General features: G+C 37.5%; 1 long non-coding RNA gene across 1 annotated transcript; it reads right to left on the reverse strand.

Moving 5' to 3' along the window:
• Positions 1–11,009: 11,009 nt before the first annotated feature.
• LOC143386857 (uncharacterized) lies at positions 11,010–14,746 on the reverse strand. The gene is made up of 3 exons (XR_013089566.1): positions 14,709–14,746; positions 13,031–13,140; positions 11,010–11,120 (listed from the first exon to the last, which is right to left on the reverse strand). It is a non-coding gene; the product is annotated as an uncharacterized LOC143386857 (long non-coding RNA).
• Positions 14,747–144,179: the final 129,433 nt, after the last annotated feature.

Consider the following 144,179-nt stretch of genomic DNA (forward strand, 5'->3'; position numbering starts at 1 on the left):
GCTCTACCACAGGTCTTTACCATATTTTCAGGTTTATCAAAATTCTCTGTAATTGTTTGAATATGAGGCATCCTCAAGAAAACTCGTGTGAATGCAGGAGTGATGGGTGAAATGTTTGGAATGTGAGAACTGTAACGCAGTCAGCCCATCTGTGTTTGAATGGACTAACTGGATGGTAACTGTAGGCAGGTAACTGCATGACTGGTGGATGTGGATTACTGGAAGCGTGCCATGGAAGGTTTCATCTCCCCCAACCCCACTTCCTAGTCACTAGGAGGTGGGCAGCACTCCTCTATCATGCCCTTCCGCCATGATGTTCTGTCTGATCTTGGGCCCAGAGCAATGGAGTCAGCTGACTATGGACTGAACCTCTGAGACCATGAGCCAAAATAAACTTTTCTTTCTCAATATTGTTCTTGTCTTTCTCAATATTTTGTTCACTGTGAGCAGAAGTTGACTATCACACTCTCATTCTTTCTAATTAATCAAATCCCTTCATACCCCTAAGACCTGCATGAGGAAACTTCTGACTTGCTTCAATCTGGACTGTTTCTCCTTTGGTTTCAGTAAAATATTATTTGAGAATTGTTTACCACTGTTCTGATTTGGTACTTCCATCTTTGAAAGCCTATCTGGTCTTCTTTCTTGGTTTCTTTGGAACACTTACTTAAGCAACTCTTAAAGTAACTATAAGTATCATAAAGACAGACATGTAGATCAATGCAACAAAATAGAAATCCCAGAAATAAACCCTCACCAATATAGTCAAATGACTTTTGACAAGGTTTTCAAGACCATTCCTTGAGGAGAAGATACTCTTTTTATCAAATGTTGCTAAAAAACTGGACATCCATATGCAAAAGAAAGAAGTTGAATCTTTAACATATACAAAAAGTAAATCAAAATGGATGAAAGACTTCAATATAAGAGCTAAAAATCATAAAAATTTTAGAAGAAAATATTGGGGAAAATCTTTCTGGCATTGAATTGGCAATGATTTATTGGCTAAGACACCAAAACAAAGGTAACAGAAGAAAAAATAGATAAATCAGACTTCATTAAAAATCAGAAATTTTAGTATATTAAAGGACACTATTAAAGGATTGTAAAGGTAACGCAGAGAATGGAAGAAAGTATTTGGAATTTTCATATCTGATAAAGGGTAATATACTACAACTCAACAACAGAAAATACTCCTACAACTCAACAACAGAAAAAAACCACCATAGTTAAAAAAAAAAAAAAAGCAAGGGTGGCGGGGGGTGTAAAGGACTTTACTAGACATTTCTCACAAAGAAGTTATATAAATAGTCAATAAAAAAGATTATCAATATCATTAACTATTGGAGAAATGCAGACCAAAACTATAATGTGATTCTGTTTCACATCCATTAGGATGGCTACTACAGGCAGAACCAAAACAAAGAGAAAATAACATGTGTTGGAGGAGATACAGGAATTGGAACCTTTGTGCTTTGCTGGTGGAAATATAAAATAATGCAGCTGCTATGGAAAACGGTATGAAAATTTCTAAAAAAAAAAAATCAAATATTAATTATCATATGGCTTAGCATCTCCACTTCTTGTGATTCTGCAACCTGTACACTCAGAAAAATGAGAAATTATACCACATTTGATTCAAAAGAATGATATGTCAAGATCATTGTACTGTCATGTGTAACTAATAAAAAAAAGAATTTAAAGCAAGGAGTAGAATAGATATTTATACACCAATATTCACTGTTATTTATGAGAACCAAAAGGTAGAAATAACCCAAAAGTTTATTGATGGATAAACGGATAAACAAAATGTAGTATATTCAAACAAGGTAATATTATGCAGTCATAAAAAGGAATGAACATTTTATATATGTTAATGCAAGTGGGCCTTGAAAACATACTCTGTGAAATAAGCCAAACACAATTGGTTCAATATTTCTGATTATACTTATATAAAATACCTAAAATAGCCAAATTCACAGAGACAGAAAGTAGAATAGTGGGTTGTCAGGACTAAGAGGAGGGGATAATGGGTAAGCTATTATCTTAATGGATTTGGTGTTTCTGGAAATTTCTGGAAAGGACAGTGGAGACAGTTGTGCAACAACAAAAGTTTACTTAATGCTACTCAGCCATGCAATTAGAGCTTGCTAAAAGGGCTAATTTTATGTTATATATGTTTTACCACAATAAAAATTATTAGAATGTACAGAAATAAGGTAAGTTATATTGAGTATAATTTTAAGATGATAAATCAGAAGAAATACTTTGAATTCTTGAAAATCTAGAAATTTCTTTATTGCCTACTCAGACTTTATTGATAGTTTAGCCAAGTATAGAATTCTAGATTGAAAATAGATTTTACTTAGAAATCTGAAGATTTTTCTTGAGAAATCTGATGATAGCCTGATTCTCTTTTCATTTCTCGGGAAAGCTCCCAAGAGTTGGACATGTTTCCTTAAAGTAAGGCTGGGAAGGAGGCATTCCTGAAGACCTGAAAAATTAAAGATGGCCTTTTATTTTTTTTCAAGAAAACATAAAGCTTAAAACTTAACTGACAGATATTTTTGATCTATTAAGAAATCTAAAGATTGGTTCCAGTATCTAAAAATATTTCATTCCCATAACCCTCAGATCTCTGCAACTAATTGGCCTTGCATATTGCATTAAGCCAGGATCTTCCATACCTTTTCCAATAAGGAGTCTAATTCTTCTGCAGGCAGTTCTTTTTATGCCATGTTATAACTTAGAAATAGTAAAGTCCTACCTCCTCATCAAGCACTATAGATCCGAGTATAAAAAATAGCATGGAAAATCATTAAATTAATCATTAACTGTAAAGACAAAAGCACTGTTGGGACCGATTTTATCAGGGGAGACTGCTCAATATCTTTTGATATTAGAATTTTAATTAAAAGTGATATGTGTTTCGATTTTTTCATTTCCTTCACTTAAATGAGAAGACTACCAAGCCTGAAGGCTCAAACACAAACCAGAAATAATTAAAATATATAACAAGGGGCTAGAATTTGGACCAGACTTTTTTTTCATGTACATCCTTATGCTAAGTTCATTTTCAGTAACTAGTAATAGTGGAACATTACAACCCAGGTATCCGTAGCTTACTTCTGTATACAACACTCTTCTGTATTATTTCCAGAGAAATATAATCTTCCCTGCCACGAGAAAATAAACTGATGAATACTCCTCAAATGGTATCAAGAAATATAAACAATATTAATGATTATTACTTGCTTCTTAATTCAGTTTGCAATTTGTGGGCTGATTTCTGAATTTGTATTGAATTATCTTTGTTCCTTAAAACCAGGCAAGATCTGGGGGGGCCTAATTACCTCCATATCCAACATCACAGCAGCCCAGACAACTCGGGTGCTACTCTCATCTGTTCTCATACCTGAACACAGAAACCCAACTTTCCACATGGAGGCTCCTTCATTGCCATTCCCTTGTTGGTCTTTAGGGCTCAGAGCAGAATGGGTGCTTTTGTTTTGCAACATTCTATTGAATTTTCTGCCTACTGGATTTAGTTTAACTTGATGTAATGTTATTACTTTTTTCCAGTATTCGATGTTGTCTTATGCATTTAGTAAACAGTTACATCACATTATTTTTGCTTTATGGAATTTCAGCCTGCTTTTGAAATCTGGCAGCACCGAGACCAGAAAAGGGAAAAAAGGACAAACAGCAGCTAAACAAGCCCGTCTTACAGGGACCACTGCCTTTGGTACTGTTATTTTCTTTGTAGCTGCAGCTCTCTGTGAAATGTGATTCAATTCCATTATTATAATTAATTAAACTCCCAGGGGCACTTAACCACTGAGCCACATCCCCATCTCTTTTTTGTTTTTTATTTAGAGACAACGTCTTACTGAGTTGCCTTAGGGCCTCACTAAGTTGCTAAGACTGGCTTTGAACTTGCAATCCTCTGCTTCTGAGCCACTGGAACTATAAGCATTATAAGCATGCACTACAGCCATTGATGAGAGTTACAAACCATGTGGTATATCTCATCAAGTCTAACTTTAGTAAACTATAATTTATGAAAAAGACTTGTTATATTTTACATTGAGGTGATACTTCATGTCTCATTAATTATATTTTACATATTTCATCTCACTTAATACTGAAAGAAATTCTATGAGCAGGGAATTATTAGTTCTTTTTTATAGATAAAAAAAAAAAAAGGACAGAATTCAGGAAGGCAAAGGGATTTGCCTGTGATTATATAGCCGTTCACTGTCAAGGCCAGGACATTAGGTCAGACTTCTGAAACCAAGTCAGTTCCTTTGTAAATACCTAGTAACCACTCTGGTTGTTTCCATCATGGTACAATGGGAGCAAATGAAAAACAGAGCAACGGTTCACACAACCCTTTGTTCAAGTGTTTCAGCCTGTCATATTGCAGACCGAGAAAAACAGTCTAGAGCTTAACAATCAAGGTTATCCACAGACAGGCACTAATTCACATTGTCAATCCCTTTACTCTCTGTTTCTCTTTTACTGTACTGGAGAGTGAACCCCAGGGCCCATTACCACTGAACTGCATTCCTAGTCCTTTGTATTTTCTGAAGACAGAGTTTCAATAAATTGCCAAAGCTGGCCTTGAACTTGTGATCCTCTGGCCTCGGCCTCCTGAGTCCCTAGGATTACAGGCATGCCTCCACACCTAGCTCCTAAACGATAACTTATGTGTGTTTTCACTGTGATGAGACTGAGCAACTTCTTTTCTAAGAAGTGTTAAAAGTTTAAATTGTTGGAACAGAGCGTGTTATCATTCTGATTTGCACCAAATTCCCACTGTGAGTGAGCTACTTGGAGGACACAGAGGGAAATAACTCACATTTATTGATTGCCTCTGTGATTGATATCTTTGCATATGCTATTTTAATTAACCTTTAAAATAATCTTTCATAATGGGTTTATCATCTTCTTTTTACAAAAGAGGAGCCTGTGAAATTGCCCATTCTCACAGCAATGTTTGAATCATATGCTGAGCTCTGTAGATGGTGTGATTGCAAACTGAGTGGTTTTAAATATTTTCTCTACCAAAGTTCTTTCAGGATGTCAATCACACAGAGGAAACAGAGGACCTTTGAAACTTTCCATGGAAAGTAATTATGAGATAGTATTTAATGCATATGTTATGAATCTAATAGATGTTCAGAGAGACTGTCTATTCCAAATGTTGCCGATTTCTAAAATAAATGAGTAGCAGATAATGTGTTATTGCTTAGGAGGCAACAACAGCTCTTCTGCCTATAGTAGTCAAGAAAGGCTTCAGGGAATAGGGGGAATTTAAGTTGGACTTTCTCAAAGTTCTGACTGATAGAGAAGGGAAGAAAGGGTATCTCCAGATAACCATATTGTGCTATTCAAAGTGAAAAAATGACAAAGCCCAGGTCTCTTTGTAGGATGTGGACTACAGGAACACATGTGAGGAATGAGGGTGAAAACATAGGTATAGATAAATCATGGAAACATTATAACCTTGGGCTAATAGGTTGGGGATTTACTCAACAGGTAACAGGGAATCATCCTTAAACCCAGCTGTTATGTTTTTAAATCACCCAGGGCTGTTTTGGGAAGGTGATATGTAGAGGTTTGAGACATTATGAAAGAAAAGTGAAGGCTTTTGGAGAAACCTTTGTAGAAGAAGCAAGTGGTAAGTTAAAATGGCTGCCAAAGCTCTGACACTGAGCATTGAAAAAAAGGTGATTAAGAAGAATGATTCTGGGACTGGGGTTGTGGCTCAGCAGTAAAGCACTCACCTAGCCCATGCAAGGCATTGGTGTCTGATCCTCAGCACCACATAAAAATAAATAAAGTTATTGTGTCCAACTACAAATAAGAAAAAAAGAGCAATTCATTTGGAAGAATTAATTTGAAGTGATAGTGGAAAGACCCAATATACAGTTGGAAATGCAACAGTAATTGAAATTATGAAGAAAATACAGCTTTGGAAGTCATTTGCATATAGATGAATGTTCTTAGAGGCTATGGTGGTCACCAAGGGAGAAAAGCGGGGAGGGGCATGAGAGCAGAGGGTGTGGTCAGCACTGCTCTGCTTTCCTAATTTTATCACTGACACACAACTTTCCAAGGAATAACCCAACTTGTGGTAGAAACTGATTACATGTTTTTAGCTAGTAAAACTGCAACTTTAGCTGTGACAGATATAAATTTGCTCATAAAATGTGATTGTGTGAAGGAAACAGGGAAGGAATGTCAAATAGGAAAAGTGAAAATGGCTAAGTCTACAAATTTCTTAGAGAAAAATTTAGTACTTTACATAGAAATTATATGCTCTAAAGTAGTCCAATAAATTTTCACTTAGACATAAGAATTATTAGAATTTTGATTCTTTACATCACAAATAGTTCCAGGATAAAGCAATAAGTACCCTGGTTTTTTAATAATGTTAATGTTTATTACCTGACGTAACTATATATTTTGAACATGAGGCCCCCAAATATATCATGTAATGCACCTTATTATTTAAGGGATCAAAGAAGGTACCATATTTCTTTGCTTCTCCTTACATTGGCAAATATTATCAGGAAAAATAGTTAATTTTTTTCTTGAGAATAAGAATAATAATATTCTTTACTATTAGTAAGTTACTTCTTTAAGTATTTGTTTCATTTTGCTTTATTTTCTTTGCAAAAAGGGCTTACAATATTTGATGACTAGAGAAGAACCATAGTTTATGATAATTTTTTATTTCATGAAGGTAGATAGTTTAAAATTAGAAGGTTTGGGGGGTTAAGGTGCTGCTCAGTGATTGGACTGTATGCTTAGCATGCACAAGGCCCTGGGTTTAATTTCCAGAATCACCTACTCACCCCCGTTAGTTATCTTTGATCTTTCTGTTTTATCACACTTAATATGCTGAATATAATCTTAATGTTACATCCATACATCCATCATCACTCACTGGACACTGTATTTCTGTATTTTCCTTTTCTTCTTCATGCATTCTAGTAGAACAATTCCCATTCTCCTGTTTAATTGTTTGTGTTACTCTTTTCCAATTCCTTTTCATCTGGCCACATTCTTCTGGTAATGAAGTGCACAGAGTCGACTGTAATTTTCCAGGTCAGATCTTAACAGAGTCATTTAAATGTCAACAGCCACATTTTTCAAATGGGGATGCCAGGAGTACTTTATAGCTCTGCAAGCCAAACAATAATATTGTCTATGGGCACTCAAATCTCATGCTTCAGGGAGTAAACTGGAGAGTTTGTAAAGAGATAGAAAAGTGTTTCTTCCTTCCTCAGCATTAGCCATTTAACTAACTCAATTTATCTACTCTGATTTTTTTTTTTGTTAATTTCTTCTGCATTAGTTTTGATTTTTTTTTTTTTTTTGGTTAATTTCTTCTGCATTAGTTTTCCCGTTCTATAGCTATTGGTAATTGCCAAAGGCAATATAGCAAAATTACATAAGCCAATAATCTGGCAATGTATTAAAAGTCTTATGCCTGGAAACTCTCAAGTTTGTAGTTCTTAATAGGTGAATTTCATTTTGTATATTATATCTAAATATATTCTTCTCCAAACATAATTTCACAATATCCTCTATGGTACCCTTTGAATTTTTAAATACATTTTGGGCATGGGTAAAATATCAAACTTTAAAGATACATCATAGGAATACAAGTGTTAGAAATATTTCAAATTAATGCAACCTATAATAAAAAAGATTATGGGATTACACTAGACTTGTTTTGTGTCAACTGTTATTTATGACTACTGCATTCACTAATTTTAAAATATAAGAGAATGACACTCTGCTCTGTGTGTACCAGAGGTATCACAGGTAACTGAACCCACCTACACCAATGATGCACATCTCCAGTTATCATGTCAAGGTCTAGCTTTGGAGGTAAAAATGTATAGTGAAAGAGAAAATAGGAGAAATCTTCTGATTCAAGTAAGCTTTCATCCCTCTACTCCAATGAGCATTAACCACAGCAGGGATGTATTTTTTTTTTATTTTTAACCTGGAGAGTTTAATTTTCCATTGTACTCATACTTTCCCATATGATGGAAAAGAATATGATTGGATGAGCCTTGGCTGATGAGAGCTCATGAAGATCTGTTTCTTTAGTGAAACAAATGTCTCCATCAACACAGTACTATGGGAAATGATTGATATCTGGGGCAGTTTGGGGACTTCTTGAATTGCAGGAGTGTAAAGTCAAATTAAACTGCCTTCATGCTAATTAGACTTGTTTAACAGACTAACTTTCCATGTTTGATTCTCCTCTCCCATATCTGATTATAAGCAATATGATTAGCTAAAATGAAATTTGACAGATGCTAAAATCTGGCTAGTCTTATTTAGTTATGCATAGAGTAGATGTGGCAAGGCAGATAAGAAATAGTCATTTACAGGTCTTATTAAAATTTTTTAAAAATTTTCTGTATTTTAAATTGTAGTCAAAATCACTGGTTCTTGTATTCTAAAATACATACCAGTATTTGTTGAAATAAGTCTTCATTTTTTTATTGAAAAGAACTAGATTATTAAACAGAACCAAATACAAAAAAATGTACATTGACAATATTTTACTTCAAGTACTATATAAAATGTGACAATAATATGTATGAAATAAAATATTGAATGAGTGCCTTAATGATCATAGATATTAAATTCCATAACCCAACAATGTTAGTCGTAACTAAGCAACCTAAAGAGTGGCACTATTCAAATGTTTTCTCTGAGATGCGGATGTTAATTCACAATAAGGGGGTTGGCTAGGGAAGAATAGAGGTACTTTGGCTTAGACAGAGGGCAGTGAAGGGAGGGGATGGGATAAATAGAATGAATCGGGCATCATGATCCCACTTGCCTATATGATTACATGACTGGTTTAACTCTACATCATGTACAATCAGAAGAATGAGAACTTATAGTCCATTCATGTATAATGTGTCAAAATGCCTTCTACTGTCATGTATAACTATCTAGAACAAAAAGTTTAAAAAATTATTGAAAAAAGTCATTGTTTCATCTCAACAGTACATTTTAGGTAATATGTGCTTATATTTGAGTTTGTAAGCTTTATATACATGCTTATCAATCTTTACTAGTCATTCACATCTATTCATTGTTAATGTTAAATGCTTTCCAAAAAACTACTCTATTAAGTTATTGATATAATTTTAGTGAGTATACCATGCTAGAAAAACTATTTTTTTATTAATGACAATAATGTGTTTTATTTAGATAAAACATTAAACCTATGTTTAGTAGTGGGAAATGATAGTTTTCAGACTAGAGATCCTGGAAATGATCAATATTTCTACTTGATACTGCAGAGAAGATTCTGAAGGTCTGAGTGCTGACTACAAGGAGGACAGAGAAATATGGCAGAATTACTTTTTCATCACTTAGAATTAATATCCCCTTTGGAAGTAGGTTTCTGTTGAACATACTGTCAGCTCAGTCCTCATCATCAGAAAGGAACAAAGGCACTGTTAAGAGTATCTGACACAATTTAAACCCAATTGCTTTGTTGAATCCTATGTCCACATGGAAATTTCCCAGAAAAGACTGGGCAACTAATTTAATCTTGCTTGTCATGGCTTTAATCTTGGCTTTTCACAGACAAGGTCCTTGCATGGCCAGAGACATATTATATTATTAAATCCACTTTTTGTTGATAATGATGTGAAATCTGGGGCTGAGAAAAATGCCCTTGGATTTGCTAAGCAGCTCCTTCATTTGTGACCAGTTGCACAACCTCTACTGTGGGGGATTATTCCAGTCCCTTTTTTTTTTCCTTTTAAGCACAGACAGTGCTTTAAATGAACTCTGTTCCTAAGAGCACCTGAGCTATTGTGCTGATGGTATATTTGTGATCTGGAGCTGTTTAGGACTTCTGGGTAGCCCATGGTCCACACAGGTACCTTCCCTTTGTAAGCCTGAAAGACTTCATTTTAGTCCCTGACAATGTGTCTCATCCCCAAGGTGCTCAGCGTAGCAGGATCAAATTTGCAGAGGACAAACATGCAGATGACTGGTGAGCCATCAGATCACTATCAACCTATCTATTAGAATACAAAAGGCACATTTCCTATCTCCATCCCCCTTTAGTACCATTTTAGGATTACCTATTTTCCTAAGGTAGGCTGTATTTGGCAACTACCACATTATCAAAACTGTATTTCATTTTTAAAAATGAAAAATAATATTTTATACAAAATTTTCACATGAACTTGAGACAATCTGGTGAAACAGACAGATTTTAGCGGTGTGGGGTGAAGTAGGCAGAAGATAGTTTAAAAGTTTGGGGACACACTGCTTTAGGTCAAATTCTAATTCTTTCATTTAACATATGATCTGGGACTAGTAATTTAAATTCTCTTGAGTTTGGTTACCTCCATTTTTAACTAAATAATAATAATAGTGTTTAACTTAAAGCGCTATCATTAGGATTAAATTATGATATTGGTAGCCAATACTTATAACAAATTTACTCTAATGTCTGACATGTCTTAAGGATTTGGTAAAACTTACTTGATACTACACAGCACAAATGCAAGAGAGAGATAAAACTCAGTTTTGATCAGGAATCCAATCCTTGCTCCACCATGCCCTAGAATAGCATATTAAAAATTTCAGAATCTAAGGAGTATATTTTTAAAATTTCTGCTTCCCTGGCCCCAGAAACTCCTCACCCTAAACTTCCCAATTTCTAAGACCAAGTCAGCCTGCTTAGACAATAATGACATCTGGAAGTATGTCTAGGGGTAAATTCAAACATAGTACTTATATTCACACTATTACATGGCAGGAAAAAAAATGCTTTGTTCAAGCATCTGGCATTTTTCAAAATGTTCATACTCAGAATAAGAACTGTTTTAAAAAATACAAATACAGTCAGTCTGGAGCTTATCTCTAGCTTTAAATCTTCAAAGGACAGCCAAATCTGTCTCAACTAAATCCAAAAGAATCAATGAGATAGTACTTATCTCTTCAATGAAGAACACACAGACGGTTCATTTATTTTTCAAGCCTTCTCTGCAATGTGTGAGTGTAGGATTTCAGTGGCTGCTAAGATTCTGTGAATTGCTGAGAATGCCCAGGCTTTCCTACATTTTTATTTAGAAGAGAAAAAAGAGGGCATATTAAGTATAAGAATATGACAAATTCTAGTTATCCTTCAGTGGTTGTTTTCTTACATCACAATAAAAAAAAAAAACAGAGTGGTATCTGCCCTTATTTGGGGTTGGGGGGAAGACAGTCACAATCTATTTACAAATTGGTTTATAATAAGGAATGCAAAGTGTATCCTCTTGTGCTGATATTTGAGAAAGGTTAATATTCACCCATCTTTTGATATAAACATGTTATACCAAATAAAACAAAAGCTACTTCCCAACTCAGAGTTAACTCTAGCTAGTTAATACAGATCCTTTCATAATGTACATGTACATACCCTCACACATATTTACATATATGTTTGTATATTTTCCGTTTAATGGGGTTCACATCATTTTTAACTACTCTTCCTTTTGAATTCACTTTTGTTTTTGTTTTTCCTCAATATGTTATAAGCTTCCTTCCATTTGACTTTTAAAAAAATCACATCAAATTCTTTTTTGCAAAACTTGCAAATCATTATCTTTATGCTTTTAACATTTTAAAAACGTTTGTCCTCTGCCTTTACCATTTTTTTTCTAATCTATACTGACTTTTTCTGTAAATCAACTTGCTCATGCAAACTCAAACTTGATAAAGCGCAGCCAGTATAACTAGATTATACTTAATGTTTTTTCAAATATTACATTTAACAACAAAAACCCCAAGAACCTATTATTTATACTTTATATTGTGTGTATGTATGTGTGTATATTCTTATATACCCCTATATTGATGTCCGAGGGAAAACATTTTGCTTAAATTTATCTACTTAAATGCCTAAGGGTATTTCAGGTTAAACTTGTATTGCAGTTATTTATCTTACGAAGTTGTATAAGGGAAACATTTTGACATACTAAACAGACATTTCTTCCTTTTAATATGATTTCATCATATCGCAAAATAAATCTGGGAAATTGAAATACAAGCACAAGGAACATTTCTATAAATCTCAATAAAAGTTAAAAAAAGATGAGTTAAGAAGCAATGTGAAAACATATCACACTTTCAGCTACATCATTTAAATTTTCCTTTGGAGAATAAATGAAGAAAATCCAAATTATATATACTAAGGCTATGGATGGAGCTGCATGATGATAATGAACACAAGTCTCTACTACCACGTGGAATTCAAGCTGTGCATATGGAGAACCCTGCTATTTCAAACAATCTGTGTACAATGGGTTGTTCTCTAGAACTCATTTGGGCCATGAGTAACTTAGTAAGCGAAATTAAACTTTTCCCCCAGAATTTTTTTTCCTTATCATTGCATGCTCACAGATATGACTCAGGCTTGATGGATGACTTACTCCTAGCTCCTTGCCTTCCAGAAATGGAGACAGCAGCATTTTATTTTACCTGACAGATAATTTACTCTTTTAACTAATGACCACTCATATAGTAGGCACAGATTCAGTTTTCTCAAATCTAATGGAAATTTAAGGTAGAAAATTTTAGACAATACTTGTCAAATATTTCAATTACTACCAAGGTGATCAGTACTATTGATGTAGGGCTAATAAAGCAAGAGGATTTTCACCATGCCTAAACTTACAAAAGGTATCATGCCATTTATATTTAGGCATAGTCAAAATAAGTCCTAAGAGATCTTCCTAGTTTTAAACTATTTTATAAATTCTGATCATTAACAAATATTGAGTGCTTGACAAAAACTGCAAAATAAATGTTTAGTGGATGAATAGGTTATCTCTGAATCCACATGTGTGGCCTTGGGTAAGATGTAAGGAATGCAAACAACAAAAGGTGTTGAATTGGCCCTGAAGGAACTTACATTTTAAAATGGTAAGATATATACATACGAAGTACATGTATGCTATAAGAAGCAGAAGGTGACCCATACCTTTTAAGAGAGCTGAGACAATGTGCTGGAGATATCAAAGGGGAATGGTCACAAAATAGGCAAAATGTGAAGTGGGCCTTGGAAGGGCTGCAATGATTTGGAGCTGGCACCTGGAAAGAAACATTCCAGAAAGAGAAAAATACATGCACGCAATGGCATAGAAGCAGGCCAATAGGGAATGCAAAAGCTGGGAACATTGGTGAATAGGGAAATGATTATCTTCAGGGTTGTATTTGGGGTGGTCATCTGCAGGAGAGGATGTAAACTGTTTGAGAGGATGGAAAGACTTGAGGTGAAGGAATGGGCTTTCTGCAGTTCTCTGGAAGTGCAGAGCTGAAGCTTGGAAACTGGCTAGAACTGTATTAAGGTGTGGAAATCTGGGTGATCTCATCCTAGTGTTCCTTCTCCACAAGCCCAGAGAAGTGCAGAAGGCAAGGCAGGTTCTTGTTGAAGGGTGACAGTATCAGAAAGGTCAATTTCCATGCTACAACCCAACATCTGATACTTCAAAAAGATCACTGAACACAAGGTAGGTTCATGGGGAGGCAAGAAGCCCACTTTTTGTAGGAAATCCAAGAGGACAGTACATCCCATACAGATGACAACTAAAGCAAAAGCAAAGATTAAAAGGGATATATTTAAAACTAAATGTATTTGAAACTTCTTCAACTGCCATCTTTCTTGATCTACAGAAATTCTTAAGTATCAGATTGAAATATATTATCATGGCCAGCATTCTTTTTGAAAGGGTGTTTTAAGCTACTGTTTTCCTGAAAGCCCTGCAACTATGCAGGCTGTCTTTATTTCCACCTGTCAGGAACCTTGGTTAGGAACCTGTCTGGCCCCGTCATTATTGTTCAGGTTCATTGTCCTGAAGGTGGGGAAGGGTCTGTGTGTTCACCGTGCAGCTTCACTGGGAGGAACTTGGCATAGTTTTCCCCCTGTTAAGTAGATGGCTAAAGAAAGCAAGCAAGGTATGAATAGCGCCCCCGTGGGAAGCAAGAGTTAAGGCTGCCACCGACCCGGCTTTACCCTCAAACCCAGAAAAGCGGGGTTACCCGGGGCTAGTGATGGCCCCCAAGTGGAGCTGGATGTGCCCGGAGGAAAGTCAGATCTTATCTGCACTCCTCATTATTCCCGCGGCTCCTTTTCCGGGAAAATACTCCTGGTCCCATCATTCAGGAGTCACGTGTCCTGGCCCCAGTTCCCCGGGATCGGGGTCGAGCAGTATGCCCAGGGTCATGGCCGTTTAGGGGTCGGGCGGCGGGAGAGCCCCGTAGTTGGAAGCAGAAGGGCCAAGGGAATCCCGCGAAGCTGCCGGAGCGCGTCTCGGCGGGGCATCCCAGGGCTTTCCTGGCCGCCGACCTTTCCGGCGGCCCCGGGGCTGCGGGACCCTCTCTCCAGGAGCGGCTGGTTGAAAGCCGCACAGCGAAGCAAGGTGGGTGTAAAGACTGGCCCCTGGTCGGAGAGCGCAGAGGGTGAGCGGGAGCAAAGGGAGGTGCCCCCGAGGTGTGGGCGGCGCCCACTCTCCCGCGCCCCGGCCGCGCCCTGGGCATGGGGGCGCTGTCCTTGGCTGAGCGCACAGCTCCAACGCTGCGAGGCCGAGTGAACCCCGGCGTGTCCAAAGGTGTCCAGCGGACAGCACAGCCTAGCCGCCCCGCCCCGCCCCGCTGCCCACCTTGAGAGCCGCGAACGCCGAGGAAGAGGAGGAGGGGGTGGCAGAGAAAGCGGAGGTGGAAGCGACGGCCGCTCCAGCAAGCGGGTGCGCAGAGCGCCGGAGGCGGAGCGGGAGGCTGAGCGGGAGGCTGGGGCGGCCGTGGGCGAGTGTGCCCGCCGGGCTGGCGAGCTGCGGGGCTGGGGACCGGCTCCCCCGAGCGCCCCGCCTCGCCTCCCGCGCGCAGCCTCTCGCTGCTCCTGCACAGACACACACCCACCAAGCACCCACCACCCGCCGCCCCCGCCGGCCGCCGCCGCCGTGTCTTGGGCAGCCGGAGCGAGCGGCAACTCCCGGGCTGGCGCGACTCGCCTTTCCGGCTCCTTCAGCGTGGCGAGCTGAGCCCCGCTCGATTTTTCCTTCTCTTTTTCAGCCCTCTCTTGTCTGGGCGGCGGCAGGGGGATGGGGACCCCACGCGGGGAAGGGGGTGAAGATCGATGAAGATTATTGTTCTTTTTAAGGATGCCTTAGCTTCCTCCCGCCGCCTCTCCTTTGAGCCTTGCTACTAGAGACTGTGAGCCAGAGTCAGGGATGTAAAGAGAGGGGAAAAACCGCCAGGAGCTCCAGCCAGCCGGGGAGACCCTCCTCTCTGTGGAGGGGAGGGGGATTTCCAGCGACAGATCATTGGCGAAGGGGACCGTCGCAGGGAGAGGAGCCCCGGAGGGAGCGGGGAATCCCACAGCCCTTTGTGGCGCCTGAGCCCGTGCCGCCTGCTGAGAGGGGTCTGTGGGAGCTAGGTAAGTGGCGGGGGCATTGCTGCTTCCCGAAGGGGTCTTCCTTTAAAAATGAATCATCGCTGCAACCTAGCCAGACTTGAGTTGCTAAAGGAATTGGAAACTGCCATATGGCGCCGAGTGGACTTACACACAAAGCTGACTTAGCCCTGACAGGGTTATTAATGTAAGGCTCCTTCCCGGTGGGGAAGGCATGCAAGTGTTAGCCCCTGGAAAGCTTCCTAGCAGCCTGACTGGGAAGGGATGAGAAATGTTATTTCTAGGAGATGAGCTCTTGTTGCCTTCTGTTCATTTGTTGGTAAATGCCATACTCACATGCACACACTTGTGGGACCGGATTTAGGGAGTGTGATGTCTCTGGTGTATGAACAGTTCTCAGAACCGAGATCTGCATGCATTTTATTTCTCAAGCGGTCGCGGTCTCTGTTCTGTAGCACGAATCCTGAGAGGGAGAACAGGTCTCTAAGGAGAAAGCTCCATGGCTGTTTCCAACACACTCTGCTAGGGGACTTGAGAATACAGTTGCCCTGAATGGCACCAAAAGACACCCTCCATTTGCCTCATCATTTGCTGCCAATATTTAATGACTTTTCTCAAATAGTATGCTGCCATCCATTTTCTCAAATTATGAGCATTTATGTGTATCCATTCATAAAAATTGTCAGTGTGCAGTATGCACAAACATGCCATTTATGCAACATTTATGACTGCACAAGTGTTTTTACAATAAATAATAATAAATATAAGATTACACTGGAACAGTTTAGTATGCACAGGTGTGACCTGGGTTCACTTCATGCAGGTTCAACATCCCTTCTAATCAAGTTATGCAATAATGTCAATATTTGAAATAGAATTTCACATTTCTATTTTTTCATTGATTTGGGTCTTGAATTTTGTAGGGAATCTGATATTGTTAAGCCCAGGTCAAAGGAAAAGTAAGCATTTTAGGGTTATTGTTTTAAAATGTTTAGTATTGTGTGGGACAGAGGTCTCTTGTTTATTTACCAATAACATCAATCAGGATATTACATTTCATAGGACAAGCAAAAAGTAGATTTCTGTCCAAGATCTAAAGTCTTACTTCTCTGTGTTGAATAACTTTCAGGAAAGATTTTGAAAAGAGGGTAACATCATAATAAAGTTTTTTTTTTAAGTAATTCTTTAGGGGTTGTGTATGTGGATGGATGTGTGGGTGTGTGTGTATTAATAAATGCAAAGCTTAACTTGTAATACCTGAATTAAAACTACAGACATCTAGACTAGAATTGTTTGTTCTAAAGTTAACCAGAACTTAAACAGTTCAGTAATTTGGCACATCATGAATGTGTATGTGCATTTAATTGCTGCTTGAAGTGTTTTTAACATAGGACATGAGTAAAGTGCTTCCTTGTATGGCAACATAGGCTTTCTGAGAAGTATCCTCAGCACCTGAAAGAGTTAATATGCTCCCACAAAGCAAATCCTGTAATCTCCTCCCTCACTGGGTTGCACTGGGTTCAAACCTCTTGTTTACCAACTAGGATTCTATCTAATATGCTCTTCTACCTTCTCTGGCACTAGTCAGACTTTTGGAGAAAGGAATGAATCACTTGGCAGTTCTTTTTGGTTTCTTCCTCCTTTCACCTTCACCTTTCCTACAATTCCCAAATATCCCTCATACACAAATTCATAGGCACTGACTCCAGGAAATCACTCTACTGTCTGACGAGTTGAGTGTTCTGCTACTCATATCCCCTTTTCTCTTGTTTTTTTTTTTTTTGAGGATCAATCCATGTATCAGTGGGAACTGTTTCCAAATTCACTTTTCTTCAAATCTCATAGTTTGTTGTTTTTCAAGCCTAGTGTTTTCTGAATATTCAGATGGGAACAGTAGAAATTATTATTTTATCCAGTGCTTTCTCCTTGGCTTTTAAAATTTCCTTGTTGATACCCTGGGATGACTATGAATACCTGCCTGCCCACCAGCCTGCCCTTTTAATTTTAAGGAAGGTGATAAAAATGAGACTGCTAGGAAAAAAATGAAAGGATATGGTTAGAGCACTAAAAAAAATATTTTTTTTCTTGAATTTTTCTAGAAAAATATGAAATGACTTTTCTAGAGAGACCTGTGTGTGTGTGTGTGTGTGTGTGTGTGTGTGTGTGTATATATATATATATATATATATATATATATATATATATATATATATAACATATATTCAAAGTAGTTAAAACTGCTGATAAAATCTAGGAAACCTGTAAGATAGTCCCTTAATGCATTTTTAAATTAGTTCCTTTGAAATTTGTTATCTCTCAGAGAGTAATTCTTAAGGAAAAATCCTTACACTTAATGTAAAATACTTCAGGTGCCTTCTAAGGTAAATAAATAAGGTTAAGATATTCTATTTATTTCAGAAGGTAATATTATTATAGATTTGCTTATATTCACCAAGTGGAGTTTGTATACTAGCATGATACCCATTATTTTCTTGAGGACTTCAGAGGATCAGAAAGTACAAATGTATTACATGTGAGATTTTTTTTTAAGTTCAGAGTGTTTTTTTTTTCTTTTTTTTTTTTAAGGTAAGACTTTATGGTCTTGTTACTCCCAAAGTGATAAAATAAACTTTATAGAGCAGAGCAGTCTTAAATTTTGTAGTCACATACTACAAGTATCTTCATAGTTTAGATCTATAGCCCATTCTTTTTTATTGCTTATTTCCTCCCTGTTCTTTATATATATATATATTTCCCCCAGCTCTTTACAGTGAATACAGTTTGTGAGGCAGAATATCAAGTGTGGAAGATCAGAGGCCTCTTGGCCAGTGAAAGCCAAACCCTCCCTCCTATGTAATCTTAAAGAGTGCCTGTTGCCATAGGTTGAATCATATCTGTCTTTACCATCTCATTTAATGTCACTAACACATTAATTTATTCATTTCCTACTTATTAAATATGTATAAGGAGAAGAGTATGTAACTAGAAAGTAATACATACAAAAAGTACAGAACAAGTCCTGTACTCAAGGATTTTTTTATAATGTAGAGTCCAATTAAAAAAAAGCACCTTTAATTACTAACTGAAGAATCACAGTTATCATTCAAAATGAGAGATCTCTTGCATACAGAAGTACATTAAACAATTTCATACTTAAAATGTTAATTAATACAAATTCATGAAGAGGATCATAAAAATTTGTTACAGGCTATGGAATTTAGGAATTGTTAAGAAACATCATTAAACAACAACAATACTAAAAATTTTGCTAAAATATCTAATTTTAGATTTAAAGTAAATTGGAATATTATCATATAAATCATAATATTTATATTATTATACTTTCATAAATAAAATAATGATTGTAGCCAACATTTACTTGAGCCAAGTGCTGTTTTAAGCATTTTACAAGGGTTAATATTTTTATACCGACAACTTATGAGGAAGTTATCACAATACTCTTCGTTATACAGACATGAAAATGAATGCTCAAAGACTTTGCTTAACTGTCTAAAGTCACATAGGAAGTAAATGGTAAAGCCCAGCCTGAACTCAGTTGTTCTGGCTCCACTTGAACCAGTATGATCTTCGGAAGTATTAAGAACCATGATCCCAAGCAGAACAAGAAAATATGCTTGCAGTGCCTCAATTTATTTGGAGCTGTATCTTCCCACTAACCAATGGCATGGTTGTTATTACAGGGGAAAGGCAAAAATAAGGACTTTCCTGAAATAAGAGAAAATTGCTAAGTTCTAAACATGAATTTGAAATAAGGTAATTAGTTAGAGGCCAATTTTTAAATGTGAGTGAGATTTGCATCAGAATGATAACACATTAAAGAGTATTATCCTTACAGTGACCACATGGAAAGTGAGACTGGCTGCTATAGATGATCTATATGGTAAATTTCTAATGATAGCTTATTTTCATGTCTAGGATTTTTTTAAGATTTTGTGAATTTTTTGAACATATTAAAATATTTTTAGAAATAGATACTCATGTTTTCAAAGAAAAAAATATTATCCCCATTTTTTTACTCTGGTAAAATGTAATCCTAGTATCATAATGGAAATTTAATATATAGTGACCTAACAGATTTACCTTCTAGTATATTTTTCAATGTATTCATTTTATTCAGGGGCAGATAACTATAATACAATCATGAAAGTCATTTTGTGATTTTTATTAAAACAATTTACATAATATTTAAGTTCTTTCTAAATAACTATTGCCTTTTTGTATTTGAAAAGTGCCATCTGCATCAAATTTAAAAGATAATCTGATTAAATAGTGCCTGCAGGATGTGATTGAGCCAAATGTTTAGATACATCATCAGGATTAACTGACATTTTTATTTTTTACACAGGTATTAGATCTCATAGGCTAAGTAGCATTGTATAGCCACTCTCAACTTACAGTTGGCTCATATAACAGTTCACTTTTAAATTTGCAAATACTTCTCCATAAAAACAATGTTCTAAATCATGATCAGGTCCTCAGACCAATTTACCAAAGTCCTTTCAATCAATGATATACCGTTAGTACTAAAAAACTTCACTATTATGCTACATTCCTGGGGAATCATTTGATTTAAATACTGTTTATTGACTTCCTGAGTGTGTGAGACTCTTTAGGGATATGGAGGTGGATACAGTACTGTCTAGGCCCACAGGAGAAAAGAAAATGGGGAGAGAGTTATAGACAACTCAGACATTAGGCAGATTGAAGAAAGCATTATAAGACTGGTATAAGCAAAATGTTAAATAATTGATTCAGAGTTCTATCCTGAGAGCCAGGAACTACATATCCCCTAAAGGATTCTCATTTGGTATTTCATCCTAAAGGTGTCTACTGAGCTCCTCCTCTGTGCCAAGCCTTAAGCTAGTTGTTAGAGGCATAAATATGAATAAGACATCATGTACTCACAGCCTATAAGCATAGACAAATAAATTCTGACAAAATATCATAAATGTTATAGGTGGGTTGGTACGACAGTTCAACCGAGTAGTTTTATAACAGAAAGATCCCAAGAGAAAGAAAATACAGTTGCTTTGAGTTCCTGGAATTATTTAGAGCCATGATTCTGTACTCAGTCAGATGCATGGCCCCCTTTTTATAAGCAGTATTTTGGAATGGCCCTTCTGTTTTTCTGAAATGATAATTTTAGATGATATCTATCTACACATATAATATTTTGAAAATCAATATAATTACCCTATCTGTAATAGAAGAAAATAAAGGAAAAGTAGCTGTAGAGAAGATAATAGGCATGTCAACACACATAAACTTAGGTATAACTACACTAGAGGACGTAGTAAAATAAATGCTTGGTCCTGAATATATATAAGTTCTGATAAGAAGATAATTTGGGATACAATAAGATAAAAAATAAGTTTGGATAAGAAAATAATGTTCTATTCAGTATGTGTGATACTTTGTATATTTGGTATTTTTAAGTAAGAGTGAAATAAATATATTCCATTGAGTGTAACAGTTACAATTGCAAACAGATGTGGGTGTGCTGTAGTAATGAATCAATTAACACGAGCATCATTATGCTTTCCAAAATGGTGAACAAATATTGGTGAAGTTCCTAAAAAATTCCTGAATTAAATATGTTTTGTACAGTAGGGTTAGGATTTATTCACGTAGGTGGATGTCTGATGTTATAGAGCACACAGGATTTCCACAAACATGGCAGGATTTCCTGCATTCCTGGACCTTACCCTCCAAATACTTCACAACCTTTGAAAACTCATTCAGAGCAGACTGTATTAATCCCATTCAGCAGCACTGATTATGGGATTATGGCTATATTTCTCTCATTGAAAGAAGCCAATCCAATCCTAATGTATGACTGGCTGATTTGAAAAAAAAGCAGTACTCCCTGAAGTTTTTAGTAAAACGGCAACTTTAGTGGCTGACTACATAACAAACAATATAAACAGCAATAAAATCAAACTATGTAGATCGATAAACATTGGTGACATCCTAATAGTAGGCACAATGTATGAGGCTGACTGATAGAGATGATCTGATCATAACTGTCAGAGTTTCATTTTCTACGTGGGAGTGTCAGACAAGACTTCACAGATGAAGTGACATCTAAGCTCGTTTTTAAGAGATGAGTAAGCATTCTCCATGCAGAAAAGGAGGCAGATGGAGCCCATTCGAGGCAGAGGGAACAGCATTTGCAAACCAATGTCATAAAAAGGTCTGGGCTGGTGATTGGGGCTCAGCATTGCGGTTGTAGGAAAATGATGGGAGATGAGGCTGAAGAAGAAGATTGAGGATTAGATGGAAAAGTTGTTGTGTTCCTTCCTGAGTCATTTGGACTTTATTCTGTTGGACAGCCAGTCCAGAGTCAACTTGCAATTTTTAAAAAAGTGACATAATCTATTTTTAGAGCCAATCTGAACCAGCATGAGAGGGTGGACTATAAAAGGAGAAATGATGGATACATTGGAGAATATTTAGGGGTCTGTTGTGAAATACAGGTAGGATAAGGTCCACAGCTTACTCTAAACAGGGATAATGAAGAAGGGGAAGAGGATTTGAATTCTGCATGGCCAACACTTGTAGTCTAAGTGTCTTTCAGTGTTCCAGCTCTTAACAAGAGCCACAGGCCATAATAGGAAATATTTGCCTCACTTTTTTTTTTCTTCAAGGTAACTTGGTCTTCTATGATAGAGTTCCCTGATTCAGTAGTTAAAAAAGTGGATGTTGGGCTGGGGTTATAGCTCAGTGGCAGAGCTCTTGCCTAGTATGAGTGAGGCACTGGGTTTGAGCCTTAGCATTACATACAAATTAAAAAATAAAGGCATGCTATTCATCTACAACTACAAAAAAAAAATTTAAAGTAGATGTTTATTTTTTTTTCATTTACATCAAAGTTTATGTGTAAAGTGCAGTGATTTGGGAACTCAGACTCTTTCTAGAACTCACACTAGAACTTGGAGTTCTCTGCATCTAGCAGGCAGTTGTAGAAGAGAATGAATTAGAGAAGGTAACCCAACAGTTGACACTCCTCACTTCCATTCCCATTCCATTGGTCAGACAAACACATGCTCGTCTATAGACAAAGAAGTCTGGAACATGCAGCCCCTGGCTGGGCAGCCACTCTCAGTATATTTTCTATATTATGAAAGGAAAAGCACAATTTTTGTTGAACATCTATTTCTACCCTATCAACTTTTCTGGCTACATTTAGAAAATCCTCCATCCCGTATGACAACATGAATCCCATCTCGTCACTGCATCCATCTCAAAGTGCAGAAATATTTAATCTCCTACCCCAACATTGTCTGGATAGGGTTCCTCATTGTCCAGGAACCACTGCACTAAAAGGCAGTTTATATAAGTTGATGGATAAGATATGAATAATTGCATTCAAAATTATCAGTTGGAAAAAGGAAAAATGAACAATTATTGACCTAGAACATGGAAGAAATCCTAGTAGATATTGTAAAAAAAACTCCAAGCCCTGACAGAGGTGGGAACTCCTTTTTCCATCCCTGGTTTTACTGTCTTGGAAGAAACTTGTTCATTTTTCTCAAGCCCTGGCCACTCTCTAGGAGGCTCTTCATTGTCCATTACTCCAGTGGCCATATCCACAGATAGGTTTTGGGACGTGTGCTCTTCCTGGAATATACATTACCTTCTCTGCCTGCTTTTTCTTGGTCCAAGTATGGATTACTAGAGTTTTTTTTATAGTCACTATGTTTTCTTTGTTCTTAGATTTAGCTCTTAATTTCCTTGACAATACAATTCCCTCAAAATCTTCATAGGTTACTTATCTACTTGCTTTTCATTAGTTACACGACTAACTACAAGGAAAGTTCTGTCCTATTCATACTTCTTGACCCTGTTCATTCCTTTGCTTATGTCTCAACTACTCATATCTCAAGTGATTACTCTGGGGTCATCTGAAAAATAGGCTTGGGTAGTTAGATAATTTCATTAATCAATAATTGTGGAAAGGCTGTCTGTCTAACTGGTTGCACAAAACCTATTTTTCCACATTATTCCACATCTTTATATTCCTTGAAGCAATAAGCTATTCCAGCTTTGTAAGGTTTTAGTTTTATATTTCTAGACTTTGGATATTTCCCCTTGTATCTATTCTCAAACAATCAATTCATTCCTAAGGTCATCAATTATTTTATAATGTTTTGCTATAGGTAATGAGGAGCAACCCTCACACTTTAATATTCAGAGTCTTCTATTTCTTCTAGAACTACAGATCTGCCTCTCAGTTAATGCAGTTTTTTTTTTCTAGGACATAACTAAGGTGCCATATCTCTAAACTTCTATATCTGTTTCCTTGCTGCTGACCAATGCCACATATTTAGATTTTTGTAAATGGATACCTCATTCAAGGTATCAATTTCAGAATAAGTTAGGATAATGCTAGCAGATACAACTCACACCAGAATGTTAGCAATAGGACATTTAAAAAGTTCATTTCTCACACACAATCAAGTGAAGAAAGCACAGAAGAGGCATCTTCACTTTTGAGACATTTGTCTCAGATATGACATCACTTCTGCTTATATGCCACTGATGAGGACTAGCAGTCCCACCTAGTTGGAAGTGGGCTGGGGAATGAAATCCCTGGCTCAGCAGGAACTTTGGACAACAGTTCTCTTTAATGAAGGTGGAACATAAATTCACATAGACAATGAGCCATCCTTGCTATAGTCATCTTCCTTTAGATATATTAGGGGGAAAGGGGTCATAAATTAAGTCCCCGCACTGGTTGACCAATGCTGTGGATGGCGTCTCCCCTTCCTCACTCCTGTCTTCTTGTTGGCCTTCTGCCCAGACCTCTGGGGCATCTTCCTCTGGGACACATCTTCCTTCATTCTCTGAAGTAACACTATTATGAGGCTCTTGTATATAACAGACTCTGGCTGAGTGCTTCGGGATAAAGGATGGTAATTATAGTTCAGACAAGAAACAAACTTAAATTAAATGTTCGATGTCATTGCTCCTGGAATGTATTTACCATTTCTCACCACAAGGGTTTTCCCACATGCTCTTTTCTCACTGGGATCCAGAAAACACTTCCTCCCATCTCCATGAAATTTTCAAGGTGTCCTTTCTCAAGGAGCCAGTGGATGTCTCCAAAAGTCAAAGATAGTTCATTATGCAGAACAGTTTAACTCTTGTTTGTCTCTGACTTCCACAAGGGCATTTGCCTGCATTAGCCAAATAGTTCATTATGGTTTTTTCCAAAACAGAGAAGCGATTCTTATCACTTCTCATAGTTGAACTGGTTTGAAATTATAGCCAGCTTTTTAAAGACAGTTGCTTGGCAAAGATTTATTAGGCACTTTTCGGATTTAAAGCATTCTCTGGGCCACAGGTTAAGCAAGTTTAGTCTTTATCCTCACAGGGCTTACATTCTATCTGAAAGAAAACATGGTTCTCCAGGTCCCTTCTATGCTAATTGCATAGTCTCCCCTAGATCTGATGAGTCTTTGAATTATGAGCTGTTTTGAAAGGCAAGGAACTGCAGATAGTCTGTGGTGTGCTAAATTGGGGTATTTGAGACATTATGGGGCCTTTATTTCCCAGAAGATAAGTTTTTGCTCTGTTTCTGGTCACATGCTTTATTTATTTTTTAACTTTTTTTTTTTTTGCAGATTCTAGGACTTGAACTATTTGGTTCTTTTTATATTCTCTCCTCCTATTTCTAATAGGATAAGCCAGTCCTAAAAGGAGATTAGCCGGATAGGGAAACATGACATCTGGAAAGAACGAAGCAGATGACCAACGACAGTCCACACAGTCAGCAAATTAGATCTTAGGAATACCAGGGGATGTCTGGCTGAATATGGGACAGGATGTATGGAGCAGGCACCGTTTGCACATTCAGACAGGCAGGATTAAAGTGGTCTGGCCCCATAAGCTCAGAATGCTATGGTTTGAGAGGATTCAGAGGTTAGAGGTCTCTCTTAGGTAGCTAGCAGAGGTCTACCCAGTGTATAGTTCCATTCTCAGGAAAACAAGGTGATGTTCATATTAATAATGAAGGGCTTTGGGTATGTTGGACAGAACCATTTCTTATGCCATCACCAAACTACCTGCCCCCGTTGACTGGACTACTGAAGCTCCATAATGAGATTCTTAGCTTCTTTTCTTGGCCTTTTAATTACTCTGGCACTTTACTTTTAAATCGGATCATGTCATTCATGTGCCTAATGTCCTTAAATGATTTCCCTCGCTCCCTCCTATTCCCCCTTCCTCCATCCCTCTTTCTCTCCCTCCCTCCCTCCCTCCCTCCCTCTTTAGCTTTTTGGTCTGATGAACCACCAAGCCATGATCCTGCACTATTTATATTCATGTCCTCTTTACATTCCTCTCACAAGGATCAGATGTTCTGAGAATTTGGGAGGTGCTGGCATCTGTAATTGAGGGCCCAGGGTCTATCACTGGTGTAATGGAGGCGGCTGGTGGATAGGAATACAGATAAGACAAAACACAGTTCTTCCAATAAGATTTTTTTTCTCATCCTTATTAAGAACAGAACTTATTTCTTATTTAAGAACAGAACCCAGCCTCCTAACTCCACAGGAAGACTTCAATTGGAACTTGCTGAGATGATGGAAGCGTTCTATATCTGTGCTCTCCAGTACAGTAGCCACTAGCCACATGAGCTCTTGAATACTTGAAATGTGACTTGTGACATTGAGAAATAAAATTTTATATTTATTTAAAATCAATTTAAATTTAAATGACCACATGTGGCTAGTGACTATACTAGATAGTGCAGGTCTACACTATTATTAGCATGAACTAATTTAGGAAACCCTAGGTTTCAAAGCAGTATGCTTTAAATGCTAGAAATAGTCATTTACAATGCATATTGGCCTCTGATTTACTGTCTGTAAACATGTCAGCAATCTGGTGCCCTGTGCCTGCTTGGCCTCTGGTGGTATCTCCCAGGTCCATCCTACTGAAGGGGTTTAGATGCATTGTCTTTTGTTTCTATTCATAGAAGTGGTTCTCTTTTTAAAACTATTTTAGTTGTAGATGGGCACAATACCTTTTTCTTATTTATTTATTTTGATGTGGTGCTGAGGATCGAACCCAGTGCCTCACACCTACGAGGTAAGCACCCCACTTCTGAGCCCCAGCCTCAGCCAGAAGTTTTTTTTTTTTTTTTTATTGATGGCATTTCTTTATGTGACCTGTACAAAATGTAAACTATTTCACAAGCGCAGAGCGTTATCTTTGGGTGTATGTATTATGACCTTAAGTGTTTTCTTGTGTCTACTTTGTACCCAAAAGGACTTTTCTTGTGCTCCCTCTCATCTTCTCTCTCTGTCTCCTCCTTCCTCCTTTCCTTTCTAACTTTTAAAATGACACAAACACACCTCTGTGTTCTTTATCCAGTTCCTTTTCTTTTTCTTTGTGCTTATTTACAAAAGCTGTTTTATCAGTTCCGTTCAGTAACAAAAAAATAGAACCAAAATAAGTAAATGGATAAAACAAATTTTTAAAAAATTAGACCATTACTTACACACACACACACAGACAGACACACACACACACACAATCTCCAAAATGATGATAGTTCTTGACTGCCAATTAATATGTTTTGGGGATTTATTAGAGATGATGGTTTGAATATTAATTATGTAAAGAATGTCACATACAGTATTGACTAGAATTTTTTTCCCTATTGTATAACCTAGAAAATATTATAGTAGCTTTTGATTCTTTGAAAGTACCTATTTTTCTGACTCTTTTATTATTATTATTATTATTATTATTATTATTATTATTTATTTGTTCTACTTAGTTGTACATGACAGCAGAATGTATTTCAATTCATCATACACAAATGGAGCACAACATTTCAATTCTCTGGTTGTACACAATGTAGATACGTACCATTCATGCAATCATACATGTACCTAGGGTAATGATGTCTATCTCATTCCACCATCTTTCCTACCCCCATAACCCTTCCCCACCCTCCCCTCTGCCCAATCCAAAGTTCCTCCATTCTTCCCATGCTACCTCATCATAGATCAGTATCTGCTAATCAGAGAAAACATTTGGCCTTTAGTTTTGAGGAATTGGCTCACTTCGCTTAGCATGATATTCTCCAACACCATCCATTTACCTGAAAATGCCATAATTTTATTCTCTTTTAATTCTGAATAATATTCCATTGTGTATATATACCAAAGTTTCTTTATCCATTCATCTATTGAAGGGCATCTGGGTTGGCTCCACAGTTTGGCTATTGTGAATTCAGCTGCTATAACATTGGTGTGGCTATGTCACTATTGTATACTGAGTTTAAGTCCTTTGGTTATAGACTGAGGAGTGGGATAGATGGGTCAAATAGTGGTTCCATTCCAAGTTTTCTGAGGAATCTCATTCTTGAAGTCTTTGCCCTACCTCTCATACATAAAAGACTTTCCAAGGAAGCAATCTTGGAATAAGAATATGAGGTTTAGAAAATTCTGAAATGTGATAGTAAAGTAACATTTAAAAAGAGAGAGTCTGTCTTGATTCCTTTTTTTCTTTAGTCTGCGTAGCTCAGAACAAATGGGTCCAGGGGCTTTTTGCTAAATGTCTCGAGTTCATAAAATCATGATTATTAATCAGACTATCATTAAATATTAATTTCCTTTTGAGATAAATGTCACTTTAAATTTGGAATCCTGGCTTTTTCTAAATCTAAGGACAGCATTTTCATTAGGCTTTATAGAAAGAGTGCACATAGAAAGCTTAGACACTATTAAAAATCTGCTTCCTAAATTTGGCTTCTGGTTTGATTCATGCCCAGCAAAATACTTGGTTTCCAGCATAATAAACATAGATTGCAATCATATATATGCAGCTGAAGGAGAACATTATACTAAGGGGTTTTGTCATTTGAAAAAAATCTAGGGAGCCATTTTCTTGTTTGTGACATTTGGAATACAGTGCTTAATAGGTAGTAGCTGTTTAATAAATATTTGTTGAGTGAATTAAATTAATATGACCTTAAAATTCTCAACAATGGCTAAGGGAACCCATAAGTGAAGATTCTATTCATAAATTAAAATACTTACATCATTTGCTAGAGTTTTTCTATTTCTCTTTCTTTGCAGCAACATGCTTAATTCAAGTAGAAAGCTTCAAGTATGTGCATCTCTTGCTTCATGTTGTTTCTCAGTCATTTCAATTTCATATTTATTTTTTTGGTGCTCTGAGGTAGCAAGGTTTAGTGGAGAGACCTTGGGTACAGGAGCTTTGGCTACCAGTTCTAATGCTGAATAGACCCTGAGAAAAATCTTTAAATCTCTGATGTTTGTCCAGTTACAGTGGACTCCTTCCAAATGCTATGAATATTTTAACATTTAAAAAATATATTGAGAGTCTATCATGATCATAAATCTTAAATACTAGGATAGGACTAAGAGCATTACTTCTGAAAATCACATACCAAAAATCATGTATGGTTTTTAAAATGTAGAGCTCAAAAACAGTTGACAATCTTATCATCTCTTAACCATAAGAAAATATGACATGTAACAGATTTCATTCATGCCAGCTAGGCCAAGGGTGGATGTGATAGTAAGGAATTATTTGGGGTTCTCTTCTTCTTTGTTGAGTGAATTAACAAAGAATAATTAACAATTCTCTCATTCTAGGAGGATTGCTCAATATTGATCCTTTATTTCCATTTTTTGTTTTCATTCTGAGGCATCTAGACTCCTGCCATCCAAGCTAGGAATGTGGGCTTTGGGTTAAGATATTGCTGGGTTGGAATCTCGGCATCAACACTCACTGTTTATATCATTTTGGGCAAGAAACTTTTCTTTCTGAGACTCAGTTAATCAGTAAATAGAAGATCCTAAATTATTTCTCAATTCCAGCATGGGTTGAGAAATAATGATAATTTCCTTATCAGAATTAAATAGAATAATCTCAGTGGCTACATAAAATAATCACTGATGATTATTGATGGATGATGACATTGATAATTATTAACAAAGTTCAGAAAGAAAATGAAATCACAATTTTGGATCTCTTTCAGATAGAACTCCAAGAATATCCCTACCTTCTAGGAAATGTAAATCCTCCTTATGGACATTTTGATCTTAAGCTGAAATAAAATCAAAATTGTAAATCTGAATCCCACTATAGCATTTTATTTTATTCTGACATGCTCTTGCATTGTAATCCTAACTAAATGAGGCTTACAAAGGTGAAAAAGAGTGCTTTAAATATCATCATATCTAAATCTAGAACAATCAGATCTTTCCTTGAAGAAAAAAAACAGTGAAAATAATATAATGACATTAAAGAATTGAAAAAAGTTAAAGAAAATCCACAGTTTCACCACCTGTCACCATGATACTACCTGTCACACACCTGAGCTATCCTGTGTTTCTGAAGATTTCCTCCCTTGTTCCAAAGTAACATTCCCTATTATAATGTTGCAATCTTATTTTTGATGAGTTTTTCCACACTGTTTTTCAAATTATTTATTTCAAGACTGTATCATCTGGTACAAATCACATGAACTCAGGGCTTCAGTCAGTCTATCTGTGGTCCCTAATTTTCACATTTTTATTTTAGAAACAGTTGATGGAAATCTATGAGTGCATTTTCCTCATGAAATGCTCTGATATTATCTTATCAAATTGTGCTAAATTATATTATTGGCAGTAAATTTAACATCCCAAGATTCATAGATGCTAGTAGGTCATCTCATCCATCTGCCTTACAGCCGTACCATTTATTATTTATGATTGTTGTAGATCCCTAGCTTTTTGCACAACAGGGACACATGGTAGGTTAAGAGACGGGGCAGGGGCAATGGGAAGGAATATTTACACAGTGCCATACACAGATGGATGCTTAAAAAATTCTGCTTAATGATCCTCACTGATGATAAGAGTGGTTGGAAAACATTATTGACAAGGGATGTGGAGATGGTGTTGTCTACAGTTGAGGGAACCTCTTCCCCTTCTACCTAATGATGATCAGGAAAATGATTGAGCAGACACTTGTGACCATTTCTGCTTTTTACATTAATACTATGGATTTGTTACAAACAGGTTTTTTTTTAAACGAGAATCTAGAACACATCCTTCTGAATATGTTATTCAGATATATTCTTTCAATCAGAGAGAAAGACCGAAAAGGTACCTAAGGATGTGGCGATACTCTTTGCTGAGTGGATTTTGGCAGTGGTATGCTTTGATTCTGAAGATAGGATGTCTAAATACTTGGGAGGTGCCATAACAGAATCCTGCAGATGGGGATATTTATAAGCAACAGAAATTTATTATTCACAGATGTGGAGGCTGGGAAGTCCAAAATCAAGTAGCCTGCAGATCTGGTATCTGATGAGGGCCAATTCCTCTTTGATAGCCTCTTCTTTCTCACTGCATCTTCATGTAATGGAAGCAGCAAAGCAGGTTTCTGGAGCCTCTTTTGTTATGACATTAATTCCATTAATGCATGAAGGCTTGGTTCTCATGACCTAATCACCTCCTATCAGGTCTCCTCTCTTAATATGTCGTAAGATTTCAACATATTTATTTTGAGGGGACATAAACATGCAGCCATAGCATATGACCACCTCTGTATTATAATAAGAACATATTCAAAGTTTTCTAACTTATACATTAAATTATTTTCCTAACTCAAATACTTCTCTGCTTATATTTCCATTACTATAAGGTTATTCCTTTGAATCTTCACAGGGCAATATATTATATTATCTGGAAAAAGAAGAGATCATTATTGAAGAGTAAAAAGTTACCTTTTAAAAGAATCAGACTCAGTACTCACTTTTTTTTTAACTTTTCCTTACTCCTTTATTGATGCAAAATTCATTATATTGGCTTTTTTCTGGACAGAATAGCTTTCCTAGGAGTGGGTGAATGGAGTTTGAGAAGTAGAAATTTCACTTTTATAAAATTAAAAACTTAAGAAATTGACCAAAGTGAACTTTCCCCCATAGCTCCTCTGTCTGGTGGCCGATGTAGATGACTAGTATTTAAAAGGAAACCTCAGAACCATAGATTCTTGGGACAGGAGGAACCTTGGGGACCATTTTGAAAACCTCCCACAAGGCTGGAGTTTCTTCTATGTATAGGTGAACAGTGGTCATTGGGCCCAGCTGGAATTATCAGGCAGTGCTGTTATTTATTCTCTACCTACTTCCAGAAAAATCTAGCTCTTATTTAGAACATAGGCCTTATTCAAGTTGGCAAGTAAAGTTCAGCTGAATTTTAAACAAATTGGAAGCAACCATAATAAACTATTATTAATGTTAACCAAAATATCTGATTAAAACAACAAAACAAGCAACACACACACACACACACACACACACACACACACACACACACACAATACCCATTCTTCCAAGTTCATTATCACTCAGTCATTCAGTCTCTTGCATTTGTTAAGTGCTCACATCATGTGTCACACTAGCAAGGTACCAAAGATGCAAATGTGGTAAGAGATGTTTGTCCTTTTATGTAACAGTCAGGATGATGTTTCTAGTTAGAAGCTCATGTGGCACCTTCCTCTCCATTGTAGCTTTTATCTCATGGTAGGCCATTGCTTACATATTTTATAAGAGTAGAGAATGTCTGTTTACCTCCACAAGAATGTAAGTTCCATGATATCAGAGACTATGCCTTAAGCCGAGTAGGGCCTCATAAATATTTGTTGAATGGATGAATAAGAAAGGATTGTAACTGATAGTGATGACGTAAGAAAAACAGATAACCTATAAAACAAAGTGCTAACTCATGAGGTCAAGGGAGATTAATTCTCCCTGGAGAAGGTATTTCATCTTGACCTTGAGTAATAAGAAACAGTTTATCATATGGAGAATGTGGAAAAGAGTTTCATACGTGGAAGTCATTGGATTTGGGGAATGGTAGGTAATATGAGGTAGATGGAATGAAAGAAAAAAATGGTTTTTAAATAAATGAATATAATATATAAATCTGATCATCAAGTTTTCCATTCAGCTAATATTTATTGTATTTTATTTGGGATACAGTGATGAATAAGATTAGACATGATCTCTGTCCTCAAGGAATTTGGAGAAGTTTGCATATTTACCCATAATATCTTATTGTCCTATATAGAATTGAAAACTTGAGACTTAGTGGGTTAATCAAATAAAGTACTCATGCCAGAAAATATAAAATTTGATGCTGTGACAAGTAAAAAGCAAAAGGTACCAGGTTCTAGAAATTCTTAAAATAAGAGGATTATTGTATAGCCAGGGAGGCCAAGAGCAAGCTAAGATATGATCTTTGGGTTGATATATGAAGATGAAGATGGGAAAGAAAAGATGTGCAAACTCTACACAGCAGAGGAAGAATGACATGATTAAAGAAATAAAAGAAGATTCTAGAAGCTAGAGAGACTGAGAGGCAGCAAGGTACCTGATAGAAGCACAGAGATAAGTAGAGCTCAGATGCTGCAGACTTTGTATTGTATTGTGTCTTTTACCTGAGAATCAACAAGCCATGGATGCATCTTTTGCAAGAGAGAGAGCCCTACATAATGAACCCCACAATTGTATATAATTAGAATGCACCAGTAAAAAATAAAAAAGAAGTAACCCTACCCCATAACCTGCTGGTGTCTGGCCCTGCAGGGTACAGAATCGACTAGAGAGTTGAGAGAGGAAGGAGGTGGTTATCAGAAAAACTAGTTCTGGGGGAACAGAAGTAAGGACAGATTCTGTGAAGTTCATGTCTCTTTATAAGAGAACAGTCAAGTTTTCTGACTGTAACCATTACGCTTTACTGAAATGAACAATATTTAGGAGAAGACTCAGCTTGGCATGGTTTGAGAATCAATCTCTCTCTCTCTCTATCTATCTATCTATATATATATATATATTTACATATATATAAAATTTTATTTTTATTTATTTATATATTTATTTATTTATATATATATATATATATATATATATATATATATATATATATATATATATATATATTTTTTTTTTTTTTTTGTACTGGGGATTGAATCCAGGGGCATGCAATTACTGAGTCACATCCCCAGCTCCACCCCTCCCCAATTTCTATTTTTTTTTTTTTGTATTTTATTTAGATACAGGGTCTCACTGAGTTCTCAGCTTATGGCTTCATCAAGTTGCTGAGGCTGGCTTTGAACACAATACTCCTACCTCAGTCTCCAGAGCTGCTGAATTCATATTTTGATATGGGGATAGAACAAGAAAGAAAAGCTCTTTTAAACTTCAACTACAAGCTGAATAGAGAAGAATAACGAGTTAAGATTTGAATGGAAAGAAACTTGTCTAGACATCTAAAGATCTGGACTCTAGTTCAAGCTCAGTAACTGCTGAATGAGGTTAGCTAAGTCATGTGACCTCACTGGACATCAGTGCTAAAAGGTATAAATGAGGAGATTGAACCAGATCTAATCCAAACTGCTTTCTGCCATGTTTTGTAGTTCTAATATCAAAACATGGAGGTACATAAAGCATGGTGTAATGGTTAAGTCAAAGAGACTAATAGTATTTGAGCTTTTACAAGAGCCATGTTACGTAACATGTGTTGAATTGTGAAGCAATCAGGACAAGATTTTAAGTGTATTTTACTTTTATTGGGGAAATCCTGGAGATCAAACCCAGGGCCTTGTACACATGATGCAAGCTTTCTACCACTGAGCGACACTCTCAAGCCCTGGAAGTGTATTTTTATTATTAACAGAAACCAATTTACAAACATCTCTGTACAAGAATCATTCCTGTGCATTCCAGACTGATCATTACATGAACCAAAAATTATTAGGAGGAACCTAATAAAACATTCAAAACCTATCCACATTTCATGAACATTTCTTAATTTGGTTCTTAGAGGTTAAATATGTGCTATGCCAAACATCCAAATGAATTATGAAATTTAAGCCAGTCACCCAAATAGCAAATTGTGTCATCCACATAGAATATCAGGTAGCAACTGAAGCTTCTGGTTTTTATCCAAGATATTACAGGGTGGCCCATTGTTCACCATTCCTTTCAGTAGGACCAAGAGCTCCTCTCTTGGTTGCCTTCTGTATTTTTCTCATCACCTTTCATCTTTATTTATCGCCTTCACTCCATTGTGACTCTGGAAAGACTTTTGCCAAAAAGACATTTGAAAGAACGCATCTTGGGCCCCAGTGAAAAGGGCACTTTTACTGTCACAATAGAAAATCCACTAGCTGAATGGCTGCGTGCTTGTATAAAAATTGAGGGTATTTTTTTTTTTTTTTTTTTGTATTTTGAAGCAGACTGAAAATTTCCAACCACAACTATAGCTTGGTAGTTTATAAAAAGTCCAAGATGCCTTATAACTCAGAATTATATTTTCCAGAGTGGAAAAGGATTCTTGCGAGTTATTCTTATGAAAGGTCATTTTTCTAAAGGCAAATCTGTGTTTTCCCTAATTTTAGCATATATATATATATATATATATATATATATATATATATATATATATATGGTTTAATTCTTTAATTCTGTATTCTGATGAAAGGTTATCTAAATAAAAGAGTCTATTTCTAAATTTGGAGAAATCTATGATATTGAAAGATGCTCAGATTACATATCCTACTTATTACCTGTCTTTTCCCCTTCTTACTGCAACACTGCTTCTTTTGACCACTGAAAGCAAAGCTTTTAGGATTTCATTTGAGGGGATCTAAAAAAAAGCACCAGTTATATCAAGGATACAAGTCCTGAATTTTTTTTTAATTGAGGAGTGTGCTAAAATTGATGAGCATATTGACATTAGCAGTCTACCTTTTACTTTTCCGAGGACAAGGGCAGCATTTCAGTTGTTACTAGAACTTGACAAATAGCATGCAACATTAGATGGTATGGAATTTATTAATTTTTCTAAATTCTAAAGAAATCCTGGTTGTTCAGTTTCTTAGAGAGCTGAAAGTTTTCAGGACCTTCCTTTAAAATAGTGTGTCTACACGATAGGTTTGAATCATTTATCCACGTGTTATAATTTTATTATAACTAAACTTTGAAGGTGCTTTTTAAAATCTCAGCAAGTCATGACATTTAAAAATAGATTGATTACATTTCTATCCAACAGTTATGATGCCTATCTCCTGCAAATAATCTTTGTGGCTCTCTGAAACAGAAATAGTTGCTTCAGAAATTTACTACTTAATATCATACATGAAAATTTAAGAAAATGCAGTCCGAGCCATACATGGAGTGATATCCACTTAAAGGTCTCAGAGCTGTTTGTTTGCAAATGCCTGTACAGTGTGGAACAGCAACACCAAACTGAAAATGTTAAACACTCAGACCTTTAGAAAAATTGTGCTTTTTATTTTCACAGGATTGCACATGTGACTTACCCTGCCTGGCTACACTAAGCAAGTGTCAAGAGTATGACATAATGCTAGTATTTTTGAGACTACAGTATAAACCCCACCCCACCCCCAAACCTGGAGTCTCAAGCTGTAATTATGATGCCATGATCAGAAAGTCGTGTTTTGTCAGGTTTGGTCCTGAACGGGTGGCAACATAATTCCACACTGCTGGTAGGAGCAGGGTGCAGCTGTGCAAAACTCAAATGTTTGTTGTTGTTTACTGTTTAAAAAGTCGCTTTTTTCCTCTAACAGACTAATGAAGGGATGTTTAGTACCCGTGCACTGGCCAACTGATTTGTAACAAGCTTGACTTTCAATTGATCCAGTGAGGTGAACTAAATCCACCAATTGCCAAAAGAAAATATTCACTGAGATTTCTCCCTCGATATAAATACATGGCTTTGGGTTGTAACTGACCATTTACGTGTATAAATTCAACATGGTTGCATAATATCTATACAGTTTAAGCACTGAATTATTACATTTTATAGTATATTTATATACTAAATTGAATTACATGATTAATTCTTATGGGGTAAAATTATTATGATAGACATAATTTTGCTTATAAAATTATATGTGAGGAAAAACGTAGCATTGTATCCATTTTCATTACTAAAATTAAATACATAAATTTTGCAAACATTCTGGAGTGGTAGGCCACAATACCTAACTCAGAGGGATCCGACAGATTGATTGTTGGAAGTAAAATCAATATAACAAAAAAGAACATAGATTAAAAGTGAAAAGTTAAAGTAGATACAAATATTTAAAATAATAAAAATGAAACTTGTATGGTGTTCTGAAGATAATCTGTTCATAAAGAAATATTCAAGGGCCCATGGTAAATATTAAAGGGCTCTTGAAATGAAATATGAAAACTACCTTTTCTTAAGAAACTAGACATGAAAAAATGTTATCATGGAGTGTAAGGTAGTATAAGTTTATTTCCATCTAAAGTTAAGGAAGTTGGGTGTGGTGACACATGCCTGTAATCCCAGAGGCTTGGGAGGCTGAGGCAGGAGGATTGAGAGTTCAAAGCCAGCCTCAGCAATGTAGTGAGATCCTGCCTCTAAATAAAATATTTTAAAAGGGCTGGGGATGTGTCCCAGTGGTTAAGTGCCCCTGGGTTCAATCCTTGGTATATAAGTAAAATAAATCCATAAGTAAGTAAATAAATAAAGTTAAGGATGGTTATTGGAGGGGCTAATGTGGTAAAGTCACAGAACCACAGGTAGAAAAAATTAACCAAGTGTCATTGGAAGTCAGTGAAATACAGGCATGGAAATACCATGGAAGCTAAAGTCCAGCTAGAAAGATGAGGAGGATGCAAAGGTCCATTCAACTGTTGTCCTGAGCTTCATACAAACCTTCTATAAAAAGTAACGTGAGTTGGGCATAGTGTTTAGCACCTGCTATCCCATACTCAAGAGAGGAGGCCTGGGCAGCAGAGTGGAACCCAGAAAGTAAAGTCGGGGCTGGCGTATAGCTCAGTGGTAGAGCATGTGCTTACCATTTGCCCAGCCCTGGATCCACCCAGCATGGGAGGGAGCTGGGAGTAAGAGCTTGGTTTAGAAAAAGACATGATTTTTTGAGCTCAGGAGGCTTCTATATTAAGACAGGATGTAGAGAGAACTTCATAACGTATCTACGAGTTTGAAAACACATAATATGGTTTTGTGGTTGGTTAAGACTGTGTGAGAGCTGGGCGTGGTGGTGCACATCTGTAACACCAGTGGATCTAGAGGCTGAGACAGGATTGTGAGTTCAAAGCCAGCCTCAGCAAAGGTGAGGCAGGGAGGTTCTGAGCAATTCAGTGAGACCTTGTCTCCAAATAAAATACAAAATAGGGCTAGGGATGTGGCTCAGTGGCTGAGTGCCCCTGGTACCCTTCCCCCCCAAAAAAAAAGACTGTGACTGTATGAGGATGGAAAGATCTAGGGAACAGGATAAGAAGAGAGGGAATGGAATGGAAGAAAGTGTCCTGTAATAGGGACAGAGGAAGGTAGCGGGGAAACTACACAGGAAGAGCAAGAAGGGAGAAGGACCAGCTGGCAGACAGGCTCACTAAGTTTCAAAGGTGCTGCTGACCAGAGCTTACACTCTGCAGTTCACTTGAAATATGGCTGATTCTTTAAGCTCCATTAATTCTCTGAAGAGTATTCCCAGATCTTCAGCTGCTCAAGAACTTATACCTTTAGCCTACACTCTTTATCAGGTAACATGCAGAACATTCTGCCAAGGCAGAATAAAAAAAGCTTTAACCACACTAACAAATAATCAGATCAGGTCATCTTTAAGCCTTAAGAAATCAAATCAACAGGACATTCTCTTTCCCTGAGTTTCTCTACCCCTGCTTTGAAGAAAGGGCATTGAATTTCAGTCTGTCTTTCATTGTGGGATTTGTAATCAACACTGGATTTCTCATAATAGAAAGTTCTCAATCAGTAAAGAAGATATTTAGAAATTTAAGTCTTATGACCTCTCTTTACTTGAGACATATGCCCTACAAAAAGGAAAATTCATTCTACATCATAGGCATGAAATTATTTAAGACAAATGGGGACCTACCAGTGACTCTGACATACTATTTGCTTTTAGTGATGACTTTTTAAGATAGCAAGTCACACTGTACCCTTGACCATGAACATGAGATACATGTCTCATGCTGGAGTTAGCTCTCATTTTGTAAAATCTCACATGTAATGTTATCATCAGTTCAAAAACTTTATCTTCTTATTACTAGCATAAAACACAACATTCCCAGAATAGTAAATTTAATTTTATGTTCATTCATATCCAAATTCAAAATGGACTAGACCAACTGCTTATTATTCATTTGGACCAGTCACATAATCTATATGGATTGTTGAGATGTCTATTCACCTAGAGCAAAGATGTTTAATAAAGACTGGACTTAATAAAGATTCTCTACTTGAATTGTTGCATCGCTAGTATTTTCAGTTATTTTTGCCTGATCTTGCTATCGCTGCTCAATTTTAAAAATATTTTTGGTTCGTGGTCAGTCACTTGAATGCAAAATTTGGACATGATATCCAAAGAGTATCCAAAGACACCAAGGTGCATGCTAGGAGGTACCCATTATTTGTGGACCCATAATTCCAGGCCTTGTAGATATATAATCTATTGGGAAAGACAGAATATATGCAAAAGAAAAAGTAATTAGAAGCTAAAATTTATTTAATTGATCTAAATATATTTTTTATTCTTCATTTTCTTTCAGTGGTCAGAAACTAAGCTTCAGAGAGAAATATGAATAATACTCTGTTTAGATATCCCTCCCTGTAGTGAGCACTTTATAGAAACTCTCCTTTAATTGTCATAATACTACTTATGAAGCAGATTGTAGGTTAGGAAATGGAAGCTCAGATAGTGTAAGTTACCCGGTCATTATAGTGCCTCTTTATTTTTGTAAAAATAGGCATTTTATTTTTCATCTGAGAGGAAAGTGTGTGTACATATGTTTAAAATATTCCTGTAACTATGTAGTTGATAAAACTCTCAATTCAAATATATTTACTGGCCCTATGTAAAATACTTCTCATATTTGCATCTTCATATTTTCATCTACCTAACATATTCATTTTAGAGGATACTTGCCCTCCAGATGGAGAAATAAATTTAACTTACATGATGCAGAAACCAGAGACATGCAGAAATTGGTGTGCATTATAAAAGAGTGCTAATTATAAGAATTTGTTAAATCTAAAAATTCTTCCCATTGGTATAAGCCATTGCCTTGTGAAACATGGTGTTTTGCATTAAAGGTGATGTTTTGGATGAATTGCTTGAAGCGTCATAATTTTCTGCAAAACCATTTCAGGAGAAGATAACTGTGAAGATTCTTGTTGCTGCGGATCAGAATAAGATATCAACAAGAGGGAATACAAGGCAGTAATGTTTTAAAAAATAAGCACATGGGAGAAAGAAGTTGTGAAGCAAAAGAAGACAAAACACACACATACCTATTCTGACCTTCACTGCACACATATCACATGTAAACATAGATGCATTTTAGGCATGTGATACTGATAACTCCATTTATGCATTTTCTGACCATATTCAATACTTTGGTCAGCTGTCTTACAGAAATAATGAATTGCTTCATTGCTTAACGGTATGAAACCCTACAATGTATAAGCACTGTGCTCGTTGATAGAGAAGATGGCCTTTGTTCTCTAGAGCTCCCAGGGTACTCTGGGAAAGATGTTACTGTAGTGTTGCAGTGAAACAGAAGAGACGTTCACAGAGAGTTTCATGATTCCAGAGGGTGGGTAGGTGGGAGTACATCTTTGAAGACTTTCGGGGGAAAGTCCTGCTGTCTGAAGAGCAAGCAGCAGTTAGTCAATGGGAAAGGTGGAGGCCCTTCCAGGACAGGAGCTTGAAACAATGGTGTGTGCAGTATAGAGCTGTTAGAGTACACAAATCCCCTTTATCCACAGTCTTTCATTCTGCAGTATTAGTTACTTGTGGTTAAATGAGGTCCAAAAATATCAAATGGAAAGTTCCAGAAATAAACGATTCATAAATTTTAAATAGTTTTTATTGTACCATATTATTATGATTTTTATATTTTATTATTTTTGTTAATTTCTTATTGAATCATTTACAAACTAAAATTAATTGTAGTTATATATGTATTGGAAAGAACATGGTATATACAAGGTTTGATATCTCCGATGTCAGGCATCAGTGGATCCCCCACTGATGGCCAGTGCATTCCCTGTGGATAAGGGGACTACTGTGTAGTGAAGAGGGAGAGATGAGAGGTAGACCAGACCTAGTGGGACTAACTAGACTTTAAAGTGCTCTTGGGACTTTATACTTCAAGTGATGGTGAGCCTTTGCAGGGTTTCAAAAGCATGAGTGGCAAGGTCAGATATATACCTTAGTAGATCGTTCTAGTAGCTGTGTGAAGAATGGTTTTTAGGTGGACAGAATAAGAGTTTGGGATCCAAGTTAAGAGGCTGTTATAGAGATGTGAGCAAGAGATACAGAGGAAAATGGTGGAGGATTTAAGAATTGTTTAGGATCCTGGCTCAGTGGTGCACTCCTGTAATCCCAGTGGCTCAGGAGGCTGAGGTAGGAGGATCACAAGTTCTAGGTTAGCCTCAGCAACATAGCAAGATCCCATGCAACTCAGCAAGACCCTGTCTCAAATAAAATTTAAAAAAAAAACTGAAGATGATGTAGCTCAGTGGTAAAGTACCCCCAGGTTCAATCCCCAGTATAAAAATAAAAAGTAATTATTAATTGTTTAGAAGACAAAATAGATAAGACCTGGTGCTAATTGGATGGATCAAGATTTGTCTGAGTTTGAGCTTGAGCTTGAACTTGAGTGACTGGATATAGGGATGGGCCATAAAAAGATGCAAAACAAACAGGAACTGATTGGGCAGGTGGAAGGCAAGGTAGGTTTCACTTTGTGGCTTATCTAGGAAGACCCCATCAACACATGCATATTTTAGTTTACAGCTTGAGAAAGAGGCCCCTCTGGTAATACTTTTTAGCAGTTGTCAACATACAGGTATATACAACCTCATACACACAGCCTCTTCTGTGCAATGCATTATTTTTCCCTTTACTATATCCTAAAGCAAAGATTTACATCTCCCGAAAATATGCAGTAATCAATAATATCCCTCCTGGGTGTAGCAACAGAATGATCCCACAGAATAGAAAGAACCTGAAGAAAAATGCAAGTAACCAAATGGTTGTCGCTCTCTTCCAGCTGTTGGTGGAACATGCCTGCCCCCAAGGGATGTTGCTTCCGCTGACCTCGTACTTTTAAGGACCCTGCTGGCTCTGTGGCTCTGTCCAGTTCATCACGGCAGAAAAGGCACCCCCTGGCTTAAACAGGAAGACTTCAAGGTCGACACTTTCTCTTCCTCCAGAACCTGTGGACATTATCCGGAGCAAAACGTGCTCCAGGAGAGTGAAGATCAACGTGGGGGGCCTCAACCACGAAGTCCTGTGGAGGACGTTGGACAGGCTGCCCAGGACGCGTTTGGGGAAGCTCCGCGACTGCAATACGCACGAGAGCCTCCTGGAGGTGTGCGATGACTATCACCTGAATGAGAACGAATATTTCTTTGATCAACATCCTGGAGCTTTCACCTCTATTTTAAATTTCTACCGGACGGGGAAGTTGCACATGATGGAAGAAATGTGCTCGCTCTCCTTTGGCTAAGAGCTTGATTATTGGGGGATCGACGAGATCTACTTGGAGTCCTGCTGCCAAGCCAGGTATCATCAAAAGAAAGAACAGATGAACGAAGAACTGAGGCGAGAGGCAGAAACCATGCGCGAGCGAGAGGGAGAAGAATTTGATAATACCTGCTGTCCTGAGAAAAGGAAGAAACTTTGGGATTTGCTGGAGAAGCCCAACTCATCAGTGGCTGCAAAGGTATGAAAATCTGGATGTTGAGTGCCTGTGCATGATCAGGAGAAGTGGTACCTTCTTCCAAGAGAGCATAGTTGTTGTTTTTTTTTTTTTTTTTCCTTCACTGCTTTGGTAAGATAGAGCAAATTGTGCCTATCCAGACAGTGAAGAATCTTTTCTAAAATATCATTTAGTCAGATGGTGTCATTCTTCTTGTGTGATGCCAAAAAATGTTGCTGCTCTTTTATAAATTATCACTGTCTATGGGAACTGGTCTAGGTAACCAGAGTATGGAAAAGCACTCTGGTTTTTCTGGTGCCCTATGGTGTTGGTGACTTGGAAGTTGGGGAGGAGCCTTGACCCAGACCCATCAGTCACAGAATGTTGCAGAAGACCTGTATCTGGGTGTCATTTGGAACAAAGGGAAGGTGCTATTGTTGGAAGTAGAGCAGGTGCCTCCTGGCCTGGTTTTGAGGGATTCAGGCAAAGAGATCCCCCCTGTGTGGCTCATGGGGCTGGGGACCACCCCACTCCCAGGAGGGGGCTGCTGTCTTGAGAAGCTGTATAAGCAATGAATCAGTGTTCAAAATGCATCCATCTACTGTTCTTTGTTGAGTTCTGCTCTAACAATGTTATTTCTGATTGTTGTTGGTGCATAATATTTTTTATGATGGAGTTACTACCATATTTTAGAGTTCTTAAAGTGCTTCAAATGAAGGTAAATCCATATTTTCCACTGTGCCTGCATATATCCAAATCTCAGAGTAAAATTTTTGTTACAGATTTCAGTCTTTAATTGAACTGCATGATTCAGTTTATCTAATTTTATCTACAGCTTTCAGGGTTAGTGCAAACTGATTTTCATCCTGTATATTTAGTTCTGTATTGCAGTATGAATGATAAGTAAAAAGTCAAAAGAGTCATCTTTAGCAGCAGGAACCTAGTATCAATGTGCCCGGTGGATGAATTGGAGTATGGAATGGAGAAGGGAAGAGTGTGTCATTGTATGAATTCTCTTGATTACTTACAGTTTTTTCAAATATTCTCAGTCTCATAAACAGTAATGGTTACAGAAATATAATAGACTATCTGAGCCTTCCTATCCAAAATTAAGATTCTGCATTATAATCTACTACGTAAATAATTAGCTATGCAGATGATCGTGAAACTGCTTTTTTGTGCTGTTTGATATGTCTGGTTTTGTAACTGACTGAATTCCAAAGGCATTTTACTTTCTGGTCGGGACATGCATCTAAATGAAATAAAAATCTGTCTCTCTCATGTATATACGGAAGAAATGTATATTGTAGCAAAGGGATTTCAACTAGATTTTTTGTAGTTATGAGTCCTTTGTTTACTTTTGTTTTACCTGTAAGAGAGAAATAGATGTACCACATTTTTGGGGTTTTGGTTGGGAAAAGCTATTGCTTTTTCCTATGCCAAGTGTTCAGTTACATTTTTGAGTTACTACTAAAAATATGGAGTGTATTTTGAAAGTGAATGAGATAGACTCTAGATTTAAGTGAGTATTGTGGGTGTTAAATTAACTTTTTCAAGACTTTTGGCAACTGAGGAATAAATCATTGTTCCATCAGAAGTTCTAGGAGGATTCAGCTAACTCTATAAAAATGAGCAGCTAAAGCAAGGAAAAATTGAAAGGTTAATGTGATTTATTTTTTCATAATATGATTAACATGCCTCTAAAGTTAGGCACTGTTACAGAAAAATATTTCAAATACATATGTATTTTTTCTGAAGAATTTCAAGTAAGGCTGGAATAGGGTCAATAACCTGATTTCCCAGATAAAGGTGTACATTTAATTCCTGAACTGTGAAAGAAGCCACCGTTCTGTGATCCCTAAGAAGGTGATGTTGATAATGATCTATTATGATATGCCCTTAGGTACCCTATACATCAGGCTATTTAAATTTGCTTCAATGCCGCAGTCTCTGGCTGGGCACGAATCACGAGTCTCCACACAGCTTGTAGATTCAAACAGCAATTCTTTATTCCCGAACCCACACCGGCCGTCTACAAACAAACTCTGGGGGAATCCACATTCTCTGCCCAAATCCACTCTCTGCCCTAATCCACTCCGCATGGGCTTCTGTCTCCCAAAATATACTGTCTGACCCTAAGCACTCAATTTGAGTGATCAATTTGTCTTCACATCTTTAAGGAAGCCAAGTGAACTTTGCTACCTTAACAAAAATTCTTCACTGAAATTTCATTTTCATAAAGGATTTATATTTGTTTATTTAAATGTCTGCATTTTCCTCTCTGGTTGATTGGTGAAATACTGTGGATATTATTTACATTTGAATTATATAGTAGTATAGTGAAAATATTCCTCATTTATTCATTTATTTTAAAATTAGGTCTGTACAATATGGTATATAAACCTTTCCCTGCATGCTACTTGAGTCATATAAACTGCTGTTTTCTGGAGTGAGTCTTGGTGAGGGCAATGCTAATGCAGGTATGTGAGAATAGTATTTTCATAATTTAAAAACAAGTAGTTTTACTATCGCTGCAGTAAGATGATGCACTGGCCATCACGACACACCTTATATTATGGGTATCTCGGGCTCCTACATATGCATGAGCTCTTTTGATGCTTGAAATCTCTGTGTTCTTCCTTACTGGCTTAGGAACAGATACTCTATGGGAGAGAGTATCTGTTTATGGTGCCTTTTCAATTGTTGCTTATTTAGTTTGGCCTCTCAGTTGAACATTTGCTCTGCGTGTGCTACTCTCATTAATGTAGACCTTAGGATAGCACTCCTTGTCCCCAGAATTTTAAAAAAGTAGTCTCTTATCTTAAACATGGATTTCATATTGTTGAAAATATTTATTTTTCTCTTGTGTTTTCAATATTTTTGTAATTTACCTATAATATTTCTGTAATGAAGTATAAAAGTTATGATTATTGGATAGCCGTAGTAGAGAAAGAAAAATTTGGCCCTTTCTAGCAGATGTTTTACAATGGGCTAAAATCTCACTGACATGGAATCGATATTTAGTAACCAATTAAGTTATAATTGTTAAGCTTATTCTATGTGCATATGCTACGATATGCAAAATTATTTCAAGTCCTATTGACCTATTATGCTCTATCTTTAGATACAACTCTGACAATGACAATTTGACTCTTAGAAAACAGCTCCCTGGTGTAACATAAGGAGCCACTTCTATTAGTTAAACTTTGCATTATATTAATGACTGAAAAAAAGCCAGAACAAGGCTTAAGAATGGAGTGTATTTGAAATATCTATATTTAATAAATTAACATTTGTGTGCATACACAGAAGACCTTGAAATATAATTGTACTTTTCACAAAATGTGTTAGGACTAGTAAAAATGGTATTTTCTTAGTTCCAAGAGGGTAGTATAACCTGGTGATGGGACAAAGGTTTATATCTGTAGGATGGATTTTGTCTTCTTTTAATCATGTCAGTGTGCAGTGGGGACTGTTTCTAACCTCATATAGAGATATTGTACAAAGTTTAAATTTGAGGCTGTAACTGTGTGATCCAGCCACATGGGCTTGGGGAATAGCTGGAACGACATAATGTGAGATTTTTGGCTCTGGTATCCTTCTACGGGTACATACAAGGTCAGAGAATGGGCTTAGCTGCCTGCCAGTTTCCTGGGCAGTGACTTGGAATTAGACTTGATCCTGTACCTCTTCCAGACTAGGGTAATTTAGTCAGTTGCTGGATTGGAAACATTTTTCTCTCTTTGCTTGGCATCTTCCCAAAGGAACTGCTGTAGCTATTCCCCCGTAAATATTACATGCAGTGACTTCAGTCTGAGAGGCGTTTAAAAGCCTTGAAGGGAAGTGGGTCCTGTGGCATGCAGTATTCTCAGGCTTGGGATGAAAGGACAATCAGCAAGGAGCACAGCCCACCTGAGATCCGAAAGAATCTAGACTCACTATGCCACACAGCACCCTCCCTCTGCATATCTGAAAAAGGTCTTGAGCTAAAACATCAGCTAGGCCTCAGGCAAACCCACAGGGGCATGGCTGAGCCTAAGCCTGAGAGCATACATGGATAGGCATGCAGGACAGTGCTGGGCAGCAAGCAAGCTGGCCTTGGGAGTGGGAACATTAGACTTTGCAGCCCTTATCTGGTTAGAACAATGAAAGGCAAAATCTACAGAAATATTTATGTTTCTGTTCATTGGAACCAAACAGTGAGAGCCACCAGAAGCTTCGCTGGGCAGGATATAGGGCCAGGTAGAGGTGCTGTGTATTGTCACCTTCCCGCTTCTCCATTTCCTCATTTATCCCTAGCTACCACTTCCTCTTATATTTTCCTCCTTCTTTTCTCGCCTCTTGTCTTTCTCCTCCTCCCTCTCTCTCTTCCCTGTCTTCCTCCTCTGCCTTCTTCTTCTTCTTTTTCTTTTCTCCTTCTTGCTTGTATCTTTAGGAACTGCTTCTGTTTTCCTGAATGGCTCCTCCTTCTCCTCTGCTCCATAGTCTACCTCCCTTTTATCCTACTCCTTCACCTCCTCCTTTTTCTTCTCCACTCCTCTCACCTGTGAACTCAGGAAATGGCTAAAAGAAAGAGGCAAATGATTGACTGGAAAAGTGACTCTCATTTGTTTTCATTAATAGCCTCCTCCAGAGAGTAAACTTAAGTTACATTTATATTCTCCCCATGGAGAAAGGAGAAACGAAATACTGAAGAATCAGAGGAAATCAGATCATGTCAGTTAGAGTGGGGCTAGAGAACCAAAGGTGATTGAAATATGTAAGCTTTTCATCTTTCCCCTCTAGAACCAATTGTCTCCCTTTGGGGAGAATTATGGCTTCTGTTGGAAATCTCTAGCATAGGGAGAAGGGTTATTATGCCTCTGGCTCATCCCCTCCATCCAGCCACATGTCCTGGCACTGTGCAGCATGACACCTAATGCATGCTTGGGAAGGGTCAGGGAAACCTTACTTATCCTTGAGTCAAGGTGGGAGCTGGTAGTGGCAGATGTATAGAGTCCCTGCCTGGAGAGTCAGGGGTCCAAGTTATACATTCCCACTGCTGAGTGGCCCTACTGATGGTAACTCTGTGAGAATAACATTCCTTCCAAGTTCATTAGAGTGAGGTCTTTTTAAGCCATGGCAATAAGAAGGAGAAAGTAAATCAAAATGAAACAAAAACTCCTGTGAGCTCATCAAGGGGGGAGAACGCATAACATTCTCATTCTTTTTATAGTGTGTGGATCAATTATTCTAATGCTTTTGAGTGAAAAAAAAAAGTAAGAAAGGAAGGTATTGGAACAGAACCATAAATGATTTCCTTTTCGTTCAAGTACAGAACCTTCACATTGCTGTGCTTGTGGGTATATGTCTGTGAACAGCTCCAGCTATACAACTCTTTAGCTTTCTGATGCCTTCGTTTGTTATAAAAAGTAACAATGGCCATTAAAGTCATAAATGGGCCAGAAATATGCATTGGTGTGGTATGAGGACTCCCAGAAATCTGCCTACATCAAGGCATTTCTGTGTTTTGGGCAGATCTCTAGTTCTTATCTAGAATTAGCAGTGGGCTAATTAGCATGCCAATCACGCAGTTTGGGTATTGATTGTTTGTGGGTTTCCTTTCTTCTCCTTTCCTTTCTACATCCAAACTGCACAGATTAAGCTGTTTATGCACTTCTGGTAATGGGGAGCAGGAGTTCAGAGGTGCTAACAGGAGATGGAGTTTAAAAGAACTTGATGTTATTCCTAAATGTTTTAGTATTTTTATTATTTTTTAAATAAATTTGTTTCCTTCAAAGAACTGGAACAGTCTTTGGAGGTTGAGCTTGGAGATTTGTTTTTTCCTTTTTAAAAATATAAAATCCATGCAGATGGAGAGGTCAAGAACATGGAATAAATTAGGCATTACAAAACAATAAAACCAATAAGGGAGAAAACAACCTAGGATTTTTATTCAAATGTCTCAAACATTCCATTCTTTAAGCTTTAGTGATCCTGTTTATAGATTATGCTTCTCTGATTTCTTGGAAAGGCCCGCTGCGAAAGGCATCACTCTGTTCACTTGGCCACTTTTGATCAGTATGAGGACAAGAAGATAGGAGGAAGGCCATAGAAAGCTCACACCCAAGGTCCCCTTACTAGTATGCCATACCAGGACCCAGGACAGAGTTTTATGGGTTTAGTGCTGGCTTTTGTCTCAATCTAATTATTGACAACATCTCCTTTCACTGATATAATGTCTCAGTTTGCACAATAAACTGCATAATCATCTTGTATGTGAATTGCCTTCCTTCCTTCTTTCCTGTATCTCTCTCTCTCTCTCTCTCTCTCTCTCTCTCTCTCTCTCTCTCTCTTACACACACACACACACACACACAGTGCTGGGGATTGAACTGAGAGCCTTGTGCATTCTAACCAAGCACTCTGCCACAGAGCTACTATACCCCATGCCTGAATATTCTGAGAGAGAGAGAGAAAGAGAGAGAGAGAGAGAGAGAGAGAGAGAGAGAGAAAGAGAGAGAGAGAGAGAGAGAGAGAGAGAGAGATATCCAAAAATTATGCTCTTTCCATTTCTTCTTTGTTTCTTTTGGATGCATCTTAAGAGAGCCAGTATTAATTTTCAAGCAATTTTTCCATCTCTTTTGAAAAATCACTAGTTTCCAGTAATATTAAGAGAAGACATTCAGATTTCTTTCAAACCTGATTTTTAAACCTCGGTAAGTAATTATCATTTTCAAAGCAAAGAAAAAAAAATCTGAGGAGTTCTTTCCACATTACTTAATGTTATCAGAAACTAGAATACATTGTATTGGAAATCCAAGTACATTTCTTTGGTTAATAACAGATTTGTTTTCTTTATTTCAAGTGAGAGACTTTAGTCTAAAGTGAATGATCTGCTATTTTAGGTAAGCATAAGTATTATGAAGGAATGGTCACAATATTTAGCACTCTTCACACAGAAGACTCTAGAAGGGTTTGAATAATGTTTCCCATTAAGTGTTCTTATCTGATCTTTATCTCCCATTTAAAAGGGAAGAAGAAAAACCAATACTTTGTAAATGCTAAAAACTCATATAAGAAAATTCTTACGGTGCGTGCATCTTGACCTCAGGTAACTTCTCCACATTGTTTACCTTTAAGCCTTCATGTTTTCTAGTGGAACATTGAAAGTTCATCCAGTGGTTGACTAGAATGGCTTCCATTCTTCAAGGAGATGTTAGTCATTGGCCATTATCCCTATTTACTTACGTTGCTTCTATTTAGCTTTTCTCCCCAGCATGTTAGAGAGAATTTAGTTCATCCCTTTTAAGGACTGATATATTAATATACATGGTGAAATTGATATATAGTCACATTTGAATAACATTGTGATACTGTATAAGTATAGTAGTTAATTATGCTGAAACTGAACTTAGAAAGAATCTATAGTGAATGTCACTGAAATTTCCCCTTTTATATTTTACAGAATCATTTGACATACAGCATGAAATAAAATAATCTTCCCAGAGAATCTGTTATGATTATTTGTTATAGACTATTGAAATAATCTTTATCAAATATTACGTATTTCATATAAATATTGAATATTTTCATTTTATTGAGTCTCAAATATTGCACAAATGAATTATTAGGAAGAAAAATCTTTGGATCCCCATTTATTTTAATTTTTAAAAATTATTAATAATTTTATTAAAATAATTCTTAAAATTTATTTTTAATTCCAGCTGGTTCTACTGAAGAGGCAGCCCATTAAAAATACACATACAAATTATTTAAATGAAATAGCAAAAAAAAAAGAGATCCAAAACAAAAAACAAAATTAAAAGAAATATATTTTACATTGTCAGGGTAACACTAGAGAGTGCAACATTTTCTATAAAATACATTAAATTATTTTAATTAAAAATTACAATGACAATCTTATAATTTTTAAATAAAGTAGGAAATTCATTAAAGTGTTTGTGTTCATAATTAGAAAATCTTACCTCTCTGGTCCTAGTGAGCATTATTAACTGCCCCCGAATAGAAGTCATTTTTACATAGAGACTCTGTCTGGATTCCCATTTGAATTGTTCATTTTGATAAAGGAATATGTTTTCAAAATAATTAACAAAATTGACTTGGAATTACTCAAACAACAATTCCATTTTGTTCAAACATGCTACATTAAAAAATAGCTGTTAAAGTATAATTCATAAAGCAACTATAGATTAAAATATATTTTTGTATAAGATATTATTTAGCATTGTTGATTTTATTCTATTAGAGAATAACCTCAAGTTCCATAACATTCAGTAACCTGTGATGTGTTGAGGCATAAATTATGTATAATGTAAACTTGGTTTGTGAAGCTAATGACTTTGATAGTGAGTGAGTTTAGCTGGCTACCCAGCACTGTCAACTTAACCCAATTTATTTTTTCTCCTTACTGTTGCATATTCTAATTGTCCTTAACTGTTAGTGTATTTAATAGGGAAGATTATATAGAATAGTAGAGATTTATGAAGCTTTCATGACATCCCTCATTAAAAATATCCTATCTAGGTATTCTAAAAGGTGATAGGAGCTTTTTAAAGTACATTCAGCCTAGAAACTCTTTTTCTTGTTCTTCTTTTATTTTTATTTTTTTTTAGTTGTAGATGGACATAATACTTTGATTTTATTTATTTATATGTGGTGATGAGGATCAAACCCAGGGCCTCACATGTGCTAGGCAAGCACTCTACCTCTGAGCCACAGCCCCAGCCCTAGAAATTATTCCTGTTCACCAGTGGTCTGGATTAAAACCGGTGGGACTTAGCTGGATAAAGGTGTCCCCAGGCACAATGGCAAGCATGTTACACATAGCACATGGGCACTGGAGCAAGGTGCACATCCTGTAAACAACATTCACCCCTGCCCTTTCTTCTTTTTTTGCCAATATCTCTTGGGCTGTAGTTGATGATGACTTCAGAGTTCATAATGAGGAATTTAACAGACTTGAAGAGTCTGAGACTCCTCCATGATTCTATACCAATCTTAACCCAGACATAACCAAAGGGGACCAGAGGTGCAGTAACTGGCACAAGCTTGGTAATGAAAAAGTGAAGAGGAATATCTTTGCTTTCATCTCTGCGAAGCTTTTCCTGGAGGCACTAAAAGCTGACTTCAGAACTATATCAGACTTTGAACCTGCATGTTTTTTTTTTCCCCCACTGGGTCTGTATCTGAGTTTGAGTTAGCTAATGCATAAAATGAAGGGAGTGTTTTCCTCTTAAGTCACTCTTTTAATGTCTTTATAAAACTTTAGGTAAAGGAATTTCTCTGGATGTTACCTTACATAGAATGGTCCAGCTGATGTTTGCAGTCAAGTTTCTGGGTTTCTGGTGGGTTAACCAGGGGGTGTCAGCCTTCATAGAATGGTACCTGAGCTAAGTCTCTGTGTGTGTGTGTGTGTGTGTGTGTGTGTGTGTGTGTGTGTGTGTGAGAGAGAGAGAGAGAGAGAGAGAGAGAGAGAGGGGGGGGGGGGGATAAATGTTACTCACACACACTGCCATCTCTTCATCAGAGCATCTTATGTTATAAACAACAAACCTGCAGAAAAAAGCAATGAAATTCCATGTATATAGTCCCATGCAAATACAACATTGTCCTCCAAATAAGAGTCAGTTCATTCAGAATAGAAACTTTCCTGATATTCTGAGCATTCGTGAAAATCCTTGGGAAGTGCTCTAAAAGTCCAAGAATAGAAGGAAGAAGTCTTTTCCTTAGCATCCTAGGATTTTGTTTCAGGATGCTAGAGGTCGTTGCCGCAAAAGATCTCACGATTTAACCATCTCTCACTGAGTCACTCCTGATGCAACCACAAGTGCTAAATGCCACTTTGAATAGATGCCTCAGCTGTGCCAAGGGTGGCCAAGCAATCCCTGCACAGCTCTAGGTAGGTTTCTTTGATGCAACATTCCTTGGTATAGTGAACCTCAGGATATTTGCAAATGAGAGAAAGAATTTCTGACCTTGGAGTCATTGAACTTTAATCAATATAAATCCTAGAGTACTATTTTAGATTTGAACTGCAGTTGTTTTATCTGCTGATATCCAAATGAAGTCCTCAAATGTTATTCTTCTAACAGAATTTTTTAATATTCAATTTTTATTTTACATTTTAGAGTTATATCTGTTTCAGGCAATACTTTGGATAGGATTTTCTAAATTGTGCATTAATGTCGGAGCATATAGTTTCAACCAGAATTTGGTTGAACTGAAAAATAAGTTACTGTATATGACATACAGCAATAGATTTCTGCTATGATAAATTAGGTGTGTTTCATTCATACAATGGAAATTTTCACTTTGGGAAACCAGCAGAGGCCCCTGCATAATATTCTTGAGGTGAGCATCCTATTCTATTTCAGTGAAGTTTTTCTTTTAGAGACAGAAAAATATTGGTAGTCAGTCTTGTTTTTTAGAAAGTGATACTTTGCTATACTACGGATGGAATGAACTCCATATGTAATGAAAGATAATATGGGATGATAGACTAGAATCTAGGATGACATAAACTTGCCATTTAATTTTTGCTATGTAAAAACAGGTAGCATACTTTATTGTATTTCTTAAATGAAATTCTGCAGGTGTGAAAATTATTGTATTATATGTGTAAAGTAATTGCATTATGAGTAATATTAAAATTAAAAGCAAAAATCTGTTTTCAGCACTCACTTTAATTTTTCATCTCTGGCTCTTAAGCCATTATAAATATTTTAAATCACATAGAATGTTTACAAAGTGTTAATCATACACACTTTTCTCTTTTCCAAAGTTTTATGTACAGGTGAGCATGAGGTAGCTTAAAGGGTAGCAAACAGGTTTCATATTTTAACAGTAAACCAGGTACATTTATGTGCTTACAAAAAGGAATATCCTGTTATAGTTGAAAGAACTTTTTTTTGGAGTTTAGGTTTACCTATCTTTGTTGGGTGTCTTAGAAGATGTTGAGGCCTTGATGAACTTTTCTGTTGTATTTTGATGTCTATCTAAAAAGAGTAAGCTTCAAGATTGGTTGGCAGATGTTTGCTGTTTATTGGCCATTGTGACCTGCTGGAAGGGAGTGGCCTTGGGGTGTGCTTTCCAGCACAGAAGAAACTGTCCAAGGCACCATATTGCCACCAGTGAGTACTCAGAGAATACCTAAATGTCTTTCTCATTGCTGCTGAGCCCAAATAAGGAGATATCTTCATTGGTTTCTTCAAGCTTTTATTTTCTTTCTGCCTGAGGAAACTCAACTCATCCTCAGCAATTCTCTTCATTCTTAACTTCTCAGCTCCTTAACCTGTGCCAATCTTTCTAGAGAAATGCAAAAGAAAATCCTGACTCTCTGCCCACTCCATGTGCAGCCCCACTGAGTGAAGCCTCTCAAGAGCCCTCCTTATCCAGGACTCTTCGATTATACTTTATTAAACACCTATTGACTCTCCATTTAATTTCTCTGGCTCCAATTGGGTTTTGTATTTAGTTGGGCTTGTTCCTAAACCTTTCAGTGAGCTGATATCCAGTTAAATCTCAATGAAATGGGATGTAAGTGGAGATTCTGAATTAGAAAAGCCAGAAACCTCCCCAAATCCAGATTTCATTTTGTCTTGAACCTGTAAAGCAGACAGGGTTTTCTTTATCTTTAGCATCAGAGACGGAGGCAAGGTAGACTTTCCTCTCCTGGACTCTGAAAGCAGTTATCTAAATAGTCCTCTTCCTCTTCCTTTGAGAGAAGCAGATTTTTCACCTACCCTGTGCCCTCCCCTTCATCTGTGAACTCTCTGTGCCCAATAAACTGGGTTTACTTTCTATTCCCGCATTCTCCCCAGAGACTTCTGTTTTGAGCAAAAACTTAACTCTGGGGGAAGAGACCGTGGTTAGTTGGTACCTGATATAGTAACAGATGCTTTTCACAAAGGCGTATTAGCTTCTGTTTTTGGCGTCTGCTGTGAGGTACAGACAGAGCTTCCTGATGCTTAAGAGTGTTCTTGCAGCCTTTACTCTGTCTTCTAACTCAGACCAGTTCCTGGGTGACAGTACTGCTTCCCTCACAACCAGGGGACAATGGACCTTATTCTCTGCAATCCAGGGTCAGGAAGTGAAGGCCACCTTCTCTTGTTCCCTCAATAATCACTACAATCTTCCTGAAAGAGCAGAAAGTGGTGGGGGGGAAGGAACTGATACTGAGCCGGTACTGTGAGCCATGCACAGAGCTTGGGAGCTTTCATGTTGACTCTACAGCAGGAGTGAGCAGACTTTTCCTGTAATGAGGCAGAAAGCCAATATTTTTGGCTTGGTGGGCCATAAAGTCTCTGAAGAAATTTCTCAGCTCTGCCATATTGTGAGAGAGCAACCATAGGCCATAGGCAAACAAGTAGTCATAGCAGGATTCCAGTAGAACTTGACAAGCTAGATGGATTTGACCCTGGGACATATTTGCCAACTGCTAGTTGAGGTTAGCATTGTGAGAGGTATTCACTAATTCCATTATACAGATTAAATTGCTGACACTTGGAAATATCAGTTCAGGTCTGGTACCCCACACTAAGTGGCATACCAGTATTCATATTCAACCCACCCCAAGTCTGGCTTCCCACAGTGCTTCTTCCTGTTCAGGTGTATCTTTCATTCCTTTTCTCATCATTGTCCAATACTCCTGTCACTCCCTGATATTCACTGAGGATGTAACTCATGACTTAAAATCATCTTATCCCCTTGCTACCCTGAAGGACTAGTAGCCCTAAATCCCACCCTACATGCTCCATGTCTAGAACTCTGTTAGTCTATGGCTGAAGTTATTCTATCTCTGGAATCTTGAACTCTGATTACAACCACTGAGTCTTCTGTGTCCCACCAGATCTGTCCTTAGCCCCTGATGCAGGCTCTTAAGTCTGTGCTTGTCCCATTCATGTGTCGTGCAGTTGGGACCACTGGAAACACACCTGTGGTCTAGGCTCTGATCATGTCACACTTGAACTATTGCAATAAGCTATTAAGAGAACTTCATCATTTGACCCCCGCATTCCAACCCATTCTCCATTTAGCCAACACAATTACCTTTAAAGTATTTCAGTGCATTGCAATTGTTCAAAATAGTGGGGTTCATTTAGACATGTTCATAAATACATGTAACCATTTTCTCCAATACTACCCCTTCGTCTGCCACTCCCTCTCCTGATCCTGTTTCTCTATTCTATTGGTTACTTATTATTTATTTATTTAAATAATTATTGTTATATATAATTATATATATAAAACTATGTAGCCAGTTATGTATTACAGCCATATATAGTAAATTAGAAGGCATTGTGATATATTGATACCTGCACACAGCATCATTTGGACAATTTTATTCCCCAGTGCTTCCCCTTTTCCTCCCTTCCTTCCAGACCCTTGGTCCCCTATTTCTTCTCTCCTGCTCTGCCTTCTATTTTAAACATGTCTCTGATGGGTCACTCCTGAACTAAAAGCCTCAGTAATTGCCCATTGTGTGCAGTCTAGTTCAAAATCCTGAGCACTGCATTTGAGATCTCTGTCCACTTCCTATCCAGCTGTATGCCTTTCTGCTCCTCAATCCTAATGCTCCAGTTGTCTCAGACTACCTACCGACGGTTCCTGAAGATGGGGCTCTCGTCTAGACAGTTGTTCACCGCACTCCACAAATGGTACTGTCACATGGTGACATCCTTGCAGTGTTTTTCCTAATTTGCACAGGGTGCCTGTATAATAACCGCAGCCACACTGGCACACACCTGACACACTGTCTCTGTGGCCACCACTGCTTCCTTACCTGGAATACTTATTACCACTTCTCTGTTCTTCCTTATTTCTCAGCTCATATGTCACTCTTCTCTGCTGTCTGCCTGACTCCCCCCTGTTTTTTCCCTAATTCTCTCTTCCTTGTTGTAACTTAGAGATTCTATCTGTGCTCTGCTCATGTCCTCAGTTAGGTTGTGGCACATGAGGGATCAGACCACCTCTCTTATCTTCAGTTCTTGATACCTAGCATAGTTCCTGACACAGAGAAAAATACTCACTTCCGGCCACTGAATGGCACTGAAGGGCAGAAATAACTAGACAACATGTTTCATGATATTTCTGTTTCTCTGTGAAGATTAAGCAACATAGATAGAGGTTGACTGTTTAATCCAAATGATTGGTCCTGAGTATTGCTGGGTTTGTTTTTTTTCACAGCTTAAGAAAGATAGATATCTTATCAGTTTTAAATGGCTTTGTGTTTTTAAAATAGAATGAGAGGCGCAGATGTGAGTTTTACGTTTTCACATTGTATAAACTCTGCATCTAGAATAGCAGTGTAGGCTGCTCTATGCCAGAGTGTATGCAGGGAAAGGAATCAGGTGCTGCTGGAAGGCAGGCTGGCAGATGCTTTGCTTTGCTAAGTTGCTCATTTTGTCATATGAACCACAGATTCTGGGAATTCTTGTCATCTGCAAAATGTAGCCTTTGTGTGAGTGGCAAGAGAGCTTGGTCTGACCTTGGGAAGGAGATCAGAAGGGCAGCCCTTCCACGACCTTAGAGAAGGGGTAGATCATTTCTCTACATTCAGCCATCTACCTTTGGACGACCTTGGGTTTGTGAAGCAGGTGCACTGTGCACCAGGTGCCATTGTGAGTATGGTGAGACAGAACATTGATGCACACAAGTCACTTGGAGCAGTGTATTACTTTCACACAGGCAGCAAGGGATAGTGGAAGCCTAGGAATCAGGATGAGTTGTTCCCCCAAGGCTCAGGAAAGCTTCCCAGGGTGTACAGAGGTTTGTCTGCATGTACCCCTCTTATACTGCAGCTGAGGGACTCTGAAAAGCAACCTGCCTTGGATTTAATATCTTGGGGATAAAGTGACTCACCAGCCTAAAGCACTGGAGGACTCTGGAACAGTCTCTGTCTCAGAATGTTGTTTACCCAGAACACTCCATGGTTGTTGGTATAAAACCACCACTGAGAAAGATAGGAGTCGGGGCTGGTCCAAGGCCACCTGAGAACTGTCCTACAGGGTTACTGCATTACTCAGAAGTCACAGATTATGTAAATCCAGGATTTGACACAAGACCAGTATGGTGACTTTTTTGTGGAGATTCAAAGATAGTCTAGAAAAATAAATTCTTAATGGCATCATGTGGAAAAGGAAGATCAGGAATCCTTAGTTAAAGAAGGTAGAAAAATCATAATGTTATCAATTTGAAGGAACTTTCATTGTAATCCAAAAAAAAAAAAAAAACATTTTCTGGACATTTGTAGGTTGAGTTATTTTTTATAGAAATTAGACATTCTTTTTCTATATCAAAAATGTTTACTCTCAGCCTACCACACAATTGTCAAGTGTGTTCAAATATTATTCTGATATTTCAGGTAGTGTTTATGGGATGTTTCAAATTAGTTTTGCCTTAGTCAATTACATTCCCAGTTACTTAGGAGGTGATTTTGACTTTGTTTCAGTTTTATAATTCATAAAATATTATTTAAAGAGTTATTTTGCACATTAGAAATCTTGAAACCTTAAGCATATCTTGTAAGAATTTTAATTAGATGACAGTTAAGAGTAAAATTGTTTTCATTTCTTAAATCCTTTGACACCATCAAATACATTTTTGAGTTTTTCATAGCATTGTTATGATTTAAGTCTTTCAAAATTCTTTTACAAAAGGGACAAAAGGTGAACTGTCAAGCTAAAGTAGGCTTCCAGTTCTGCAGTTAATTATTTATGCACTGACCAGAAGAAAAGTAATCTTTGAAGAGATCACAGGATTTTATGGGGGACAAAACTTATAGATTTACAACGACCAGTAAAAGTTCCTTATAAAAGCTCAAGTTCAAGTAGATGTCCATTTTGTATGTTAATGAGAATTCAAGAGAAATTGTCTGATTTTGTGAATTTTAACAGAGAAAGCTTTGTGAATGAGAGGAAGTGAAGTTGAAAGAGAATAAGTTTGGAAAAGAGGGAGAAAGCATAAACACAGGCAGAAGGAAAGGGGTCAAGGTACTGGGTGCATGCATGGACTTTAGGGAAATTGTCCTAGGGAGTAGTCAGGAGGATCAAGGAAGGGCTTGTGCTGCTCTGACTTGAGCTGGCCTGGGAGTCTGCTGTCATGCGGGTGGGTGGGGCTTGGCCTCCAACGTGTCATTCTCGGGTGGCAAGCTTCAAGGGTGGTTGGACAACACAATGGTGAGGGCCCAGGCTCAGGGGTAAGACATATTTGGATTGGTGAGCCAACTCTGCTTCTTAACCAACATGGTGACCTTGCTAAGTAGCTGAATAGTAAAGAGGATATATACTGACTATAATTATTGAGAGGATTAAATAAGCTAGTTAACAGAGGACCTGATCCATGTGCGTAGAGTGTATTGCATTACCATGCTCAAAATAATGATTACAAAGAGAACATTTTTCCATAAATATTTAGTATTCTTCTCTAACAATTTGAGTAACTTTATTAGACTCTGAAGGACAATATCTTTGTATCAGTAATAAATTACTCTCATATTATTTTAGAGCTAAACCCTTTAAGAACAGCTAATTGAATTCATGTTTATTGACTTGTCCAGATTTTCATGAAAACGATGTTTTGATGGATGGAACCTGGAATACAAAATTAAAATTTAAATCTTAAAGAGGCTTTATTTATTTATTTTAAATGGATACTATTAACAGAGAAAATAAAGAGAATGTACTGGCCATTCCAAAACTTGATTACAGTATATAATTCTTATTCAGATGTTCTCCTGAATGACACCATAATATTAATCACTGATATTAATATAACTGCCCAGAAGTTGAGCAGCTATAAATAGTTTCTGTTCTTATTCACTTGCAGTGCTTTGCTTTGAGAGAGGGAAGTGATCAGTCTATCACTTTGCACTTACCAGTTGGGCTCATCAGCTTGTATTTCTTATCTAAGTATCTGTTAGTAAGGTGTGAAATTGAACACACACCATTGACCTTCTAAAGCCCTGACATTATGATGAATTAAGAGTAATATGTTTTACTGCGAATAATTATTTGGTTGAGGGAGAACTGGATTCCATGTAAATGTAGTATCAGCCAAAAAAAAAAAAAAATGTGCTGAACCTCAAAATCTATTGAGTTTGCTCAAAAACACTATAATAACTAGGGAGTAGTTAGAACACTAGAAAATGCCAGTTTTTATTTGATTTTTTCATGAAGAACCACATTTATGAATTTAAAATTGAGGTAGGTATTTGGCATAGCATTTGTTTCCTGATGTGAAAATTTATTTAAATAAAAATTCTCTCACATTCAAAATGTCAGTTTTTTTTTTTATGTAGATCAGCATTTAATAAATCATGTTCTTGATTAAAAGAATGTATTACCAGGTCTCATTTCCTCAAATTATTTAAAGTAGCTTACAGAGATGGGCAACATGACATGATAATAAATGACTGAATGGATCGTGGATAGAGAGCTACCTAGAATGGGTAAACAAGATGAAAAGGTAGGAGGCTACAAAAACTAGACAGATCAAAGGGAATTTAGGGACATCAAGGTAAAAGGAAAGGTGGGAGACAGGCATCTATAAATTCATGATACAATTGTCTCCTGTCATTAGAGGGGAGAGAGTAGGTTGGACATTCTTAGTGCAAATAGGAACACATAAATAAAAAGTATAAAATAACATAAAAATCTGAACTTATGAGGCAGGCTTTCTGGTCTCTCCCTAAGTCAGGTCCTTTGGAAAAGAGAGGGAGTGGGCAGATGACCATTCATTTGTTGAACATATGTTACCCAGCACCTGATTCTGTTCTGATCCTGGGGCTACAGCCTAGAACAAAACTGACAAAACTCCTTCCTTCTCATTATGGAGGGAGGATGAGAAGTTGTGAAGTCAGCTCCTCTGTCTCTGTGCATTCTACATCCGTGGATTCAAAAATGTTTGGGGAAAAAAATTTGCATCTGTACTGATGCAGACGAGCTTTTGTTTTCTTTTCACTATTCCCTAAACAATACAGTAAAGCAACTATTACACAGCGTTTGCATTGTATTGGGTATTATAAGTGATGTAGAGATGACAATACAGGAAGATGTGTGTGGGTTATATGCAAATACTATAACACTTTATGTAAGAGACATGTTATACAGACTTGAGCCTCTGTGGATTTGGGGGTCTGTAGAGGGAATTAGAACCAGTCTTCTGAGGATACTGAGGAACAACTGTATAACATAGTAAAAACACATCAATGTGGGGAAATAAAGCAAGAAGAACAGAGAATGCCTGGTAGCTGGTAGTTCCAATGAAACAGGCATCCCAGAGAAGGCTTTGCTGAAAAGGTTATATTTAAGCAAACTTCTGATGAAATTAAGAAACCCTGTGAGTGTGAGTGGGAGAGGGTCCCAGGAATGGGTGGGATCCTGTCTGGTGATTTTGGCCTTCAGGAAACATTTGGCAACGACAGACGTTTTTTGGTTCTCAACTTTATGGCAGGGGATGCCACTGTCACCTGATATGTGGAGGTCAGGACGCTGCTACAACGTGGAATTGTGCACAGGAGAGCCTGTTTCAACAAAGAATTGTCTAAAACAAACTGTCAGTAGTATTGGGTTGAGAAAGCCTTCTTACTGTACAGTAAGAAGTGTGCCTGGGGGAGTGTGAGAGGAGACAGGCTCAGCAACCTCAAAAGAACCAAGATCCAATAGGGCCTTGGAAGACCTTATTAGGGCTTTTGCCATTTTCCCTAAGAGAATATGGGAGCCACCAGCGTGAGCAGAGGTAATCAGATTCCCTTTCTAACAGTCTGACTTCAGCTTCTGTGTTGAAAATAAATCTTCCCAAGGGAGAAGGAGGAAGCTAGACACCACTGTAATAATTATGGAGAGGGACCGAATCCCATTAAATGATAAAACTACACAGGATGAATGAGCATATTGTTTTTTTCAGGAAAAATACAATCCAGAATATTTACATTTTGTGTTTTTCATCTTAAACTGGTGTCTGTGGGCACATTGTCCTAGCTAACCCATTTTTTTTTTTAATGGGAAAAGTGTCATTTGGCAAAAATCAGATTTCAACAGTTATAACAATAGAAGAACTCAAACAAACAAACATTAAAACACCTCTTTCTTAGACATAAAGCAGCTTAAGAACGCCAGCAGTGGTAGATTTCTCTCCAGCTATCCTTATAATTAGTTAACCTTGTTTAGTGCTTTCTTTAAAAAGAAGATTTAGAAAAAGTAAAATCAGGCTCAGACAAATCCAGACACTTTTTTTTTTAAATTTTTTTAGGGACATCCAAAAAGGATTGTTTGAAAAAATTAAAAATCAGAGAAAACAAGCAGACCAACCCAAGTCCAAAAATGGCAAATGCCACAGAGAAAAACATGGCAGGAAACTCCAGTGGGGAGACAATGCTGTGTACCTTTACTTGGCTGTGGTGCCTGCAGCAGGTCACAGCTGATGTTGCTGAAGGCCTGTCCCCACCTTGGCTCCCCATGAAATCAGCTACTTTGATTTACATGGACGGCATAGGCCTTCTTGCTGCTGTTGGAATATGTAATAAAAACATGTTTTCTTTTTACCATTTTCTACTTCCTTGACTATAAATAAATGTAATGATTTACAGGAAGGGCAAAAAGTGTTTTTTTTTTTAAATCTAGACCAAGATTTAGTTAGTGGTTTTTATAAGCCACTCTCTGCCCTGTGTAGGAGCACAGTCTCTCAGAAAAACCTCAACAAACATCACAAACATGGTTGCAGTTGTGATTCACTGAGCAAGTACAATAGTGCTGTTTTTATTGTTCGAAAAGGCATGGTATGATACATTCATAATGTCTAAAATCATGGAAAACACTTTGGTATTTGCTTTGTGGTAGTATGCTATTGGCAAAAACTACCATCTGCAGCCCAGATTTGGAACTCTCGAAGATTTAAAAAAAACAAACAAACAAACAACCTTTTCCCTTTCTCTATCTCCATCTCTCATGACACCCTGCTCATGGATTATTACAAGAAATTTAAGGTACTTAGGAGGGGGCTTCTGGAGCCCTCACCCTTGCAAGTTGTGGCTCTGGACTCATAATCTGCAGAGACGTAGGCCCTTCTGGTGCCTTATGCTTCTCATTTCTCACAAGGAGTCAGTCCCTGTCTCATCCAGTTCTTGCCGAGGATTGAATGTGTGAGTAGATGTCACCTGGCTTAACATAATACCTGGCTCATTGTGAGCTCTAAATAAGGGGCTCTTTGTAATTGTGATTATTAGTTTCTGTCCTTAGTCAAGTGGCAGAGTATAAGCAAAAGATGCAGTCAGCTTTGTAAACAAATCCCAAGAAACATAGAGAAAAGTTGCAAGGAATTCCCTGGGAATTACTCATGATTTACCCATTGATAAAGTTTTCCTTTAAGGAACCATGTATTTATTTATTCATTTCTTCTGAACTGTATTTTCTGTGAAATATGTTTTAATTTCCCCAGTTATATCTAAAACTCTATAAGGACTGAAACCCCTGTTTTATTTTTCTGTCTGCCTCTACTGTTCTGATCAAGGGTTACAGTGTGGCACAAAACATTGAACACACGATCATGCTTAGGTTTTGACTGTTTTCTTTGAAGACAGAAGTTATCAATGGTGAAAAAAAGAAAAAATCCATTAAGATTTCATCTATAAACAATTATGACAAAATGTGATATTATCATAGCACAGATCTACTAGGCTTTTCTAAGCAGGTTTGGAAAATACCTTATTACAGCCAAATGATGGCAGCTGACATTTGTTTGATTTGTCATTTGATGTTTTTTTAAAATCTATAATATTCAAAAATGAAAGGAAACTGTCAGGTTGGAAAGGCAGTAGTTTGAACCATGTGAATGGATATAGCATTTCTCTCTAGTCAGATCTTTTCAAAAAATTAATTGCTTTTTCTTATGTTCTCTCACTAAATAGACTCTTATTAACCCACTCGAATCCCTGAAAAGTGACATACTGATGTTTGTCCATGTGGAGAAAAAAAATATCCACATTGCCAGAGGCCTTAGGCTCACTAGAAGGAAGTCCTACATTGCCATCCCCTGGTCCCTTAACACTGCCTGCTTGAGGGAAAAACTTTTATAAAACGATCTACTTATACATTTGCAGGTTTGGTTACTAATGTGGAAGCCATAGCTGTTTTTCGACTCCACTTTGAAAGATTGTCTCGGAAGAATGAAAAGTTTCCATTTAATAGCCCCCTGTTTTATTGTGGAGATTTTAGATGGAGTTCCAGGTGGTAGATAAAATAATAGATTTCTCTTTCATACCCATAAGCTGTAAGTAACTGAACTAGTTCACCAGACAGTAAAATTTCCCCATTGAAATCGCCTTTGAAATAAACTTGTTGAACTTTTTGTAATTCCTGCACTAAGTCACAGAGGGGGAAAAAAAAAAAAACTCGTAATAGAAAAAGAACTAAGCAAATTGAGGAGCGTGATGATACGATAATGCAAAAGGATGAGGTGTCTGGGAGAGACACCAGCTTAATTGTCTGCTGTAACACTTTCCACGTTATCTTGACCACACACTAATCCTATGAGTCGAGTGCTCTTATTCTGACTTTAGAGGATAAAAACTAAAGCTCAGAGAGGTTAAGTAGCAAAACTAGGGGAATTTTCAAACTGCACATTCTGGTTTGAGTAATTCCATCAGCCATGCTGTTCAGACATTATAAATAATCCTTGGGAAAAAAAGAAGGGAAACTGCTGTCAACGGTCCAACCACATCAAATTTATTAAAAGCTTCCTCGATTCCTAAGGCTAGGGTCACTTCCAGCGGTCATTTATTCAATTTGCTGTCAGAAAATACCACCCTTAAGTTCCACAGGGTAGATATATCATTCTCTCAAAGGTTGCTAGGTACTCCCCATCCCTGTATTAATATCCCCGAGTTCTTTATTATAATATGATCTATGGAAAGCAAAGATGAGATCTTAAATTTTCTACTTGACTAAGTACTACAGCACATTATTCTCAAAAAAGAAACAGTATACATAGACTGGACCATAGAGAAGTAACAAATCTTGATGCTGTACCCTCGACAACACTTCATCAAAGCTTGGTTGTTGCGGCATCTTGATTTCTTGATTGACATGATTTTTCATTCTAACAGTCCACCTGGGGCAGCCAGTCCAGTTCAAGGCCCAAAGTTTCTTGAAGACAGGGCTTGTATCTTTTAGCTTAGTACAGTGACAATAATGGTAGGTGCTCTGTGAATGGTCGCTCAGTAAAAACAAGAGTGAATGACTTTTTTATGTCTAAATTTGCATATTAGTGAAAATATTGAAAATGTAAACTCCATAACAAAAAAATGTAAATTCCATAAACCTTCATTTTTAAATCATATTCTATGTGTTAAAGTTGATACTACATCTTGATTATATGAAAAATAGGATCAAATGTTTCTTTTGTTTTTTCAAATTTTTTTATTTATTTGTTCTAATGTGTTTTACATGACAGCAGAATGCAGTTCAGTTCATAGTACACAAATGGAGCACAATTTTTCATTTCTCTGGTTGTACACAAAGTAGAGTCACACCATTCGTGTCTTCATACCTGTACCTAGGATAATGATGTCCATCTCATTCCACCATCTTTCCTACCCCCATACCCCCTCCCTTCCTCTCCTTACCCTTTCCCCTATCCAAATTTCCTTCATTCCTTCCATGCTCCCCCCTCCACTCCATTATGGATCAGCATCCACTTAGAAGAGAAAATATTTGGCCTTTGGTTTTTTGAGATTGGCTTACTTCACTTAGCATGATATTCTCCAACTTCATCCATTTCCCTGAAAATACCATGATTTTATTCTCTTTTAAGGCTGAGTAATATTCCATTGTGTATATATAGCACAATGTCTTTATCCATGAATTTACTGAAGGACATCTGGGTTGGTTCTACAATTTACTATTGTGAATTGTGCTGCTATAAACATTGATGTATCTGTGTCCCTGTAGTATGCTGTTTTTAAGTCCTTTGGGTATAAACAAAGGAGTGGGATAGCTGGGTCAGATGGTAATTCCATTCCAAGTTTTCTAAGGAATTTCCATACTGCTTTCCAGATTGGTTGCACCAATTTGCAGTCCCACCAGCAATGTAAGAATGTGCCTTTTCCCCCACATCCTCACCAACACTTATTGTTGCATGTATTCTTAATAACTGCCATTCTGACTGAAGTGAGATGAAATCTTAGTTTTGATTTGCATTTCTCTATTTACTAGAGATTGAACATTTTTTCATATATTTGTTAATTGTTTATCTTCTTCCAAGAAGTGTCTGCTCAGTTCCTTAGCCCATTTATTGATTGGGTTATTTGTTTATTTTTAGTGTTAAGATTTTTGAGTTCTTTATATATCCTGGAGATTAGTACTCTGATATATGTGTAGTAAAAATTTGTTCCCATTTGTAGACTCTCTATTCACCTCACTGATTGTTTCTTTTGCTGAGAAGAAGCTTTTTAGTTTGAAACCATCCTACTTATTGATTCTTGATTTTATTCCTTGCACTTTAGGTGTCTTGTTAAGGAAGTAGGGGCCTAATCCAACATGATGAAGATTTGGGCCTACTTTTTCTTCTATTAGGTGCAGGGTCTCTGGTCTAATTTCTAGGTTTTCTTCCAGTGTAAGATTCCTGAGACTCTTAGTTAATTCTTGTTAAATGTCTTTTTGTTTTTTTTTTTCTTTTTAAACAGGGGATTTAACCCAGGGATGCTTTACCCATGGAGCCACATCCCCAACACCCCCCACTTTTTTAGTTTTTATTTTGAAACAGACTCTCACTAAGTTGTGTGGTTGTGTGTGGCCTCCCTATATCATTTATGTGTTTACCTAGACCCAGGATTAATGTAACAGGCAACACTTAGTGAGACTATACACTATACCAGGCACTGCTCTAGGTACTTCAGTAGATTAACTCACTTAATCTTCACAGTCTGCCTATGATATTGACATTTTTTTCATCCCATCACACAGGGAAAGAAACAGAGCCACAGACAAATTAACATACATATCTGGAGTCATGCAGCTGGTGAGTGATTGAGCTCTGGGATGAGCCCCATAGTCTGATTTCCAGATTCTGTGGATTGAATTTCTGTATATGCTACTTTCCTCGGAGGGAGCAGTACAGAAATCCAAAGAAAGCACACCAGGTACAAGGAGAAAACCCCCAGTACTCAAAACAAAAGGTAGCCAAACTGAATGGTGACCCAGGGCCAATACCAGCTTTCCTTCTTCCAAGTCCAAACAGTACGAGGTAACCCCTGATATGTAAATGTAGGCTTCTACTTCCTCAGAATCTATGGAATGGTTGATGGCAATTAATACATTAATTTGTTCACTTAGAATTTCTAACTTCATTTGTAATTTTGGACTTTATGTCTCTTGTCTGCTTTGAGTATAAGTCTTTGGATATGGGAGAAACATTAAAAATATATCTTTCATCATATGCTTTCCTTTTTCAATATATTAATTAGAACAGTGGTTCTCAATAGGAGTGGTGTCCCTCCCTACAGATGTAATGATTGGCACTGTTGACACTTGTTGGATAGAAACTGGGGTCCTCCACCTCCTATTGGGCAAGGAGTCGTCCCCACAGGAGGAACAAAAGAGAAAGTGGAAAAGCGTGCTGCATTATCTGAACGTAGAACCAATTCTGCTGACATATTTTAGATCTCAGAATTAATAAACACTGAATTTTGCAGGAACACATTGAAGTGCAAATCTAAAGACAACTGTACTTTATTTTGCTCTGAATTTTACAGGGCTGTTCAAGGATTCTGAAAATCACACATGGGTTGCGACACTGCTCATGGGATTTGAGTCACTGATAACACACATTTGCAGATAACCGGATATTGCTTTCATGATGATTATACAACTAAGGACAGACATGCGACTGCTTTATTCTGTTTGTCCAGCTTGAGCATTTACATTATGGAAATTCAGGTTGCATTATTATAAAACATTTTCATTTTATCTCTTTCATTTTACAGTGAGGTTCTTCTAATGTTTTTTAAAGTATGTCATAGGTAAGTTCAATTATCCATGAATTTCATCTCAGTACAGTAAATAAAGCCACATAAAATGATGCTTTTCAAAGGAAGTGTTGCTAAAGATGGAACTCAGAATCCTGAATCAAATTTACTTGGAGCCATAAACATTCAGTCATTCATTTTATTCTGCAAAAACTTGTAGCAATTTTAACCATAGGTAATTTAATCACCTCAGCGCTTCTTCATTTTTAAGTACCATGTGGGACCCTTAAGATATTTTGTAATCTACCTGGTTTGTAATTTTTAAATTACACTAAATCCAGAAACAATACAAAAATGCCAGCATTTTCCTGAGAAGGTTCTCCCCATTTCTCTACTGCTTGTATTATTTTATTTTATTTTTTAGCTGTTCTCTGAAAGAACATTGGAATCAGAAAGGAGCTTATACCATTGAGCAAAAGGGCAAAGTTACTTCTTTTAAAAGAAAAGCTCCTTTTTCACTATGGTAACCAGGATGTCCTATGACATACACACCACATGGCCTGTGAAATAGGAATTCTTTCAGAAGTAAATTTCTATCAGAGAATAATGAGAGTTCATGTCAGTGTAGCAAGGACTAGCATAAGGTGACACCACTGTTGATTTGGGTCACATCATTCCTGTGAGATCTTGTAGCATTTTACTTACACTTTGCAAGAAATCACAGTAGCATTTCATCTTTTAAATGCTTAATGAAAGTGAACCATATGCTCTGACTATAAGATAAATGCATTCAACCCAGTCTGAGAAATGGCACATTTCCATTTCCCATGAGTATCAGGACCAAAAAGGAGAAAGGTTAAAACAAAACAAAAACAAAACAAAACAAAACAAAACAAACAACAACCACCCTGGGATCCATTCATTTTTTTTTTCACTCTATTTCCTAGGCTGTGTATTTGTAGCTGTTTATGCAATCAAGTGAAAACCAAAACAAAAGTTAGAAATCACAGCTGAACATTAATTATTGTAGGTGAAAGCTTTGGTTGTGATTGAAACTTATAGTGTGTGACAAAAGGAAAGAGGAAAGCCTTCTATACAACACTCTGCACCACATTGTGGGAGTAAAAGTGAAAGTGGGTTCACTCAACTTTTTAAATAGCTTTACCATTTTTTGCTTGGAAACACCTTTTGTTCAGTCAGCACTTTTTAGTTACCTTCTTTGCAAAATCTTTTGTAACTGTAGTACTTCCTAAGTGTGCTTTCCCAGTGCTGGGACACTAGATATTCAGTTGCTCTAGTTTCTTAGGCAGTCAGAGATTGAGTGGGTCCATTAAGGCTTTGCATAACTGCATATTGGCTGACTCAAATAAGCACAGATTTCTATAGCCAGACACCCATATCTGTTCTTTTCAGGGCATCCAAGGGAGCAATAATGGTTTGGGATTTAAAATATTTTTTTTACAAATATGTACAGCTATTTACAGATATATATTTACAAAGAGATATTTAATATATAAATAAATATATAAATCAACCTAATAACTACATTGGTAGTCTTGGACTAAGCTGGGAGTTGATGGGTGCATAGAACAAGATGGAATTCTTCCAGAAGTAATACAAAAATGTCTTACCTACTATGGGAGTAGAAATTATTTATTCTAGTAATCCTAAAGATAAAATCATAGAATCCCATTATGTGTTTAGTTATCAGTGAAAAACCAAGAATTATATTTATATTTCTTAATCCCATCCCTTACTCTCCTCCATTTTTTCTATTCACATTGACTCAAATTCTCAATATATTAAGGAGAGGATGCACACAAGATTTTTACACACAATGGAGGAAATTCACTGAATGGTAATCAGACCAGTCTATGGACTGAAGATCATAGTCAAATCTCATTCCACTCTGGATCCCTTGTAAGTGGCAGAGGGCTTAGTAGACTCAGTTAATATTTGGCTAATTAACAATTTTTTTTGATTATTATTTAAGGTAAAGCTTTTTATATTATAATTTTAGCCTTTTGAATGATAAAAATAGTGTCACTAAGAATAATCTTCTGTAAGTTTATATAACTAAAAGCTAGATAATCTCTTGAAATGAATATTTAGCTACACAAAGTATACATCCAAATCTTAAAGCATAAGAAATTTACATTTTGGCTTGGGAGATTCATATTATTATTGAATTATGCCATGTCCATCTGCTCAAGTACTGGATATATTTAGTCTCTAGTGAGCCAAAATGAAAGATTCAATGGATTATTCATCTGCCTCATGCTCTGATATATAGAAACCTTCTAATTTGTAAATTTTACCCAAAGTCTGTCTTTATTTCATGATAAGAAAATTATGAAATCTGTACTCGGGGTAAGAATGACTTTGTAACTTTTCTCTTCAACCCAAAAGACAGAAAATGGAGTTAAATGTAAGAGACTTGAATGCTTGCACTGGTGCTGGATTTGAGAATGACTTTTCTTAATTTGTTATCTGAAATAACACATCACTATATAACTGTATATTTTAGAGAATGATAGAAAGCAATTAAGACTTGAAGTAAAAAATTAAGGAAGGTGATTTAAAGGGAAAGTAATTATAGCCTAAATGTGTGTGTGTGCGCTCAGGTAATGTATGTCTGTTGGTTCATTTCTGAATGTAAAATCCATCTAAAATTGTAGTTATCAGGGAATTCATAGATATTCCTGTCATGTGAGGCATGACCATGTGATTTGGCTTGGCCAATGAAATGTGAATATTGTAAATTGATGCCACTTCTGGGCAGACATTTTTGAGTTTCAGTATGAAATTTGCACTTATCTTTTTCTTTTATATTGGTGAGTATGGAAGTGTGTGTTGAGATGCGTTCTCAATAGCCAAGGTTTTCAGTGACTTTGCTAAAAAGGATGTTCTGATGATCTGTGCTTGTACAATAAAAATACGAAAGAGGCTTCTGTGTATAAAGCTTTTGATATTTGGGGTTGTTTTGTTTTAGCAGCATAACCTAATCTAACATACCTTGACAAAATCTAAAACTATCCATATAGATCATTTCTGGTTTTTTTCTCCTTGAAGGAAAATGCATGTTTTTCTGCTATAAATATTTATAAGAGAATCTGAGGGAATAAAATAAATAAAAGGCTTTTCGAATTTTAACTACTCTGAAATGTTTAGACATTTACTTTCGGCTTCTTTTGTAAAAATGTCAGAAGAGAGGTGACGTTTAGTAAGAGGAGTATTTGGCATGCTTGATACTTGGTGGTTGTAATTTAAATTAGAAAATAATAGCTGTATTTAGTATTCATAGTTGTTTTTAGATAATCTGTGACATTTGTATAGTCTTTCCATTTAAGTTGATGTACTGATCCCTAAATATCTGTATAGAGAGAAGTACTTTAAAGTTAAAAAAAAAAAAAAAACGATAAAAGAAACATGACTTATGTAAAGAATTTCACTAAAGTCTTTATTTGTGTCCTGATTTTTGTTTTGGGAGTTCTAGACACATTTTAAGATGTGACCTATCTTCTCTTTGGCAGCTGTGGCGTCTTCACCAACTAGGGAAAGATGTTTAAAAAATTAATTCAATGGCAGAAAAGAGAGACTTTTGAGCACATGTTAGTGCTGAGGTGGGTATTGGGAAAACCACCATGACTGTTTTCCCCTCATTTGTCTTCATTCCTGGCCATTCTAGAACTCACATGAGATCAGGGCAGCAGTCTGACAACCTTCTTATCCTGTGACCTTTCAGGAGGTTGAGTCAGATGTGGGGCAGCTCAAGTCAGGGCCCACTGCAGGGTCTGGGCAGATTTCCAGTAACACCTTCCTGATCTGGAGGCATGATCTGCTGCCTGGCTTAATTGATTTTTGAGGTTATCAATAGTTAGGACCATTGTTACAGCATCTAAAGTGATTGAATCTGCTGGGTTATGGTTAATTTCATAAATATTGAATGAGCCAGAGTCTGCCAAATGGCTTTGCTCTGTTCTTGGACTCATAGGAAGCAAGCAAGAGCACGTTCTTTTTTCTTAGCTTGAAGGGAAAGAAAACCTCTGTGTAGAATGTCAGTTAATAGAAACCGTCAGGAAGTTTCAGTGAGGGTTGTTTTACTTACTGCTACTCAACAGTGATTAACTGAGCAAGATATTGTGCTAGACACGGTAGGAGATAGAAGGATGAGTAAAACTAGCCTCAATTTCAAGGATTGTGAAGTCTGAGGAAATTATAACCTAGTTATACACCTCATCTGGATATTGCATATGACTCAGTTCCATTGATATTTATGATGGCCTTTAAACAATTTGAAAGTGGAAATAAGGAGAGAAAATGAGCTTTTTTTATTATTAAGAATTTAAGGTGTTTGCAATTTTTAAAAAGTTACAGATTTAATTCTACTATAAGAAATAAAGCAATTTGTCCCCCCCCACACACAATCACTGTGCCTATCATCATTCAAATGCATACTTACCCCCCATCACTGGGTCCAGATCACTGAGATTATATTTTCTAAACCAAATATAATCAGGCAGGGGAATTTTTAAATGGCTTTAGCCTGTGATGAATACTCTTGGAGTTGTGGCTGGGGAGAGGGTTGGAAGGGTGGTATTTCAGGTATATATGGATGGCTGTGGAAATAAGGAAGTAGGATATTTAATTTGTTAGTTAGCCTAAGGTTTTCTTTGGGCCAGAATTTCAGTAAGAAAGCTGCATGGCTTTCAGCAAACCATATATTATTGATGCAACAGTACTTTTCTTTACCTGAGAGTCACTGACTCAGTCATGAAACACACAGCTGGCCAAAGAGCACAGACCCTCATCATCCCTATCCTTTTCTGATAAAAGAGTTTCCTTGGCCAATTTATTTACTCTTTTGGGGAGAAGAAAAAAAGAGAACAATTTTAGCAGGGTATGGCAGAACACTCCTATCATCCCAGATACTTAGGAGAATTGAGGTAGGGATTGCACATTTGAGGCCAGTCTGGGTAACTTAGAGGGCCCCTCTCTCAAAATGAAAATTTAAAAGGACTAAGGGAATGGCTCAGTTGAAGAGCACCACTGGTTCAATCCCCAGTACCTTAAAAATAAATAAATATTCTTAAAGCATTTGAATAGCTTTCAATATTTAGCATATTAGAAGTACCAAGTCAGAAGATTAGAAAAAAAGTTTCTTCGGTGTACTTAACATCATTCAGAAATACCTGGACAGCCGAAATGGGAAAAAAAAATAAAACAAACAAACAAACAAAAAAAAAAACAACTATGAAAAGCTAGTGTAAGAACAAAAAGCTCAGCAACTTGGAATCATTTAGCCAAAGATAATTGTCCTTCATGTTCAACAGTCCCTGAGGGTTGCTGTTTTACAGAAGAGTGCTGCCATCTGATCCTGTCACTCACATGTGCAATCAGCAACTTCCCATTGGCATCAACTCTGAACCCCTTACCAGAGCCCTTCTGGGGCTGGTCCCTGCTGGGCAGCCTCTTCCTGCCCTCTTTCATTTCCCACTCTGTCGCAGTGCTTGAATGCATTCATGAGGTCATCTTCAAGTGGGTTGTGTATCTCTCTAACCTTTGGTTCTTCTGGTCTCTTCTTCCTGAAGTTCTTCTTGCTAATTTCTAATCATAGTTGGAGTTTTACTTCATAAATCACTACCTCTGAAAAGCCTTCTCTCATCTTTGAGAAGAAAAGTGGCCCTGCCCTGTGTCCCTACAACTTCATATACCCAGCCGATTCCATGTGATGTCCTAATTGCTTGTTTAACAGTCTTGAGCATGAACTGGTGAACTGTGGCTCATGGGCCAAATCAGGCTCCTACCAAAGTTTTATTGGAGCATAGTATCCCAATTTTGATAGCTCCTTTCATATCAGACTGACAGAAGTGAGCAGTTCGGCTCTCTAGAGACTATATATCCCACAAAACCCAAAATATTTACTCTCTGGGCTTATCTGGAAAAAGCTTGCTGATTCTTGGCCTTAAGAACAAGCAATATGTTTACCATGTTTGCCACCAGATCTCTTGATATGTACGTAGCACAGTGTTTACACAAAGTAAACGTTCAATATATCTTGAATAAATTAATTGGAAGCAAACATAATAAATAAATATAAAAATGGCCAAAGAAAAATTAAGATCATTATTCGACATCTATCAGGTGCTCAGCAATATTCTCTGTCTTTTCATGGCTGCTCTTGTCCTCCTCATAGCAACCCTGGGAAGAAGACAATATCATGCCCAGTTCACAATAGAGACACTGAAGTGTGAACAAATGACTTTCTTAAATGTTGCAAAGCATGTAAAAATGACTTTCCTGGAGTTAGAAACAGAAAACTATGACAGTGATGATCCACATCAGGCAATGCATGGTTTAAATCTTGGCTCTCCCTCTTACTACTTTCATGACCTTGTCCAAGAACGCATTAAATTGCTCTGTGTCTAATTTTTCCACATCTGTAAGATGTTATCTAACCTCTCTGATATTTGTCTCAACGTATGATTAACAAAATTTTAGTGTCTCATTAGAATGCTGTGAGGTTTAAATGAGATATTATGCATAAAATGCTTTGAAGTGCCTGACACTTAGGAAGCATTAAAGATGCATTCTTCTGTATTATATGTCTTTCTCAAAATCAGTGCTGACAAGCAATTTAGATGGAATTGGAGGTCATTATGTTAAGTGAAATAAGTCAGACACAGAAAGATAAATACCACTTGTTCTTACTCATTTGTGAAAACTAAATCTGGATCTCTCAGAAGAACAGATTGGAAAAGTGGCCACTAGGGACTGGGAAAGGTGGGGAGTGCAGCAAGAATTTAAGTAAAGGGTACCAAAACACAGTTAGGAGGAAATAGTTCTGTTTTTTTATAGTCTAGTAGGGTAACTGTTAGTTATAACAATGTATAATGTATTTCAAACAACCACAAAAAAGTGCAAAGATTCCCAGCACATAGAAATGATTTGAGAAGATGGAAGTATTTTTATACCCTGATGTGATCATTTTTTAGTGCATACATATTTCAAATTATTGTAATATACCCAATAAAGTTGTACAAATATTATATCATGATGAAAAAATAAATTTAAAAAAAGAAATCCTTGATGATAGCTTCAGAATTTCAAGAAATTCCATTCTATTTGTAACTTACATTTCAAAAATGATTTTTGGTGGTATTTTGCCTTTTTGTTCTTTATATAAGGGTTAGGAAGTAGTTCAAGATATAGCTATATTAAAAGCAACACGAAGTATTATATCTTATTTTCTAAATAGAGACTAAAGAGACCATCTGCCATTTCTATTGGTATAAAGTGTGTCTACTGTTGTCATTTTCCAAATGTCATATACGTGATATAGAAATGTAGTCCCCGAATTAATGTGTGGTTTACCCCTAAGGATTTTCTGTTGATGTTACTGTCTCCACTGTCAACCCTAACAATACAGGAGCACTTTGATATGGCCAACTTCCTTCCATTTCATTGCCCTAAGCTGATATATTTTCTTTTTTACCAGTGATAATATCAAGCCATTACCTAAAGAAATGCAAAAGTCTAGACTCTATAGTTTTTGCGTTTTGAGTATTTGTTGTTTTCCTTCAAAATGTCATCAGCGAACCATTGGAAAGTTTTATGAAAGTTTTTTAAAAACAAAAATGTTGCTGTGCACTGAAATGTCTTTGGCCAAGCAGTTGAAATTGGCTTTGCATCTTGCTTCAAATTTATCCCAATTTCTGTTAAACCTATCAGTGAGGTAGAATATTTTCTTCTTTGAATTGTTGTCAAAAGAAGAATTAACTCTATTGATTGAGCAGATGGGTAGAATTCAGTCCTCATGATGTAGGATTAATATTTTTTTCCTGACCTCATATGGGAATATGAAGTTGTCAGGGATTCACAATTTTGGAATTTATCCTTGACTTTGTCAACCGGTGGGTCCCAACCCAAAAATGCTTAAAAAAAAAAGAAAGAAAAGAAAAATGATATGTAATAGTCATAATGAATCTTATATTTTGGACTTAAAATTATGTTACTATCAGTAAAGAAAAGGTATCAGCAAATTCATTAGTTAGGCTTTATGTGTTTCAGTTAGCAAATTAAGAGATTTTCATTTAATGTTCTCTTAATCATTATTTTAACTCTCAATAAAAGTTGACATACTTGAATTTCATCATTTGTGTCAACTATGTTGGACTTAAATTTGCTAGCTGGAATTATACTTAATCAGCATCCCCCCCCCAAAAAAAAAACCCAGTTAGTTACATTGTTTATATGTATTCTAGTGGAAAATGTGGGAAATATCATCATCATTAGTCTTCTATTGGTTAGAATTTTGCTTCTTGTCACTTAAAGGGGAGAATTGTGAACCTTTTGAGTTTAGAAAAGGAGACAAAATTGGAGGCAAAGAGCTTTCACCAAGGAATACCATAGGAAGTTCCAGTTAATGGTAACACATATGTGAAAAACTGAGTTTACAGATTGAAACTCTAACCCCTTTTGTATAGAGTTGATGATTCAATCTGGCATTGGTTGCTGGATAGGGATTTGAATTATTATAACTGATTGATTACGTCCACTGTTAAGTGTTCATAGGGCAAAGAAAATCACAGGTAGATTGTACATTTTGGATTATTTTTAATTTCTGTAAGTCATCAATATTTGTTTGCTTAAGCCTTAGAACACTTCTGGTATGAAAGACTCCAGTAAATTCAGGCAAGATGAGTCATCACTGTTACTAGAAATATATATCTGTTGTCCTAACAGGTAACTCTTAAACTCTCAAAATAGAAACTGATGTGATTTCTTTGACCTGAGTGGCTTGAAATGCCAATTCCGGACAGGACACTCTAATACAAAAACAATCTGTTGAGAGTATCACCCAGACAACAATTTAATAAGTCTAAATGGTATTGGCAGGCAATTAATAAAGACAAGAAGTCATCAACTGAAGCTCCACAGAGATGCACAAATTCACACATATCTTTGTACTTGCTTAAATCCTCAGAATGCAACTCAAGTTTGGTCAACAATCAAGTAGTTAGTTGAAGGCTTATTGTTCTCCACACATGCTCTATTTCTGTTCACTGTGGCAGGACAGTGGAGGCGGAGAGAGGTGGCAGCCCTGGGAAAGCTTTATCATTCCTGAAAAGCGAAGTGTTCTATTTAGCTTGGAAGCTTGGTTCTTGGTACTAATAACTGATATTAGGCAGCTGCAGCCATTTTAAAAACTATTCAGAGTGATGTTCCCAGAATATCAGAATGCATCACTGAGTGGTCTGTCAGGAATATACCAGGCTAAATTTGGGGAAGAACCCTCAATTTTGTCTTTCCTTTTCCCCTTCCTTTGTGTTACATAAAACAATAAGAAGAATTTTCCCACAGATATCCTCTACTGAATCATGACTTGAATTTTTACCAGCCTACTGAATTTTAATCAAAGGAGGAACTGTGCATTTTAGATTATTTTAATTTCTATTATACTTATATGCTAAGCTTTACAAAAATTTCTGTATGAGAGATTACGTTTTGGGTGGGGTCCAGTTATCTTTTGCAAAATACCCCCAAATAAAGTGGCTTCAGCAATAACCATTTTACTATGACTCACAATTTTGTGGCTTGGGAATTCAAACAGGGCATAGCTTGGCAATTCTTCATTTGATCCTCAACTGAGGCCAGCTGGTGTATTTCAGCTGGTAGCTGGGTGGTCTTTGCTCAGAAGCCTGACACTTTTATGGGAGTATCTGGGAGACTGGGCTCATACAGGCTCCTCCACGTGATTTCTTCAGCCAGATAGCTGGATTTCTTATATGACAGCTCATAATTTCTAGTAAAAGCCTTACAAGAGGGCTTTTACTAGAAATTATGAGCCGCAAAGCTTCTGGTGCTCCAAGTCGTCCCAGGACATGCCTGAGACCACCAAGAACCAAGGAAAGGAGACATTGAGAGTGCCTCTATAGATAGACGGTGCATCAGAAAATTCAAGGTCACCTTTAATCTGCCATGGATGGGTCAGTCAACTTAGTTTCCTCTGAAATTGAGTTCTCAAAAGCCAACATGCTAGTCATTGAACATGAAATCATATCTCCTATAAATCCAATGTACACTCTATCCTTTCCTTACTCCCTACAGCCAATTGAATTATCATGGTGAGTTTTACCTCTCAAATGTAGCCTCTGAGAATCTTCTACATAGCCTCCTAACTGGTATTCCTGTCTCTTTTACATCCTCTCCACTGTGGCCAAAATTATTATGCTAAAGCACATGTATGATTGTAGAGCGTATCATGAATGACTCTTAAGTGATCTATAAAGCAAAGTTCTAATGCATTAGCTGCCACTTAAGACCTTCTATTATTAGGTCCCAGTCTTCTTTTTAAACATAGCATCCACAATTCCCTTTCCAACTCTTTCCCAATCCTCTGTCACCTTCCACGTTCCAGTATGCTCTGGCCATACCATTTCCCCAATGCCTTTGTTTGACTATATACCTAACAGTTCTCTTTTCCATGAATGTTATCCTACTGTCCATTGTCTGCCTAATAAAAATGAAAGTTCCATTTCTCTCTCAAGATTCCATTCAAATGTCACCTGCCCTGTACTCTTGTAGCAATATATTTTACTGCCAATGCAAGAGCACATCATCATTTTGCAGATATTCATTTACTATGTGTCAGAGAAGCACCAAAACACCTGTGGTCAAGAGTACAGAACATAAGCCAGGCTGCCCCAGTCCAGTTTCACAACTTCATAGTTGGGTTGATTAGCAAAGTTTATGTCCTGGAACCTTTGAAGGTAACCTTATTTAAAAACACAGCCATTGCAGATGTCATTAGTTATGTTAAAATGAGGTCATACTGGTGTGGGGAAAGGCCCTAATCCAATATGACTGGTGTCCTTATAAGGAAGAGATGCAGAAGCAGACATGCCCAAGGGAACATGATGTGAAAAGAGCTGGAGGACACCATGTGACAGTGGAGGGAGAGATTGGAAGGATGTGTCTGTAAGTCAAATGCCAAGGATTGTGGCAACACTAAAATCTAGGAGAAAGACCCAGAATAGTTTCTCCTCTAGAGCCTCAAGGTGTTGACATCTTGATTTTGCATCTCCAACCTCCAGAAATGTGAGAGAATAAATCTTGTTAGTTAAACCATTAAATTTATGGTATTTTGTTATGGCAGCCCTAGGAAACCAAGGCCCTAGCTGGATGACCTTGAGCAAATTATTAATACTCTCTTTGCCTCAGTTTTTTTCTCATCTGTAAAATGAACATAACAATCAAGCCTGCATTGAAGAGTTTTTGTGTGAATTAAATGACTCAAGATGTAAGAACATACAATAAATTCTCCAGTCTATATGCTATCATTAATGCTTATGTGTGTCCTTCATTAGGGGAGAGAGCATGTCCTCTTTGTTTTTATGTCTTTTTAAAAGCAGTTTGACATAACTTATAAAATCAAAAATCCTGAGTTCAAGTTCAGGATGTGGTATTTAAGAGCCACTGTGTAATCCCGAGCAAATTACTTAGCTTTGAACCTCGATCTCCTTCTCTGCAGAATGATCAAATAATACATACTCTGCAGCAGTGGAATTAATATGTGTCTGACACATAGTAGCTACTCGAATAATGAAAGCTGTATTCTTTTCCCCATAAACACTGAGTAAAGAGCCATGAACACACTAATTGCTCAAAAAATGCTTTCTGATTGAATGCATAAATCAATCCCTGTGTACCCATTTAAATTAACATTTTTTGGCAATTAATTCTATGTCTTTCCTGATGTCATTTTGTGGTGTTGAATTTTGTATCTTTTCAATTAGACTCCAAAGGTCATCCAGAGCCTGGATTAGAATGCCAAGTAGAAGCACATGATCTTTTAAAAATGTGTCTTTCATTATTTTATGAACTATCCATCAATCATACTTTCTCCTGTGTTTTGTGAAGGAGGAGAAAATGATTTTAACATTCTTGACAAGTTTTCCATGACTGCATCTTGATGCCAAGTTGGTTTTCTCTTGTTCTCATAACTTTATCAGCAGTCTTGCTTGGAATATTTTATTTTGTTCCTGTTGTGCTGTCACTTTTGAGACAGCCAATCAACCTAAGTGAGGCTTACATGGTGTGTGCCACTCAGATATGCAAGAAGAAAGTATTTGTAGCACAGGGCTAGGAGATGAAGTTAATTAATAGAAGTAGGCTGTAAAAAAGTCACTTGGGGGAAATGTCAGAAAGAAATGCAACGCCCCATCACACTGCTTCTGTGCTCGTTACCAAGTTTGACACAGCACAGCTGGGAGGTGGCATTAACAATGGTGCCAGTGAGGCTGTCCTGCTCCTTGGCAGCTGGTTAGTGTCTCACCTACACTGGGGGCCCCACAGAAGACCTCATTAGGGTTTTTGTGGTATTGGCAGCTTTTGATTTTGTTCTTTGGGCCCATTTGTGTCATTACTTAACCAGTCTGAGACTTGAAGGGTTCTAATTATGGGGAAAACCACTGCATGGTCTTGAAGGAGTCTCTTAGGAGAAAAAGGGAGCATTTAAAGAGAACCATGTGATCTTATTAAGACAACTTTGTAAGGCATTACTAAAGAAAGGGAAAATCTTTCAATAGCTATATATATACAAAAACAGGGACCAATTTAAGTGGAGTATTGTAAATATTGTGAAAACTGCTTCAAGAAGGTTCTGGAGCTGAGCATAGTAGCGCACTACTGTAATCCCAGCTATTCAGGAAGCTGAGGCAGGAGGATCACAAGTTCAAGACCAGCCTGAGCAACACAGTGAGACCCTCTCTCAAAATTTATAAAAGAACTGGGGGTTTAACTCAGTGGGAGAGCACATCTGGGTTCAACCCCCAGTACTAAAAAATGGAAATAGAAAATGAGATGATTATGAGCAACTCTTTGATATATACTCCAAATGATTTAGTTTCAATTTAATCTTTTCCCAATTTCAACTTTGCCTCTGTCAAAATACATGATTCAATCAAGAAGCTAATAATGGCAGGAGGTCATAAAATTATAGGCAAGAAGATAATTGAATGGAATTTATTTTTATAGGAATTATAAAATTCATACTTTTTAGACTGACTTTTTCAATAGAAACTATAAAAATATAATATCCTACCCTTAACATCTTGAAAACAAGAGGAATGTTACCCTAGCAATTAGAAAAAAAAGACAAAGGGCAGAACAAACCAAAGTAATGCTAAAGAAACGTCAATTTTAATAACAGTCTCCTTTTCAAATTGGCAAAGATTGTAAGGGTTGCAATAAGACTTCATGTTGGTGAGTATGCAGTGGTATAGGATCCTTTGACAAAGTCAAATTGGCATCATTTTTTTGAAAAACAGTTTAGCAACATATTTCTATCCTTTTGCCAGTAGTTTTATTTCTAGGAGTTGGTCCTAAGGAGCAATAAGAAATACATCCAATATTAAGTCTATATAATTTTTCATAGAATCATTATAATTCTAGAAAAATCTTGAAAAAATTATAAAGACTTGAAAGTAATGACATATCCATGAAATCCTGTACACTTTTGATGAAAGTTTAATAATACATGAACATGCTTATGACCTCTGTAAAAGAAAATATAGAACTATAGATAGAATATTATAGTATTGCAGAAAGCCTACAATATCTTAAAATTAAAGTGTAAATAATTATCTCTGGATAGCCAGATAATGATGATTTGTGAAATTATTATTATTGTATACTAATTGTTCACTATTATTTTACAAACAGAAACAAATGAGACATTATTTTTCATCCGAAAGGCACTTAGCAAGATGTCCTCAATTCCACAGCCCCTGTTTTTGGTCCCTTAGGAGGTTATGGGCTGGCTGGAGAGTTGGGCTAGCTTGTAATTTGTGTGAAGGTCTGGTAAGTCATGGAGGAGAGATCACAAATAGACTATCAGGGCTGGTCCCCATGGAGAAAGAACCCCAACAAATAGAAATAGATGTACACCACATAACTGCTATGACCGAAGAGGACCAGATGATGAAATAACCCTTCCAAAGGGGAGCAGAAGTTGAGGTGGAAAAGTGTATCTGAGATGAGCCTGGGTTCTAGGTGCCAAGACATCATTGCTGGGGATGATTGCCTATCTCGAGGTAGATGGTGAAGAAAGGCTGAGACTTGGGATCTGGAGAGGACCAGTGTTGGGGACTGATGCTGGGGTCATGTGGCCAAAGTATGCACATTTGACAGGCGGAAAGACCTGGGAAAAACCAGTTATAGAGTAATAGACTACTATGTGTTGATGGAGGAGGGAAGCTGAAGAACTGGGTACCTGTCTCGACCACAAACTGGCATTTGCTGAGTCTTTTATGAGTTACATCCAACTCAGTGGTGGTGCTAAGGGCAGTGGTGGTGCTAAGAGGGTGACAAAGGTCAAAGGCAACCAGAGGCCTAGCAGCCTTCAGTGTGGAGAGAAGGATGGAGTTGAGGAACAGAGATGGGGGCCAATGGAGATGCGCATGAGGAGCAGAGGGAAGGAAGGGGCGGGCCTCTTAAACTAGAAAAGACCATATCCATAAGAAGGTTTGCAAAGCACTCCAAGGACCCCTTGTTTCAAAATGTAGTTATTTGGAGGATAAAAATGGACTGCTGGAACTTGGGCAATTTATCTGTTGGAAGCTAAACTACAGAATTTAATTGTGTTATAATTACAGTTACTGGTTCCTCACTGCTGCATTTCCAGGCTGGCATGCCCTGACAAATGCAAAAATATTGAAATAATATGAAGAATAATGGGTATAAAACACTGAAGTGTCTCTGTCTAGCAGTAATACAATAAGCAAGAAAATATATTTATATATTATGATCTTTTTAGAAAATGGTCAAGTTGGTTTTTTATAAACTTAAGATATACCTGTAGAAAATTTGTCTTCCTTGGTCTCTGAATATTTTATCATTTTCACATTGGATAATTAGTCTTAGAAAAAAAAGCTTATTAACTATAAAATAGAAAAGGTCCATATTTGCACTTCATTTGGGAAAATAATAACTTTGAACAGAAATATGAACTATATAAATAAAATTTAATTTGTCCTACATGTTGAACATTACATATTTATAAAATGAAAATTGTAAAATATAAGGATTTAGTCTGGGTCAGTAAATAAAATTCAGGAATTCATTCACTCATCATTAATAAACAAGCATTTATTGAGCATCAGCTGCATGTCAAGCACTGGTCAAACAGCATTTCAGTGTGAACCAAGCAGACAAAATTCTACCTAATGGAGCTTATGTTCTCATGGGGGAAAGAGAAGTGATCTGAACATTTTTCAGATAGTGATGAGCTATTTGGGGATTTTAGAGTAGAGCGATGTGATAGAGACTTCTGGGTGTCTACCTTAGGTCATAAGTTGAAGGAAGCCCCTTGGAGAAAGAGCCTGCCATGTGCACATAGATGAGCTAGGCATTCCCAGCAGATGGAGTGAATGGCTGGGATAGGAAGGTGAGAGTGATCAGAGAGATGATCAGGGGCTAGAGCAGCAGTATGGGCCAGGTTTGGATTGCCAAGGGGAGACAGTAGAGGGGCTAAGCAGAGGTATGATGTGATTAGGTTTATATTTTAAAAAACACCACTCTGGCTACTATGTGGAAAGTGGGCTCCAGGGTGGCAAGAGGGAAAGCAGAGAGGATGTTGGGTAGCTATTGAAATAGGCACGTGGAAGTTGCTGAGAGGGTAGAGCAACATGAAGTGGAGAGGTCAAGGATGTAAGTTAAAGATGGCCTGCAACCTGGCAGATAGAGACAAAAAGAGAAGAAAGGTGGCCTGGGGATACCACCAACATTGAGAGGCTGTGCAGAATGAAAACAGCCATCAAAGGACACTGATAAAGAATGAAAATCAGAGTGTGATCTCTCAGAGATGAGAGATGAAAGTGTTTTTAAAAGGAAGGGATGAGACCAAAGTTGGGGGGCCATATATAGGCCACCAATATGCAGACTAGCCAGAAATCAAGAGCCAACTCCTTAACGTCCCAACTTGGTCCAACTCAGTTATCATTAGAGATGTCAATCATCCAAATATTGTTAAAAAATGGTTCCAAAGAGGAGCAAGATGTACAGACAAGTGCTTTTATTCAACAACTCAATGATTTAATGCAATTATGAGTAATGAGTAATTTTCTATGATGGAGGCATAATTTTAAGCAAGAGTAATATGATGGGAAGTAGGGAAATTGTTTAATGGAGGATTAGAATGGAAAGAAATCTGAGAGATTATGGTATAACTTCCCCCTTTGTTTTATGAGGAAACAGACCCAGAGCATTGGCGAGAATGTGTTCAATGTCGGGTAGTAGTTAATGAAAGATTTAAAGCTAGACACTTGGTCCATGATTCTTTGCTCAAGTATGCTTTTAACCCACATGCAACCACATGCACAATCACTAGTGCATATTCATATGTGATCACATAGCATTCAGTGACAATTATTTGCTTTCAAAAGTGACTTAAAGGAGTACTGCTGAAACACAAACTCTTCTGGAGCATTTTAAAATGCTCATTTGATTTATAAACATTCAGTTAATATTCCTTTTCCAAGAAGTTCCTTCATGAAGTGAGTTGCATTTACCATCTAAAAGGGAGAAAAAAAATTCTTTGTTCTTTCTGAATCAAAAATGTTAGAATAATAGATCTCTGCATTTGGGTTTGTAATTCTTTGTTTTTTTCATTAGGAACAAGGGTTTATGGTACAATAAATATTAGTATTTTCTACTGCCTTCTTATTTGTGCCTGAACATAAACGAGAGCAGACACAGATAAAATCAGATTTGGAATATACTGCAGAATCCGGCATCAGGCAAAAAGACCAAGAAATAAATATTTAATATTTTATGCAATAATGTCAATTAGGATCAATTTAGTATGATTTTATTTGCAGTTCTTGGAATATCTGCAAAATGTTTTAGTCCACTGAGCATTATGCTCAAGTGTGCATTTATCTAGATTATTTTTCATTATGGCCCCTAATTGAATAAAGCACTATCATCTGGATATCTTCAGTGCTGCCCCATAGTGCAGCTCCAGGGCACCATTCCCACTGAGCTCTGGGACCCAGTAGCAGCTATTCATATGAAACAAGTCCACAGCTGTCACTGGAATTGTACAAGGTGTAGCCCAGGATATCTTCTTTTTATTATGGAAAAGATTATAAAATTGTTTTTTCTTGCCCTAGTAAAGTATAATAATCTAATAATATTTGAAAACAATTTGGTGACTTTTTTTTTGACCAATGATGGGACAAAACAACAGGGAAAAATCCACCCATCAATGAACAGAAAAGGATTAGCACTGAAAATCTAGGAGAGAAGAGAAAAGATAATGACTCTCAAAGCACTTCAAATCACATCTCTTGAAAAGTAGATGTTGTACTGAAATATAATCCCCTTGGCATCCGGGGTTTGCTGTTCTAGTCTTCCTGCTTAAATCAGTGGGATTTCTTTCTTTGACTGATGTACATACAAACTGGACTCTTAAGCGGTGAGGGAAAAAGTTTAAAACAGAATCTAGACTTTTAGCCCCTTCATCTTCATTGGTATGATGATTTAGTTCAGAACTTCTTGTGTGTGTTCACCAAAGGCTATTTTTTAAAGCCCAGGTTTGCAGTTAGTCTCTTTCTGAAAATTTCAAGACAAATCATGCCTAACAAAAGGTTAATAACATGATCTCTTATTATGTGTGCAGTAAAAATAATATTAAAAATACTCTCAACCAATAACTAGATAGTGCTTGTTATATGAAAGGCACTGTTCTAAGTACTTTAGAAGTATATTAACTTATTAATCCTTACAACCAATCCTATGAGATAGGGTCTATTATTAACCTCATTTTAAAATGTGGGTGGAGAATTAAGATATCATTAAACTAAAATCTAGATCATTCTAAAGTGAAATCAAAGAAAACCAACCGTTAGATTGAGTGAGTTTAAAAGACAAGTAATTCACATGACATACAGGATTTGAGTAATTAACCACATGTACAAATAAGGCAGGCAGCTTATCTCATGGAAGAGTTAGCAGGGTGACTCGGGCCAACAAATCCCGTGAGACCAGATTTGTAGGAAAAATGATTTTTTTTTTTTTTACAGTCAGTAATGATCCTGCAAGCCTAAGTTTGGGTTGAGGGCCACCTTTAGAATAAGGACTTTATCACTAATAAATAGCACTAATACTGATTAACAGTGGTTACACTCAATCAAGGAATCAAGGCATGTATATTGCGATTACTCTATATTCCTGAATTCTGAAATTTTGTAGGGAGTAAGGAGCACTAAAAAAAGGGGGGGGCGTTTTTAAGTCTTAAAAGCAAGACATTTCAATTCACAGAATATTATCAATATTTTTTTACAGATTCCTGACAAGTATGCACACAGATGTTTTTAAAATAGCATTGTCAAAGTTAATTGGTATTCCAAAAATGAATGGGCAGTGTCTTTCACAAAAGGTATGTTTTATAAAAATATCATAAATGAGTCTCTTACATGTGGAGACATCACCTGGTTGCCCAGGCTCCCCTGGGATGAAGTTGGGCTCACTGCTTTTAAGCTTGCCACTCTTGGGGTTTTGTGACCCTGGCAGATTGAAGTTCCATGACTGCATCTGCTACCACCTCCCCTTGCTATTTTAACCACATATGGTGTTAATATTGTGCAATATTGACTTTGAATGGTCTCTATATTTTGTGATGAGAAATTATCTTATGAGTACCTGTGGTCTGTTTGGGAACAGTGATGGAAGCAGACGTGATGTGTTTAGCAGCTGACTTTGCTGCTTGCTCCATAGCACACTGTGCTCCATGCAATGCACTGTGGAAAGCACACCTTCTGCTTTGATGCAGCTTCCAAATTTCACCACAAAAAGGCCATGACATCGTTCTTCAATTGCACCTTATTGCTTTATTTATTCATTTATTTATTTTAAAATTTTTATTGTTGGTTGTTCAAAACATTACATAGTTCTTGACATATCATATTTCACACTTTGATTCAAGTGGGTTATGAACTCCCATTTTTACCCCATATACAGATTGCAGAATCACATGGGTTACACATCCACTGATTTACATATTGCCATACTAGTGTCTGTTGTATTCTGCTGCCTTTCCTATCCTCTACTATCCCCCCTCCCCTCCCCTCCCATCTTCTCTCTCTACCCCATCTACTGTAATTCATTTCTCCCCCTTGTTTTTTTCCTTTCCCCTCACTTCCTCTTGTATGTAATTTTTATAACCATGAGGGTCTCCTTCCATTTTTATGCAATTTCCCTTCTCTCTCCCTTTCCCTCCTACCTCTAGTCCCTGTTTAATATTAAATCTTCTTCTCATGCTCTTCGTCCCTACTCTGTTCTTAGTTACTCTCCTTATATCAAAGAAGACATTTGGCATTTGTTTTTTAGGGATTGGCTAGCTTCACTTAGCATAATATACAAAGCAATAGTTCACTTGAGTTGGGCTTAAAATCCTAAAATCCTTAAAATCCTAAATTGCCACCTGATCTTGAGAAATCCATTCATTTCTTAGATCCTTCCTTTTCTCATTTGCAAATGAAGTCAATAGAATTGTGATGAGGATACAATGGTGAGTACTAATCAATTAATATTTACACCTGAAATGTGTTTCAAATGTCTCTAAATGTTAGTTATTATTTAAATTAGAAAATAATGACAGCTTACTTATTATTCTGTTCAAATTAAATAGTGTTTATAAACTTTAAAAACACTACGCAAATGTCACGTCCTAGCAAATAGAGTGTCCTATGCAATGTCATTTTTAGTGTTTGACTTAAAATTCATAATTAATAAGTTCTTCGACTTCTCAGCTCATAGCCGTGTAACAACATTAAGCATGAACATTTAAATCTGCTGTCCCATTCCACCGTAATTCACTAAAATATAAGTTATTTATTCTTCTGACATTGAAGGAGTCAACAATGCTGGATTCTCCATGAAGATTGACACTCAACCTACCTACAAGTGGCTAAAAATTTACCCACAAGTGGCTAAAATACTCAAGCTTTGTTAACTTAAATATAAGCAACTGATCTTTGAAAACACAAGGAAATAAAACCTAGTTAAAGACTTACTGGTGAATTTCTGGAATCAGATTATCACTTCCAGTTCTTTGTCATTCATACTGAAGCCATTTTTTTTCTCTGTTTTCTTCTTCCCTTAAATTTTCTACCTCTTTTAAGCCAATTACATCATGGAAGATGTTTGGGGATTTAGAAATTCTTGCCCCAGAAAAACTGGTTGTAGTTGAAGTCTTCGTAGCAAAGCTCCAGGCTGTGAAGCAGTGTCAGGAACCTAGACATCAGGGTCAAAGTCTACAACAAGATAAATAGAAAGAGCTGCCTTTGGCTTTGTGTAGTAGAATGGGCTTCTGAATGCTACTGAGTGAAATAATTGATTTCTTTCTGAGGCAAAATATGATTTTAGCCCTTAGAACTCCTAAGGGTGCTCAATTTTAACTTGCTAAGAATGAATTTTTAATATAAAGTGCAGCATGAGAAAATAACCTAGAATGTTCTTTTCAGTAGATTTCAGTTAGATTTTCTGCATTTTAACACCTTTTTGGAAAATTAAACATGATGGCATTGTTAGAAGATATGATCTCCTGTTGAAATAACATCTCTATCAAGTTAACACTATCCTCCCTCCCTCCCCCCCCCCCACACACATGCTTATGAGCTCTCAAATAACTGTTGAAGAATAAAAGAAAACAAGATAACAGTGGATCACAAACTATTTCACAGTTACATATGGACTAATTAATTTCTGCCTCACAGTATCATTATAGTGTTTTCCACACTATGGCCAGAGAGAATGAATCCAAATTTAGAAAGATAAATTGAAAATAAAATGAAAATAGTAGATTTTGAATAAGCAATTATCTTCCACCTGAATTCAGTCATAACAAGCAAAAAAAAAAAAGGCAGGGGGTTATCATATTTGGCTTGTACTGGTCCTTAGGGAAGCTGTTACTATGCTTAAGGTAACTATACATTTATAGTCCTTAAAAAATGATATTGTAAATACCTCTCATAATGTTATCCAACATAATGTTGAGGTAATCGAGGCAATGACTGAAAGTTTTTGTTATGTAGCTGTAAAAAATATTTCTAATCAGTTCCATGTTTCTGCACCATTAGACTTAGAAGGGGAAAAAAACACATAAAAGTAAAATCCAGGACAGCAGAATAAAATAGACACTAATATTGCTGTATGTATATATATGACTATATAACCAATGTGATTCTGCAACCTGTACACTCAGAAAAATGAGAAATTATACCCCATTTGATTCAAATGTATGATATGTCAGGATCATTGTACTGCCATGTGTAACTAATAATTAAAAAAAAAAGTAAAATCCCTCTTACATGGAGTCAGTGTTTTGCTATATATTAAGGTTTGATAGCCTGTAGCATGCACCCAACTGGTGGTACATGATCCCTCAATGTAAACCGTGCTCTCAGTGGTAAACTTCAACCCAGGGACATCTGATAATAGTATTCACACCTGTCACGTGGTTGCATTCTAAACACTTGATGTGATTCAGCGGTACACTTGTTAGTTTCTGTCAGTTGGTACATTGAACATTCAATTAGCAGAAGTTCCTTTCCTCTGCTGGAAATTCAGAAGGGTCTGCATTTAAAATTCATCACCAGAATGAAGTATAGTGGATGAGTGAATTTCTCAAGCTCTTGCAGTTTTTCAGATTGGGTCTTATCCGTTCTCAATATGCAGAGATTATGGGTTTAAACTCCCACACTGCAGCTGAGATAATGACACCAACTCAAAGCATAAATGTGGACGATCTAATTTAGTCAGGTGGCAGTGGATTCTCCTGGAGAAATGCTGCCTGTCTTCCTGCTAGGAAGGATAGGGAGAACATAGCTAGTCACACATCAATGCAAACTAGTTTTGCTCTTGTTAAGTGTGTAATGTACAATCTGTGTGGAACAGCTCTTGTTTCTGATAACATCACACATCTCTTCTACCAGCACTGTTTATTGAGTAAAAATAGGTTTAGTTAGCTATTGATTAAGTGCCAAATAAGAAGAAAATACCCTTTACTTTTAAATACATATATTTAAGTATATATTGACTTTTAAATATATATATTGTCTTTTAAATTTCTTTATCTTAAGTCCAACCATTGAAGGATTTATTGTTGTTCTGCAGGGTCAATGCATGAGGATAAGTGTAGGGTCACGTAGGTCTTGGGGTCAAACTCTTAACTTTGCGCCAGTCGTCCTGAGAATATAAACAAGATTTTGACTTGGAAACTCAATTTCTTCTGTTGCTACATGAGTACTCCCCACCTGACTGTATGGTTCTTCTAATTAAATGAGATTAACGTACAGTATGGGGCACAGAGTGGAAGCCAGCCCCTGATTGTCATGCTTAGCTGAGATCTCTGCCCTTGCTCCGCAAGCTGGAGTGTGGATATTAGGAAAGAGACCTGCCCCTGTATGACTTTTCCAAGAGAATTGCTTCAGGGTACTTAAAATATGCCATGCTGTGACTAGATTCTCAGTCTTTGATTCCCTTCTGTAGGCTTCCTCCTGCCTCAAAACATCTTTGATTTCTTCCACAATTTCCTGTCCCTACTCCATGCTCACAGAAGCATTCAGAAGACACCCAGAGAGACCCCAGAACTTACTGATGCCCCCAGTGGCACATTTGACCTAGATGATTTAATGCTCGAAGTACTTGTGAAGGATCAGAAATATTAAAGAAACAAGGGTCATGTAGTGCCGCTGAGAGGGCCCAGGTGACAGATGTGGCGGGGGAAGCCACAGCAGCCTGCTGCTATGAGCCAGGCCTCTTTCCACACAGCACCAACTGTCTGAGCTGTCCCTTGCATGGCAAGTTTGCAGCAGGTGGGGAAGGAAGGCCAGGGAACAGGAGCTCCTCCAGCCCCCAGTCTGCATTCTACTAATCACCTGCAGGGGTCGCATCATTTTTCTCCCTCCCTTAGAATTTCAGCTCTCTTAACTGTAAAGGGAAACCCATAGGATTTAGTCATTCTGCCTCCCTCATCTGGTGGTTGTGAGAATGGAACAAGATGTTTGTGAAAGTACTTGGGGATCTATGATCTTGTCTAATTCTTTTAAATGGTTTTGAAAACATGCATTGAAGGGCTCGCTATGGAGCATAAAATTCAACAATCTGGAGTTTGGATTCTCAGTGTGTGAGAATTACTTAGGGTGATGGTTTGAAATGCAGATTTCATAACCTCATCCCATGAGTTTCTGGTTTTCTTAGTCTATGATTGAGCCTGAAACCTGTGTTTTAACAAATATACAGTTGACTCTTTGAATAGAGCTGAACCTTGACCAAAATGTTGTTCTGTCCCATAAGATACCAGACCATGTTTTGAAGAATTATTGAGGAAATAATTATTGAGGAAATAATATATATTGTAGACGTTAAACTTTTATACCTGCAAAGTACCCAAAATTTTGGAAAGTTTTTAAAAAGTTGAATGAGGTTAAAAAAAAATGAAAAGACGACTCTCTAAACCTACAAATTGACTTGGCTTTGCCAAATGAGGACACAGTTTTTAGAGTAAGTGAATGAAATGAGTGGATGAAGGAAAAAACTCAGATAAGCAGATTTATTCTCAGTAGAGTACATAAGCTCACAGCTACAAAAATCATAATTTGCTGTGATAAGTTTATAAAGTTGGTGAACAAAATACAACTTAAGCTTAAACCACACAAAATCTAACTTTATTTAAATTAACACTTTAAGTTTTTCTGTGGACCATCATGTTGCTTTTTCTGAAATTGTAAATTAAAGGGTTCCTTTTGAATTAATTTAGGCATTTTGTTGAAATTAAGTAGAGGGTCCTTATTGTCATCTATTTCTTGCCCATTGACTCTTCTACTAGAATGGCTATAAAATTAGATCTAGGGCAATAAGAAGAGCTGTGGTTTAAAAATTAATATGGATTTGGGTTGTGTAAGTGGCCAGTGTAAGCTAATAACAAAACAGTGCCATATTTTTAATCCTCATAAGTGTTAAGTGTCATTTGCACAAGGCTTTTTGTTTCCTCCAATATTAATGGAATTTATTTTAGCCACCAAAGTCAGGCATGTTTCAGTATTTCTCAGTGTGAAACCCTCTAGCTCCTGGACACTTTTTTTTTTTGTATTTTTTGGTCATTTCAGGTCTCATTTCCAAAATAGTAGGCTGAATTCATCATAAATTACCCCATTTAAAAGAACTCCTCCTTACCCTATCACATTTCATTTTATTTTCATAACATGCAGCAGTGTTTTCCTATCTATTTATTTGTTTACCATCTTCCTTGAATGTGAGGTTTATGAGAGCAAGGACCTGTGACTATCTAAGTTACTTACTGTTCTTTCTAGTTCCTGAAGCTATACCTGGTGCACAACAAGCAAATTAATAAATATTTGCTGAAGGTATTTATAGAGAGAGTTGATAATAATGGGCGATGTTGCCTATCACTGAAATCTGACAGAGGAGGTTTGGAGGGGTTAAAGAAATCTCCCAGCTCCTACAACTTCCTTAACTAAATGGTTTTCACAGTTCCTCTTTCTCCTTGAGTTCTGCGGCTTCACGCATTGGGCCAGGTTTCTGCTTAATGTGATTTATGCAGGCCAATTCTAAGTAGCCAGTGAAACAGTGGCTCAATAATTAAGACTCTATTGTAAAAATGTCCACTAATCAAGAGGAGCCATGTTCATTGTCCCTTTTGCATTTCTGTGACTCTTGTCTGTATTAAATATACTGATTACCACACCACATTGAATAGGTGAGAGCCAAGTGGAGATGCAAGGTCATGGATGCTGACCTGCTGTTCAAAAATGCGAGTTCTAGCCTCTCTGGGGTTGGATGGAATGAACAGTACAACCTGGTTTGGGATCCACAGCCCTGCCTTCCTAAAATGCTGTTCCCCGTCTTTTTTTCCAAATCCTGCTCTTGCTCTCTTCCTCTGCCATCTGGAACACACACCACTGAATGCATACCTTTGTTTTGAAATCAGGAATAAGACTGTATTCTTCTGAAATACTGTTCAGACGCCAGGGAGACACTATCATCTTGGAAAGGGTGAGGGGCTGGAGCAGTGTTAGGCTGTTAGACTCCCTGCTTGTCACTTGATCCATTGGTCATTTGGTCATTGAGTAGAGCTTTATGATAAGGTCTGACTGGGCAGGCAGAGGAAAGGTTTGGAAAAGTTGGGAAGCCAAGTGAGAGCTGCAGAATTGGTCTAATAGGATACAGGTTGCAGGAAGAAGGCATCAAAAGGACACCAACTATCTAAGGAAACTAGAGAAAAGGGAAGGAAAGGGCACAGACACCTCCTCCAGGCTCACAGATGCGCTCAGAAGGGATGCTGTTTGTCTTGCTTGCCCAGGTTGCACACTTTCTCCTCACTGCTAAACTCTCCATCTAGTGGTTTTCCCCGGGCACTGAATTCCTCCCCACCCCTCAAAAATAAATAAACAACCAATTAAAAATAGAGCGATTTTTGGCAAGTGCTGTCTACAGCTTATTTTAGAAAACACACACCATAATATTATCTAAGCAGCATCTCAGGCTCTTTAGCAAGGATATAAATATGTGGCAGAACAACTTCAGGGCTCCCAGTCTCGAGCATCAGCAATGACATTTGGAGCCTTTCATTACGCAGTTGCTGGTGCGGCGCAGCCTCCCACTCACCTTGGTACGTACACCTGCTGCTGTTTCTCATAAAAGTCCCTCCTGTGCTGCATCTGGATGAAAAGGAAGCTGAAAATACCTGCTGAGATGGTAGGGTAGCCACGATGGCAGTGTAGACTGATGGTCCCTCATAATCTTTGGGAGGTGCACAACGTGTGTTTAAAATAATGATCCCAAAGAACTAATCATCCCATATGATTCAGATTTCTATGGGACCTAGAAACAGAGAAGTAGGTCCAAGATCAAAACCAAATAGTTCACCCAGATTATTTCAGGTCCCTTAGAATCAGGAAAACTCTTTCTTTTTTTCTTTGCTACTTAGTTCATCCCAAATATTAGCTTAAAATTAACAATGTTGTAATCCCAGCAGCTTGGGAGGCTGCGGCAGGAGGATCGCAAATTAAAGCCAGCCTCAGCAACTTAGTGAGACTCTAAACTTATTGAGACCCTGCCTCAAAATTAAAAAAAAAAATAAGTAAAAAGGGCTGGGTATGTGGCTCAGTGGTTAAGAACCCCCAGGTTCAATCCCTGGTACCAAAAAAAAGTGTTGCTATGCTGTGGTGTTAGGTATCATTCTTTTTTCTTTTTCTTTTGGAGAAACTAGCACAGTTTTATAATTGAAATACATTCAGTTTATAAAGAGTTTAGAAAAATTACTGTTTCAGTAGCAAATTTCTCAGAATTAAGTGTTCCAATTTACAATTTTCTTTTTTTTTATTTTAGTTTGTTCTAATTAGTTATACATGACAGTGAATGCATTTTGACACATTGTACACCAACAGAGCACAACTTCTCATTCCTCTGGCTGTACATGGTGCAGAATCAAACCAGTAGTGTAGTCTTACATGTATATAGAGTAATAATGTCTATCTCATTCCACCGTCCTTCCCACCACAACACCACTTCTGATGCGCTCCCCTCACTCCCCTCTGCCCAATCCAAAGTTCCTTCATTCTTCCCTGCCCCACCCCCAAATTATGGATCGGCATTCACTTATCAGAGAAAACATTTGGTCTTTGTTTTTTTTTGGGTTTGGCTTATTTCGCTTAGCATGATATTCTCCAGCTCCATCATTTACCTGCAAATGCCAAAATTTCATTGTTCTTTAAGGAAGAGTAATATTCCATTGTGTGTGTGTGTGTGTGTGTGTGTGTGTATGTGTGTGTATCACATTTTCTCTATCCATTCATCTGTTGAAGGACATCTAGATAGGTTCCTCAGTTTAGTTATTGTGAATTGAACTGCTGTAAACATTGATGTGGCTGTGTCACTGTAATATTCTGATTTTAAGTCCTTTGGGTATAGACTAAGGAGTGGGATAGATGGGTCAAATGGTGGTTCCATTCCAAGTTTTCTGAAGACTTTCCATATGGCATTCCAAAGTGGTTGCACCAGTTTGCAGTCCCACCAGCAATGTATGAATGCACCTTTTTCCCCACATTCAGTTATCATTCTTGCTGATAAAATCAGAAGTTTTTTAAATATGATCTCAATAAAAATAATTTTTCATTATTTTGACATTGATATTGAGATAAAGTAGTAGTGGAAGGATTTTGCTTACCTTCATTTTAAGAACATTATTCTATTTTCAGATTTGTTTTGGTCTAAATATCTGGAAAAAAAGCTGTTCAGTATTACATTGTGCACAGTTTCGATCAATTTCAAGTAACAAAATAATACTCAGAACCGAAAGGGTGAGCAAATTTGAACAAATTTCAGAAAGATTTTTGATGTGATTTATTAAGGGGTTGGTTTATTTATCCATTTATTAGATAGACCAAGCTGTGCTGTTTATTATGATAGCAAGCTGAGTTATAAATAGCTGTGCTGTTTATTATGATAGCAACATATATACCTGGTGTGAGTGGAGATGTACTGCAAGGGTAAAATACACACCAAATTTGTTTTGCAAAACAAATAAATACCAAAAAAATCTCATTTATCAATTTTTATATTGATTAAATACCAATGTAATAATATTTTGGAATGTTGTTACAAATAAAACATTATTAATCTCAGCTGTTTATATTTACATTTGTAAAATACAGTATGAAAAAAACATTGTGTATTTGACAATGCTGCTTTAGAGAAACTAGAGTTTCTGGTTTACTCTATAAAAAACAGTTAAAATACAATGTTGCCCAGCAAGACCAAATACAGCAAGTAGTTTGGATGCTCTATCCAGAGAGCCTAACCAAAGGTCCTGCAGAACCAACTAGAAAGTCTCTCTAGAAAGGAATGGGTGGTTTTATTGTGTGTGCTGATCTAATTCTGGATCCTTCTTCTGCAGTATCACTGATATAATTAGTAGCATCTTGAGGGCGAAAATGGATCTTAAATTACTGGGAAGAAAGGGGTTCAAAGGAATGAACATGTACAGTAGAGATGGACATTCCAGTGCCTTCTTATATTTATAAAACTCAATATCCCTTTCTAACCAAAGCATTTCTCTTAGAAATGTTGTTATCCATGGTGGTCAGGCATCCAGTATTATATTTTAGCTATGTTAATTTAGGAGGTTATGTATTAAGCCCTTCAACACAGAAGTGGTTGTGCTCTCTGGACTTCTTCCAGAGACTTGTTTTGCTGTGAAAGTTAACTATCTGGTATTTGAATATTCTGGAATAAGAAATAGTAATATATCAGTGATTCTGTTTAAAGGAGTCTTCATTTTTTATATTAAAAAAAAAAAGAGACTGCAAACTTATGGAAATGTTTTTTTAAAGAATATGTCTGAATTGTGTGTTTGTGTGTGTGCATGTGTATGTGTGTGTGTGTGTGTGTATGTGTGTGTGTTCTATTTCTTCGCCCTTTCTGACATGTATTTTTAAAATTTGATCCAAATTATTTCATCCCAACATGTTGGTAATGACCTCTCACACACACCAAGGAGCTTCTGCCATCTGGTGGTGTACGTGGGATTCAGAGCAGTCAAGATCCCAGTAGGCGTACCTCATCCAGTCCTGATCCCAACTTCCCAATCTTTCTACCAGAAAAACTTCTGTCATCAGTTTCAGCTAATGACTCTTTCTGTTGCTTCCCAGAAATTTTGTTTTGCTTGTTTTTTTTTTTTTGCTTTGTCTTTTTATTCTGTAATAGCATTCCTTGACTTGTATATTTCCCTTCACTCATTTTAATTAGCAATAACATTTTAAAAAATGGAAATAAATAATTCAACATCCACAACATAGTTTTAATAAAATCTAGACTCAAATCTTCAATTAATTGTAAAGATCAAATAAGTATCTCATGAAATCTGTGGCACAATTTCACCATCTTTAGGTGTTCATTTGAAAAGTTGTCTCCCAGTTGTATGTTAGAGGCGGATCCTCAAGCATCTAATGAGTGTTCATGTAAATCCATAGGCAGCAATTCCCTTTTTAAAGGCATTTCATCTGCTCCATTTTATCTTTAGACAAATTACAGTTTGGCAGTTTGCTTTTTAAAGTATAAATTTGTAGCTGGGCGCAGTGGTGCACACCTGTAATCCCAGCAACTCAGGAGGCTGAGGCAGGAGGATTGCAAGTTCAAAGCCAGCCTCAGAAAAAGTGAGGCACTAAGTACTTAGTGAGACCCTGTCTCTAAATAAAATACAAAATAGGTCTGGGGATGTGGTTCAGTGGTTGAGTACCCCTGAGTTCAATCCCCAGTACTCCTAAATATATAAATATGTATATAAACGGTATTATCTATAAGCCATTTAATTCATGAATTTACCCATTAGTCTATATTTTATGAGTTTGTACTGTGTAGCTAGACCTGAACAAAGTGTTGGGGATAAATTGATAAATAAGCTTTCAGTCTGATCTTATGAAAGGCATACAGAAAATAGTTAGACATGTTTTAGACTTTTCTTAGAACTTTGTTTTGTTCTGCAAAACAAGAATTAAAATGTTTTCCTGTTCTAACTTCTTATTGACTTTTAAAAATGATTTATAAATGATTTCAGAAGGAGAAAGCCCTACTCCTCTGTAACTGGGTTTCTGAGTAATGTCTACAGTCTCTCATTAACATCCCCAAACATTGAGATGACCTGGAGCATTTCTTGACTAGTAATGGGAAATGTTCAAACATGTTGTTAACATAACCTGTCATCAAAGACCATGGCTGAAATACAAAGTTGAGCATCCCTAATCTGAAAATCCGAAATACAAAATACTCTAAATATCTGAAACTTTGTCAGCACTTGAACGTTATACCCAGTGGATGATTCCTCTTCATTAAATTTTGTTTTATTCCCAAAATTATTTTAAATTATTGTGTAAAATTACCTTCAAGCTACATGTATAAGGTCCATTAAATATAAATGAATTTTCTGTTAGATTTGAGTCTCGTCCCCAAGATATCTCATTTGTATATGCAACTATTTCAAATTTTTAAAAAATCCAAAATTCAAAACATTCCTGTCCTCAAGCATTTCTGAGAGGGAATACTCAACCTATAATGTGATGTTAATATCATGATCTGTTAGAAAGTTAGAGTCAATAATACCTGACTGACTGCATAAACATCTTCCTACATACAGAATAAAGTGGACTCAAAAGTCATTTTCTCTGTGTCAAGCCTTGCAAATTGGTTAATCTATTAGCCTAAATTCTTCAGGCATATTTTTTTAAAGAATACACAGTAATCTAATGAAGAGGGATATGAATCATCTAGATAATTAAATTCTATTGTGCAGCTTCTTTGAAAGTTGGTCTACAATTATGTCATGAGGACTGCATAAGAATCTATGCAGAGCACCCGAATATTTTTTGTCTGCCTGTCATAGGAATGTTAACTAAAACATAATTTGTATCCAGAAGAATATGAAGTGGTTTCATCATGGACCCTTATTTACTGAATTGTTCAATGCATCTTAGTCACCTATAAGAGAGTCCCATAGTGAACCTGAGAGTCCCAGAACACCAGTACGTGGGTTGGGATCTGTTCAGGATATACTTGAACTGATCGTGTGGACTTGTGTGAAAAACAACTTCTCCCTATCCTTGAATTTCTCCACGTATAAAACAAGTGGGTGGGCTCAGCCTTCTGATTTTACGAGAATCAGAATGGGATAAGAAGAAGGCAACTGGAGGTTTGTAATTGTTATTTTTAGTGGGTCTTCATTGACTGGATTGTTAATCGTGAGGCCACTTCATTGCAGCATTTCTGTGTATAAAGACTTCTTTCTGTTCCAGTCAGCCAGAGTCAATCAATGTTGAGGTTAACTTTCTTTGGCTGTATTGACCTGATGAAATAGTTATCCCCAAAGCTGAAAGAAAAATAAATAAATTCCTGGTGTAGACCATGGAGATGCCTGTCGCAATTCAGGGACATTTCTCATCATTTGCCCTCTGATTCCAGGAGTGCAGATACTCAGGTTTGGGTATGAGCAGGAGGACTGGAGGTGAGCAGTGGGACCAGCTCTGTGCCTGAGGAAGAAGACATCAAGAACCCAAGTGTCATTCACTGAAATGCAGAAGACAAAAGAAGCTGGAAATTCAAGGCTGTGATCTGCATTTGCCAGTCAGTGCTAATCGAGGACTTTGGAACCCAAGCTACTTGGGCATGTTTCAGGAGACTACGAAGAACCAAAAGAGGTTATGCAAATAGAAGGAAGGTAGTTAGGTTGACAGGGGAAAGGTAGGAGACATGACCTTGTACACTAGTCTTCGAGCACATAAGAGAACTTTATCAGATTACAAAGATAGCCCATTTTTAACACCTCAGTGCATGGAGCCTGCATTTCCTTTGCTGGTTTGGAAAGAAAAGGAGAAGGGCTGTTGGTGATGCTATATTAATCCATTCATATGGTTTCCCTTAAGGATATCAGAGTGAATTTACAAATATTTTCCCTCTGTTTCTCATTTCTCTGTGAAAGAAAGTATTTGGATCCATTATCAGTTGGATAAATTAAAATCTGTTTTTCTATAGTACTAAAACCTACAGCTAACATTTATCTTCCTGCCTGTATTCTAAATGCTTTACCTGAATTAACTTAATTAATTCTCACAACCCCTGAAGGTAAGTCCATCATTCTCCCTCTTTAATGAATGAGGAGATGAATTCATAGATAGATCACGTTCCCAGAGTCAAAGCACCGAAGTGTCTGACCCACTCCGAATGGCCCCAAAGTGTCCTCTTTAGTCACAGCTCTCTCGATTCCCTTATGATCATCCCTTCCTTTCATGAACTCCCCACCCTCAGATTTTTAATGGCTTCCTTACCAATACATAAGCATTTGTCCATTAGATTGAGTGGTTAGTAAGGGGAAGGAATTGTTAAAGCATGATGCAACAAAGACCACCAACTCCAATTTAAACCAAATTAAAGCAAGCTTATGTTTTATACACAAAAGAGAGTTGCCCAGTGGCTACCTCACCCAGAATAACAGGGCCAGAAGACAGCAACAGCTCTCTAGGGGGGGGGGGGGAGAGGTTTTTATAGCACAAAAAGCTATAAAGGGAGTATCTTGAGAACTTACCTCTAACAGGTTCTGGTAAGCGTAATACAAGCAGGTTTACAATTTTCGTTGTTTAACATCTCAAGGTAGGGAGCAAACTCAGATTCCAACATCAAAGTTAATGAGGAGCAGCTGGGGTTTCAGGGAGGGTTGTTGGTTATCTGGTCAAGGAGAGCCGGGCACGGGTAAGTTCAAAGCACGGTCAAAAATCCCAAGCAAGTTTTTGAAAACATCAAATTATGGTCAGACCAAATGGAAATCTTAGTATTTCATGGTAAAGCAGAAATGAACTTTTCACGACTTTGTGACGAGATGGCTTCTAATCTTAAGATGGAATTAGGCTGGGTTCATCAGTATATGATCTATAAATCATTCATAGAGACAGGACTAGAAACCATGGCTTCCAATTTTTCGGTTCATTCTACTTTTTAAATCAAACCAGTCTATAGTACAGTACGTTTCTATTATTCAAATACTTGAGCTATTGTACAAAAACTTGCTAAGTTCTTAAATATAATTATTTAGTTTGATGCATCTTGGCCTTCCCTACTGATGTTATATGGAATTAGATAGTTCTGAGGGAAAACCTTTCCAATTATCTGTATGCTCAGGAAACTTGGGAGAACAACCTGTAAGAGAAGCAAGTTAAGTGCCTTTTCTTTGGAAGCTTTTACTTTGCCACAGGACTTTATGCTGAGGAAACACTTTCTTCAACACAAAAGATAACTTTACACTTCTGTGGTTCATTCACAATCTCTTCCCAAATTTTACAAGTCTATGTGGCTTTTGACAAATAATTTGTTATTTTTTTTAAATCTATGCTTCTTTTCACTTAAAGAACAAATTGAACATCTTCTGATTAGAATGGAAATAAAGAACTCAAAATTTAAACTTGCACCATCTGATCATACAAACCATATTCTGCGGTTCTGCATTCATTGATTCAGTCAATACAGTGTATTGTGCATGGTTGTTTGCACACTTAGGGTGGCCCTCATGGCTCCTGCCTCCTGGTGCTTCTGTCCTTTTTATGCTCTTCCGTTGAGTGTGGGCAGGACCTGTGACTTGCTTCTAACCAACAGAACAGGGCAAAGGTGACCGGTTGCCCATGATTACATGTCCAGATACATGCATGCCATGTAACGTCACAGAACCCATCTACCTGGAGTCTTTCTCTCTCCTTGCTGATGAAGAAACAAGCACCACCTTGTGGGCCACCTAGGTTGGAGCTGCGAGTGGCCTCTTACCGATGAGGGCAGCCTCTGTTTGACTCCTAGGAAGAAGCAAAGCCCTCTGTTCATAGCCATAAGGCACTAAATTCCTTTTCCTGTTGAATCTCAAATGATACTTTGACATCAGTCAATGGACACCCTTATCATAGTCCTGGGAGACCTTAATAGAGGATCTGATCAAGCTGTGTCCAGAGTACTGACCCACAGAAGTTTCCTGTTTCCATGTAACAAATTACAATGAAACCACATACATACTTAGAGTATAATTTCCCATTTTTTTTGATTGTACATGATGTGGAGTTATGCTGGTGATGTATTTGTATATGAACCTAGCAGAGTTATGTCTGATTCATTCTACTGTCTTTCCCATTCCCGTCCCCCTTCTTTCCCCGCACTCTGACACAATCAGAGTGAATCTCCCCTTCTCCCTCTGTCCACCAGTCTATTGTGAGTCAGCATCCACATATTAAAGAGAACATTCGGTCTTTGGATTTGGGGGTTTGGCTTATTTTGCTTAGAATGATAGTCTCCATTTTCCTCCATTTACTGGAAGATGCCATAATTTCATTCTTCTTTATGGATGAGTAATATTCTGTTGTGTATATGTACCACATTTTCTTTATCCATTCATCTGTCAAAGGGCACCTAGGTTGGTTCTGTAGATCAGCTATTGTGAGTTGAGCTGCTATAAACATTGATGTGGATATATTACTATAGTATGCTTATCTTAAGTCTTTTGGGTATATGCAGAGGAGTGGGATAACTGGGTCAAATGGTGATTCCATCCCAAATTTTCTGAGGAATTTCCATACTGCTTTGGTTGCACCAATTTGCAGTCCTACCAGCAATGTATGAGTGTACCCTTTCCCCCACATCCTTGCCAACATTTATTGTTACTTGTGTTCTTGATAATTGCCCTTCAGACTAGAGTCATATGAAATCTCAGTATAATTTTAATTTGTATTTCTCTAATTGCTAGTGATTTTGAATATTTTTATATACTTGTTTACCGATCATATTTCTTCTTCTGTGAAGTGCCTGTTCAATTCCTTTGACCATTTATTGGTTGGGTTACTTAGTTTTTTGGTGTTTTGAGTTCTTTATATATCCTGGAGATTAATGTTCTACCTGAGGTGCAGGTGGCAAAGATTTTCTGCCATTCTTTAGGCTCTCTCTTCTTGTTCTTTTTTTTTTTTAAAGAGAGAGAGAGAATTTTTTAATATTTATTTTTTAGTTTTTGGTGGACACAACATCTTTAATTTATTTTTATGTGATGCTGAAGATCAAATCCGACGCCTTGCATATGCCGGGTGAGTGCGCTTCCGCTTGAGCCACATCCCCAGCCCCTCTCTTCTTGTTCTTGATTGTTTCCTTTGCTGTGAAGAAGCATTTTTGTTTGATACCATCCCATTTGTTGATTCTTGATTTTGCTTCTTGCACTTTAGGGATCTTGTTGAGGATTTTGGTTTCTAAACTGACAAGATGGAGGGTTGAGCCTACTTTTTCTTATAGTAGGCACAAGATCTCTTGTTTAATGCCTAGTTCCTTAATCCACCTTGATGGAAACAGAAAACTTAATGCAACACCACAGCATTCCAGGCATGCTTGAAGGTGTTGGGAATGGAGTGGTGGGCAGAAGAAAATCCCTATCCCTATAAGCTACATTCTGATATCTCTGGAACATGTATAGTTTAGAAACTTTAATCCACCTATTATAATTTTGAAGTAAAAATTACAGTGGTCATAAAATGGGAAAGAAAATCCAAAATTACTTAACGTCTTTATTTCCAATGTGGTAGATATTTCACATGAGGATTTTATTTCTGTTCTGAAGAAGGAAAAGTTAGGCTGAGCACATACCAGCATTGACTTACCAGTGACCCTCCTCAGGGAGAAAAAGTGAGGGCAGCAGGGTCAGCTATGGGACCAGTCCTCCTCACAGTCTCTAGCTTCAGAATCAGAACTTTGCTGTACCCTGCTCTTGTGGTCACATAGTATCTGTAACACATTTCAAAAATAAGATGTGTAAAAGCTTAATTGCATGACTGCCAAAAGTCACTATGATAAAGAATAAGTAATTTGAAAATCAGCCTTGCAGTTCTATTTCAGTAGAAAAACTAGTGTGTAATTCTTCATCTTTAGAAGATTGAAGTCACATTCATGAACATGGTATGTACATTAGTTCTGGTGTCCAGGCCAGAGAGCTTAGGTGGGCAAGGTCTTAGGTTGAATCTTTCGTATCTGGCTTTGTATGCAGCCCTGGACTACCCAAACACACAGGCCACAGCCTGCCTGTGACCAAGTGTTCAGCAGGTCTTAGTGAATCAGGAGCCTCTACTTCATTCCCAATGTTGACTTACCAGTGATCCTGTCCAGGGAGAGAAAGTAAGGGCAGGATGGTCAGATGTGGGACCGGTGCTCTTCACAAAGGTAAGGACATATTCTGTAGAATAGATATAATAGGATTTTGAAATTCATATGTAACCATTTACATTCAGAGTATATTGAACAGCTTATAGGTTTAATGGATTGCATGTAGTTAAGACTAACATTTGTGTTTTGATGCACATAAGACATATATACATGGAGTATTTCTTTTTAAACTCCTGTTATCAATAATGTGGATTGAGTAGGTCTGTCTCAATTTTGTTTTCTTAAAAGGACCATTGTCCACACTGAATGGATGAAAAATCTGAACCTTAAATAGCCTTAGATACATGTCCAGTCTTCAAGAACAAGACAGTGCTGGGGTCAAGTTTTCATGTTTTGTTTGTGATGCTAGCAATTAAACCCAGGGTCTTGCACTTACTAAGCAAGTGCTTTACCACTGAGTTATACCCCCTAGTCCTTTTTATGCTTTTTAATTTTAAGACAGGTCTCCCTAAGTTTTCCAGGATGACCTTGAACTGGTGATCCTCCTGCCTCAGCCTCCTAACTAGTTGGGGTTACTGGTGCCTGGTTGGGTGTCAAGATTTTACTTTAGGAAAAGTGATTGTCTCCTACCACCTTGCCTGCTGCCTTCTGTTAACATGACCAATACAATTTCAGGGATCACATTCTTTCATTTGTTCTTCAAAGCAGCCCTGGGAAAGATACTGAGGGGTGCTGGGATAGGCCTTGAAAAACCTCTTTTAAATAACTAGTTTAATTGAGCCATGATGGAGACACACAGTTTCTGATGCTATAACAACCAGGATAAATGAGGATACCAGAGACTATTCTTCTCATAGGTATCCATTGTGTAATAATATTTATGAAGTATTTAGATCACTTTCCTTTCAATAGCTCCCCATCAGTTTAATAATGCCTAACATCCCCAAAGTGCTTGCTAAATTACTTTACCTTGAGGTTTTACTATAAAATTATTCCTAGTCCTTGGATCTTATCAGTTATGAATACTTGAATAAGTTTTTCTCACTCTTTCATAAAAGTAGATATTTATAGAGAAGAGGATGCACAACTGTGAGGATCCCAAATGCTAAATCATCTCTGGAGAAGGAGGTCACTAAGGAAAAGGGCAGGAGAGATTTGGTCTAATTACTATCAGAGATATTAACCACACTCTCCAGAGGTTTTGAATTTGGATTTTTTCTGTGTATCTAATTATATTTTCTATTACAGGCAACCTTGTTTATTACCTAGAAACCATAGAAAGTATATAGTCAGAAAAGCCTAGTACAATCCGTTCTGCTCTACACTTATTTTAAAAACTCGAAGTTGTTCCAACACAATTTTGATACATTAGAGAACAATTTGAGCATAATGTGAATTTCTTATTTTCTTATGCATGATTTTTTTTTGTTCATGAAAAACTCTAGGTGAATGAAGAAAAGTGCACCCAGCTGAACAGAGCCATGTGGGAGTGCACAAATCACTCACACACAACTCCTCACACATCCACCAGCCACCTTTGTTCACCGTGTTCTGATCCACATTCATCTATATCTGGTGTTGCTTCTTTCCTTCTGATTTCAGCTCAGCCTGCTCCTCCACTTTACAATAGCTCAGGCTGCAACCCCTCTGCTACCCACTTCCACAAGCAAACTCCAGGTGTTTTTCAAGATAAAGTATAATACTTATTGTAGTATTCATATTATTTCTTAACCACTGACTTGTGAAAAATTCTTGCTATAATTTTTATCAGTTTTTTAATGTTTTTACTGCTGAAATTTTTGAGCATTTATTTTTTCCAATAAACGCTGCAGGGTTTTTTTTTGTATGTGTGTGTGTGTGTGTGATTTTTGCATTGCACAGTGATTCTTAGGAATGTGAGGGTCGCGTTGTCACAGAACTAACTGCATAGCCCTTCATCATGCAGATTGTGACCCTGGTTAGGCATGTGTGTGCTATGCACCTGAAGGATAATTTTTTCAAAGCACTTTTTTTCACAGTGGTTTAGCAGGTTAGCATTATTCCCCCCGCCCCAGGAAAGAAGGACTAACTAGACATCAAAAACCCTTTTTAGGAGAGTTTGTAACAAATAGCTCCAAATAATGATGCATACTTGATTCTGTATATTGGTATCACAGAACTCCTGCTAATACATGTGTCTCTCCAGTCCCCTGGGAGACAGCTTCCAGATCATGGGGTACCCTTTGCAACCCCCTTTTCATTATTAGATATAGCTCATGTCAGGAGCTGGTGTTTTTCTCTTAGAATTAACCTTCAGAAAAGGCTGAGGCCTGCTACCTTCCCTCATCTGCTGTTGAAAAATATCCAGAAGTGAGTCCCACTTGAGATAAGACTTTGGTCTGGTGTTCATGCAGGCTGTCTTTTTACATCTACAGAGTTCCACATGTATCTCTTTACTTCAAGGTTTTAGAAGTAGATTTGTGCTTTTTGAGCTATGTGTGGCCCCAGAACTGATTAGAGATGCATATATAAAGAATTCACATTTTGGACACTAACAAATCATATATTTAACTGAGGAGAATCAAACAAATTGTCAAGAAGTAAGTGATTGAAACATAGTAGCACCACGGACAAAAATGAAAGAAGGCACTTTGAAATATTCACATTATTCAACAGTTCTGATGTAGAATAGTCAGGTCTGGTATATCTAGGTAGGATAAATCTGTGACATCTAAAGAATAAATTACAACTCATACTCAAAGAAATTCTAAAGAAGACTCAGGTATTAACAGTGAGAAGAATCCCATTGGCAGAAGGAAGGTTCATGGTGGATGGTGATTCCTTACTGAGGGGAACTCATGTCACCACAAGTTAATCCCAACTGTATATCTGTCCATCAGCCTTGGGTTCTCCCATTAAGGAATTCCATGACTTCCAGAAACTCCAAGCTTGTATTCTGTCTTCTCAACAATCCCAAATGGGAAACACATTTTTCTTCCCAAGAATTTCCAAAATAATAATAATGATAATAATAATGACCTAACACTGAGCCTTCTTGTCTGATTTTATAGTCTTACCCTAGTCCTGAGCCAGTCATGATGTTGGTGTGGTAAGGGAAATGGGCTGTTCTGGTTAACCAGGCCTGACTCCCATGCTCAGTGTGAAGTCAGAGCAGGACTTAGTTTCATTTGAACCACATGAGTTGAGAGTAGAAGATAAGCCGGTTTTTAAGGAAAATCAGGGTGCTGTCACCAAAGGAGAGTGACTCAGGTTCAGGAAAGAACACCTGGTGACCACTCTTAAGAATTCGCTTGAAAAGATTCTGGAACTGTGAACAAGAGACAAAGTCTGTGCCTTCCTTAAGCTTGCAGTATCTTGAACATTAATTCAATAAACACACTTACTAGGAAACTGGAACCTAGAGAGATGAAGTGACATTTTTCAATGCCACACACCTAGTTAAAGGTATCACTGTGTCTAGAAACTCTAAAATCACTTCTGATAGCAAGATGTTATCTTGTCCTGTTCCTTTAGCAAGCTGACCTACTGAAGCATGATTGTCTTTTAAGCATACAGTTATGTAAATTATTATTATTTGTATGCAAGAGCTGGTTGACACCAGCTGGTGAGAAATTATTGTGTACATCCTTCCCTATTGAGCATTCAGTGAAATAGTGTTGGTGTTTGAAATCAGCTACGGTGGGGCTACCTATGCCATAGAAATCAGTGAACATGACAAAGCAGAGATCTGCTATCACCAGTACCAAGAGTACATTGTTACACATTTACCAGCACAGCACTAGTTATCACAGCTTCAGGGATTTCATCTTTAAGTAAATACCTTTTTTTGTCCAGAGTATTTAATGAAATTCATATAATTATTGATACAGATAGAGAGATGTGACAGAGCAGGAAGTTAATAAACTATTGGATTTTTTCCCTTCCGTTCTACTGCAAATCCAAAGGTCTTCAATTTTATACATCAGTGCCATTTTATATTTCATTTTTCCATTTCGAGTACATTCATCAAACTGCCATTCTCTATTGGCAAGGTGTCTGGAGGTTGATGTGTGACTTTCTAGCTACAGGCTTGACTTTACTGATATTGATTTTTTAACATAACAAAGAGAAAAAGGCTGGATTTTAGATATGTTTTTCTTAACTGCTCAAATTGGTAGGGATTCTCCCATTCCCAGATTTTCCAACTGTTAGATTTGTTAGCATTGCCTTTCTATCAAAATGCAGTTATTTTGGTAAAGGGGAAAATGAAGAAATATAGAAATACAGAGACATCCATTGATAAACCTAACTCTAAAAGGAAGAAAGGCACTTGTATGAGTTTCCTGTGGCTTCTGTAGCCATATACTAGATGGCTTAAACAGTGGAAATTTTTTGTCTGCCAGTTTTATAGGCAAGAAGCTCTAGACCAAGGTGTCAGCAGGATGGATTCCTTCTGAGGCTGTGAGGGAGGAATCTGTTCTGTACTCCTGTCCTAGCTCCAGGTGGTGGGCTGGCATCCTTGAAATTTTTTGGCTTCTGCTACATCACCCTGGCTCTGCCTTCATCTTCACATGCCGTTCTTTTTGTTTGTGTCTCTGTGTCCAAATGTCTCCTTTAAATAAGGACAGGAGTCATTGGATCAGAGCCCACCCTATTGACCTCACTTTAACTTAATTACATCTACAAAGACCCTATTTCCAAGGAAAGTCACATTCTGAGGTAATGGAGGTTGGGACTTAAACGGGGGAGGTCATAATTCAACTCCTAACAGCATTGTAATTAAATTATTAAATTACTACTAATTAAAATCAACACATGAACAAATTTATTTATTCTAACTTGTTATACATGACAGCAGAATGCATTTCAATTCATAGTAGTACACATATAGAGCACAATTTTTCATATCTCTGGTTATACACAAAGTAGAGTTGGACCATTCATGTCTTCATACATGTACTTAGGGTAGTGATGTCAATCTCATTCCACCTTCATTTCTACCCCCATGCCCCCTCCCTGTTTCTCCCTCCCCTTTGCCCTATCTAAAGTCCTCCATTCCTCCCATACTTCTATCCCCACCCCCGCCCACACACCCATTATGGATCAGCATCCACATATCAGAGAAAACATTCTGCCTTTGGTTTTCTGGGATTGGCTTACTTCACTTAGCATGATATTCTCCATCTCCATCCATTTACCTGCAAATGCCAGACTTTATTCTCTTTTAATGATGAATAATATTCCATTGTATATATATACCAGAGTTTCTTTACCAAGCATCTACTGAAGGGCATCTAGGTGGGTTCCACAATTTGGCTGTTGTAAATTTTGCTGCTATAAACATTGATATAGCTGTGTCATTGTAACATGCTATTTTTAAGTCCTTTGGGTATAGACCGAGGAGTGGGATAGCTGGGTCAGATGGTGGTTTCATTCCAAGTTTCTTAGGAATCTCCATACTGCTTTCCAGATTGGCTGCACCAATTTGCAGTCCCACCAGCAATGTAACAGTGTACCTTTTCCCCCACATCCTCACCAACACTTACTGTTGTTTGTATTTTATTCCTTTTGAAAAACAATATTTTTACTGATTTCCATGAAACTCAGAATGACCTGAGCAAGTTTTGCATCCATCCTGGTCATTCTTGAGCCTCTATCTGCTTTGTGTAAGTACAGCTTTAGTTTTACACCAGGGTCAGCCAACCGCCTGTTTGTTGTGTTTTTTTGTTTGTTTGTTTGTTTGTTTTGGAATCATCTATAAGCCTAGAAGGGTTTTTATATTTCTAAAATATCAAAAGAAGAATTATGGTTCATGACATGTGGAAATTATATGAAATCCTAATTTCAATGTCAATAAAGTTTGTTGGCACACAGCCACACTTTCTCATTTGTCTATCATCAGTGCTTTCATACTGTGCATGCCGGACTGAGGAGTTCAAAAGAGCAAAGTTTGTAAAGCCTAAAATAATGACCCTGCCTATTTACAAATGAATCTTGCTGCTTTAGGATGCTAATTTTATAAACTATACTTCACTCACAACTAATTGCAGCTGCTCCGGACTGACACAGCCCTGCCACCATGGGGGCAGATAAATATGACACTGCCTGTCTTCCTGCTGTGAGGGAATATCTTCATTCATAAATATTAACATCTTCATGATTGGGTCTAATCTGTTACTATGAGAAAAAATCATGCAGTTAATTAGTAAGCATTTAATTAGAAAACTGCATCGAGGCTGTTAATAAGCATGCTTAATATTCCATTGACAGAACGAACTGCTGGGATCAAAGGTGTGTGTTCATTACTGCCTCTAGCCTCTCCCCAAGATGATGATATTTTATGTTTATTTGGTAAATATAACCTTCATGTGCAACTTTCATCTTGAAGTAATTTGATTCACTTAAACTTGGTGGGTTTGTGTTTGATCTTTTCTCTATTAGTTCACTGTTGCTGCCACAAGTTATCACAAATTTAGCTGCTTGAGACACTCCAGATTTACTATATCAGAGTTCTACAGGTTAGAAGTGTGATGGGCTTGGCTAGTTTCTCTGCTCCAGGTCTCACAAGCTGAAATCAAGATGTTGTCAGGGCCACATTACTTTCCAGAAGCTCAGGAGAATTTATTTCCATGCTTCTGTAGATTTTGGCAGAAATCAGTTCTTCCTGGCTGTCAAGGGGCGTGTCTCTTAAAGCTGCCTGCAGTCCTAGTCTCTGTGTCTCCCCCGTCTTCAGACCACCAAGAGCACATCCACTCTCTTGAATGCTTTGAATCTCTGTCTTCTGCCTCATCTCTTCTGCCTCTGGCCAGAGAGCATTCTCCGCTTTTAAGAGCTCATGTAATTTGATTGGCCCCTTTCCAATAATCTAGGATAGTCTCCCTATTTTAAGGTGCAATATCTTCATTACATCTGCAAAGTTCCATTTGCCTTGTAAAAATTTAACAGATTCCAGTTCTGGGAATTAGGACACGACATCTTTCTTGACTGTCTAACTGGCGTACCTCTATAGGTTCTCTCTTTCTAACCTGAGCAACTACATTTCTGTTTCTCCTTGGAGTAACTGGGGAATCAGCCCTTGACCTTGGAGACTTTAGGTTCTCTTTCACTCTAGAGCCCCTTTTGGTGGGGAATCCTTTTCTACTATAGAACAGACTTTAGTCTTCCATCTGTACATCACCATGTCATTCCCATGCAACACAAACAGCCTAAGCCACAATCGCTCAGACATTTGTAGAAAGAGTCAGGACATAAATAGACTGTAATGTGAACACTGCCCACTGGGGTTGTGCCATGGACAACTTGCTTGGTTTGAAGCTGTAACCCCAAGAAAAAGTTCTGTACATTCTGTTCACCCATACTTTCTCTCCTAAAGCCAAAATCCGGGAAGGTCTGATTGGAAAACATAGACATTCTTTGACATTTGGAATGTATCCATTTATGTATGACTGATCAAGTTATAGGTGAATTATCATTTAGCCGGACACTCTGATGTTTTTGGTTACCCATTCAAATCTGGTTGATGTCCAGGGTCTGAAGAGTTCTTGAACTTGATCTAAGTGTGAGAAAACATGAAGCATTCTAGAAATGTGAACTCAATTAGAGTTGTATTTAGGAAATGGTAGGTAACCAATAACTAAAGGGAATTTCCAAGCGAGATGGAAGGGGGAATAGTAATGAGGAACTAGTTCTTCCTATTTATAGACTATGATCACAGCCCAGAGGCCCTCAGAGAGGGTTAACTTGAACAGGCTCATGAATCATCCGGGGATCTTGCTGACATTCAGCATGGGTTGTCAGCATTCACCTGGGTTATCAGTACCCCAGTAGAGAAGATTCCTGCTCAGAGGTGTGAGCTGCATGGGAAAATAAAAAGTCTGAAATAATCAGTAAGGAATAAAAGACAAAGCCAGAAATTAGATTTAAAAGGGGAGTACCTGATGGATCTTCCAGCCCTGATAGGAACTGAAACTGAACAACTGAAAAGGCCCCAATCCTTTATTTAAGGGGAAGTACATCAAAGGTTTCAGTGTGACAGGGGGTAAGGTTTCAGTGTGGCAGAGGCCTTGAAGTAAACATATATATATATATATATTTTTTTTTTTTTGGTGCTTGGCAGGTTACGTTCATCTCCAGGTGGCTGTGTTTGATCCTAAGGCTGTGAACTAAGGCAGGACACCAGCATGATCTGGGCCTTTTCGAACCAGGGAATTTCACCCAGGAGTTCCCAGAAAAGCAGCCTTCTGCCTTAATGGCTGAAACAAACCCCTAATTTATACACGGCTATCAGCATTAGCTCAAGGAAGATAATTTCTTTAAAACTGGTTAAGTATGATTGGAGAATGAGAAAACGTGGCCTAATGGTTGTGTTGATGGGGAGATATTTAGGCCCTGGACTAAATATTCTCTTCCTTCTTCCACATGTATTTTAAGACACCTGAACTTTCTTGGGAACCCCAGAAAAATACTAGCTTCTGTCCTATTAGGAGCTGGTCTAGGCAGTGTGAATCTGAAGTCTGAGCGTTACTCCCAAGTCGAGTCTGAATGTACAGAGCAGGCTTCACTTTCAAGGTTTCTGGGAAAATTTGATCCCTTCGCAAAGCTTTACGCTGCCTGAAGTTTGATTTGAGGACTGGGCATTCCTGGGCAGTGGCTCTCTAGTTAGTGGCTGAGTCTATATTTTTTTGACAAGCCTGGACACAAATAAGCTTCCTCTTGTCCCTCTGGCAGTAAGCTGCAAATCCTAAATGAAGGTAGACAGAGGTGGTATCATGACTTTCACCTTCAGAGATCAAGGATTTGAGAGAGCAAAGGCAATAGCAACCTATTTATGGGGGATTCTGAATCATCAAGATTAGGTTTGCTTACCTCAAAATGGAGGAATTATCTTCCCACTGACATTTTAATCCTCATTCAGCTGTGTTTGCCTGATTGACAGGAATTAAAAGGAATTCCAGGGCATCCTCCTGGGGGATGTGGAGCTCAGGATTGAAAGATGAGTGTCCCCGTCTCTGCCACTGAGGTCTCACCATGTGCTCATGGGTAATATTCCTAGTCTTCAGTTCCATTTCTTCTCTTCTAGCATCATCAAGAGGAAGATTTTCATAGGATGGAAGTACCCTATGAATATTGGTAAACACATAACAATGTTTTTCAATGAAGAAAGATGCTAAAATTTTATTTGGGGTATAGAATACAGAGGAGAAAAGATAAAGAGGTTATGCCAACAAGGAATTGAAAGTATAATTCCCTTTACTCTAAAAGGAAGATTCTTATTATAATCTGTGTTTTCTCTATGGTATGAAGGGTAACATTGCAGGCTTTAGAGAGAAATGGACCTATTTCTGACCAGCCCTATTATCTAGTAGTTAATTGGATTTTTCTTTTTTGCCTCCAGACTATACAATGGAATAGATATTTACTTCCCAGGATTTTCATGAAATCAAATAAGTTTATGAATCTGAAGTGGTTAGAAAGGTGCCTCGCACACACCATGTAAGTATTCAGTGAAGATTCAATCTTATCACTAGGAGTTTTCTGATGTTCAGAGAATCTGAAGAAGCAACAGGGAAATGGAAGACATGGGTTCAAATTCTGACACTTTGTACAGATTTAGGTCTATTGAGATGTCTCTGGAACTCCTTCTGTGTAATACAGTGACTCTCATACCAATCTCTCATGGTTATAGTTAAACTGAAAGTATAGTTGATGTAAAAGAGTCTGGTGCAAAGTTATCATGTAGGGAGAGATGGTTGAAATCCAGCTTGTTATTGTGAGTATGTTCTCCTAAAAGGCATTAAATTAACTAATAGCAAACGAGCTTTTATCTAAATTAGAAATGGATCCGCAGACAACTGTCCACTATGAACTACTAAAAGAATGCAATTTTCCTCCAGTTAGCTCTAATCCTTTCATTTTGATTAGATTAGGTTCTAATCATGACAGCAACATTCACTGAGTGCTGTACTTGATCTGATCAGTCCTCTCCACACTCACACACTATGGTAGGTAATCCTTGTTACACTGCATATTGAAATCTGTGGCTCAGAGAAGTTCAGTACCCTGTCCAAGATCACATAGCTATCAAAAAGCAGATTCCAAAGACAGTGTTGTTTATGTCTATGATGTTTTCCTTTCCATAAGTCAACTCTCTTGATCTCTCACAGCAACTTTTGTCATGACAAATTATAGAAGATCAGATGTTAGTTGAAATTCAGAGCAAATGAGAAGAAAAACAAGGGGAGCCATAAAACCAGGAGATAGACCACTTTTGCCACTAATAGGCCATAAGCTTGACTTATTATCTTATGATTCCAGTCTTAAAATATCTGCCCCCCACCTCACCAGCAGCTCCACAGTTCCTTTCAAGGAAGGGCTTAGGGGCAACAGTGAGTTGGAGAAGAATGATCTGGTGATCTGGCCTTTAATGTGTATTTGTCAAGCAAGTAAGTAGTTTATATTAAGCTACTATGCTACTGGAGTGGCTTGGCATGATTGACAGATTATTGACTGTCACTGTCCAATGCATTTAACTCTGTTCCTGCTAAAAAGAACCAAAGGTAGTGAGAATGAATTAGTTCACTGCACGGTGTGGTCTGTTTCTTTTTTTTTTTTTTCTTTTTATTTGTTTTTTTCATTTTTTATTAGGAATAATGTTGCTATGAGTATTGTGTGGATGCGTTTTCAAATTTACACCTATGTTACCTTTAAGAGTTTTAGTTTTAGCTCTTTTCCATTTGGGGTCTTTTCTTTTTTTTTTTTTTTCTAATTGGTTATTCAAAACATTACAAAGATTGCAGAATCACATCGGTTACACATCCACATTTTTACGTAATACCATAATAGTAACTGTTGTATTCTGCTACCTTTCCTATCCTCTAGGATAGGTCTGTTTCATAGTATTAGCACTTCATAGTATTTCATAGTATTTCATAGTATTAGCACTTCATAGTATTTCTGTATTAAACCTAATTACAGAAAATAGTCCTACTCTGAAATAAAACAGTATTTTACAATGGCCTGTTTAGGAAAACTAATCTATTTTGGTGTGGCAAGTTGTACTAAGAGATTATGTAGTTTATTTCATTGCTTCTATCAACAATGTTTTTGCTTTTTTTTTTTTTCTAAATAGGTGTTTGGAGGGTAATTAGATCTGTCAATCCATTCACCTCCTCCTTACACATCCTGATTCTTCTTAGTGAATCATGATGCACACACACGTGGGGCTGGAAGATGGGAGGGAGCAGAGAAGACTACACAAAGAGGAATAGTGTGAAAATTTCTGGGTGATGCTGATGCGCCAACTAGATGCCCCTGGGTGGTCACTCTTAGACTTTCTCTGACACACACTTTTAAAAAATAATTAATTCTTGGACACCTTGGGAGAATTCTCTCCATTCCTTTTTTCTCGATTCCTTTCCTATAAATCCCACTTAACAGATGAATTGCATTGATGGATATGCACTGGATTAGAAGACTGCCAAACCCACAGTCACTGGCTGTCAAAGAACTGCACAACTCGTATGAGAACATGTGATGAGAAAAAGTTAGAGCAAGTGTGGAGAAGCCTTCTGGCAGACCACATGTGAGGGCTGTGGAATAGGGGCGGGGAAAGAATAAGGAGGTAAAAAACCATCAGTCCATGTTTCCTTACTGCTCCTCTTACCAACTCTGAGGCTGTGGCCGTATCAGTCTTTGTGTTCTCATCTGCAAAATAGGAAAATAATAATAATGATGCCAGTGTCATACAATTGCAAGCACATATTGGCACGTCCTTCTATTCACTGTGGTGAGAATTATCTCTCTTTACCCCGTAGTTGTAAAGTCCAGGCTCAGCCATTCGGAACTCTTCAGGGATCATTTAAGATCTTTTGACCTTTGATGCAAAAGAGTGCATCTTTTCTCTTGTGTTTTTGTCTTTCACATGACACTGTAACTAGAAAGAAGGTCTAAAGTCTTCTGCTATGGACTCCAAATGATTGGCAAACTACCACGAAGTGACCATGAATTACATCTTTTTGTTCTTAAGCTTCCAGAAGCCATTTCCACCAGGGGCCCTGGCCACGTTGCTCATAAGGGTTGCCGATCCTTTGACCTCTTTCCAAAGTAACCACATGTCAATTTTCTTCATTGCCCCAAAGGGGGAAAAAAAGTTCTTTGAGAGGCTGAGTTCTTCTTTTAATGAGAATTTGGGATCGTGTCATTTCCTTGAATAATCATAGAAACCCTATTGGAAGTTTAGCTGACCTGCTAGTACACATAGTTATTCTGAAAGAACCTGGAACTTTTCCCTTTGTACTGCATCATTTCCCATCCCCAAATGGAAAAACTCCAAGTGAAAACACCCTTCTTGCATTCAGAGGCTAAATGCCTGAAGGAAATGATTCCAAGCATTTCAGACACTATTAAATCCATTCCCCAACTTATGCAGATTGTTGGTACTTCCTTGAATTCTTGTTATTGTCTTCCAGGCATGCTCAGTGTGCCCAAATTATTACCTAGAAAGCTTCTTCTTTCTACCTCTAGTGGTAGCACAGGTTGAAAATATGAATCAATTGTTTAAAATTTTAGAAACTTTTATGTTAAGAAATTCATCCTGGTCCTAAAGGGAGCTAGAATGATCAGAAATAGGTCCCTGACTCTGAGATTAATGAACATGTCTGTTTTAGTCTTTTTTTTTCCACCACCAAAAGACCTGACAAGAACAATTAGGAGAGGAAAAGTTTATTTGGGGCTCATGCTTTCAGAGGTTTTAATTCATAGATGGCCAACTCCATTGCTCTGATCCAGAGGAAAGGCAGAGAATCATGGTGGAAGATTATGGAGGAGGAGAGGAGCTTAGGACAGGACAATGCGAAAGGAGAGATAGATAGATAGATGATAGATAGATAGATAGATAGATAGATAGATAGAGAAACTAAGCTCAGCTCACAAAATAGATATCCCAAAGGCATGTCCCCATCCCCAATGGCCCACCTCCTCCAGCCACACCCCACCTGCCTAGAGCTACCATCTACTTAGTCCCTATCAGGGGATTAATGTAGTTATTAGGTTAAAGCTCTAATACCCTAATCATATCACTTCTACTTTTTCTTGCCTTGTCTCACGTGAGGTTTTGGGGGATATCTCACATCTAAACCATAACAGTGTCCTTCCCCAACTTGATCTTCATTGTAACTGAGGAAATCCTGGGCTGCAGATCTCCTGGGTCTGACATAGGGTGACCATTGGTAAGCTTGCTCTGCCACCCACAGTGAAAACACAGAAATACTGTGCAACCAGCAGTATGTCTATTGATTCGACAGCCACAAGTAATGCTATTGATTACCTGCTCATCAACTTTTAGGGAAGAAAAAAAAATGTATATATTTTTTAGCTGTCGTGCACTCATTTATTTTCAAACTTCTTGATATTTCCCATTTCCCATCAGGGGTTGTAGACCTTCCTACTTCTAGCTGTGAAGTGGGCTTTGTGCTATTTTTTGGGGTGAACAGAGCCTCCTTGTTCTGGCCTTTTTTCCTGCCTCCCACCCAGTTGTAGTGCTGGTAAGCTCTTCCTGAGGCAAGGGTGCTCTTTCCTACGAAGGGTTGCACAGGGTACCAAGGCAGTCTGTGCCTTTGTCCAAGTGTGACACCTCAGGCTTTAGGAGTAGAGCAATTGTTTGGAATCTGTTCCAGTGGTTCTCTAACATTGCCAAGGGAGCTTGGCAAAATGCAGTTGCCAGAGCTGTGCCCTAGACCAGTTAAATCACAATTTCAGGGGAGAGATCCTGGCATCCATTTATATTTTTTAAGCTCCCTAAGCTAATCTCATGTGCAGCCAGGGTTGAGAATTACTCTGAGTTTTCCTTTAACCCGAGAATAAAACTAAAAATAGAAATAAGAAGCGGAAACCCCAAAAGGCTAAACAGATGGCACAATGTCAAGTCAAGGAGAGCTGGGAGCAGAGAAGGTAGGACTGGGTGTGCATGAGTATATCGCGGATTAATTTGCTGTCTTTTCAAGAGTAGTTGATCAAATGCCTCATTGCATATGTCTATTATCATTGCCCCCAGGTGATGTGGTGGTGGCCCTCACCTGTGATAAAGGAGTTTTTTCATCCTATTAAACAAGAAGTGAAGGGGAAAGTGGCGGACGCTTTGTTAGGTGGCCATTAACTCTGCTTCCAGATTTTGCTTGCTGCATGATCCTATTATTTATACATCACTCTCCTAAACAGTAACTTTTCCAATAATGGGAACATGTCTGTCTCCAGTGTCACACACAGCAGGACTCAAACATGTGCTTGTGAAGCCGGTGAAGCAGGGGGAAATGAGTGGAAGAATGGAAGAGTCACACCTACCAGCCAATTGTACATTTTACTTTTTCTCATTATCTAAAATCACCAAGGATCTAATATCAGGGCATGTCATGGAAATAAAGTAATCCAAATCCTGTCTTCTCAGTGTGTTGCCCTTCAAAAATTATGCCAAACCTTTAAGAAAGTTCCAGGTTCTTCCAGAATAACTATATGTACTAGCAGGTCAGCTAAACCTCCAATAGAGTTTCTACAATTATTCAATGCATAGCTGCGGTAAGTAGCGCTCAATCCCATGCTGCCCTGGAATAGTGATTAAAAAACATAACAAAAAGAACTGCATTAAAGAATTCATTTTTAATCTCTGCAAAATCAGATTTTAGATGGAAATGTCTATGAAAGCCCCTAAAAATAACTCATAATACAAATATATGAAGAAAAAGGAATTTGATTACAGTTTATAAATTTCTTTTTTCTTTTTCTTTCTTTCTTTTTTTTTTTTTTTGCGGTGCTGGGGATTGATCCAAGGACCTTGTGCATGCAAGGCAAGCACTCTACCGACTGAGCTACATCCTGAGCCTACTACAGTTTATAAATGCTTAATACTACCTTAGGGTTGACTTTAACATGGACTAATTGACTCTTCATGGTTTTTATGAGAAACTTGATCTTTGTGTAAATGATATGATCAACTGATCTATTAATTTAGTTGCATATCACAGGAGGCTGGACTTCAGGGCCCTCTGTGGCCTTATCCTTGTGAAGTCACATAGTAACTGTTTATTTATACATGTCCCTCTGTTGGGACAGGAAGCATGTGGAGGTGTGGAGGAGACTGGCAAAGGGACCTTCAGGATTTTAAAAGGTCAACAAAAGTATAGGAAATTAAGCAGCAGCTACCTCATCTAACCAGGCCAAGAAAATAGCCCCAATCCCTCTTCAGTTTCAGTAAAATTTTTATATTTAATAAAAGTTTTGATGAACCAAAGTACCATAGTGATACTTAAATTTGGAAATGATTATTTGGCTAGTGATGTTTCTGTTGACAATGACTGATGAATTCTCTCCTACTTGCAAATGCCCATTCATTTCTCCTATCCCTAAAGTTCCCTTTTACAAAGTGTATACCTTCCAGGATAAACTTATTTTCCTGTAACCACCTAAGTGAGTTAAGTCAAATCCATATAATTCCTTCCTTACTGCCCACCAAAGAGAAAGATATATATTACACGTTTCTATGCCAGACAAAAGAAATTGAACATTCTAGATGGCCTGCCTGGTACTTTCTTTTCTTGCTTAGTTACTCTCATTATTAATGTTGCCTCCTTTTAAACTTTGTTTTTGTAGCACATTAAATTAGACACCAATGAAATCAGATACTGTGGGCTCTCCTTGAGAGTCTGAATGCCTCGAGTGTGTGATGACTAAGCTCTAGGACTTTTTGACTTGTCTGTCTAGACTTGGATCTTGACAGAGCTTCTTCCTAGCAGCATGACCTTGGGCAGACTACTTGACTGAGGCTCAGTTTCCTCATTGGTAGGATGAATATGATCATATCATCAAACTCATAAGATAGTCATGGAAATGAATAATATACATAAGTGCCTGGGATGAGTGGACACCTAGCGCTAGTGGGAACTCTAGATGTTTCATGGGAAGCTACAATAGATATGCACATTCAAGTCTCCTTCATCCAAAAACAATTTTCCAGTGAATTGCCAACTACTTATGAATCCTCTCCTGAGCATGGGACTGTGTTGAGCTCATGATTTAAATTGAACCTATAAGTTTGAGAAAGTAAGAGTGACTTACATAAGTGCAGAGAAAGGCTGATCTACACTATTGACTATAAAACCCCTAGCTGTATGTGGCCGTTGAGCACTTGAAATGTGGGCAGTCTGAATTGGGATGTGCCATCACCTGCTTTTTGAAACCTAGTGTGTAAGGAGGAAATATAAAATGTCATTAATAATTTTATATTGATTAAATGTTGAACTGATAATATTTTGGATAAATTGTGTTAAATGAAATGTATTATTATAATTAACTTTATCTACTTCTTTTTACTTTAAAAAATATAACTGTTGCTGGGCACAGTGGCACACGCCTGTCATCCCAGTGGCTCAGGAGGCTGAGGCAGGAGGATTGTGAGATCAAAGCCAGCTTCAGCAAAGGCTAGATGCTAAGCAATTCAGTAAGACCCTGTCTCTAAATAAAATACAAAATAGGGAGGGGGATGTGGCTCAGTGGGCAAGTGCCCCTGAGTTCAATCCCCAGGAACCCCCCACAATATAACTCTAAAAAATTTTAAATGACATATGTGGCTCTCATTACATTTCTGGTACATTACAGTGTTTTAACTGGTATAGATCATCACTAAAATGAAAACAGGTGAGGTGGGATCATGGTACGTGGGTACAAAGAACTCATGGGCTAGTTATGGGAGACAGTGCTAAGAGCTCCTAATGCTTTATATGACTGGGTTTCTACCATGTGGAGGCTTTGAGGTCATCTCTATTTTTTGGTGGTGGCAAATGAGGATGGAGGAGTTGGAACAATGACTAGTTATCTATTGACAACCCACTCTTAAAGAACAGAGGAATTTTCCTAACCAGTTTTCAGAATTGAACCTTGTTTGTCTTCTGCAAAACCAGATATCAAAATATAAAAATGGAGGTAAAATAGTTCACTGCTGGTTCTGAAGCCTTCAGAATCTTTTTGTTCAGAAAAAAAAAAGTTAGATTTATTTTGCATTGGTTTGTGTAGTGTTTTGGCCAATAAATGGGATTATATTTTGGAGAGTGCTTTGTTGAAATAATTTAAGATGTGAAATAAGCCTGAGTGCAGAGGACTTGAAACCAGGATAAAAAAAGGCTCATCTTGAAAGCTTTTAGCCTTGTCAAGAAATAGCTGTTTTGACTTTCAGATAGATGGCCTTTGAGCTTGCTGAATAAAGGAAACAAAATCTCAACCAGTCTATCAGAACTTTATTTTTCTTTTCATATATGCCAAGTGTGAAGTGGCTGTCTTGTAGTTCCAAAGCATGTTTTCATTACCACACAATGAGTATGCTCGAGATGCCCTTTCCACCCAAGTCAAAAATCAAAAACAACAACAACAAAAATCTTGAACTTTCATTTTTTGGAAGTGAAAAAGGGAAAGATGGAAGTAAGGATGGGATAAAGGAAGTATCTGTTATTAAACTTTGTGTGCCAGGCACCAGGCTGGGCATTGTCCTGGGTAGGGGAGGCAGCATGGGAAGAGCTGGAACTCCGGGCTAAGTAATTCAGGATGTGGAATTAGCAGCTTCCTGGTCATCCCAGGGTATCAGTGAAGTGTGGCACACCCTCATCGATCCCTGATCCAGACGGATACTATTTAATGTTATCCCTAAGGTAGCTTTCTGCCCATTTTGCATATCTGATCTATACCAGAGCCTGAAATCCTGCTACCTCATGGGGAGCAAGAGGTCTCCAGGGTGAGGAGTGTGGGTGGTTCCCTCTGCAATGATCTGTTGGTCTGCCTTCAGGAGAGAATGCTGTGCTTCTCTTTGAGGCCTACTCGTTTTTTCCTTCTGATCTTGTACCAGTTTTTGCTAGATTTTTCCCTTCCAGAAGATTCTCTTTAATGCCACAAATCCCTAATAGGAAGTACAGAGACACTCGAACATTCCCAATGCAGATCTGACTTTTGAAGACTAGCAGACTTAAACATGGGCCAGAGAAAGTACATCTGAGGGAGAGATTTCTCTTTGATCTGAGCAGAGGCTTTTAAGGAGAACGCTAGCCATACTCAAGGAAAATAATAACCCTATGAACATGTGCAGAAAGGGCCTTTGAGTCAACTTCCCCCAAACGTTTCTAGCATTTTGAAATTGGATTCAGTGGGACAAATTGAAGGAAATAATATTTGCTTATCAGTAGGTGATAGTTCTTTGCAGTATCTGGGGAAAGAATGACCCTTCATTCCTTGAACTGAGTGTACAGTGAATAAGTAAAGATAACATGATCAGCAGCCGAAATTTGTACATAACATGCCGTGTTCTTTGAAAAGGGATTTTGTGTTGTACATGAACCAATTGTTTTCATACTCTGAAAACAATAAATCATACCAGAAACATAATTACCCATGTGTACTGTAACTATGCCAACCATATTAAAACCATGATTTAAAAAAAAAAAAAAAAAAAAAAAAACTCACACTCCCCTTCTCTTCAGATGAATGCTATCTGGAAATGAAGTAAAGTTTTTATTTTTATTTTTTTCTGTTTTGTTTTGCTCTGAACTATGCTGCCTAATGATATTAACTCATTACTTACCAGATTTCAGGTCAATGCTATTTAGTCACACTTCAGTCTTGAGGACGTGGGTTAGGACTTTACAATACAAGGGGGAAAAGCAATCTACGAAAATCCATTCAATTTGCAATGCAATGTGGTGGTTCCACATACTGGGAATAACACCCTTGCTCCTGAGGCATTAAGACAAGCTCTGCCAAATTAGAGCTGCCTTATTTGAAAGCCTTCGTGTTTTTCTATAGAACATAAACATAGAGTTAGATTAGCATCTTAGTTGCAGCAGAGTTGTGGTTATAAAGTAGATAGCCATCATTTTAAATGACATTTTAAATATGTGTCGAGTGTTTGCTTGCATCTCAATTGTATTATCTCACAATTCAATTATAATCTGTTGGGTACTTTCCCATACCAGGTACTTGCTGAATTATTCACATACATTATCTCATTTAGTCTTTGCACAAGCCTGAGAACTTGTTTCTCTGGCTTTACAAATAAAGAAATTGATGTCTAGAGAAATTAAATGGCTTGACCAAAAAAATAAAAAATTGAAAGTCACGACTCAAATCCAGGTTGTCAGTGGACCCCCCAAGTCCAGCCATTGGCTCAGTGGTTCTTCAGTAGGCCAGGAGTCTATGTTGAAGGAGAGAGAAAAAGTGCCCCAGATTGCAAGAGAGAAAAGCACACAGTGCTAGTGTTTCCTATGCACTGAACATTTGGGGAATGAGAAAAATTATATTTGTGATCTCTGTGAAATATAATTGAGTCCCAGTGAGGCATGATGGCTCCTGACCACTCAGAAGAACCCTCACCAATACCACACCACCTTCAATATGCAAAGATGCAAAATGCTAGCATTCAACTTCTACCAATGCCCCATGCAGGTGGAGATTCATCCCCAGGACTTGGCATTTTAAGTTTTGGGTGTATGCATCAGATCTATGCCCCTTGATATTTTATAGGTTCCCTATGGTAGACCATGTGCTTTGTGGTTGGAATGTCTTGATATCTCACTGCTCCTGGACTATTCATGTGAGCAACTACAAGATGGCAGTAGCACATTTTATGCTTTCAAGTGAAATATACATATATGTGTTATAATATATAATATATATTATATATAAAATATATATATCACAGTGTCAATTGATCTTAGCAAGGAATAGTAACAAAACTGCTGTCTTCCCACAATGCTGAAGGCAGCCCCAGAGAAAGTATTAAATATAGTCTGCTTCAGTTCACTTGGCTCAGCTCTTAGTGATATCAAAGCTCCTGGGCTCCAATTTCAGAGTTACTTATGGATTTCTATGTTCTGCTGAAGCTTTGGAGGGGCCAAGGGACTGCTCTAAATTCAGCTAAACGACCTGGTGATCTCAAAACTGCACCAAATTATGTACTGATCCTTCCAGTTGCCAATCTTAAGCACTCAGGAGTTGAGCCACACCTACTTCAGAATGAAATTTCAAATGGAAACATCAACTGCTCTTATACCTTTACCAAATTAAATGCTGATCCAGCAACAATGTCACCTTTTTACTTCAATGTCACTTCTTGATTAGTAAATGAAGGAGATTGGTAAATTCTTTCTGCTGTTGTCATTGATATTCAATACATGTCCTGTTTCACATATAACAAATTGAAACCTGCCATTTAAGTGTCAACTCTTATCTTTTTTTTTTAATGGTACCAGCAAATTGAACCCAGGGGTACTTAAGCACTGAGATATATATATATTTGTAATTTCATTTAGAGACAGGGGTCTTGCTGAGTTGCTTAGGGCCTCACTAAGTTCTTGAGTTGGCTTTGAACTTGAGATCCTCCTGCCTCAGCCTCCCAAGCTGCTGGGATTACGGGTGTGCGTCACTGCACCCAGCAACTGTTGTTACCTTTTTCATTAATGTTGGCAGCAGAATTTTTCTTTCATTTTAAAATGGATGAAAGACTCCCCATGTTGTGTTTGGGAGTTTTTTGGAGGTGTGACCCAATTGTATGTTTATTATTTTTCTAGATATATTTAAGTTTAATGAGTAGGTATACATATATGTTCTGATATAGATACATCAGAAATTCTAAATATATCTAAGTAGTAAAATACTCAAATGTAATATAAAATATATTATATATATTTAAGTCATTATTTGAATTGTATGCAGCTTGTATGATTTTATTGATATTTGATGCTTTGAAAAAAGCATACATCTTTTAAAAGTCTTTATTTCTTAAATTCTCTCAATCTAAACTCTTTCAAAGAACTGACTGGTTGACTCAAAAATCTTTTATTATCTCTTTGGTTACATGATGAAATTCAGAAAGATAGCATTCAGAAGGATCATATTTCCCATAAAGCCAGATTCATATTCCATTGTGTATCTGTACCACATTTTCTTTATCCATTCATCTGTTGAAGGACACCTAGGTTGGTTCCATAGTTTAACTATTGTGAGTTGAACTGCTATAAACATTGATGATTGATGTGGCTGTGTCACTGTAGTATGCTGATTTTAAGTTCTTTGTGTGTAAACCAAGGAGTGGGATAGCTGCACAAGGAATATTATTCAGCCTTAAAGAAGAATGAAATTATAGCTGGTAAATGAATGGAGCTAGAGAATATCATGCTAAGCAAAATGAGCCAATCCCATAAAACCAAAGGGCTAAATGTTTTCTCTGATATGCGGGTGCTAATTTACAATATGGAGGGGAGCTTGGGAAGAATAGAGATACTTTGGATTAGGTAGAGGGGTGTGAAGAGAGGGGAGGGGCGTGGGGATAGGAAAGATAATAGACTGAATTGAACATTATTATCGTATGTTCATATATGACTACATGACCCATGTGATTCTACATCATGTACAATTATAAGAATGAGAAATTATACTTCATTTATGGATGGGGTGTCAAAGTGCATTCTACTGTCATGCATAACTAATTAGAACAAATTTTTTTAAATTGAATTAAAAAAAAAGCTAGATTAAAAAATAATTTTGAAACTAGGGATGTAACTCAGTGGTAGAGTGCCTACCTACCATTAGTAAGGCCTTGGGTTCAATTCTCAGCACTGCAAAAAAAAAAAAAAAAAGTAATTCTGTAATCAACCTTAAGAAGGAAAGAATTTCTGCACGTACTGTGACATGGATGAGCCTTGAGGGAGGACATTGTGCTAAGTGAAATAAACTAGCACAAAAGGGCAAATATTGTGATTCCATTCCTCTTAAACGAGGTACCTGGAGTGGGTAAATCATAGAGACAGAATGTAGAGGGAGGGGTGCCCAGGGCCAGTGCAGGAGGAGTGCAGAGTTAAGAGTCGGTTGGGTGTTCTTTGGGAAGATGAAAACATTCTGAAGGTGGATCGTGGTGACAACTGTGTGAATGTGCTCAATACCACACTGAATTATACACATAAAAACGGTTAAACTGGCAAAGTTTATGTTATGAATGTTTTGCCACAATTTTCTTGAAAAATTAATCACTCTTACGAGGCTTCCATGGAACTGGAGGGTATGGTTCCAAGAGTCCTAAAATAGTGAATTTAAGGAGGAGACGACCAAGTACATTGGTTTCAAGATATACATTTTCTTACTTTTAAAAAGTTGGCACAATACTTTTTTAAAGCGTCTTTTCTATTTTTCCATCATTTCTGAACAATTCCTGATAAGCGTTCTGTAATTCTGAGAAAGATCACTGAGACACAGAATGAGAATAACACATTTTTGAGAAAGCCATTTTTACTGAAATCCTCTAAGGAAACTTATAATGATTTCTATTTTCTGGCTGAATTTCCAATATAAAAAGAGGTTAAGTAACCTCAAGATCACTCAGTAAATAAATGGAAGAGCTAAAAATGGAGCAGAGGATTCCCCGACTCTAGCCCTGGATCTTGATGAACACGCTCACATCCCTCTAGCAATGAGGTTGGCAGGAGACGTGGGGGGCTGGCAGCCTGGGGAGAATCTTCCATATCTTAAAATAGTTTTTGAGTTCTAAAAACCTCTCATGGCTCAGCAAACTCTGTTACAAATGCTGACTCCTCATCCCAGCCCCAGCATGATCTACTAAGGAAAAAAAACAACTAGAGAAGATGGATTTCTTGTTCATAGCCATGTTAGCATTCCCTGGTTAGAATTCTTGCTATTGGAATCCTTAATTATTTGACTAATTTTTAACTCTGTTTTTGCCACACACCCCCACACGCTTTTTTTTTTTTTCAAACTAGCATTCATTAAGTTTGCTGGAACTTGTTTGGTACCAAGAAAATTAATAGAAATTTTAAAATCATTTCAGTTTCAATGAACATAGGGACCCTTCCTTATGCTTTGAAAAACACATTCATTAATGGAAGTTCTTTGGAAACCTAAGCAGATATTTAAGCGTAATAATTATATTTCAGTAAAAAAGTGAGAGCTCAGTACTGTCAAAGATAAACACAGGTGGGCATTAGATCTTATTTAGTAACTACTAACAGCAAAGGACAGAGCTGAGTTCCCTTCCTGTTAATCTGTTAATACAGATGTGATTGGGCATTTTGAAGGGAGACTGAGAGGTGGGTGGGGTGGGAGGCAGGCTCAGAGAAGTGAAAAATCACAAAGGGTGGGTCAGTGTGACAGCAATTGGGCCAGTGTGACTGCTAGCCAGCAGTGAGAAGTCTATCCTCCCCCTCCCGTGGGGACTGGTAGACAGAGGCACTTTTCTTCCTGATAATACTTCAAAGGAAGGGCTTTCAGATCCTTGAGAAAGACCTCTACTCCTGTGTTGTAGGAGATTCTCAGACATCTTCAAGGCACAGAGAAAGAGTCACCATTGTTCCATCCTTTTTTATTTTTATTTTTATTTTTTATTTTTTTGGTACCAGGGATTAAGCCCAGGGGCATTTAACCACTGAGCCACATCTCTAGTCCTTTTTATTTTAAAGACAGACTCTTACTGAGTTGCTGAGGCTGGCTTTGAACTTGGGATCCTCCAGCTTCAGCCTCCTGAGCCACTGGGATTACAGACATGTGCTCCTGTGCCCGGCTCAGTCTTTTTTCTTTTTTATTGTGGTGCTGAAATCTAGGGCCTCACACATGCTAGGCAAGGGCTCTGTCACAGAGCTACATCAGCAACCCTTGTAAGTCCTTTTTAGTAAAAGCTCTAAGAAAGACAAGATAAAGGCTGCTGTCAAGTGTAGGCTAGAAAGAACAGTAAATTCTTAAGCTTTTCCAAACAGGAATTCAGAAGGGAGCTGGGTCATCCCAGGTTGGCAACTGGAAGCTGCTAGAAGCCATGCTACAGTGTAGTTGTGTTCTTTAGTACGAATGGGGTACTCATGCAGAAAGGTCTGCAGCTCTTAGTATTTGATGTTATTTCTCCAGAGGAAAGAGTATGTTATCTGATTTAGAGATGCCAATGAAAAGCTTGATTTTAAACAATGCATTAGTTCTTCTATGCCACATTAGATATGAGAATCATGAGTAATTTTTGACCTGCCTTTGATAAATACTTTGTCTTTGGTGGCCTGCATTTGGGAAGAAATATCAGTGATTTATTTTGGGATAAAAGCAATGAGATGTAGCTTTTAAACTATATCATACTATTTTTGTTTCAATTATATTAGAAATTCCAATAAATTCCTGCTTTAATGTGCACATTTTATATATTTCTTTCAGAATAGAAATTCATAGCTTGAATAAAATGTCAACAAATGTTAATGGTTGGGTGTTCATTAACACATTCAGTGTCCACAAACTTTCAGTTCACAAGCCAGAATTTTCCTGATTAAATAAGATATGAGATTTATTAGTTTTTGAAGAAAAAATCTATATGGAATAATAAAAATCTATATTAAATCTATATAAAATAATGCATATCAGAAAGGGAGACAGAAATTACTGATTCAGAAAGGACATCTTATCTAAAGAGCTTTTATAAACAGAAGGTTATATTATTCATAAGATGATAAGTAAAACCTAAGGATCAATAGATGATATCCATAAAATGGGCACTGTTTTGTAAGAAATATGTATGCTACTATATTAATTTGACATTTTCTATTGTGAAATTTTATACGGTGCAAGGAATTAAAAAAAAATTTGCACTGTATGCTTCTTGGCTGTATAGATTTGTATGTAATACAAAATCACGCCTTCTGTTTTTCTTTTTCTATTTTTTATATTTAAGATACTTTTCTTTTCTAATTTTAAAAAAGGAAATTTTGATTATATCTGATAGCCTGAGAAACTATTTTGTTCCTAATATTTCTTGTGTTTTACAGAATGGAATAAATTGTGTTACCATTTTTTTTTAAACAACTACTCACTCATAGTTTCCCAAATTATTCCACTTTGAATTAATGGATATGGGCTTATGTTTTCAAGTTATACAGTATTGAAAATTGTTGTCTTGATCTAAAATTCTCTGAGAGAAACTGGAACACCACCTCCCATTTATTTAAAGGATGCATTAGCATTCAATCTGCAAAGGGGTGATTGGAAGATGAGTCATCAGCCCTTTAAAAGCTGGTTTTCCCATTAATCATCAATGAGAATAGATGCTTCCATGATGGAGATGGGGGGTCAAAATATCCAGCAGTGCACTCTGAAAAATTTGCCAGCTATCCAATCATAGACTGGCTTCTTTTAGAATCTCATTGAACCTCTGAACATCCTGATCTTTTGCACCTTGCTGGGACTCTGAACTGTTCTGAACATGACATGATCAAATAAGGTGATTAATAGTAGAGCTAGCTGGAATGACTCCAACAGGGGCAGTCATTAAATTGCAGCTGAAGGGATGACAGCTGCATCTTGCTAAACAGATGGTTCTCCTGGTAGTGACAGGTCTGTTAGTGAGCAGTCAGTGAGCCTGGAAGGCCCACTGAAAGGGGAACCCAGTAGAGTTGACCAGGGTTGTGAACCATTTCATGTCAATGTAGATCATAAAGGAGTAAAGGGCCATTAGAAGGAAAGACAGTTATACCTAGAAACTTTTAAACTAGTTACAGACATAATTAAGTTTTTTAAATAAAATGCTGTTTTGTAGGGGAAAAAATGTTAAGCAACATCCTGTAGCTGTTTCATGAACCCTTCCTAGTTTTTATGTTCGACTGCCTATATTTCCCCAGTCTGTCCAGCCAATTCAGATTGCTTAGACACCTAGGACACATTTCTGAATGTCTGGCCTTGGATTTTCTTTTGGCTGAATGTCTCAGTTATCTCGCTCCTACTTGGTCACTGCCTTTTTCTAATAGCTCTGTTTCCACTCTTCTGATCTTGTCTGGAATAAAAAGAAGACAGGAAATTATCTTAGTCTTAACCCTGGCTTTGAGTGAGGCACTTTTGATAACATTCTCTCATTTCATCTTCTCACCATTTTACTGATGAGGAAACTTAAGGTTCAGAGAAGTTAAGCAACCTCTGGTGTTGGGTAACAAAAGCTGTTGAAGTAGAATTAGGGATTTGAAGTGCTTATTGTCCATCATGAAAACAACTCATTAAACCCCTACTGTTAAAGATCACTTAACACATTGCTCAGTTGCACAGGGACAGTGTTTATCAAAGCCAGGGATCCTACCAAGTCTCTCAGAGGCCACCTGGACTCTTTATACTCTGGGTCTCACATCCCAAGGTCCTGTCACTGATTTAGTCACCCATTGATAAATGAGTATACGTGTAAGAATATGCTTGAAAAAGAGTATAAAGCCACTTCTTAGTATTTACCCTGAAGAATTCAGGGCATCTTACCACAGTGATACATACATACCCGTGTTGATAGCAGCACAATTCACAATAGCCAAACTCTGGAACCATCTTAGGTATCCATTAGCAGATGAATAGATGAAAAAAAATGTCTTATATACACACAATGAATATTTTTTTCAGCCATAAAGAAAAATGAAATTATGGAATTTGCATGAAAATTGATGGAACTAGGACCATCATGTTAAGTAGAATAAGTCAAAGTCAGAATGTTAAGGGTCAGAGTCATAATTTTTTCTCAAGTGCAGAAGCTAGAGAAGAATAAGAAAAACAAAGGTGGGGGGTGGATCTCCTAAAAACTAAAGGGACATTAATAGAGGAAAGGGACCAAGGGGCAGGAGGCAGGAAGGGAGGGGAGAAATGCTGGAGAATGATATTTGCCAAATTATATTGTATACCGTGTGCATGTACTAATGTATAACAACAAATCCCATCAGTATATACAACCATAATGCACCAATAAAAAGTGAGGTAAAAAAAAAAAGGAAAAAGTGTAAAGATTGTAGGGTATTTTTAAAGGGAAAGTTGACATTTATTATGCTTTCTAACGAAGTAGTCTTTTGATGTGCCCCTAAGCTTTGATAAAGAGATAGACATAAATATAAAAGTACAGATACTGATATTGATTCTTCCTCTAGTAAAAATGACTTTTAATCTCCCCTTAGAGACTTGTATTTACAACCTGGCAGCCAAGACCTATTTGGTAGACTGATACATTTGGGAACTTCAAGATAGCATCGAGTGTCAAAATTGACATTCTTTTTCTAAACCTAGAATTACCATGTCACAAGGCTGTGGGAAGCTTTGGGAAAAAAAAAATTGCCTTTTCCTGTACTGTGCAGCACTCATTGAGAAACCTTCAGTGAAGAGAGTCTAGGGAATGAGGACAAGACAAAGCATAGCCTAATAATTTTTTTTTTCCCAATATGAACATGTTCAGATTTTGTGCATGAGCCATAGTTAAATGTCATATTTCATTTTCTGCAAGCCTTATAAAATAATTATATTAAAATTTTCTCATTCTATTAATATCCAATTTGACCTACAGTTGATGAAAGTCATTATTTTCATAAGTAAATAATTTTCAGTGAGGGCCCAGAGAGGCTTTTTGGGCAAAGGAATAATAAACAATTTTCTCTTAGGAGTTCTTTCAAAGTTGCATTTCAATTAAGATGGTGTTGGATAACAAAAGCAGTTGAAGTGGAATTATGGATTTGAAGTACTTACCATCCAACACTAAAACAACTCATTAAACCCCTGCTGTTAAATATTACTTAACATTAACATCCACAGAGACTTTCTGCCCCCTAAAGTCAATGAAGGCAGCGGCTGATCCACACAAACCAGTGATAAAAGACCCAGCAGTGATTTGGCTAGAGGCCAAGATGTGCTTCATCCACCATAAATTGTACCAGATAATCTGTCAATTCTTAGCACCTTTTGGAAAATGCTTTTTTATTTTTATCTTTGAGCACTAGATCTACATTCAGTTCATCTAGTCAACCTCAGACCATTACCAAATGTAACTTCAATGTCTTGCATTGTTTCTAGATATAATAATGCTGGGAAAGAAACTCATCTCTAATTTGATATATGCAACTACCTACTTGATCTCTTTACCTGGATATTTAACAGTCATTTCAAAGGTAACAGGAAAAAGCAGAACCTTTGAGTCCATTGGTACCCTCCTCCTGTGTCAAACAATCATTACCTGGTTTGCCCCATTTTGGTAAATGTTACCACCCAGTGGCTAAAGTCTAAAAAGTAATGTGTCATTTTTGACTCCTTTCTATTTTACTCTCCACAGTAACAACTTCGTTGATCAATCTCCATAATCTACGTTGAACTTGACCTTTTCTCAGTATCTTTTCTTTACTACTTTAGGGCCTAAGCATCATTAGCTAGCCCATTTAGGATCCTTATAAAATTTTTTTTTGGGGGGTTCCCAGGCATTGAACCCAGAGGTTCCTAATCACTAAGCCACATCCTCAGCCCTTTTTTATTTTTATTTTTTTTTTATTTTGAGACAGGGTCTCACTAAGTTGTTTAGGGCCTCTCCAAGTTGCTAAGGCTGTCTTTCAATTCACTATCCTTCTGCCTCAGCCTCCCAAATTGAGGGGATGACAGGCATGCACCACTGTGCCCCACTCTTTATGTGAATTTTAAAAAGACATCCCTTTCTCAAGACAAAATCACCTGTTGGAAAATTGCTGTAATATATTTTTCTTACGGGCACATCCCTAACCCTCTGCTGGAAAGCTATTGCAAATTAATATATAAGTCCATGATGTTCATACTAAGGGCGGCAACCCTGCAGTTGTGCTGTGAAAAACCTTCGGAAGCATATGGTGGCCTGAGTCGGGCACCATCCTCCGAAGCCATAAATATTGTAAGAGCTATGTAATCTTCGTACTTCTCTTGCCCTCCTGCTATAGTCATTTTTTTCCTAGGACCTCTACAGTGATCTTTTGAAGGCCATACATCAAATCATATCCTTCCACACTCAGTGTCTTCCATTGACATCTGTTTACACATAGAATAAAATCCAAACTCCCTTCCATACTCGCAAATCTAGATACAGTTTGACTTTTCCCTGTCTCTTCAGTCTTCCCTCTGACCTCTCAAGCTGATAATTGATCAATATACATTGGCAACACTTAATGGTCATTGGGTGCCCCTGCTATATTGGGTTTTAAATATTTCAAATATCTATATTGATAACCTCTTTTGGATCTTGTCGGGGTTTTTAGCCCCCATCTCCTCCTGACCAGCGGGAGAAGCAGGAAAAGCATGCCCCAACCAAGATGAGTCAAGAAAGGTAAAGGTCGACTGGCCGCCTACACCCAGCCCTCCCTCCCTGGAGGACAATCAGACGCGCCAGGGAGAAGTCAAAGCAGGATCTAGTTTAATGAGGAAGTACACACAGCTTATATACTGCACAGGAGCCAATCAAATAAAGGTCAGAGGGGTAGAGCAAGTTCACGTGTATGCCCATCCCATAGTCTGTAAGGGAAGGCACCAGCTGTCCACAAGGGCGGAAGAGTCCTGGACCTATCCTGAGGTGGTCCACCTCCTCCGTCACCGCCCACAGCACCGCCTCCTGGCTGATCGCCAGGAGCCGCCCCAGCCACAAGTGCAGCCTCAAGACCAGGAAGCAGGCAGCCATGCCCTACAGGATCTGTTTGCTTGGCTCATGCTTTGCTGTTTCTACAACCTACTGGGCTTATTTCCATCTGTATTAGTTTCCTAGATCTGCATTAACAAATCACCACAAACTGAGCAACTTAAAATAATCATTCTTGATAGTTACTTTTATGGGAGATAAATTACTCTTAGAGGGGAGACTGGAATTCTGAAATCAAGAGGTAGATAGGATTGGTTCCTTCTGAAGGCAACGAGAGGGGATCCATTGCATGGGTCTCTCCTAGCTTTTGGCATCTGCTAGCAGTCCTTGGTGTTCTTTGGATTACAGCAGTGTAACTCCATACTCTTCCTGTCTTCACATGGCTTTCTCCCCTCTTCTCTCTCGGTTTGTTTCCCCTTCTCTTCTGAGGACTTGGCTTTAGGACAAACCCTAATCCAGGATGATCTCATCTTAAAGATTGCTAACTCTATTTCATCTGCAAAGACCCTTTTTCCCAGTAGGGTCACTTTTTGAGGTTCCAGGTGGACGTGTCCTTCAGAGCTATAGTTCAGCTTACTGTATAGCAGCTCTTTCTTCGGCAGTTTCTTTCCTGAGTCTTTTTCATCTGGCAGTCAGAACATCACTTCTGTGCATTATCCCAGTTTCCTCTCAAGTTATAATTCCTATGAGAGGCCATCCCTCTGTGCCCTGTCTGAAATAGCTTCCCCTTCCCTCCTTACTCTTAATTCTTTTATTCTGCTTTTGTTTTCTTCATGCCACCTGCCATATCATTGGGTAGTATTTATTTTGTTTATTTATTTTCCTACGTATTAGACTAGAAGCTCAGAGACTTTGTCGACTTCATCTCAGTGTCACCCAGAGTAGAACTCAGAAAACTCCGCTCTACTGGCCAAATCTGAACTGCCACTTGTTTTTATAAATAAAGTTTTATTGGAACACATTCAAGTCTGTGTGTTTTTATATTGCTTATGACAACCTTTGTGTTGTAGCAGCAGAAATTAATAGTCAGGACAGAGAACATGCTGCTCATGAAGCCCAAAGTATGTACTATCTGTCTATTTACAGAAAACTACATGTTCCGGGCATATGTGTGTGATATACAGTATATGTTTGCTGAATCTATGTTGTAAAAAGTTATTTCTGAGCAGAGAAATTGAATTCGGTCTTAGGACTAGTGCTCTGAAGAGAAATATATCTGGGTTTTTTTGTTTGTTTTTAACTTAGAATAATTCATAAATGCTAATTCAGATAGTTAAAAGTAGAGAGAAAATTCTGTTAAGATTACAGAGTATGCTTTTGAGATCTCCAATTTCTTTGAAGAATGTGCCATCTTCTTTAGTTTTCATAATGACTCAATAAGGTCAACATTATGATCTCTGTTTCAAATCAAATGAGGTCATCTAGATAGCAAGAGGCAAAGGCAGGACTCCAATAGCACTATGACTTCAAGTTTAGAGGTCTTCCCTTTACTTCTGTTTCATAGCAGATGTCAACTTCCAAAAAGAGCAGATCCAGAAACTGGGTCCACTTCCTACTTCCCAGTCTCCATGAATAAGTTTATCATCATGGCATCTATCCTAAGCTTGCCAAATCTTAAGTATTATCCCATGTTTTAGTGTGAGATATAAAAAAGAGCATCAGCTACTTTGGAGTATAAGCATATAATTTTTGTACCCCTGCTACTTCTGGAAAGGTATAGAATAGTCACCAAGGCAGATAAATAATACCTAGTAAATATGGTGAAATTCTAATACCCAGTACAAATAAAAAGAAGTGCTATCTAAAGGTCCGAGCAACTTACAGCATTTTTTAAACAAGCTCAAATGGTCACCCAAGAGGATAAAAAACCATAGGTACGTGGACTTGGTAATACATTTATAATGACCTTTTATCACTAACTGCCTTTCACATTCTTCAATAATTTGCTTTGTAAAAGGATGTGAAATAAAAAAGTAGTGAACATCAGTGTGGATATTTAAAAAAAAATCATGGAACAGGTGGTATTTTAAGATTATATCAGCGTCAAACATACTCATCATCATGATGAAGACTATGAATAGATGGGTGGAAATTTCACTAGCTGTATCATTCTAAGAGAATGATGTCATTCTAAGAGTTTCTTATTTTTATTATTTATTTTTAATTTATTCATCACTACCTCTAGTTGCTGAGTATCCAGAGCTAGATGCTGCAGCTTCTCAGCTGAATGAGGTACTCCTTGCCCTTGGGAGTGCATGATCAGATGGGAAGGTCAATTGAGGCTTCTCAGTTGCATAGACTTCTGAGCCAGAAAGCAGGGAGAAAAGACATCATGGGCAGAAGAAGTAGCTTGTTCCAGAGCATAGAGGCAAAAGATTCTTAATTTAATTCTTACAGTCCTGATCTTTATTCCACTTCTTTACCTCTGTGATTTCAATTTTGCAGCACTGGAACATCCAGACCAATAATTTTTTTTTTTTTAGGAAAATTGACGTCTTCTTTCATTTTTTTCCAATGATCTCCAAGTGACGAAGTGCACAAATTAAGGCAAAAGGTTAGAAAAGATAAATATAAATATATTAAAGCCCAAGAAACCTGCACCTTTGAGAGTTAGCTATCTTCAGAGTTCAGAGTTAAAATGAAACAGTTTGCCCATCTAATTCATTTAGAGAGCCCCAAGGCAAAAACCATGCCTACTCTGTGGCTTATGCAATGCTGACTTGGCTGTCAACATTCAAATCATAAATAATAATAATGGCACACAAAAGCCAGAAAATGTAAAAGTAAAGGCTTTCATTGAAATGTTAACTTATCCAGTTATAATATATAATATCTCTCAATATCTAGATAAACTTTCCAGGGTTATTTTATTGTATGAAAAATGTGCAATATAATTAAGTTACCATTATAATGAGAATCTTAGTTTCTCATAATTTGAGACTTTCTTAAGCATTGCAGCTTAAAGCCTTCACATTGTATTAACAGGAAGTTTCGTATTAAGGAATAAAAGACTATATAGTATATTGATAGGTAATGCTTTTCCCCCCTATGGAAACAATAGCTCATGCACTATGGGAACTGTTTTTCAGTAGATGTCATAGATTTCCTTGATTACCTTCATACTTTCTCATCAGATCCATTTTCGGATCAGCAACTTACTTTCCTCATGGTATACTAATCACTTAGATGAATTTTACAAAAGAGACTTTATTCTCCAGGCAGCTTTGTATGGAGGGGGAAGATCCATGCCTAAAAGGATAGGGTTTAGGGATGTTTATGGGATACAGAAGCAGGATGACTTAAAGTGTGGGGAAAGGTGGTTGAAGGTCAAGTAATCAGTGATCTCCACATGTGTGATCAGCCTTCAAGTTTCTGAACATGGGACACATGTTCAGAAAATAGCAGCATTATTGTGGTGTGTGGGTGGAGTTTGGGCCCTTTGATGTCAAAAGATCACCATCAGACATCCACACAGGCCCATGCAAGGAGCCAGTGATTTCAGCAAAAATGGCCTTCAAGTTCCTGAAAAGTGACCTTCACAACCATTAGTGTCATAACCCACATCTCAGAGGTGTTATTTACAGAAAAGCTAGAGGAAGGAGACTAATAATGTATATCTCAGCTGTGTGACTTTCAGGATAAAGTCAACTAAAAGCAAGTAACTGAGGGTGATCTTGGGAGCTCAGAGTCAAAGAGTGAAAAGTACATAATTGTTTATTATAAATGAGACCAGGCCAGCTGTGTCTGTTGGCTGATAATCATCAGAGTTAGGATTTTGACGTCCTATGGAGTCTTAGAGACTGAGGTCTTACTCTTTTGATGGATACTTTCTTGGGAATGGATCGCAGGTCCCTTGAGCAATGCTTCTGATGTGCAAAAAGTACATCTTTACAGTTGTAAGCCTTTCTTTAGTAAATGCTCAGCAGATGGTAGAGACCCATTAAGCAAAGACTGGGTTTTACTCACTTTCTTATTCTGGAGTTGCAAGAAGGAGAAATTGCATTATCTGAAACAGAAAAGCTTATGATCCCATTTTTAAGCACACATATGGAATAGAATCCCCAGCCTCTAACTTATTGCTCGCCATATACATTACTACTGAATATAATATGTTTTCAAGTTCACTTAACTCTTGTAAAGTACTTTTACTTCAATCTAATAAATACTTATTGGCCACCTCTGAAATTCTTATATTTCTAATGTGAACAATTACTCATGTAGTAGGAATATTGCAAAATATATAGAAAGAAGTATAGTTCTTCCCCTCCCCCCCACACAGAATTACAATCTATAAGAATAATGGTTGATCTGACAAGGATTTAGCATAATAATGTACAACTAAAGAAGTATAATTCTGAACATTGATAGGAGAAATTATAGAAAAAGTTCAAAAGCAAATTCCTGGAAAAGAAAATAGTGAGGGTAATACTTTAAAAATAGATAGGATTTTTTTAAACCAGAATTTATTTAGCTAAATATACTAATCTTGAGTAAATTCAGCCTCAGTTTTACAGAAATAGAATTTTGATTTTCAAATCTCTACAGTTGCATGATGGCACATATGAAACTCTTACTATAGCTCACATTTTGGAGGAATTATTAAATAGCAAAAATTGAAATATCATCTTTAAAGTATCTAGTAACAGAAGAAAAGGAAACATTTACTTATGAATTTCACTTTTAAGCTACATTTCTAAAACAATATCCTAAGAATTATAAATCTACCAGGCTTCCAATGAGCAATTGGGCAATCACTTAACTACAAGCAGTGAAAATAAATGAGAGGAAGTTCAAAATCACTTTGGAAGAGAAGCAAACTGTTTCTGTGTTTCTAGATTTTTCAAAAGGACATGTTAAATAGTTACAATGAGAATTTTAGACTCACTAAAAACCTAACCGAAACATCAAAGAAGAAGTATGCCACATACTAATATTCAAATTCATCTATAGAAATTTAAATTATAATCCTATCACAGTTCCATTTGAGCTCTTGTATAATCATTAGGTAATAGCAATAGGATGGAAGAGAAAATTTCCAAAATTATTTTACAAGAAAATAACTGCCTGTTGTGGTTCTGGATGATTTTAGTGAACTTGTTAACAATAAAAATACCATAATTATGCTACTTACAAATAGAATAAAATAGACACAATTAACCTATGAGATTCACATATTGATAGTCTACAATTATAAAACATTATCTCAAGAATTACAAATTGTATCATTCTCCATCTGAGTCATTGTAAAAGCACTTTATAGCAATACAATTAATAGAGAAAACATCAAAATTATTTTAGTCTCAGGGGAAGGAAAATACCTTGCTATATTGTTGGACCTTCAGAGGGATGCTTATGAAGGAAGAATCAATTTAGAGGGTATCTCACTTCTGTTTTCAGGTTGGGGACTGGGGAAGGGGGAGACCAAATCCAGAGCTTGGTGTAGAGATACTTCTTGTCAGGAGGGGACGTGCTGGACCAGGAAAGTCCCTTGGTGGAGAGAAACCCTAGGGAGATTTGTTCTAGCTTTCTAGAACAGGGGAAGGAAAAAGCATTCTCTCATAAGGCAATGCCTCCCGGGAGCCCTCAGTCATATCTGATGGGAACACAAGGTGGAATTGGGGGGTGGCAGCAGGAGGCATCCCATTCAGATGGAAGGGGTGAACCAGAAGGTCCTCAGTGCCTGCCAGGACAGGAAGTTCCAGGGAGAGCTTTAAGCCTGCTCTTGTGGAGGACCCAGGTAGCCTGATGGAGGGATTCTGTTTCAGAGTCTTGACCCAAAAGGGTGGCATTTAAGGATGATACCAGACCTGGATCCCTGTGATGTCACCACCGAATCCTCCTTCTTCTTTGAATAATCTGGTCCATATGTTCCCTGATGGTCCTCACAAGTGTCTGTCAAATACCCCACTTTCAACATCAGAGACATAGTGTGCTTTCTGAAATGTTTAAATTCTTCCACAGTAAATTTTGTCTGATGTATGCCTTTTCTCTTCTTAAGTTATTGAAATTTCTCTCAGCTGACAGAGCTCTCAAACTATTACCATGAGCTTTTCTTTCATGGGAAATAAGCAGGCTTTGATAATAGTGATTTATTTGACTTTTTTATGAAAGAATTTTGGCTAATAATTTTTACATGCCTGACTGATCTTGTCATCAGCTTTGGATAGACTCGCCTGTATTTTTATGGTGTGAACTAGTTCTAAATGGATATTTGGTGAAAATTCATTTATTTTTTTTTCCTCTGTTTTTTTTTTTTCCTTTTCATGCAGTTGAAAAAAGAGTCTACCTAGTGAAGTTTTTTTTATCTCCCTTTCTGTTTTGTTTTTCTTTCTTTGTTTGTTTGTTAGTTTTTTGGGTTTTTTTTGCCCTAACTATGGGGAAGCTTTCTCACTTTAGAGACTTCTAACATGATATTTAAGTGCATCAAATTATTTTATTGTCTTCAGTTAATTGAGTACACATTTGGTTTCTTTTTTATTTTCTGAATATGTATTTGACTCAGCCATATCACTTGGGTCTTCAGAACTCCTTTGGATTCTCATTATGAGAGGTCTCTGTTCTTTAATTCATTTGTCATATCCAATTCCACATTTCCACCATCGATAGTGTCTCTCAGAGAACAGTAGCTCAGTCTCTCACCTTTGGCAAGAGGTCTTCTAGAAATTTCCTTAACTTTGTCATCAAGCTTATCCCATAAACACTTCCATGTTTCCTGTTAGTTCATTCTGTTTAATGTGTTCATTCACTCCTCCTTTCCATTCCTCATGCTCTATAGAAATCAGCCTCTTACTTCCTTAAAGGGTGAAATTTTCATGCACAGTATCTTTCAGTGCTTTCTGAAGTTGTTCCACATTTTTCTGATGTGTTTTGAAAGCTATTTTAGTTACAGCTACTTGAAATTGGATGTGTGTTGATGCATCTTCTGAAGACTAAATCTTTCTTGTAATGTCAGGCATCAGCAACATCATTCTAAATATTTAGATTTCTCTGCTCGAAGTCCTTTTCTAAAACCTCTATTTTAAACTCAAGTAAAGACCTGGAGCCTTAAAGCTTTTTAATAAGGACACCCAGTTTCATGTTTCATTGTGTTGTGTTGTTTTCAAATACTTTGTTCTTGGGTCTGACTTCCATTTAAGTTGATTCGAGGTCTCCAGTGTCTTTTTTCAATGAGGCTAAGCCTCTCAAGGATTTAACCTCTCGTCTGAAGGGAAGGCATTCTAGTAACCTATCCTGCTTGCATAGAGCAGACTTGAAATGATTATAGTATTAAAATATTCTGCCCTGACTATCAGTGCTACCATTCCCATAGCAGTCCACGGAGCTCTAGGCCTGGTCTGGGGACCCTGACAACATACCTCCTGGCACACATCTTCAGAGCCAGTACAGTGGAGGGGTTCCTGCATGGCCCCAGAGACCACTGACGACGCACTGCTAGAGCCAGCTTTTCAGACTTCAGACAACCACAACAGATTGCAGAGGACACCGGTGAGCATTTATACCCAGAACAAAACCAGTGGGGGGAAAACAGCAAAGACCTCAGGGAGGTGGGTGGAGGACAGTTCTTCCCAACCTTCCTCACAACACAAAATACATAGATGATTATACCCCATGATTCTGGGATTTGACCTGAAGCTACTCAAGGGCTGTGGCTACCCCAGCCCTGCCTGACTGCCTCAAGAACTGAGGGTATCAGTGCCAGCCCAGAGCCCTTTCGGTGTTCTCAAATTGCCTAGCTCTGCAGTGGAGGTTTTGCAGGCCCATGACCCTGATCTGTTCTTTTCATTTTCTTGAATAATCACTACATCCCTCAGCCCTAGAGACCTCATCCTGACCACAGAAGCCACAGAAAGATGCACTCTGACATCCTTGATTTGTGTCTGTCCTGCCTTGAAAAGTGCAAGAGAACTCCTGGTAGGTGTTGGCTTTTTTCACTAATTTCACCTTCAAAAACTAGGGAAGAAAAAGGAAATAGCGTTTTTATAATCCACTGATTTCACAAATGTGCAGTCCAACTGTGAGCAAGGAAAGCCTGAATTTCAGACTCTTTTTGCTTAGGGTGAAATGTTTGGTAACCTGGAAGTCTTCGCAATGATCATTTTGGAGGGAGGGGTAGGAGCTCTGGGTCACCTGAGTTCAGATGAGCTGTGCTAAGATGAAGATATTTATATAAAATGGATTGGAGTGGAGGCTGTCCCTAGGCATATAATGCCCAAAATTTAGGGGACACTTTTAAATCCTTTGTGGGGTTCCAATTTCTTGACATGGGTTAGCTCAGAACAGCATTATGAAGTAGATGCTTCTGTTTTTAGCTCTTACAGATTAACGAAGGCATTATTAGGTTCTAGAACCTGCCAAAAGTTTGTACAAGTAGTAGGCACTTCAATTCCAACCAGATTTTTTAAAAAAATATTTTTAATTGTAGATGGACACAATACCTTTATTTTGTTTATTTAGTTTTTTATGTGGTGTTGGGGATCGAACCCAGGGCTTCACCCATGCTAGGCAAGCAAGCACTCTACCACCGAGTCATGTCCCAGCCCCCAACCAAATTTTTATTACACAAAATATGGTAAAATGAGTGAGGAAGTATTCCAAATAACAGTGAGCAGACAACTGGGCTTGTAAAGGACTGTATGTTAGATGTCACATCTGAACATCAGAGAATAGTAGGAAGATAATTTGGAGTCATCATTTGTAGCAGATCCTGGGTAGCAGAGTCTAAATACATAAATGAATGAAAAGAGTCACTTAATTCTTCAGGTCAGGGCTATGCAAACTGCTCCTCTAACCCCAAATGTTTCTGAATATTTGTGTAGTGTTGGGCGAAAGGGGTTAGTAAAAGGCCAATCAGTTGGATTCTAGATTTTCCACCCATATCTCACTTTAAGCAGATAATTTTTACATTCATCTGTATTATAGTTTAATACAATGCTTATTTTGAAGAAAGGGTTCTATTGCTTAAATATAAAAAATTTAGCTACTGTTTTAAACAATGAAAAGCCATTTGAGAGAGAAATAACATGGGCAAGGGTGAGCTGTGGTAAGATGAAGGTATTCCTGTAAGATGGATTGGAGTGGAATGTAAGCAAAGGTAGAGCAATCAGAAAGATGACTTTGATACTGATAAGATAATAGCTTTCATAATTCTGTATTTTTAATTGTTCGTTTTATCAACAAAGACTGAGACATTTTGAAGTGTTACTTCCAAAAAGCAACTGTAGTTTTGTGAATTTGTTAATGCAACATTATTGCTTCCTTATGATTTTCTTTCCATAAATAAATGGGCCTCCTCCTTGGTTCTTCAAACGGGATCCTGGTTTAAGTGAAATTCTCTTTGAATGCAAAATTGGGTCATTTTAGCTTTGCAATAGGTTCCAGTTTTCTGATTCAGATGAAAGTAAAAAGGGGAATCGTTCTCGCTGTAGGAATTATGTGAGTCACTCGGGCTTTCAAAGCTGTAAGTTCCCAGGAGATGAGAGTGAGACTGGCCGCCTAGTTCTGTCTAGTGGCCACCTGTTCTGCTCCATGTCAGCTCAGCTCCTAACTCTGACACTCTGCAGCTTCCTCCCAGTGGAGTCTGTATGGTCTTCTGTGTAGGACTGGCCAAGAGAGAAGAAAAAGTGGCAGTGCCTGAAGAACAAAGAGTCCTCCCATGTTTCGGGGAAGGAGTGAATCTGATGTCGAACTAGCATGTGTTTGATTTTATGCTTGAGGATAACATGCCATAAACATACCCAGTAACAATACCTGTCACTTCTCCTACCAGTTTCTCCAACATTTCCATCACCTCTGGGTCATTTGTCCAGGGTTAGCATAAAATGCCACCTGCATCACCCAGAACCCTTTTTGTATCCTAGGGACCTCATCTATAGAACCTATTATTTCAAAGGAAAGACTACCCAACTTGGAATATAGAAAACATCTCTCCTCACCATATTCACTTTTGTGACAATCTTTATTGCATCCCAGGTACTATTATAGGTAATGAAGTTTCAGAATTAGCAAAACAAAAGTCTCTATCCACCCAACACCACATTCTGGTGCAGAGAAATTGACAAAATAAATGAGTAAAATCATAGTGTGTTAGAAAATTATAATTGCTATCAAAATAATGCAGGAAAATGGAATTGTTCAAGGCACTGCAAATGTAAATAGAGTGTTCAGGGAAGGCTGTAGACACAAACTAGGTCTGCCTGAGCTGAAGAAATAGCAAAAACAAAAGGGAGGAGAATGGCTTCAGTGTTCAGGGGACAACAGAGGACCAGAAAAGCTGAAGTACAGAGAACTGGGGAAAGAGGCAGAAAGGTCATGGGAGATTTAGGGGAACAAATCTGGAAAAACCTACAAGGCCCTTGTACAGACCCTCACTCTTCATGAATTGGGGACATGCCACCAGAGGGCACTGGCAAGGGGAACGCGTTTGCCATACTGACTTCCTGGATGGCTGACTGTGGTTGCTGGAGTAGCTGTGCTGAGAATAGGAAAAAGGGGGAAAGAGAGGAACCAGGGAGATCAGCCATGCAGCAATCATGATGATCCAAATGGAACTGTCTTCAGGAGAGATGGTGAGAGGTGAATGGGCGCTGGTGGGGCTTGGCCATAAGACAAGGATGATGTCTCTGGTGCTTCTAGCTGGAGTGGCGGGGAGGATGGAGTCGCCATTAGCTAAGGTGGGGAAGCTGCAGGGGAGCAGGTTTGGAGAGGAAAGAACAGAGAAACTCTCAATATCTTTTGCTGCTTGTCCTTTGTATCACCATGAAAAAAAGTTAAAAAAAAAACCCATAAAGCACATTTATGAAGAATATGTGTGTATATATGCATATATGTGTGTGTGTGTGTATGTACCTATATACATTTGATTGTTGATTAGGTCAATATTATGAATAATATAGGGGCTACAGGTGTAGCTCAGTGGTAGAGTGCTTGCCTCGAATGTACAAGGCTGGGTTTGATCCCCAGCACCACAATAAATAAATAGATAGATAGTATTATAAGACAGGCAGGTCATCAGATTATTTGGGAGGAAATCTTTTATTCACCATTATGACTTCAGAACCTAAGATGAGTACTCAGTGGATATTCCACCAAGTTTCTCACCAAGGAGACTCACATCTACATAAGTTTGTTCTTAAATTGCTCTTGCTTTTATGGGTATTTACAAATTGAAGGATTGTATTTATCCCAGCCAAAAACTTTGTTCCATCCAAATGATTATGTTTTATTCATCTAAAAAAGCAACCACAGACTCAGCCCAAACAGACTTGATGCCTCCCATCAAGCTAATCATTAAACACAGTCAATCCTTCCCCTCCTAACCAGCCGACATACTGTGAAAATAAACTGGCTACCCCAGGAAATAAGGAGGGTGGCGCTGTGCACACTTGAAGGGGAGGGAGTGGACTCCCTGTGTCCCTGGGGGCAGGGGTTAGTGTCCTTGTCCTTTCCTGTTCTGCCACAGCTTTATGGCTCTGACCATGTCCATTTTTTTTCTTTAAAAGAAAACCAAAAGTGTTCATTTTCAAGATTACTTTTTTAAAACTGCCTATGAACATCTTCAACTATTCTTTGTGAACAAAAAGTCATATAATACCATTTATACAAAGAACTTGTAGATGTTTCTGATTAATCTCATTTTCTCTCTAAAACACACACCTGATGTCTGCTACATAGGAGAAAAAATGCATTTTAGATCTCTTCTTCATACTGCTGCTGCTTAAAAAATGAAAAGAAACCTTACTTTATTCCATATATCATCCAACTAGAGAAAGTATGATTTTGCCAATTCTCAAAAAAAAAACTTCAA

Source organism: Callospermophilus lateralis, unplaced genomic scaffold (assembly GCF_048772815.1).
Source record: "Callospermophilus lateralis isolate mCalLat2 unplaced genomic scaffold, mCalLat2.hap1 Scaffold_996, whole genome shotgun sequence".
In the NCBI taxonomy this organism is placed as follows: domain Eukaryota; kingdom Metazoa; phylum Chordata; class Mammalia; order Rodentia; family Sciuridae; genus Callospermophilus; species Callospermophilus lateralis.